This window comes from Erigeron canadensis, chromosome 9 (genome assembly GCF_010389155.1).
Source record: "Erigeron canadensis isolate Cc75 chromosome 9, C_canadensis_v1, whole genome shotgun sequence".
Classification (NCBI taxonomy): Eukaryota; Viridiplantae; Streptophyta; class Magnoliopsida; order Asterales; family Asteraceae; genus Erigeron; species Erigeron canadensis.
In genome coordinates, this window is record NC_057769.1 from 24,076,048 (window position 1) to 24,185,548 (window position 109,501).

Consider the following 109,501-nt stretch of genomic DNA (forward strand, 5'->3'; position numbering starts at 1 on the left):
TAACCGACCAATCAAAAATTTACACATGACAGCTCATATGGTTGCCACGTATGCCATGTTACATAATTGTAACATTTTTTGGAAGTCCACGCATACAATAAAGGTCAACTTGAAATCGTGCACATATAACGTTTCAGCCATAGTTAGTTACATTCCGGCGCACTTAACCCTATATTTTTTCCTTAAAAAACCTTTTTCCATGTATGTATTAAACAATTCTTTTACTTGCCGCACATCGTGCGGGTAAAATACCTAGTTATATATATATATATAGGAAGGGTTATTTGAAAACTTACAAATAAAAAAAACGCGAGAACAATTCTGGACCACTCATTTTCTTATATTTTATCTCTCTTCAATTAAATAAGAAAATTCATCCAAATCATTTAAAATGTTTTATCTCACAAACCATAAATCGTTAGACGAAACAAAAAACGTGGGTAGTCTTAAAATTTCGTCCTCTTTCATTAGAGATACAATTCGATATAATTTTGACGACTTTTTAATTTTCGTTTTTTTTTCCCTTCGCGTTCATCCTACACATGTGTAGGTTCATCCTACACATGTGTAAGATCATTGTTTTCACATGTAAATTAGTAAATGAACATATGTGCACAACAATGAAGGTCAAGGGCGGAGCCCGTCAATCCATGGCAGAGCCATGGTAGCCAAGGACGGAGCCCGTCAGTCCATGGCAGAGGAATAGTGGCTAAGGGCGGAGCCCGTTAGGTAGATCACCCCTCACTGGTCACCCCCTATGACCTGTCACCCATTATGACCTATCACCCTATGACCTATCACCCTCTATGGCCTATCACCCCCACTAGCTTTGGTTTATGAATATCCTTAAGGGCGAAGCCCGTTCCGAATCATAATTTTTGTTCAACCTACACATGTGTAAGTTCAACCTACACATGTGTAAGTTATGTATAACTACCAAAAAGAAAACGAAAATTAAAAAGTCGTCAAAAGTATATCGAATTGGATCTTTATGAAAGAGGACGAAATTTTAAGACTACCCATGCTTTTTGTTTCGTCTAACGATTTACGGTTTGTGAGTTAGAACATTTTGAATGATTTGAGTGAATTTTATTATTTAATTGAAGAGAGAGAAATAAGAAAAGAATGTGTGGTCCAAAATGATTCTTGAATTTTTTTTATTTAGGATTTCTCAAAATAACTCACCCCTATATATAAAATATGTTTTTATATATAAAACAGTTATTAAAGTAAAACAAATAAAACAATATGTTTTTCTTCAGTCATAATCATCGTGCATCATGAAAATCATCGTACATCAATTGCTTTGTGAATATTCGTGAATCAGTTTAACCATGATCTAAGGGTCAAGATCTTGTCTTATTTATTTTACTTTAATACTTGTTTTACAATACCCAACCTCTCTATCTATACATACATATATATATATATATATATATATATATATATATATAGTAAAAAGATAAAATAAAAACCAAAAATTGTTGAGAACTATGAAAACTTTAATATTTAAGGATAATATTGTAAATTTATCTATACTCCTTATTAAAAAGAATAGACCCCCTGTTGAAAGTTACAGGGGGGGAAATGTCAAAATTGCTCTCCATTAAAATAATACCTCCTAAATACGATACAACCCCACTCTAAATGAAACAAAAACATCATTAGTCCCTCAACCTTTAAAATAACTATACTAACCATTATATTAATTAGATTTACATAATAGCCCACACTACTCGTCGTCACCACCGTCAGTCGTCACCGCCGCCCGTCACCATCGCATTGTGGCCATCGCCGCTGCATTTGCGCGGGTAAATGCTAGTAATGTTAGTTTAAATAATCAACAATTAAAATGAAAATGCTCCTTGAATATCTCGTCAGTTACACCCAAATTAGGAGTTACATAAATTTGAGATGAATTTGCGGCATTAATTGTCACTTATACAGCTATACGTAAAAAACATTTTTTCTCCTTTAAAACATTTTTCAATGTTTGTTTATTAATCAAATTACATGTAGAAATGGATTGTAATATTAATTGTCTCCACCATACTGATGAAGTGAAAGACAATTTTCTATACATTTTTTTTAGTGTGAGACGTATTTTTTTTATATATAAATATGACAATATGTGTTTGGAAAAGTGTTAGAATATGTAAATAACAATTTAGAAAGCATATTTGTGTAAATAACACAGCTGATATGATTAATAGAAATATGTGTACACGAAACGACACATATGTCCATATCCTATTATCACATATGAAATATACGAACACATTTGCACACAGACGAAAACACGTGTACACCAAACTACATATGTGTCCACATATGCACACCATAAAATATATACTTGTGATCACTATAATATAAAATGTATACTTATAATCAACTATATACATAGGCACATAGAGTCAATAAACCATAATACTGTTAAAGTGAATGAAAAAAAAGGAAATAAATTTTAATACTAGAGGGATACCCACGCGTTGCAGCGGCACCTGTGGAAAAAGAAAGGCGGTTAAATATGGAGGTATCATGAACAAAAAACAATGGACTATATTGAATAGAAATACACGTGATGCGGCTAATAATTTTAATCGAATATAGAAATTAAAGTGAGATCTTGTTTTTTACATCAACTAACCCTTATCAAACCAGCATTTTAAAGATTAAAATAAGATTGAAAAAAAACTACTTTCAATCTACCTGACTATACATAGTGAACAACCTGCAAACATCAACATATTACAATATCCATTACCTAAACGCACAAACATCTCTATTCCAAAAAATGAATGATAGATACGTAGATGCATAAGATTTTTCTAAGGGTATTTTAGGAAGTTCAGGAATAAAGTGTTTGGGAAAGTGTATATTATAAGGGTAAAATAGGGAATTTAAAGGTAGAGTGTTTAATTTGGCAGGGGTTAGTTTGTTTATATAAGGATTATAAATAAGTCCATGATTTTTGAGAGGTGTTTGAATAAGTATCTCTTTTTTAGTATTCCTTTTATACCCTCTTAATTGTCTCATGTGTTAAACTAGGTGATTTTATTTACAAAATTACCATTGATGTTTTTTAGCCTTTGATTTAATTAATCTAATGGTCATGATTAGTTCTCCTAGTTTTTGACAATTTTTTATTTCTCACAATAACTTTATATAGATATATATATCTCACACTAATCAAGTATTTTTTTTTTTTTTTGGGACAAACCCATTGTTGACAAACTTTTCTTCATTTAACCCAACTTTAGAATCAACAATATAACTTTAGTTGGCAGTCAAATATTTCAACATTTCGCAAAATATGTTTTATGTTAAGTGAATACAGGTTCACAATGATCTAATTCACGAGAAGAAAATCTCAAACCTCAATTTTATGATCAAGTTGTAGAGTTGGCACCGAAGGCAAGGTTCCCAATTGCTCTTAAACTGATTGTTTCATTTGTGTATAATCAGGAAACTATACCATTGAAGTATTGATGTAATTTTAGGCTAAATATATTTATATAAGTTTTAAACTGTTAATTATTAAAATAAATGTAAAAAGCAATTTTGGTAATTCAATGACAAAAATTATTAAAAATAAAAAATGACCCTTTTGCTTTATAAGAGAAGGAGAGTGGATCAATCTATACAAATATCAGACATAGACATCTACATCCACGTTATTGAGCAATTATAAAGAACTTTATGATTAAAATAAAAAGTTTTCTAACAAAATCTCTTATGGTCATGGTTTAGATTTTTATCTATAAAAACAGTCAATTGGTTAAACATTTAATTTACATAATAATCTTATTCTTTATATTAAGAATGATAAGTTTCTATAAAGGAAAAAAAAAACTCATTACATCGCCTTTTTTATTAATAATATTTTCATAATAATTTTAGGCTGAATATATATATATATATATATATAGGAGATAGATCAAATAAGAAGGTGTCTTAAGGAGAGAATGTCTTATGAACCAATCACAACGCGACATGTGGATTTAAAAAAAAAAACGCGGTGACATTTTTGTAAATAAATCAAACTTTTACCAGCCTGGTTTTGGGTCAGCTTGGGTCTGGGTCAACTTGGGTTATGATCAGCTTGGTCTGTCAGCTTGGTTGGGTCAGCTTGATCAGCCTGGGTTCTAAGTCAGCTTGGTTTTGGGTCAGCTTGGGATCTGATCAGCCTGGGTTCTAGCCCAAGCTGACCCAAACCCAACCTGACCCATCCCAAGATGACCCAACCAAACCCCAAGCTGACCCAAACCCGTAATCTACATTTGTGTAGATTGTGTGTAAATTGTGTCAAGCTAACCCCACCCCAAGCTGACCCAAACCTGAACTAGGCTTACCCAACCCAGAACCCAAGCTGACCCAAAACCCATAAGCTACATTTGTGTAGATTATGTGTAAATTGTGTCAAGCTAACCCAACCCCAAGCTAAACCCAAGCTGACCAGACCCCAAGCTGACCCAACCTGACCAGACCCCAAGCTGACCCAAACCTGATCCAAGCTGACCCAAAACCCATAATCTACATTTGTGTAGATTAATCTACATTTGTGTAGATTATGTGTAATTGTGTCAAGCTAACCCAACCCCAAGCTGACCCAACCTGACCTGACCCCAAGCTGACCCAAACCTGACTGAACAGGACCCAAGCTGACCCTAATCTACATGTGTGTAGATGTGTAGATTATGTGTAAATTGTGTCAAACTGACCCGAACCAGGACCCAAGCTGACCCAACCATGACCAAAGATGACCCAGACCCCAAACTGACCCAACCCCAAGCTGGCCTAAACCTGACAAGACCCAAGCTGACCCAGACAAAGTGACCCAGACCCAAGCTGACTGACCAAACTGACCCAAACCAAGCTGACCCATCCCAAGCTGACCCAACCCACTGAGATCCCAAGCTGACCAAGCTTCACAAAACTTTCATTTATTTACAAAATTGCCACCGCGCTTTTTTTTTATTTTGCCACATGTCGCGTTCGATTAGCTAATAGGACCTTCTCTCCCTTCGCTTCTTAAGACACCTTCTTCCAGGATCGTCACCCTATATATATATATATATAGCAAAACTCATTTTTATTAAGTTTTAACAATTCACTAAAACCAAATTACATTAATAACCTACAATACTTGTCGTCGCTGTCACCACTACCACCAATCGCCACTGCTGCCATTATCATCACCGCCGCGCGCCACCATTGCCCGTCACTGTCTCCACTGTTGATGCCATTACATCGCCGCCACCGCCACTATCGCCGCACCCTACCACCGCCCGTCACCACCATCAACACTATCGTTATTACACCGGAACATCGTGCGGGTACCTGTTAGTATAATTCAACACCAACTTTGCTAAAAGTGTGTTGCATTTTTCTTTAACATTGTATAAACACTGTTAGTATTAATCTACACCAACTTTGGTAAAAGTGCATTGCATTTTTCTTAACATTGTATGTTTATAGCTATCAAGTTAAATTATTAGTTTTTGATGTCTCATCAAGTGGTTAAATAATTAAGATGTTTATTTATAACTTTCGTGTGTATACACGGGCACTAAATCTAGTTTATAAAATATATTCAAACACCATTATTATTATTATACAATACAATATTTTTACAGCAATTTCTTACAATACATACCCTTAGACACATCAATAAAAATGTAGCTTGATAAATGACATCACACTTTGACAACAATAAACATAGTTCATCTTCAAACCTTGTTTATTCTCCACGGTATTAAACAATCAACAACCACATACACCTTTCTTGATCAAATTACTTAATTACTAATGGTCTTTCAGATTTTCATTAAGGTTAATCACAGCAAGCTCTTTCTGAAAATACTCTCCAGCATAAATCGGCGGGTACTTATCTGCAAGAGGTGATTGCGCGTAATGACCCAAAGGCTTCATTACAGCGTCCGACGCTATAGCAGAAAACAACTGCCAAAACAAAGCAGAAAGTTAACTCGACGATTAATATAGTTCAAATAGCATTAAATTAAATTTTATGTGTTAATTTCTGGCTGATGTAGTACTTACTGTTGAGGATACTCTCCATAGGCTTCGATTTTCTTGTTTAGCTGTTTTAATTGCTTCGATTGTTTTCTTAGTTACAATAACTTCGTGCAAACCAGCCATACAGTCTCCGGCAGTAACCCATTCTAACTGCAAACGATTACAATGAACTTAATTTTGTGAGTGAAATCAATTTTTGAACCCTGTTATTGCAAAGCTTAATTAACATGATTTTAAGTTAGTTTACAATATTGGATGTTACTTCATTAATCCGTGTTTGTTTGTTGACATGTTTGTAAACCTATATAAACAAGTGTTTGTGTACTGTAAATTGCAACAAAATTCATTAAAAACAAAAGTGTGAGCCTGTGTCGTTAGTTTGTTCATTTGACATTTTTGATTAGAACCCAAAGGGCCAACATACAACAGAATCCTCAATACTAAATATAGACAGGAGCGCTCAGGGCAGGTAAGACTCAAATCAATCGAGCAAAGAGCAGTAGGCCTACGTGCGGGTCCAAATAGGTCACGTCTTGTAACGTTTTTTTTTTATTATTTTTTGTTCACTTTACAAACTTTTAAAATATGCGTAAAAAAATACGCATACTCTATATTATTGAGGTTATATTTTATACTTGTGATGTTTGTGAGTTTTAAAGTACTTATTTACATTTTACATGTCTGACCCGTAACAAACATTTACAAATACCCAATGCAGAAACCCATTTGCATATAAATGGGTTGAAATCGTGACCATTAGGTAACAACGGCTTAGTTACCTGCTTTCCGGTCTGAATAAGTAGACACCCTTTCGGGACCTTCACTTCCACTTTCTGTCCATTCCTTAGCCAAAGATACAGACCAGGGAATTTACTTCTATAATGAATTGTGAGAAAGTTAAGGTCATAATGGTATCCTGCAAATACAGTACCCTCTTTGCCATGACTCCCTAGGTCCCCTCCTGTTGGAGATAGAAGATGTGGACCCTGTTGAAATTACAAATGTGTGGTTTTATTGTAGTTGATGTTACAATATATTGCTATCAAGAAAGAAAGACATGTGCAATGCAATATTCACCATAAAATTTTAGTGGTCTTTACAAAAATAATGATGAATGAATAGACCTACATTCTTCAAGAGATTAGTGAAAGCATCTTTTGGTAACCCAAAACCAATTGCTGCCATTTCAGCAACAGCCTGCAAAAATTGAAATAATTTTCTAAGAAAAAAGGCAAAAAAATAAACAAAGGATTGGAATTCATAAATTAACTGGAAGCGAAATGAATCCAATGGGCCAAGCAGATCAAATTTTAAGTCAGTATAAATCCAACTTTTTGATGGATCTAGTCTCATGTATCATTTAGTTAAAGACTTAGATTATCATCATATAGATCTTTTCTAGCAAAACCTCCCTAACTATGTTGTCCTTTGGACCCAATTGGTCCTTTCCATTGGACCAGACCCAGACCGAGTTGTATTTGAGTACCACCCTATGAAATGGAAATGAAGTCGAACCCGAGGTCAATTTTTAGGCAAGATCCTGATCCGTAGTGACCTCACAAAGTATTTATGTTGGGAGAACTAACACCACTTGGGCCGAGACACCAATGGTGTCATACAAATATCTTATACGAGTATCAATGATTATTAATCATTAATCACAAGTTAGTTGTATATATAGCAAATGAACAAATTAAAAGGTACTATGAAAAATGAACCCTTTCATAATCGGAGCTCATATTTGTACCACAAACATTTAATGAATCTACCACAACTACGCATCACATATCTCTACAGTATGCAGTGAAATTTATATATTGTGGTAGATTTATCATTTTATGTGATATATTTATCATTTCCCTTTCATAATGAACATGTTTAGACCCATTACCCAATTACCGCTTTCCCAACTGTTAAGAAACTTAACACTATGTATGCAAGTGACATAATACCTCAACGGCAGACAGAAGCTTATAACCCCATGAATCCATAGTCTCTTCCCACTCAGGGAAACCTTCAGGGATAACATGATCTGAGTTTAGGTCCTAAAACAGATATGCTTACTCACATTATTACGAATCATCATTAACAAAAACTAAATTAAAAAAAAAAACAAAACAGATGTACCGAAAGACATGAAGAAATGTACTAAACCTGAAACCGGGTTATTGATGGTCTAGGGCCAATTCTCCACATGTATCGCCACTTAATATCGGCACCCGTTGGAGTCAAAGGCTGATGTTCTTTTGGCAATTCTTTTGCTTTTATAAGCATATCCTTAACAACCAAACTCCTTGGAACTTCAAGTCCTCCGGGTGTCGCACCATTCTGTTATTTCGTGACACAAAACATGCAAAAATAAAATCACTTTCTTGTCTCTAACAAAATCCTTCAGTTAGACATATCATAGAATCTTTATTTTCAGCAAAAACTATATGTTTGCTTCTGATGATGTCATGAATCATGATGAGATGTCTTATGAATCCTGCCAGTTGATTATCTAAAGAAGTCGACCCGTGATTTCATACGAATTATCGATACAAAAATATTTTTAGGAATCAACTTCTATCAAACAACCATAACAGTAAAGTTTTACACATGTGGTAAGGCTATAAAGTATTTTTGGAGATTCAATATCAATATACATATTTCAGTTGTAATAGTTAATAGTTCAGTTGTTCATACAAATTTTCAGAAGAATAAATTTGTCAAAGTTAGAGAATTATGCACGTTCGGGTTTTGCAAGTGGGAGAATTTATGTTAAAGTGCACAAAAATAAAATTCTAATTATCACGTATAAAATATGATTATAGTTGTTAAACTATTACAAGTCACGAATCGACTCTTATGAATCAAGTCAATTTACATCAAAAACAAAGTTACTCGATAGGTGACTCTTTTTTCTCATGACTCTTATGAGCCGCGGTGTGAATTTGGACCGAGTCGGTGCAAGTCGCAAACTTATGATTGCTATGGGTTTTTTTTTTTTTGAAATGTGTGAATTACTCACAGTGCAAACATACAGTGTTAAATGGGTCCGCGCTAGAGAACCCTCTCACCTCCAATACCTTGTAGGTGGAGAATTCTCCAACTGAACCACTTGAAAGTACGACATTTAGTTGGGATAAATCTTTACCACTTCTACAAGACTCAAACCTGCTTTATCAGAGAACTTACTTTTTTTAAAAATTTCTTGAAAATATATTTCTCATGTCTCGAACTTGAAACCTCCACCATATAAAGCTGATGTTCAACCACTTAACTATAATGGAAAACATAATTAACTATTGTTATATAATGTATATTTATGGTTACATTATTTTGTACTCGTATGTTATATATGTATTTTTATTCTTTTAGTACGAATTTGGAGTTAATTGAAAGTTTATAACTCAAAAGTATCGAATATGTAATATAAACTTATTAAGATAATCAACTTATATTTTGTTTTCAAATACGTCACATATATATATATATATATATATATATATAATGGAAAGTGATATCAGTACCACTTTAATTGATTAATTTATCATGACTGCGCATTATTCACTTGTACAGTCAACTATAAAAATTGTACAATATGATATATCTATCAAAAATAGTGATACAAATACCACTTCCCATATATATAGTGTACAAAACATTGAAACTAAAACGTGTTCAAATGATAGTTTTTAAAAAGGAATTTCCAAAAAAATAGAAAAACAACGTTTATTAAATTTTAGTGTAAAACTTGAACACATAGTTTTATTGTTTTTTATATTTTTTATTTTTCATTCTTCAAAATAAAAAACAACAAAATCTATTTACCCTCAATCCCCACACCCAACCCCAACACCCTATGTAGATTTTAACATGTTCTTTTTTATTTATATGATTTACAAAAGTAGCATTTTTTAATTTGAATGCATTTTTATAATTATATCATTAAGTTCTAAAAAGAAAAACCCATTCCAATTTTTAAATTGAAAAACTAAAACACATTTTTCAACAACTATTTTGTTTTTTTCACATATATTCAAATTTGTCTTTTATTCTAAATTTGTTTTTTCTTTAACCTTTCCTTTTTTTGTTCTATCAAAGTAGCTATTATTCAAAATATATAATATAACAATTTTAGATAACATGTAATTATTTTAAAATTGATTACTCGTACTAAATACTGATTAATTATTTCTTTACCAAATTGTTATGATTATTTGAAATTTTTTTAACTTGTAGATAGAAGATATATATTTACTTAGGTATAATCAAATTGATAAATTTTTTCACACCTTTTAATTTATGAACGATGAAATTTTTAGTTATTTAAACGTATATGTACATGATGAGAATTTTTTAAAGTTGTTTTCAACTTTACTAGTCGAGTCGGAGGCATCTTAAAATTTGGAGTAAAATTAAAGGTTAAAATTTAAAAAATATTTTAAAATTTTTTACCTTTTATTTTAATCTATATGTACATAAAGAGTGTTTGGGATTGGTTGTCTAATTATCTATTTGTGTGTTTAACTGCTTATTGTTTGTTTTCCTAAGCAAATAAGCAATAACAAATCTTTTCAAAAACTGCTTAGCTACCTATTTTAGTAAAAACGAGAGAAAGTATCCGCGCATTGCGGCAGTGAGATAATGGGGTGATAGGTCATAGAGTGTGATAGGTCATAGAAGGTGATAAATCATAGAGTATGATAGGAAAGCACCTCCGCCCTCGGATTTAAAAGTTTGACAAAAGTATATCGAATGACATCTCTAATGAAATAACATTAAAGTTTAAGAATACCCATATAGTTTTTATAATTTATCGATGTACGGTTTTGAGATAAAAATTTTTGAATGAATTAAAGGAATATAATGATTTGAGAAGAGAGAGAAAAATGAGTGGTTGAGATTTCTTTTAAGGGTATTTTGGGGTATATAAATGTATTGTACATTATGCATTAGTAGGTGTACATTGTTAAAGTTGAAACTTAAAACTCTATTTGTTTTATAATACAGTAAGTATAAGTATAGATAAACACATTCTTATTATAAGTAGCTGTTTATGGTAAGCTTGTAACTAGCTAGATAGCCAAATTCATGGTTTATATAGGAGTTCATATCAAACCATGGTTGTTTTTTCATTAAATTAGTTATATGAGAGTTCCAAAGCCAACTATTTGTCAATAAAGTGTTACGAGTATCTCATACACTCCCAACCCAAATTAGTGTAGTTACATGCCCATATTCGAATATGTAACACAAAAACATCCAGCAAAAACTTGGTTAACAATTAATGAAAAATCCAATAACAAACTTCACCTGATAATGTTGGTGAGGTCGAGCCTGGAGAAGCTTGAATTCATCAGGCATTTCAAAGTACTTCTCCATCATACTAATAAATCGATCATCATCTTCGGCAGAACATCGTGGATCTTTCACAAACAACGCTCCGGTCTCTCTTAGTATTCTACTAACCTCTGAACATATGTTCTTGAGTTCAGGACTCAGAACCCCATCTAAACAGAACTGACCAGATGTTGCATCCACGTATGGAGTCAGATCAATTACTGGTATATCCATCTCCCAGATGGCTTCTCACTCTTTTCGGCTCGAATTCTATAGAGAATTGAACTGAAAAAGAAGAAGAAGAAGAAATGTTCGATATCGAATTGCATGATCATGCATGCATTATTTATGGTGGTGGGTGTAGATATTTTTGGAAAGGATGTGGAGGTTTCCATAATTGTCAATTTGTCATGAGTCATGACCACTTGTTTTTCTAACAGTAAATTGAGATCATTTATGGTTCACTAGCCTAATCGATCTTATTCTCTTAGCATAAAAAACTCACTATAAATGAGGAAAAACACTCTGGCTGGCCTAACATGAAACGTTAATTTTGTTATACGAGGATTGGTGTACGCGCGTTGCGATGGTTAAACGGTAATGATAATACAAAACAGTGGAGGAGAAATCAATATGCGTGTGTGTAAAATCTTGATAGGGTGTTTGTCTGATTATGCTTAGAGATATAGAAGGAGAGGTAATGTGTGAATTAGGGGTAATATGAGAATATTGAAAAGATTGCTGAATTTCCTAAAATAGAGAGTCCAATATATTTTATTAGGGATTATAGATTATAGATATTGGAGTTAACTTATAAACTCCCTACTATTGATTATGTCATTGATTAAGTATCTCACCTATAAACCAAATGGTTGGATAAGTGGTTGGATAAGTCTTGCCTCTGGAAAGAAGGGTCATGGGTTCGATCCTCATGCCCAGCAAAGCTGGAGGTCGTTTTTTACGTTTACCTGGAAGCAACCTCTCTACCTTTAATAGGGGTAAAGTTGCCTACATATCAACCTCCCCCATACACCGTCAAATATGATATTAGGACCTAAAACCCGTAAAAAAACGACATTTTCCTTTTTTTTCATTAAGTATCTTACCTGGAAGCAACCTCTCTACCTTTAATAGGGGTAAAGTTGTCTACATATCAACCTCCCTCATACACCGTTGAATATAATATTAGGACCTAAAACCCATAAAAAACGTCATTTTACTTTTTTTTCATTAAGTATCTCACCTCAATCTTAAGTGATCTCGTATTATTCTCGTGGTTGTTAAAAGTAGGTATTATTGGAAATCTAACCATAACCCTACGACCCTACGTCATTCGAACCATACAAATATATGAAGACAATAAATCACGTAATATGTTGATTACTCCACAATTCATCCTGCTACGGATCATTATGCATGTGTGCTAAATAAAGAATGACTTACAAAAATAGTAACCTAGTCCCATTAAAAATGTTATGTTTTGAATTTAAAAAGTCTTTACTTTTACAACTTAATTTAAACTTAAATAATTATATTTGTGTTAAATGTTACATGAATTGACTGTGTTTTACAAGTTTTGTCATTTATATAATTTTTATTAAGTTTTATATAACACAACAAAATATATTTAAAGTCAAAGTTTATAAATTAAAACTTTAAAAATTCAAAATAGGGCATTTCTAGTGTAACAAAGGGAATATGTGCGGTTATCTTTTTAACCAAATTATATACATACCAATAAATATAATTAAAATAAAGGCCAAATTAACTTTTTTCTCCATGTGGTTTTTCGAATGAGCATTTTTCATACTCGCCGTTAACTTTTAGCTAAAATCATCCATGTGGTTTGTATTTCGTTTTTAAATCTGTTAACCTCCTCACGTGCCTTGCACGTGAGGGGCATTTATGTCTTTTCACCCATCTTCATGTTTGTCCCTATGGTAAAGTGCAAAATTCATCTTTATGATTTGTCGTTTTTGCATTTTTCATCATTGTATTTAACAAATCTCCAAAAAAAACTTAATCAAAAACCAAAACAAACTAAAATCAAAAACCTATATAAATCTATATATAGGGATCTAATTTAATACCGGACGGTATGGCTAATTTATTTTTTTTTCTTTTTTAAAGTTGATATATTATTTTTTGGTGAAGGACGAATATACACCTAGTGATTAATGTTATTATCCCCAAAAAGAGTTACACGCAAATAATGCAACGGAACATACTACAAAACTGACGTATTCCCACGGATTTCCCATGGATTGTGGCCGTCGTTAAAAGTGGCGTGGGAAATAGTTTCCCACGAATTTTCCTACCCACGGTTTTCTCACGATCATAAATTCGTGGAAAATATTCCCACGGAATTTCCCACGGCAATAATCACGGATTTCCCACGGACTTTCAACGAAAAGTTTTTGTATTTTTCCCACGGATTTTATCCTCCCACCGATTTCCCACGGATTTTCTTTCACACAGATTATCCACAAAAAAGTTTCCCATAGATTTCCCACAGATTTCTTTGAATTTTTCCCGCGAATTTCCCATGGATAAATTTCCCACAGATTAGCCACGGGTTTATTTCCCACGATTTTCCCACGGTTAGTACTCTCATATTTCTCACGGATTTCCCACGAACGTCATTTTTAAATTAATAATATAATTTATTTTTTTTTGTATTTTCCTTCACTTGTATATTTAAATACGCCAATTGAATTATAAAAGTAATTAATCAATAATCAAACTACTAAAATGCATAATAATCCATTACCTAAGAATCAAGATACATCCGTCAACAAAACATTCATACGCATCATTTAAAAGTTAAAGTTTTGAAAATAATTCAAACTAACAAGTTTTTAACAAATCCCAAGATTTAGGCCGGTGGTGTCGGTAGCGTCATATCGGGTAAGAACTTCATCATGGCGGCGATGGTGGCTTTCATTTCTTTTGTTTCGGCTTCACTTTTTCCTTTTAGCTTTTCTAGTTCCTTCTTTTGCTTTTCTTCACGCTTTTTCATCTCATCAATCTCCTTTTGTTGTGTCTCATACCTTGCTTGCAGCTCCTCCAAAGTTTGGGTCAAAATTTATACCTGGAAATAATAACACTCTTATAAATGTCTAAAAGATATAGAGTATGAAGGTATGATAGATATTACAACAATAATCATTGTAAGATTGCTGAATATAACTTTAATTTGATTCTGGTGCATCGAGGCTCTATCAAGTAACCTACTTGCACTTAGAATATATTACACAATAATAGAAATGGCCATAGACTGTTCAATTTATTCATAGGCCAGATCATTTTTTTGACGATGACGATCTTCTATTAGTTAATTCTTTAAATAGAGTTAGTAGAATAAATGTCAATGTTAATCAACACATTGACACACCTGGACAGTTTCAGCTACTAGCTAAAACGAAATTAACAAGCATTGAACAGAATGGTTATAACTAATGTTTCGTATTTGCCAAAATGGAGTACAAAATGGTTATAATTAATGGTTATAACTAAATTAACAATGTTTCATATTTGACAAAATGGAGTATAGTTTGATCATGTTTTCAGTTATAACTAATGTTTCATATTTGCCAAAATGAAGTAAAGAATGGTACTCTAAATTGAACAACCTTTCTGAGTAACCCTAAGGGTCAGTAAAGGGTAGGGTCTACTAAGCAAGCCTAAGCATCGAGCAAGTATCAACCGAGCAACTATAATCATTCAATCTTTCCTATTTGCAACAATCATAATCACATACAAGTGACAGTTTGAGCTCCTTTTGTCGAGATAATTAACACACCTGGACAGTTTGAGCTATTAGCTAAAACTAGTATAACAAGCATTGAACCAAATGGTTATAACTGATGTTTCATATTTGCCAAAATGGAGTACAGAATGGTTATAACTAATGGTTATAACTAAATTAACAAGCATTAACAAGCATTGAACAGTATGATCATGTTTTCCAGTTATAAATAATGTTTCATATTTGCCAAAATGGAGTACAGAATGGTGCTCTAAATTGAATAACCTTTCTGAGTAACCCTAAGCATCGAGCAAGTATCAACCCTAAGGGTCAGTAAAGGGTCTAGGGCTTACTGAGCAAGCTTAAGCGTCGAGCAAGTATCAACCGAGCAACTATAATCATTCAATCTTTCCTATTTGCAGCAATCATAATCAGATACAAGTGTTGTGAGTTAATAATTTGATTTACTATAACAATACGATTCTTTTAGTTATCAAATGTTCAATGTATTAAGTGATTGAATAGATAAATAATATATTTATGTATCAAGAAAAAAAATAGATAATTGACGATTATTTCTATTTATTAAGTCATAAGTCATAAAAAAAACATAAACTTGACTTAATATGTTAAGTTCTTAATCTTTAAGTCTATTAAGTAAAAAAAACGATATCTAACTCTATTAAGTATAGATTAGGAACAAAAAATAACAATATATTTTTTTTAAGTACTAGACGCTTGGTGGTGATAGCGGAAATGAGTGGTGGTGGTGGGGGTGATGTGTGGTAGTGCTGGTGGTCGTATGGTAGGGTTGGTGATTTATGTTGTAAATTATTTCATTATATTTCATTAAGTGTTTTAGATGGTTATACTTAATGAATTAAATGAATGGTAAACTGGGTAGATGTCCTTATATTATTTCATTAAAGAGTATAAATATATTTTAAAAATATTAAATCAAAACGACACATGACTTTATATAGCTTGCGCCACATGCTTTAAAACTCTTTCAATCCTGTTTTTAGTATATTGGTGATAGAATATTATATACCATCTATGTATGTATGTAGGTATATATGTGAGATACGTAGGTACTGTACGTATATATAAGTATGAGATGTAGGTGTGTCGTGTGTACTAATGATATATATACTAATGTATGACATGTATGTGCTTTATGGATAGATGTGCAGTCTTAAATACATTTATATGTACATATACATGTATTATACGTACATACATATATACACGATACATATAAAATGCAGTATACGTATGTTTAGGAATTACATATATGTATTTACATACAATGTACATCGATACATACACTATATACACACAAAAATGACAATTGTATGAATTTGTCACAAATTTCCCAAGGATTTCCCACGAATTACCCACGAAATAACATAATCCGTGGGAAATCCGTGGGTAATTCATGGAAATATTTCCCACGAATTACCCATGAAATTCCCACGGATTTCCTACGGTGTTATATAATCCGTAAGAAATTTGTGGGGAATGCTTCCCACGGATTACCCTACTATCTTAGAAAAATTTGAAAAAATATTTCCCATGGAATTCCTACAAATTACCCACGGAAACATATAATCCGTGGAAATTCCGAGGGAAAATTGTTCTCATGGATTATACACGGATTACCTAAACATATTTTTCAAAAATATTTCCAACTGATTTTCCACGGTTAACATATATTCATGGGTAAATTCTTCCCACGGATTTCCTACGAATATAGTATCATTTTGTGTATGTAATTTCCCATAGATTTCCCACGGATATTTTATATCTGTGGGTAATCCATGGATAATTTGTGGGAAATATTTCCCACGGATTACCAATGGAAGTTAGAAAATATTTAATAAATGAAAGTTCCCACGACTTCATATTTGTGAGAAATTTGTGGGAAATATTTTGAATACCTTTTTACTTCCCTTGGATTTACCACGGATTTCCCACAGATATTTTGTTGGTGGGTATTCCATAGGAAATCCGTGGGAAAATATAGAAATAACTTGATTATAAAAATTCAACTCCATTTCATGGGTAATCCGTGGGAAAATTTCCCATGGATTTTTTGCCGTGGGAAAATTCGTGGGTATACACAGATTCTCTAGTAGTGATATCACTAGTTCGTATATGGGACATGCCCCATACATGTTAAACAAAATAACAACCCATAAAGTAACATATGGCTATGTTTGGCACAAACTTTTCAAAATATATTTAAGAGCTTTAGGTTTTATTTTAAACTAAAAGTTCTTTAAGTGTTAAAAGTTGTGTTTGGATGCAACTAACTTTAGCTTTTATTTGGAAAAAAAAGCTCCAAAATATTTAGCGTTTCAAGAGCTTTAGTTTTTCGATGAAACTTTTAATCTTTAAAAATTAAACAAATATCTCTTGAAGTTGTAGCTACAACTACCATACCAAACACTTTTAATATATAAATGTTCTAGTTAACAGTTTTAGTTAAAAGATACAACTTACAACTTCAACTAAAAGTTACAACTATTTTTGCTAGATATACCAAAAGTAAAACAAATCAATTGGTAATACAAAGTAAACGGAAAAAGTAGAATTAAAAGGTAATTATCTAGCATTCGCCTCGCATAATTGATATACTGTATATTTTGAAATTAACGAATATTAGTTCAAATAAATTACATAATAACTTCTGCCTTTCTTATAAATCTTTAATGGTTACTACTAAAAATACTTTTGGGAATCTACATATTTATTAAAAGAGTAGTTAAACAAGGCTTTTAAAACTATCTTCAAATTTTAAACTAAGCTAAAAAATTGCCACCTAGGGTTTATCCTAAGTGGCATTTCCATATTTTATCTAATTTATAATATTTAAATTAAATAATAATTGGAATTAAAAAAAAAAATCACACGGACCTAAAGCTTACTCGATTATTTCAGGCGACCCACCCCATCTTCTTCCATGCCTTTTGTTTTTCCCCATGTTAAGCCTTTTTCTTTTCATCATGCTCTAATCTATACATTACGGTAACAATAATCCCTAACCACTGTAAATATTTATTTCAATTTTGATTTAGTCAGTTTATTTTAATTTATTTGATTTTTTTTATTTGTTTGAATTAATATGTTCCCTCTATCTTTTTCCAATTTCTATACTTGCAATGTATGTATTTATCATATATATGTTATCAATTTAGATATTTATTTAGGGTTTGGAATATAAAAACCTCTAAATTGAATGTTTATGTTCATCGAATTATAAAGTTTGAAACTTGATTGTTGTTTGTTGTAATTCAATTGATAGGTTTTTTAATATGGATACAGATGTCGCGGGTCTTAAAGTCACTTTACGCTCAACTAAAAGGGTCAATAATTTTGAAGGCTTGTTGAACTTAAATTATTTATTTTTACTATTTGATAGTGATTACAGATGATGAAAAGAAACCATACAAGATGACAACTATTAAGGTAATTTTTGAAACCTAATTTTGCAGTATATTAATTTTTGTTAGTTTATACGCATCGTTTAAGTAATTTCAAGATTACGTGTTCATTATCATCGAGTTAACGACAAAGTTTTGTTAATACACTATCTAGCAAGAAAGTGGCGACTAGCTAGCCAAATAAGTTATTCGTTCATATCATTTATGTAACAAAAACTTTTCTAATTTATGTTAGTATATACACTTGTGAAAAATCTATTATTTAAATGTAGGACTAAAGCTAACTGCTTTTTGCACCTAATAGAGTGACACAAACTTGAAAGCTTTCGTATATTATTTTATTATCATATCTATGAAATATTAATATAATTTTTGTCGAATTTCTTATTTGAATTTACGTTGTTTAATCATCTATTTGTATAGGAATTAAAAAAATATACCTATTTGTATGTTACAAATTTATTTATGGATTAGTTCATATTACACAATTCGATCATCTATGGAAAAATGTTTGCTCTTACCAGTTTTTCATGTTTCAATTCATTAAACGGTTTATCATACAATTTTGTAAATAGTCTGCGCTCTATAGTTTGGTACGTACTTAATTGTGAGCGGAAATCATTACCTAAGGATATATTTGAAGGATTTTCAGTGTTTGATGCCAAAAAATCATAAAAAAATGAAAATGAAATAGAAAAAACCTATTTAAAAACAAAAATATTTCATTGTTTGATGCAATCAATAAATAAACATATGTTAAATAAAAACAATAAAAAGTACTTACTATAACAAAAAGTTTTTAGAAAAATACATAGATTAATTACTTTGTCCTAATATAAATAATTGAAAGCAATACATGATGTAACATCCATGAATTTTGACCCGTTGACTTTAAGTGTCATGTTATGAATTATAGTAGTTAAATGACTAATTGTATACTCAATGAGCCGGTTGACGGTGTGCTAGATGTAATGTCGTGGGTTTTGAACTAATTAGTTATGTTGACGGGTCAACCCATGGATCAAAGTCTTGACCCATGACTCACCTTAGTCAACCCAACCCCCACCCACCTTATCCTTTCCTTCCCTTATTCTTCTTCTTATCTCTCTCTTCTTTACTCCCAAGAACACACTCTCCTTTCACTCTCTCTCTCTAATTTAATTCATAGTTCATGGAAATTCAAGCTTAGTTAATGCAAGAATAATAAATCTTATCACCATTTTAACTTCATATCAAAAACTTGGGTTCCAAAGTGTAAGAAATGACCTCATTTGAATCAAAATTCGGGTTTGAGGATTTGTGAAGCTTTTGGTAAGTAAATTCTACTCTATGACCTTCACTTCATGTTAGTAAATGTATCTCTAGTTGTGCCAAAACATTTTCGGGTCACAAATCGGGCCAAAAGTCGAATTAGGGTTTGTCTAGGGTTAGTAATGGGTTAAACCGAATTTGAACTTGAGTTTGGTGTTTTGAAGAAAGATTTTGAAGTGGGTTTGGGTTATTCATGTGTAAACATGCTTAATTATGCTTCATATTGAGTTTTGATGCATCACAAATCGATTTTGGGTGTCAAAAATGAGTTATGGGTTAGTTTTGGTGTGTTTAGGTCGAAATGGGTTGCTGGTGCTGAACTGGGTGAGCTGCTGCGCAGCTAGTTAAGCTGCCCCACAGCTTCACAATTCTGTTTTTCAGCTGCTGCGCAGCTAGTTAAGCTGCCCCGCAGCTTCACGAGTCTGTTTTTCAGCTGCGGCGCAGCGATAAGTTGCGGCGCAGTTGGGGGCTTCAATCACTTAACTTTTTCCTAGCTTTAGTTCTAACATCCTAGGATCGTCCCGAACTTTCCGGAATGTACTCTTATGACCTTATTGGTGCCCTACACATGACAAACGAGTCGTTTAAAGTTGGGTGTCCTCTTTGGAACCTAATTCAAGACATTAACATAAACTAAATAAACATATAATTTATGTTTGAGAATGAGGCGACCTTGGGGCGACTTCATTTGGGTTACAAACTATTACATGACCTCCCTAACGACCATGATGGGTCCCAAAAGTCTTTCAAAGCCATAAACCAAAGCTAAAACCTAGTTAGAGAATCGTCTTTGGTGAATAATGCATGCCTTGTATACATTACTAGGTTGTGGACGCGTGGAGCACTATAATCACTTGTAATCTCATCTTAATTCGATATTAGCCTCTTTTGCCAACCAAGGTGAGTTCGTATCTCCCTACTCTATTGAGATTCGGGCTGAAAAGTGAACATTGTGTGTTTATTTGTTTGAATTAGTTGTTTGTTGATTGAATGATGATTGATGGATGAATTATTGAAATGTTTTGTGTATGTTGGTATTATGAAAGGTTATAGTTAGGTTAGATGTACATACATGGAAGTCGACTTCGCTTTCAAAAGGTTTGAGATGTGGAGGGTTAGCCGCTGGTACACCCTGTATACAAACATCGAGGACTCTTTGAAAGCAAGCCCTCTCAAGTGCATGTATGTATAGTTTGATCATATTGTTGGTTATTGGATGTTGGATCGATGGATTGTTGGGCTTGCATTGTGTTGGTTGCCTTGAGATGATTTGGTTGTCTGTTGAGACAAATGTGTTTATCCAGGTATAGACGTATACACTGGTGTTGGTCATCCGGGTTTATAGACGTATATTCGCCGACGTTTTTGAGATGCCACAATGGTCATGGTGAAGACCTGTGAGTATCGTTGCATAGATGGCATGATGGCCATACATATTATATGTATTTTGGTTTGGCATGCATATCATTCACATCATGGCATTGACATTGCATTGATTGTTCTTATATGTTTGTTATATAGTGATGCATTGGTTGGATGACGTGTAAGACTACTTGTATGTGATGATTGTTCTTGTTTTTTTTATGTATGTAGTTATGGTCGGTGGTTCATCTTGGGCCACCACTACGAACTCACCAACCTCGTGTTGACTTGTAGAACACTTTTCAGGTAATCAGGTGATTCAAGGATGTGATGCATGATCTGGTGTAGCTTTTGGATTCGGGCATGGACTTTATGGATCAAGGATTCATTCGCCCACTTTTGGATTAATGCTTAGGATCGATAGCCATCTCTAGAATTCTCTTTTGTAAACTTTGATGGTCATTTACTCCTTGTGCATTGTTTGAATATTTGACTTGATGTGGATTCACCGAATTCATTAATGTCATTTAGTTGCCTACGATAATCCCTGCTTGTGCTATATGATTTCCGTAATATTTCGAGCCCTAGCTCGGGGTGTTACACATGAACCCATGAGAATTTACTAGCACGTACCTGCGCGATGGGACGGTTTTTATGACGGTGACGTTGTGGTGGTGGAGGACGGTTGTTGGTGGTAGCGGAGTCATCGAGTGATGTTAGATAATTAATGTAAAAGTAATTGATTCAAAGGGTTAATGTAGATATTTTAAAAGAAAAGAGGTTGATAGTGTTATATACTCATTAAGGGTATTTTAGTCATTCCCCCCCATATAACTTTTAATATGGAGGTTATTTTCTTTATTATATAGTATAGAAAAATATAATAAAGTTTAATTCCATTCTCACAATTTCTGTAACACCTCGAGCTAAGCTCGAAATACTACCGAAAAAATATAGCGTATGCATGGAATTATCGTAGAACATGAACTATATGAAAATAAAGGAATTCGGTGAATCCATCATCAACAAACAAGTACATAAAGCATAATGCAAATAGGGGCAAATGAATCCTTGATCCTTGTAAGATTAAGCCCAAACTCTAGCGCAAGCATCCATCAACCATCACGTCTTAGATTCACAAGGTTACCTGAAAAGTGTATTAAACAAAGTCAACACTAGGTTTGTGAGTTCGTAGGGGTGAATGACGAGGATCTAATGCCAAAGCCATTCACAATATGAACAAAGTTAATGAACAAGGAACACACTTACAGTAAGTCCTTAAAAGACACAAGTACTCAATATAGGTTGGCTCGTAGCGCAACCTGGACCCACATGTATCCATTGCACAATTATACCATAGCTAGAACACACATAATGCACAATAACACAGAATGTCGACATCAACAAATATCCATCAAGTTCTAAAATGTCAAACATGTTCATCAATGTCCCTCGATTGTTCTCATGTCATCCAATTGTCATCAAGTACATAAGTACTCGTTCAATGTCATCAAGTACATAAGTACCCGTTTAATGTCATCAAGTATGTAAGTACCCGTTTAATGTCATCAAGTACGTAAGTACCCGTTTAATGTCATCAAATCCATCATGTCCATCAACTCAACCATGCACAATGCACATACATTTCATACGACTTTACATTTAAGGAATCTTAGATGTTTGTATACAGGGTCACCCACAGCCTTCCCACCACATCTGCAACTCATTAAATGTATCATCGTCTTCCATGTATGTACAACTGTCCTAATCATAGATAAATCAATCATACTCGAACAATCCATAATCAATCAATGTCCATCAATGACCCTCACATATGTATTCACATAATGAACTACTCAAGGTATTTAGAATATGCCTAGTAAACAAGAACAAGTAATAATGATATTGATAAGTATCTAATAAGTTCTATAATGCCAAACATGACTATCAATGTCCCTCAATTTCACTCAATTGCATGTAGTGTACCTTATTGTACTCAATTGCACGTAATGTACTTCATTGTACTCAATTGCACGTAATGTACTTCATTGTACTCAATTGTACATGACCATCAATGTTCACCCAGAATCAAACACCATGGGTATATACTTCGTACGATACTACTTTTGAAAGACCTTTGATGCTTATATACATGGTCACCCGCAGCCTTCCCACCACATCTCCAACCTTTTGAAGGTATTATCGTCTTCCATACATACACAACTAACCTAAATGTCAGCCAAACACGTACATACAATAATCACATAACAACCACGTATTTACACGTTAACAATTCCATCAATCAAATAATGTCATCACTCAAGACACTCAACATATGCACAATCAAGTCATGTCATCATCAAGGAAATCAAACGTATGCTCAATTGAACTATGTCATCAATCAAGGCAACACATAATTGCACAAACAAGAAGTTAACACACCAAGGTTGTACACATTTCAGCCCGAATCTCAAACGAGTAGGGAGTTACGGAACTCACCTTGATCGGAAATAGCAAGTTAATATCAAGCTATGAATGCCCAATGGTCGTCAAAAGTCCGCAACCTAACAATATATGTCACAATACAAGACATGGTCAATACTAGTTATACTATACCACAATTTCCCCTAAAGATGTTTTATAAGTCATTCGAGAACGTTTAAATGACAAATGAAGAGTTTTGGTTAGACACGGTTCAATGACTTAGCACCAAAATTCCACTTCAAAATCAAAGTGTTTAGAAATCTGTTTAACCAATTTTGTTAACCTTAGTATGTTAATATAAGACCAATAAACAAGTTTTGGATCATTAAAAGTTGATCGATAATCGAACCAAAAACGTTGAGGAAGAACAGAAAGAGTGCGGCCGCTTGCACGGTCGGCCGTGTGAGCGTCTGCAGTACGGGAAGAACTGGGCACGTAGCACGGCCATAAGCACGGTGCGTTTGTCTGAGCGGTCGTGCTCCGACTGGGCAGATTTTTGACTTCAAGATCGACTAAGGAAGCTCCAAGACACATTTTTATACATAAATCAACATATTTTAACATCATTAAACATAACCCACATCATAATTTTGATTCATAACATCAAATCAAGGTTAGAAATTGTTTTGACCCATTTGAAACCCTAGGAAAACCCTAAATGCCTTTTGACCCAATTTGTGACCCAAATTTGCTTGAAATCAACTAGAAACAAGTTAATAAACATAAATGATGATTTTGGGATGAGTTTAGCTTACCAAAATCTTCCCCTTGAGCTCAAACTCGAATTTGACCCGAAGTGGTTAGAAATCTTGCACTTTGACACCTAAATTGTTGATATGATGATGAGGGTGATATTTCTTGCACTAATCTAGCTTGAAATACATTAATTGATGTAGAGAATTTAGAGAGAGAGAGACATTTGTGTGTGTGTGTTTTGCAAGAAGAAAGAAAGAAAAGGTAGCAAATGAAGGGAGGGGAGAAGGGGAAGAATAGAGTGGGAATGAGTTGGGTCAAGTTACATGGGTCATGGGCCATGGATGATCCGTTGCACATTTCTAAATCATTTAAACATCGACTATCATCGTATGACCAAATAAAACGACCAAATAAGCACGTGTTCACAATTGATCTCCAAAAATGTCATCAAGATGTAATAATCGATTAGCACAACTAATGACCTCGACTAGCACATAAGTTCCAAATTAAATGATAAAATGATTTATATGAACACATTGCACTTAAATGAAATCCAAATTATACTTAGAACTATATTGGCGGACTCAACAATTCTTCAACATGTACATGTGGTCAAACGGACAAATTCACAATTGTTACAATTTCTCACTATTTTATTAGGGATTAATCACTGGAAGACCAATGTATTTTTCATTTTGTACATGGTTGCCGAATAAACTAGAATATTGATGTGTATAGTATCACCCACGAACTTGTAAATTTTGCACATGATTGGCCAAAACTATCTGCTATAACCAGTTACACTCTATTGAGCAGACGTAACAGCTTACATGTTAACTATACTTTTTCTTTTGTACATGGTTGCCCAATAAACTTTTTATACTTATGTGTATCACCCACATACTTGTAACATTTGTACATGGTTGACTAAAAACACTTGTTATAACCGGTAGAAATGGTGAAAATGTTTTTCTAATTATTAACATTAACAATATGGATATTTAGTATGTATTATATAGATGACGTTGATTCTAATAAATCTAACACCAAATACAGACGTGGTCTCATCTTTATTTACTCAACGACCACAGGATGAAACAGACAGATGTTGTTGGCTGTTTCATCCCACCGTTTGTTTTATCACCAGATAAAATAGCCAGACACATGTGTTTCATCTATTAGTTTTTTGATTTGAAAAAAAACGAGACCATGTCTGTATTTTGTGAAGAAGGTTAGTTTATTAGGATCCATGTCATCAGTATAATGTACACCTAATATCCCTATTATTAATTCAAATAATAATAAAAAGTTTTGATCAATCATGTGTAATACACACGTAGTATCCATATTATTAATTTAACGATGCTTTTGGTCAACCATATACAAAATTACAAGTTTGTGGATGATACATATCAATAAAAAAAGGAAAATGGTCAACTATGTACAAAAGAAAAAATATATCTAACATGTAAGGTACCACGTCAAAACCAACTAAGTTACCACGTCAGCTTAATAATGTGTAACCGGCTATAGCAAGTAGTTATGGTCAATTATGTACAAAATTTATACATTTGTGGGTGATACACATCAATAATCTAGTTTGTTGAGCAACCATGTATAAAAGGAATAGTAAATTTGTCTTCTAGTGATTAATCTCATTTTATTACAGCGAATGTGAAAATGAAAATGTTCTCCCTTCGACCCTCAATTTTCATTTTTGATGTAACCAAACATGAGAATATTGCCCATTCCATTTCTCGTTCTACCTTTTTCATTTCATCCTACAAAGGTACCAAACACCACTTTAGTGTCTTTTTTATTTGTATATGAAAAACGTGTGGTGATGTGAAAAATGTAAAATTTTGTAAAGATATTAATTTTTTAAGGATTTTTTAGGATATAACGTGTTAATTGAGGAGACTAAAAATAGTAAATACTGTTGGTGATCGTCTACCTATCAAACATAAAGTCTATGATGCACCGAAACTCCAAAGAGGTAGGTGTATCCGTTTCCGAAACTCCATGGGAACGGAAACTCGTTCGAAACGCGTAGGAAACGTTTCCTTGAAGTTTCCATATATATATCGAAACGTTTCTGTGAAACTTCAATACCGTATCTAATTAGTATTAGGATTTCAATGAGCTTTTTTTATTCCAAAAACGAATGCCATCTTGCGACTATGCATACCCTCAAATACAAACCAACTACATTATACAATTGAGATCACCATCATGCGTTTTTTATTCCAAAACTAATTAGTAAAAACTTAATCGGTGATCAACGGTCACCATCAAGCATATATTATAAAATTATATACATAATTATATATAATCTCTCAAGTCTCTCTCTCTATATAAAATCAAAATTTTTAATTTTTAAAAATTTTTTTATTGCCGTATCTTTGTCGTACCCGTATCCTAAATTTTTTAGTTTTGCCGTTTCCTGTTTCCGTATCGTTCCCGTACTCTTTTGCCGTATCCGTTTCGGTGCTACATAGCATAAAGTAATTGTTAGAGTAAATTATAAGGATTTTCCTTTTGGTTTATAGTTGTTTCTAAGAGTATCACTAAACAAATTTAGTTATACCGAGCGACTTTGTGTTATGTGTTTGTTGCATCGATCATCCCTGAGTCAAACGGGGTTAAACAACAATCGTTAACTTGATCCATGTGCATTGTACATGAAAACATTTATCTCTTTTTGCCATCTTCCATCGATTTAATCTAACAAACCCATTCAATTCTTTAAAAAGAAGCTTGTTACAGTCTATTTGGTTGGATCAGTGGTAAACACTCTTGCCTTTGGAGACATAGGTCATGGGTTTGATCCCCATCCCATGCAAAGGTTAGAGGGTCTTTTCTACCATTTAGGTAGAAACTGGAAACAGCCTCTCTACTTAAGTAGAGGTACGGTCTACCTAAATCTTAACCTCCCCCATACACCGTCGAGGTATTGGGGCTCAACCCGCGAAAGGCAGCACTGAGGTCTGAGCAGTTACTTTTTTTTTTTTTGTTAAAGTCTATTTTTTCCATCTACATCTGCAAACCCATGCATAGTAAGAGAGGCTTGGTTGTATAATAACATAAGTGGGTCTTCTTACGGAAGTAGAGGTATTGGAAATGGCATCTTAGGATTCGAAACTTGAATAGCAAAATCATATAATTGTGAACAAGCTGCGAAAGTCATTAACATTAATTTTGATTCAAAATGCTTTACGTTAGTACAAAACAAAATAGTAACCCAGTATGGGATGAAAATCCTCTCAAGTTGAAAATAACTTGGAAGATCATGTTAAAGCAATCTTGACCCTTAGATTAAAATGAATAGATAAGATTAAAAGATAATCTTTTAATTTTAATTTAAATCTAGGGTCAAGATCTTGAGGGAATCTCATCTTGTATATAAGAGTATAAAAACTATGTTTGAGAAGATGCATTGGGACATCAAAACCATTAGGGGTGACAAATACTCAACCAGAAAACTAGAAGAAAAAAAAAGACCCATTAAAACTGAAAACTTAACAAAACCTATTGATTTACTTTTCGTTTTCTAATAACCAAACAGATCGGTTTGAGTTTCGGTTTCATATGAAAACAAATAATCAAGAACCGAACCGAACCATATATATACTTTAATTGATTTTATATTTGTATCATATTACATTTATATCTATTACTTGTAGTTAGTAGATATGTTTATATATATATATATATAATTAGAGTACAAATCAAAATAAATTGTATCTTTTAGATAAAAACGCACAACAAAATTAATTCGGTTTGTAAAAGTATCCTAATTTTAATACCTAAGATATAACTAATGAATAAAAAACATTCATATATATTAATTTCTATATCATATGTTTTCCCTTAACAATTGAAAGTCAAAAAGATAACATAATAAACTAATTAAAAGCGTTAAAAGAAATAAATAAATAAAAAAGAAACTAAAACCAAAAACCGGCCAAACCGAACTGCAAAAGAGATAAACTTAACTGAACCAAATTAAACCAACGGTTTTGGATTTTTAAAACGGATCGGTTCAGGATTCAATTTAAGTCAAAAGTGACCCGTTTTCACCCTTAAAATCTATCCTCCTATCTTTTTAATGTAATCTAAAAATCCAATGCAGTCTTTTTATAAAAAAACTCTTTTCTCCATCAAAATCTGCAAGCTCACACATCATGACATGAAGGTTTGGTCATTTGATAATGTAACTCGACGTTTCTCTGGAGAAACATCATTACCACAGTTTTTGTATCAATTATACAAGCATCTAATGGTAACAATATATTTTAAGAGTAACTAATATTAGAGTTACAAACTACGAGTAATTACAAATAAACTTTTACAAATTTCTGTGTAATTAATAATATAAAGAGAGAATAGATAAAGAAAAAATAACTTGACATATGGCTGGTTCATCTAATTTTTCAAATTATTTTGTAAAAGTTTTTATGTATTTAGTGGTAAACACATCATTTCTCCTATTTTAATCTGTTTTCTAACTTTTTTCAAATATAAAAACTAAAAATCTCCTTAAAAATGCTTAACCAATTACCTCTTAGAAATAAAGTTCTATAAATTGATTGATTTGTTTTCCCTTATTACCCACGTGCGGACATGTCTTTATCTCCTCCAATTGGCCTCCATCAGTTCGTTTTTCTGTTGCCTCCCCACCCCAATTATTATTATTATTTATTTATTAAAAAGTATAGGGTTTTTCTAAAAGAATGTACATTAGATAGTTATACACTTACAATAAAATTCAGCAGTGAACTTTTAATATGAAAAGATACAAGTTTTTTTATACACGTTAAGTGAATCCCTAAAGGCTTCATATAACATTTTCCAAAAGTATATTATGTTACAACATTTATACAATTGATGTCGATATGTAAGGGGCAAGCTAGGATGTTGTTTGTTGATAGATTATGGTGTTCCCTACCAAATTACCAATGGTTTCATACTGATCACACACTTAACTTTTTGAGAGATGCTACATTGACAAATTAATTACAAATAAAAGATTATGAAATTTATATGTCATCAATCAAACATCCAAAGAGAAAGGCAGAAGAAAACAAAGATATTCATTCAATATTTCTACCTTATAGTAAGTTTGTAACTTTTTGTTTCTAATTTATGGTCATTTAACATTTCTCTAACCTTTAGGTGTATTTGGTAGGAAGGAATCATAGAGAATGGAAATGTAATAGAGAATGAAAATAGTGAGAAAGAGAATGAGTATTTGGAAAGAGAATAAATTTCGTTGTTTGGTACCCACAGATAATGGATATATAAAAAAAATAATATTTTAAATAATAATACATTTATTACATATAACATCTTTAAAAAAAAAGTTTCTATTCTCACCCATTCTCTACAATTTGTAGAGAATGGAATCGATTCCCCTTTCTCCTTTTTCATTCTCTTTCTCCATTGCAAACAAACAAGAGAAGTCTTTCCCATTCATTTTCGTCCCTTTTCATTCCATCATACCAAACACCCCCTTAAAGTAATACAAGTTATTTTTGCCCCTTTATATCCCCACGTGCCGACCACATGTCTTTATCTCCTCCAATGGCCACCACCATATCATTTTCCTTGCCTCCCCACTTCAATTATTTGTAAACATCCAAACTTTTATACAATTATTTGAAATTTGAACAATTGTAGGGTTGGAATGGCGATAAACATATTTTGTCATTGTTATTTCCAAAAATCAATAGTGAAAATTAAAATAAAAAAAAATAAAATTCATGTGTCAAAAATCAAATAAACTTCATATACTTTTAGACTAGGGGTGTAAACGAGACGAGACGGCTCACGAGCTACCCGAAATCGACTCGTAAATTATTCGAAATCGAATCGGTCTGAGTCGAGCCGAGCTCGAGCTCGAGCTACTCGAGTAGAATTTCGAGTCGAGCTCGAGCCTCAAAATAATTTACTCGAAAAGCTCGCAAGCTTAATCGAGTTTGTGCTTATTAACAATTTTACCCTTCAATATTATATATTTTTACATAATTACTATCCTACCGAGCCGAACTTAATCGAGTCGAGCTTGAAATTGTCGAGCTTATAGAACTAATTTGACTTAAAACTAATTTAATACTTAATCGAGTCGAGCCGAGTCGAGCTCAGAAGTGTCGACACGTAAGCCGAGCTCGAGCTCGAGCTTGAAAATTAAAGCTCGGTCGAGCTCGAGTCGAGTTTCGAGCTTCGAGTTTTGTAGTCGAGCTCGAGCTTGACACTGTATCGACTCGACTCGGCTCGTTTACACCCCTATTTTAGACACATTTATTAGATATATGTATCATCACTCCAATTTAAAATATTAAACAAAATACTAATGACAAAAATATTTACCTAATTAGTATACTTTTAAAAATATTTTCCAAATTAATATAATTTCTAAAATCATTAATTATTGTGCTACCTCCTTGTGTTCCTATTCTTTCAATTGCAAGTAATTATTTCTGCTAACTAAATCGGAATTCAATTGATCCTGAACACGTACAATTTTCAAACATTGACATTATTGTGTGTTTCTCATCAACATAATTCGTTAATGCTTGTGAGAAAAAGGAAAGGCTAATTGTAAATGTTAATTTTAAAAAATGAAAGGTTGATTCTAAAGGGAAAGGAAACGTAGAAACTCAGAATAGTATTTTGTCTGCTAAAGATAACAAAGTTATTTAATTTAATATTTTTGTTTTCCTGAGGTACCTTTATAAAATATTCTTCAATATTTTTATTTTTTATTTTTTGACATAAATCAAAGACCTTTGAAGCCTAAGAAAGAGTAATAGATGCCAAAAAAATAAAATAAAAAGTGAGATAAAGAAAGAAATGGAATGGAAAAAGAAACATAAAAGGAAAAGGAAGATGAGAATTAGAATCCCAAACGAACAAAGGAAAATGCAAAATTAACAAAGTCATCAAAGGACTATATTCAAGCTAGAAGGGTCAAGTGATGTGTTTTTTTTTTAAGAAAAATAAAAATGATTTTTAATTAGATTACTAACACTGATTTTTAAATTTATAAAATATAATAGAATTAAATACCTCAAACTAAACACACAATTACGGGGAGAGAACTCGATCAAGTGTAGTATAGTAAATGATAAATTACAAGATCGTTCACAGGGACGCTTGCACTACCTAGTCTAATAAAAGGTGTAATTCTAGCGGTTGTGGGTTGTCACGATTTCCTATTTAAACTACTAAAAATAATTAAAAACAAATAGAAAGCCGCAACCGCATGGTCTAGCGAGAAGCCTCTTTTAGCCTAGTAACTAGAATTGAAAAGCAGAAACAGTAATTAAAAACCAATACTTGTTTGGCATCTCCGATCACATGCATATGACAATTATTATCCTATTTACTGCTAGTCTGTTGAAAACTTATTCACAACTCAGATTATTCCTAAATTCACTTCACCTAGGGGGTGTTTGGTCTGATGGAATGCAAAGTGGCGAAAGTAAATGGGAAATACTTCATTTGTTTGTTTACAATGAAGAAAGGGAATGAGAATGGAGAAAGGAGAATCAATTTCATTCTCTCAATTCTCTACAAATTGTAGAGAATGGGTGAAAATGGAATAAAATTTTTTTTTTTGTTTTCAAGATGTTATATGTATTAAATTTATTATTATTGAAATTTATATATATATATATATCCATTCTCTGTGAGTACCAAACAACGAAATTCATTCTCTTTCCAAATACTTATTCTCTTTCTCACTATTTTCATTCTCTATTACATTTTCATTCTCTATGATTCCCTCCTACCAAACACCCCTATGTAAGTGGTGTTATCGCTAAACTCACACTACTCTTTAAACAAATTATCATTAGATTCATTGTTTAAGCTTTATTACCTATGTTTGTGTTACTAATTCATCTTTAACTATACCAAGCTCTTAAGCCACGACCAGATAATAATTCCCTCCAATGACCATAATGCACGTTTCCATATCACTAGATCACGTCTGACATTGTTAAGCTTCATGTTGAACTTGTTCTAATTACTATGGTTTTGGATCCATTGATTAGAACTTAATCACCTTTTACATCTAGTTATAGACCGATTAGTGTTTTTCATCCTACTATATTGGTCCTAGTGTATAATCATAGACAACCATCAGAATTAAACTCATATATTCAGATATAAAACCTATAATAATATGAAGAACGCATTAACCATGGATCTACGATAAACATTAATCACAATCCAACAAATCTAACAGATAAAATAAGATAAATGAAAGTCTACATGATTACATTAATCCAAACAAGTATTCAGCCTACTAGCCGAACATTATTAAAGGAATAACAAAGTCTGAAAAAGATGAAAAACATTGTTTACCAACTAGAAAGTAAAGAAAGATAATAGATCTAGGTTGAAGATGAAGATCAAGAGGTGTTAGAAGCTCCAAATCCTCCTGGAAATATGCAAAATTCAACCTAGGGTTCTTATGTGTCGACTTGGTGGCTGAAATCTGCTCTCTCTTAGTATTTGAGGACTTACTGTTCTATTTACAAGGCAAAAGTTGAATCTGGACCTGGGCCGGCCAGTGGTGTTGGGGTTGGGCCTCCAACGGCACTGGGCCCTTCAATAATGATGTCAGCGGCGTAGGCAGCTCCTGCGTCTTCTCGATTTTCTTCATTTGACTTCTTTTTGCCTCTTTGTATTTTGTAACTTCATAAACCTTCATGTTGACATGATAGATGCCATTCACCCTAGTTCGCATCTTCCGTGAATCTGCATTTATATAGAACCCATAAAGTACCAACTCGCAATTATTAACTCATTTTGACATTAAAATGTGGCGTAATGATAGAGGAAATTATTACAAAATGAACGCTCATCATCAAGCTACTAACAGAAAGGGTATTGCCACTTTCAATCTACTTTGACTTATATTTGTTTTAGTTCCTTTATGAACGGTCGCAATGGAAAAAATTATGAAAGGAAATTATTTGTTGCAATTGGAGGGGAAAAAAAAGAAAATAAGAAGGCAACTCAACAATTGATATAACTTAGAAATTATATTAATTTGATAAATATTTTTAAAACTATACTAATTTGGTAAATAGCTTTACCCACTACACTACTTTGGAAAAAAAACTCCTAGTGTTATCACTCATAATTAAAAATCGGGTTATTTAATAAAATGGTACCTGGACTATCCACCATATTACAGGTTTCATACCTAAAACTTTAGAATTACTCTCATCATACCCCAACTTATCAATTCTCCACTCGGACGATATCTGAACATGACGGGCATCAGTTTGGCCGTTAAGTCGGGGTATGACTACCGTAAATTTTAAACTATAGGTAGGTAATCAGTAATATGATGCAAAGTCCAGGTATCATTTATGTAATTAACCATTATTATTATTATTATTATTATTATTATTATTATTATTATTATTATTATTATTTACTTTTATTTTATAAAATAATACTTTTTTTATAAAATAAATTATTTTAAATATTTAATTTCATGTAAAGCATTGATAAATGTACTTGAAGTCTTGAATGGATACCACACATAGAGTTGATTAAATCTGATTTGAGCTAATTCAAACCTTACATGGTAGTTGTACATGTACTAATGCAATACAAGAAATTAAGATATTTTTTCCGGTTTACCCCTGTAAAAAAGAAAGATGAAAATAAAAAAATAAAATTTCTATAAAAATAAGAACTTTGTACTAAAAATGATCTTTTATAAAATAAAATATTATTTTATTAAAAAATAAATTTTATAAATAACAGTATTTTTTTTTATAAAACTCGAATTTATTGCTAAAAATAAATAAATATGAAAATACACAATTAAAATCATCATGGATCTATATATTGACATATTAAAAGTTTTTAAAAAAATAAATTTTATATAAAAATAAAGAATTCTTTTATAAAGTAAAAGTAGATATTTACAAAATATATCAACAAACTTTTTAAAATTATTTATTCCTAAATAATACTTTATGTAATAAAAAAAACAACAACCATAAAAATAATAATAATAATAATAATAATAATAATAATAATAATAATAATAATGGTTAATTATATAAATGGTACCTGGACTCATCATATTACTGATTACCTACCTATAGTTTAAAATTTACGGTAGTCATACCCCAAATTAACGGCCAAACTGACGTCCGTCAGTTTCAGGTATTGTCCGAGTGGAGAATTGATAAGTTGGGTTATGATGATAGTAATTTTAAAGTTTTAGGTATGAAATCAGTAATAGTAATTTTAAAGTTTTAGGTATGAAATCAGTAATATGGTAGATAGTTCAGGTACCATTTCAGTAAATAACCCTTAAAAATCTATTGATACATCACATTAGATGCGTAAACTCAATGACTCAAATATCTGATAGGCTTTGCTGATACCTTTGTATAACAATGAAATTGGTAAGACTAAGAGGAGTGGGAAGAAGGGGTGGAGGGGGCGACTTGTGCCATGTGGCATGTGGGGTAAAAAGAGTTGTCCCTCAAAAAAGGTGGAAATGGGTGAGTTTTTAAGTAGGGGCGACTTGTGTCATGTGGCAATGGTAATGATTGAGTTAATTTTATTTTTGATTTTTTTTATCTTTGTTATAATTAAACATAACTAATTTTATTAAACATAATTAAAATTACTACTAATTAAACATAAAAATAAAGTTCTTAAAATAACAAAGTTCTTAAAAATACAAACTAATTAAACATAAAATGAAACACTAAAATCAAGCCGAATATTTTTCACGAAGCGCTTGTTTTTGCGTTCGGCGATGCTTCTCTCGGGCTCTTCAAGGGGGTAATAGTCCAACACTTTCCAATTGTGTTCTTCTTCCATAATTTTAACTTTCTTTTCCTTCAACTCAATTTTCTTCGAACTCATATCAAACAAATTATCCAAATTTTTCGCTATTCCTTCAAACGTCTCCATATACTTACCTTTTCCTTTCCCCTTGCCTCCCGAGCTCGACCTGGCTTCCCCTCTCGACGCTTTTTTTGATGCGTCCCTACCAATCGGCCGTTCTTGAAACACCAGCTCATCATTATCACCCAACTCTTCAAACTCGGTAAGGTCAATGTTGACCCTAGCATCCGACCCTTGACTAGGGTGGATGATGAAGTCTTCGACCTTTTAGCCGTGGGTTGACAGAGATTGGTCCTCACAGTGCTTTTGTCCACGAGATAAAACTTCGAACTATACCTAATTTTATATATTTATAACATAATTAAACATGCATAATAAAAAGTAATATATATATTTTAAACATAAATAACTTTATTAAACATAATTAAACATAATAAAAAGTAATATATATATTTTAAACATAAATAACTTTATTAAACATAATTAAACATAATAAAAAGTAATATACCTAATTTTGCCCAAAATTGAGCTATACGAAAATGCCTTGCCATAAGTTCTTTCATACTCAGTGTTGGCCTTACTAACACGGTCGAAATCATATTCCCCACTTGCATGACCGATTCGAGTATAGATTTGGTTGAAGTTTTGGATAATTGGACGTATCTTCCTCCATTTCGCACTCCAACTTCGGGGTCACGGTAATCTTCGGCTTTTCTTCTAATGTCGCCAAAGCCTCCGTTATTCGTGACCAATAGATCCCCTTTTTTTTGATAATTTCCTACAACAAAAAAACAGATTTAAAAAAAAAATTAAACTGTTTTAAAAAAAAAACATATTTTTTTATAAAAAAATAACAGTGGATTTTTAAAAAAAATAAAAATGTTTTAAAAAAAACAAATTTTTTTTAAAAAAAAGTATGGACAACCTATTTTTTTTATAAAAAAAAAATTATACTAGAATGCATGAAAAGAAAAATACCACATTCCGGGTCTTCAGTCACCGATAGCCAAGCCGTAGGTAAATTCATTTCTTCCGCCGGTAACCACGTTTGTTGGACACTTCTTGGTCGTGGTTCGTCGACACCGGTCACTCTTTTCCTATGGCGCCTTGGTTTTGATGGTTGAGGTGGTGGTTGTGTCTCTTGAACAATATCATCATCTTGAGAATCTTGTGTCGGTGGTGGAGTATCAACTAGTCTTTGACGATCAAAAAATGAACCTGGAGTGTTTTGTTAGCTAGAGGACCCACCAAAAGTTTCATGTTGGCTCGAACCACCCATACCTATACCCGGACCCATAGCCATACCCGAACCCATACCCATACCCGGACCCATAGCCATACTCAAACCCATACCCATACCCATTTGTTGATTTGTGGACAAATGTTGAATCAATTGAAAAAGATGATTATTGTTTAGTAAACTTAAGTTGTTCATCATATCGGGTTATTGATTTGGGTTATTTGGACGTTGAATACGATTATTCAGGTTAAAAGCATTGTTGTTGAAATTGTTGTTGGGAAACATTTTAGAAAAAAAATGATGAAGAAGATGGATGGATGAAGAATTGTTGTATGTGAAATATAAAAAGGAAAAGGAATAGAAAGACGTAAAAATAGGGGGAAAAAAATTTTTTTTTTTTTAGTCAAACTAGCCGGTGGGGGGTATTAAATTCCTCGGTCAACGTGTAAGTCAATGGAGAGGAGGGCGAGAGGAGGGGGTCGGGCGAGAGGCGAGTCAGGCTCCGGGGGTGGTGTGGGGGGGCGACGGTTGGAGATAAGGGGCGAGAGTCGGGAGGAGTTGCACCCACTCCGCTCAGCCTAATAATATGATTGCGTGTTATGTTATACTCATAGGGCGACTTTAAGTTGCTTATATGGGTACATGATCTGATAATTAGGAGTCAGGACGATAAACATCACATTGGAGATAGTGACTATCTTTAATGGGAAGTCATTAGGTGTTCAACTTTCCCATTAAAATTTGTCCAAAAACTAAAGATTTTTTGGTGTATGTATCAAAGGACATTTCCTTCACTTGTTTAAAATTAATGATTTTTTGGTGAATGTAACTTTTTGTTGTATGTAAAGTTATGTAAGGATGTTTGTATGGAGGTAAAATTAAAAGATTTGAAGGATATATAAAAATTTGTAAGGATTTTAGTTAAATGATTTGTAAGATATAACTTAGCATTGGAGTGAACCTGATATCAAAGTAAAGCCAATGTTAGAATTTTTTTTTCTCATGAGTTTGAACAAGGACAATATATAGTCCTTAGAGCCAAATAGGAAATAGATTGCATGATTTTAATATGCAAATTTGGAAGAGAAAAAAAAAACTAAACTCAACGCAGGGGCGGGCCAATATACAATGGAGGGGTAGCAGGAGCTACGGATCCGTTTTGTCCGTGAAGTAGAAAAATTTTTAAATTTTTTATGTTATGTATTCTACGGGTCTAAAAAAATTAGGATACCGGTCCTAAAAAACCAATTATATATTATACATCGTTTAAGAAAAAAGAGGTGAAATAAATACCTACTAATTTAATTGTAGTTTTTTAAGTGTAAATACTTTTATAATTTTGGCCCAATTATAACCACAATTATATTTTATACACGAGTTTGATGAAGTTGTTTCATGAAGTTATTAAGGTGCTTAAGTATGTTAAACAGGATGGTACTATTTTATCTAACCGAAATCAAGCATATAATATTCTCTCTTATTTCAAAACACTTGATTTTGTGTTTTATTTTCACTAGATGTTAGAAGTTGTAGGCCTTACAAATAATTTGTCTCGACATCTTCAAAAGAAAGATCAAGATATTTTGGAAGCGGTGTCATTGGTAAATGGTACAAAGCGAGCATTGAAAACTTTACGAACAAAGGGCTTTGGTGGGTTTTTGAAGAAAGTTTCATTTTTTTTTTGTCAAAAACATGATATTCAAATGTTGGAAATGACCGACTTCTATGTTAACTCAAGGAACCGAACAACTAAGATTACTAATCGACATCATTTTGAGGTTAAAATTTTTAACACGGTTTTGGATATGCAATTTCTAGAGTTTGGTGACCGTTTTATTGAAAAAACACCAAATTTTTAGCAAATATGGCCTATTTGAGTCCCTGTGATAACTTTTATATGTTTGACACGTCAAATTAAGTTAGTGAAGCTTAGTGAGACGTATCCAAATGATTTTGATGATACAGATAAAAAAAATCTTCCAGGTCAACTCACGATCTATCATCACACTTTGCAACAAGATGCTAAATTTGCTCACTTAAAGGGAATAACTGACCTTGCTCGTGTGCTGGTGGAAACAAAAAAAACATGGTTCTTTTCCTTTGGTTTATCGGTTATTGAAGCTAACTTTAGTTTTGCCCGTTGCAACCGTAACTGTTGAAAGATGCTTTTCGGCAATGAAGCTTGTGAAGTCAGATTTGCATAATCGAATTAGTGATAAATTTATGAACGGTTGTCTGATTTGTGGTATAGAATGGGAGGTACTTAAAAACATTCCGGCTAAGAATGTGATTGTACAAATATAATATGCAAGTCCATAGAGGACAACTTCCATGAGTCAAGCTGTTATTGTTAATCTTTTGTTTTATAATATATATTATGTTAGATAAATTATGTTACGGGTCCTTTGGAATCCTGGGTCCGCAACTGACTCAATGGTTCTATAGCTAAAATAGAGCATAACAAACAAAAGGGGTTACATGCAATAGTTGAAACCGAGAATTTAAGTATAGTCAAAATGTAATGTATCAAATGTTAATAATTAAAAAAAAAAAAAAAAAAAGCCTAACCTTATATTTGACCCAAAAAATATTAAACGTAACTTATCGATTATCAATAAAGGATTCAATAAAATATTTCATCATGTATCAAACAAATGGAATAACGTGTATTATAGTAAAATTGATGTATTAAAGATTTAAGGGCAAATTCCATAAAAGATTATATATACAAAATAAAAGTTTGTCACTCCCGTATAATATTTTGTGAGCGTAAGGATATTTGGATTGGTAAAGTACATAGAGACCTATATTAAATAAATTAAAAAAATCATATTGATTTAATTTGCATAAAATCTATATAAAAGGTTGTGTTGCTTGAAAAAACTGCTCATTATCTGACATCGTAATAAAAGTCTATATATTTATACAAAAATATATATAAAAAAAATGAAGGAACTATACATAAGTACACTAGTGCTTAGACCCCGTGCGATGCACGGACAACCCTAAATAATTTTTCTTAAACTTTATTTTAAGATTGTATCAATGAATAAATATAACTGAGTTGGACATAATAAAAATATTCTTATGAGTTGATTAGTTTAAAGGAGAAGAATGTTAGATATACCTTGGGATTTATTAATGATACACGAGGGCTTAAAACGCGTACATTGCACGCCGGAGAGAAATTATAAAATTGATTGCCCATAGTAGGCGCATATAAGAAGGATTATGTTGGTTACCTGGATATGATAGGTATTATGAATTTTCCCTCACTTTGATATATAGACCCACGTGGATGAACTATAACCTTAAATAATTTCTTTAACACGAGTTCAATCATGCATGTAGCGAAGTAAATGTATTCCTATTACAACTAATGACCATTTTAAAAAAAATTAATGACTTAAAATGCATTAGAAAGTCTTATTTAGCACTAAAATAAACCAAATATACCTCATAATTTTCATCACAAATTTAATAGGCTGTTCTTTGTATAAGATTTGAAATTTGTTGATCATTCATTTTAACTCCAATTGCACCAGTGGCATCTACAATCCTAACTGCACATTAAACCTACCAAAAAAAAAAAAAAACAGAGATACAATTTTACCACACAACTTAATGATTATAGAGTTTTAATATGAAATATAAATATATACCTAGGATTGAGGAGAACTCCTTCCTTGTTACATGAACAACAAATCCACATTTTGTTGTCCCTTAAAGCATCAATAATTTCGACTGCGTCCATGTAGAGATCGGTCAACTTAACTTCTTGAGAACAGTTCACACATTCCATTGAATACCATAACTGGTCGGTTAGAATAAAACCGATTGTTGCAACAACAACCACTTTATCAAACTGTCAAAATGAAAATGTTTATACATTAGAATGTTAAAAAGCTAGTTATAAATTCGAAAGAAAGTTATGTTAAAAAGTAATCTAATCAAAAATGAAAAATTCACAAACAATGAATACTTACATGTTCGTCCATCAGGATCATCTTAATACTACCTATGTTATTAACATCTCCATATAGAGGTTGCTTCCATAGCCGCAAATTCTAACTGTTATTGTACATGGCTTATTATTTGGACGCAAATTTCTAATTGAAACATGGTTTAGTGAAGCCATGCTAAAATTGATCTGTTATGTGTTTACGTTTTCAAATGCCTTAAAACTGAATGGAAGTGGCCTTATATAGACATAGACATGCAAGGAAGTAACCGCCACAAGCAATACATAAACGGTTACATATTTAAATTTTTGAAAATTTGAACTTCTTGAAAGCATAACTAATCCGTTTTCAAAAATTTGAACTTCTTATAAAAGTAACTAATCCGTAGACCTTCCAAGAAGCAATATTGTAATGATTTTTGGACTTTCTTGTATTTTTAAGCATGTCACATAAACAATAACTAACAAATTTTGAAGTGGGATTTATATAATGTAGGGATAATGCTTAACTCATCAAGACATAAGAAATGATCGTGCCGTACATATAAAAATTCATAAATCAATTCAATCGTCAACTAGACAACTAATTAGTTGATGTGGATTTAAAAATTGTTTAATGTATAAAACCCTTATAATCTGTTATATATTTAGTTCGAATTTTCCATTTGTATATAAACTAAAGGAAAGTGCATAAGGTGTTGTTCTATGCCAACTTGAATGAAAAATCCCTTATGCATATTTAAATTATATATTTTTGCAACACCACTTAGTTTTTTATATAAAAAGTATTTAAAAGTTAAATGTGAGGTGTTTTCACCAGATTTTAATACTTGTAGATCGAACGGGAATGAAGAAAAGAAACACAACAATGCTGAAATGTTGCTACAATAAGTAATTAGTGAACTAAAACAGATACATTGAAAGTTCTTAATACAAGTGGACTGGTAGAAATAAAGCAAAATTATAAAGCTAATTAACAAAAACTAGAGAAACTAATACAAGCTACTTGGGGCTCTTATGCATAAGCCTTGATTTATTTAGCACCTTACCAACAGCTTGGGATGTCTTTATTCTGTTCAATTCAAGTGAAAATGTAGAACCAAATCGCTCTCTACGTCCGATGTTCTTCCTTCATCATTTCACCTGTACGAGTAGCAACTGGTTCTCAGTAATTGTGTAACTTGACCTGTTTACTTGAAAATGGAAATAATTTATATGTATAAATATCGGTCGAAGGTGAGACCATCTTAAATCATTGGAAAAGTAGTTTCAATCCTATTGCTTTGGTTATAAAATTCAGGGATTCGGAACAAAAAGTAAACGATGCGTTGATGGGTCACCCCAACCAACCCATTTTGACCCCTACTAAGATTTGCCCATATTACTGGAATGATTTCGATTCTTCAACCTGTTACCCAACCCACCTGACCTGCCCATTTGCCATCTCTTATTTAGTTACATCTCTACTATGAGGGAACAAAGAAGAGGAAGGGAAATAATAAGAGGACCATACATGGTCCAAAATTGACATTGCACTTCTCAGGAAGTTGCATAGCCATGCTACGGTCAACACCAGCGATAGGAGGGCCATTAACCAGCACACACAAACAAGGTTGGCCCAAGACCCTAATGGCAGTGCAGCAAGCGTCATTTGGAGGAATGGGGCTAAAGGGTGCAACCGCTGCCCTACAAGGAATCAGTTGGACCAATGCCGAGAAGAATGTGCTCCCACAGGGAAACCCCATGCTTCCCTGCACCATTAGCCCCAAAACAACCACCACCATAGCCACCATCATTTTATTTTCTTTCCTTTCCATTATTTCAAACAGAAGTTAACAAATAAACTTTTTTTCCTAAAAATTGTAAGTAAAATCTACACATTTATAGATGTGTTCAGGTTTGTTTGTTGCAAGCCCTTCGGTGCATGAGTCCTAATTCTGTATCACGTGGTATACATGTCGTTCCTAAGCCTCACCATAACTCAGTGTCGTTGGCATGCTAAAGAGAACAGTTGCTGAACTCATATATCATGAGCTAAACATTTATCAAGTATTGATTATTATTAATTTAAAATAAATTAGCCCCATTTTCATCATTCATAAAGATATACATAGTACAAAGTTGTTAAAAGAAAATCAGGTCTTGAGTAACATAATTAAGTTCTGCTTTCTTGATTATCACGGGTGTACCTTTCTTCACCAATATACTTATTAAAGGTCTCCTCTGCTTCCTTTAAGATTAATCGCGGACAGCTCTTGTTCTACATATTCTCCAGCACATATGGGCGGATACTTGTCAGCAAGAGGCAATTGTGCAAAATGGCCTAGAGGCTTCAGCACAGCGTCCGATGCGATATGAGAAAATAACTACCAAAACAGAAGAAAGTGGAGACAAGTTTCAGTATGAGATTTGGAAACCACAGTAGAATTATTAAGTACACTTCACCTATAAGTTCAGACTCTAAATTTCATACGATCCACAATCAAAACTATGGTAGAATTAACGGGCCAAAAGGGTAAAAAAAAGCTAGAAAGATACAAAACACATTGGTCAAATATGACCAAAAACTATTATGAACGGTCTAAAAACCTAAGGTTGTAAATATTGCTTTTGGTATCGTATCGGCCGACCCCCAATAAGCGATATATCGGATACCCTAAATTGTAAAGGAATTTATCTAAAATATATATATATACACTAACAATATATACAATTTGTGTTTTATAAACATATATATTATTAGTATATATATAAATGTTAGTAAATATTGTTAGTATATACAATAAATTTATCTAAAATTTATACCCTATTACTTGTTTTAACCCGTTTTTTTTTTTTATAAAAAAAAATCAACTTTTTTTGTTGACCGATATGGCCAATATTGACCGATAAGTGCCGAGTTTCACCGAAATTTGACCAAAGTGATAAGTTGGCCCGATAACCCACTTTTCGTATCAGTTGAAGGCCGATATTTGCAACACTGTAAAAACCTCTTGATTCAAGTTGATCAATAACTAGATTACTCCGTATTACTTAACTAGTATAACATTTGCGATCATATATTTGACACACTATCCATATTTCTAAAAAATTCCAGGCAAAGAAAGATGTTTCGTCAGCAAACCCGTTTTAATCTGCACCAAAAATTAATTGATTAACCTTTACCTGAACCTGCCCAAGCCAGCCACCTCTGATATGACATATGAAATGATAAGTAAAGAGATGGCTAAATTTTGATGCACTCACCGTTGAGGATACTCTCCAGAGGCTTCGATTTTCCTGGGATGCTTTATTAATTGCATCGATTGTTCTTTTACTTACGACGACTTCATGCATACCAGCTATACAGTCTCCAGCAGTCAACCATTCTATCTGCAAACAGAAACAATGTCCAACATGTATCTCAGTTTCACCATTATATAGCCATCATAAAAGGCTGCAGCTTTCATTTACATTTCACAGCCATAAACCAACAAAATAGATCTGCAGAATAGCAGATACAAACTACAGTGTGTGCCAGGTTGGAGGCCATGCTTAAACTGGGAACTAGTAAACAATTAAGATTTAGATTCTTAGGGCGACCACAAAGAAGATTCATGTCACTTCCAAGATAACTTCTTTTCGGGGTATCAGTGCTTTATTCATGTGGTGCAGCGATGGTGAAGCTAAAATAACATAATCGAGAGTCACATACAGCATCTTGAGATAAAACAACTGATATCAGTTTACCTGTTTTCCCGTCTGAATAAGTAAACACCCAACTGGAACCTTCACTTCAACTTTCTTGCCATTCCTTAGCCAAATACTTAGACCAGGGAATCTACTTCGGCCGTGAATTGTTAAAAAGTTAAGGTCATAGTGGTATCCTGCAAACACAGTACCCTCTTTGCCATGTCGTTGAAGGTTACTTCCTGTTGGAGCAAGAAGATGAGGACCCTGCAATTCATAATGTAAATGATCAAGCTAAAGCGAATGTAATCTACATATATCCAGATTCCATTTCGATGAATCTTAAACTCAATCAATATCCAATGGATTCTTCTGTACATCTTTCCAACTCTAAAGTCATTAGATATACGCTACACAGTTTAGTCTCTAACTTATATAGTTTTAGTCAGATATGTAGTAAAAGAAACAATATAACAACTTCATTTTTCAAACTAACGAGATTATCACATTCTGACTTTGACCATGAGAAGGCATCGAAGAGAGAAGATATATAAACTCACACCTGCTTCATTAGACCAGTGAATGCATCCTTTGATAGACCAAAACCAATAGCTGCCATTTCAGCAACAACCTGAGAATGTTGCATTTTGAAATATAATATTATCCAACACAAATAACTATGATCATATCAGTACGCAAGAAATCAGTACCACTGACACACCTCAATAGCAGATATCATTTTAGAACCCCATGTATCCATAGTCTCTTTCCATTCAGGGAAACCTTCAGGTATAACTGGCTCAGAGTTCAGCTCCTAAATGAAATTCACGTCAATAACATTCATCAAATAAACTAACAATTTAAGATGTCAAGAACTATGCAAAACCTGAAACCGCGTAGTTGATGGCCGAGGACCAACTCTCCACATATACCGCCACTTAGGATCGGGACCTGTTGGAGTCAATGGCTGAGACTCTTCTGGCAATTCTTTCAGCTTCTTTTGCATTTCCTCGTCAACCAAACTACGAGGAACTTCAACACCTTCTGGTGTCACACCAACCTATTAAATCATCAGACGACATTGATCCAGATCACGTTTTAGGTTTCAAACAAAACACCTAATCTATCTTCATTAATAAGTAATGGAAAATGTCATAGAATCGCAATATACTTTTTCCTTTAATATTAATCCGCTTTGCTTACAACTTTTGGAACACCATATTTGGTAATGTAAGTATATTTTTCCCCTGTTTCGTAATTTAATCTGGTGATTAAAACCCTTTTTTTAAGAAAGTAATTAGCAAAGGAACCTAGCAAAAAACTTAGGAAAAATTGTCAAAAAAGGAAGCAACAAAATAACGAACTTCACAGTATGGGTATCTAAAAATTCTAGCTCCTGCAAAGGATTCCACTTTGGCACATTTAAAGTTACTCATAGAGAAAATAAAGTAACAGAATCTACCAAATGTAACAATGTGAGATATGTATTAACAATTTTTACGAATGTGAAGCACGTACTATACTAACTTTGACAATGTGAGGGTTGTAAGATGGCAGATGTATGGTCAATTCCACAAAAAAGGTACTCTAGTTATACTTATACACAACTTCGGATCAAGGTACAAACCTTTTGATTTTCAATCTATATTATCAAACTTCCCTTTGCGACCAAAGGAAAAAAAAAAAAAAAGTTTAACGTATTGAGCAGGTTATCACAACTAATTTGCACGTATGTTTATGATTATAAGGCTCTCCAATGCTAAGGACGCCCCTTAAGCGTCCTTGAGTTGACACATCATATCCTTACAAATCCTTATACATCCTTACAAATCCTTCAAATCTTATAATTTTATCTCCAACCATACAAACATCCTTACATATCCTTTCACCTCCACTAAAAACAAAAATATATTATTATTATTAGGTAAGGACAAGTAAGGGCATGCCCTTAGGTAAGGGCATCCTTCAAAAAATCCTTAGTTTTAAACAAGCTTTAACGGCAAAGGATATCCAAGGGCACCTAAGGGCACCCAAGGGCATTGGCTATCTCCAATGCTAAGGACGTCCTTAGGCGTCCTTGAGCTGCCACATCATATCCTTAGGATATCTCCAATGCTAAGGACACCTCTAGACACATCCTTAAAATCCTTTAGTTTACCTTAAACCATACAAACATCCTTACATATCCTTACATCTATATACAAACAAAAAAATAGTATTGAAGATAGCCTAAGGGTATGCCCTTAGGTAAGGACATACATAAAAAAATCATTAGTTTTGGACAAGCTTCAATGACAAAGAACATCCATGACAACTAAGGGCACCTACGGGCACCCAAAAACACTCTCATTGGAGATAGTCAACCTACAAAGGCTTGATGGTAGTAAATACAAAACTGCATGTATAAATAACACAAGTATTGGTATAGCATTACACCCGAAGCGAGAAAATATACAAAACCAGTCGTCATCACTTCCAACTACAAAATCTCTTCTCCCTTAATATTTTTCTAACTATTTGCAAATATTAAGTAAGGTTGATGTTACTTTAAAGACAAGAAAATCATCAAAATCTGGTGGGAGGTATGACCGTCTACCAGCTCAACAATTTAAAGTTCCCGTTTTTTGGCCAAAGTAATAGCTTAATAGACAAAGTACATTATAAGTAGGGATGTTAATGGATCGATTCAAACCAATCGAAATGGATGCATCCGATTGGTTTTTAACTTCTAAAATCTATATCCGAACCATCCAAACTAATTACGTTTCCTAATTGAACTGAGCCAAATTACTCGCCTTGGATCGGATTTGAACTTGAGACCTATTGTTTCAAATCCATCTCTACATTTCCCCAATACCAATTAAGCTAAACCTCATTGGCATGTTTCAATATCCATCAATCAATAATAAAGCCAACTACTTTATTCAATTTACAACCATTTTCCTCAAACTCATCGACAATAAATAAATAGACAACAATAATTATAAGGGTGAAAAATGCAATTAAATCACATAAAATAAAAATGAAAAGAGAAATGACCTGATAATGAAGATGGGGCCGTTCTTGTTTCTTTTTAAAATCATCAGGCTGTTCAAAATACTTTTCCATCATATCAAGAAACCGATCATTATCTTGAGCAGAACATCTTGGATCTTTGACTAACAAAGCCCCTGTTTCACTCAATGTTTGACTCACTTCTTTACACACACTTTTCATTTGGGTCTCATCTTTTCGATCTAAATATGGCCCAAGATCAATCACCGGTAACTCCATTTTTTTTGGTTGATTTTTAATTTGACTTTATTATTATTATTAAGTTAGATAGATTAGATGGAAATGTAAACAAGAAATGAATATATATATATATATATATATATTTATGCGTTGGAGATGTAAATTTCAATCTTGTTAAAGATGTATATGGCGGGAGAAATGATATTTATTTACGCTACCTCTTGCTTCTCGGCTCATTCTACTACTACCATTTCGGCTGATTTTTGACTTTCCAAAGTTGGGAGTTGTGAAGTGATGACCGGATATTACCCATTTTGTGTACAAACTTTTCCTTTTTCTTTTTCGAGTTTAGTCACTAAAATGTTAATGTTTTTTTTTATTTTAGTTTATACATAACTATTGGACATCGTTCATTAGACATAACGTTGTTTTCAAAAATATTATACAGATTTAAATGTATATTTGGAAAAGTGTTAATCATTTACATGATAAATTCTTAGAATAATTGAAGTAATAAACAATCTTAATCATATAGCAATTATATATAATTAATTGAAAAAAAATGTGATAGCGAGAAAAAAAAGAATGAAAACGCATTAAATTTACACTATTATATGTGAAATACAAAAAAAAAAATGAAAAGTACTATATGAATCATTGTAGATAATCAAAAGACAAATGAACGCAAATACCATATAAACTTTGTACAATAACTTATCAAAAAGTCAAAAACAACCGAAAAAAAAAGTATTTTATTTTAAAAAAATTAAATTGAATAAATTTTAGAGGATAATAAGTATGAAGATGAAAAATTAAAAATTTAAAACAAAATAATAAGAGTTAATTTCAAAAATCGTCCTTATGGTTTTACCAAAAAATCATGTTTCATCCTTTAAACTTCAAAATGATATTGGTAGTCCTTTATACGCGGATAATGGTCACGTTTCGTCCTTTAGTCGGCCGTATAAATGACGAAACATGACCATCATCTGTTAGATTAAAGGACGAAACGTGACCATTATCCGTCAGATTAAAGGACGAAACATGACCATTATCCGCGTATAAAGGACTACCAGTGTCATTTTAAAGTTTAAAGGATGAAACGTGATTTTTTGGTAAAACCAGAAGGAAGATTTGTGCAATTAACTCAAATAATAATAATAGAAACCCAATTAAAACATAAATGTCCAAAAGTATTTGAAAATAGAAAGCCAATGAAAAAATACGAAGTATCACACACTAATCTTTGGGAGATGATCGGAAGTCTATCTGAAGCATACTCACTACCGTCACATGAAAATATATAATGTAGTACTCACACAAAAAGAGGAATATAATAAAAATAACATATAAATATAATAAGAACAAATATGTGTAAAAAATATTAATAACTGTATTTAAAACTACAATTAAAAATAAAGGATAAAACCAAAACAAAAATAAAAACACGAATGAACACATAGTAACATCATTCAAAGTTTTATGTAAAAGAAACATAGTATCTTTATAGAATTACTTTTACAAAGTAAGCGTAAAATAAAAACACCCACTATATAATAAATAGTAAAAGCAAAAAAAATGTACGAAAAAATGTCTACCTAATTTAAAAGCATAAGCTAATTTAAAAAAGTCTCAAGTGGCAAAAAGGACTTGAATTACATAAATGCATAAATCATATTAATCATGTGATTCATCATCTATACTACCTATTAAAAATTATAGCCCCTGTTGAAAGTTACAGGGAGAAAATGTCTATTATACCCCACGTTACAAACGTCCCCTTTGGTAAGTATGCAATTAGTCCAATTTAGTAAAGTATATGCAATTAGTTATGCACGTCAAAATTCAAAAGTCCATCTAGGTTCTTGATCACAATTCCCATGTGCACATAGTCAAACGTCCCATATGGTAAGTATTTAATTTGTGTTTATCAATTACATAACTTCAAAATTCAAAATAACAAACATAACAAGGAAACATCGTCACTATATAAACCGACTATTGATCACCTACTTAATTGTGATCACCTACCATCATCAGTATATAAACCTTTCGATCTTATTTACATTGTATGTCTCCTTGAATGGCAAAAAACAGACCATTTGCTGATGCTTCTTCACCGCTCACAAGGAAACATCGTCGCCGCTCTCACATTCAGCCCCAAACGACATAACAAGGCTTTACCATGGTATCCCGTCGCAACGCACGGGTACCGTGCTAGTTTTTATAAAGTTGTATAAAGTATAAAGACTTTTCATGAAATTAAACCAAAAATAGAAAAACAAAAAAAAAAAAACAAAAGCCAATGGTAAATAAAGAATCCCAAATTCCAAAATTATATATATAATAAATTGCATGACGAATTGTTTTTATTGCATTGAAGAATTTCTAAGATCTATTTTCAAATGCAAATTGTAGTTTGTTATTATTGCTATCCAACTTTCAAAATTTTATTAAAATGATCATGAATTTTCAAGTTTTGTTCACATATGGTTATGATCATCAAAACTTAAATAATTATTTAATGCACCTTAATAAAAGTTTTTTATCTTCGTTTAACAAAATCTCTAAATTTTAACGACTTAATCGGAACAATTTTTGATGTTGAATGACATTAGAATATGTATATGTAAACAAAATTTGAGAGCTTGTTAAGCAACAGTACAATAAAAAAGTCCATGCAAGTGTATGGGTACAAAATGAAAAGCAAATTGTTATTTCAGTGATGATATTATCTTTTTATATCATATCAGTGTTACATCATCAATTTTTAACTGATAAAAACTTGTCTTATTATTTTAATCTTTTTTATTTTTAAATAATTAAACACAACAAAAGCTGAATGTCGTTTTCTACCTTTAACATACTAGAAGTGGTCTATTAGGTAGGGGTAAAAGTGTGTATATCTTAACCTTCTCCATACACTATCGAAGACAATATTAAGAACCACAAAATGACATTAAGTGTTACTTTATATTACATTAATGTAATTGAGTATTTAAAAAATAACCATTTATAGGCCATCACTCCGTTTTCATTTGTCACCTCTTTTTTTTCGGGCCCAAGCCACCACTTTATAGGCCATCACTCCGATAATAGACGGGTATCATGTCATAAGCTAGGTGTAAAACTCACTCCCAAAAACTAGCTCAAAAGAGAAGGGAACAACTTATAAACTACCAACCAACTTCATACTTGACATCGTAATAGAATAATATATTCATTTTTCTTACAAATAATCAAATAATTTATAAAGTAAATTGTCTTTTACTTTTTTCACTCCTCTGACGAAGAATGAACATATGACTACTCACATCAATACTTTTTCAATAAACACTCTTCGGGTCACTACACCTCTTATAAACATCGTTGTTATGATGGTGTAACATACTTTTATGCATTGGACCAAAATTAAAGTCATCGAGTATCATAATTAGGATTTTATACTATTTAGAAAAAGTTATAAAAATAAAACACGCAGAACGTAAAAATAACTTATCTCGTAAAGGGGAAAAAAAGAATTCAACCCCGCCTATATAACAGTATAGCACCATTTTACTTTTACTTTTACTGCCATGCCATTTAACTCGTTGAATTTACACAATCAAAATAATCAGAAAATCTAAAGATAGGGTTTAATCAAAATCAAAATAATCTAACAAATCTAAGTTTGGTAATCAAAATCAAAATAATGGGGACAGAAAGGAGACGGAAGGTGAATTTATTTGACTTGGGGGACGACGGAACAGCGGCGGCGGCGAAGATCAATAGATGGAATGGACGGGTGTATACCCCCAGATATTATGAGATATTGAAAAAGAGAAAGGTTTTGCCAATTTGGCGTAAAAAAGATGAGTTTTTGAAAGAGTTTAGAGAGAATCAGATTTTGATTTTGGTTGGTGAATCTGGTTGTGGTAAATCTACTCAGGTTAGCTCACCTTTTTATATATATATATATGTATGTATGTTTGTGTGTATATGTTTACATGTATGTACGTGTGTGTATATGTATATATAAACTATAAGTAGCATGATACCCGCAAAATTCTGCGACGGTGTGGTTTAGTGGTGTCGGAATGGGTGGTGCTGGCAACGACTATTGTTGGTGGTTGGTGGCAGTGTCAAGTTGTATAGGTTAAAGTAAAGGTAATAGTGAAAATATTTTTAAAAATAAGGAATTGTTTAAATTATTAAGATAAGGGTTCAGGGTGTAAATTACTAGTTTATTAGAGACAAATTGGATAATTTTAATAGGGAAATGATAATAGTATCATTATTTTTGATTAATTTACCACAATGTGAGTACGTATTCTAATAACTCTTTCCAAAGGGTGTTCATTAAGGACAATTTCGTACTTTCGCAACTAACTATTATGTAACACTTTCAAAAATTGGGGGTGAGATTATGTTTGTAACACTTTTCCAGACATAATCTCCTCACTATTCAAAACCTTTACATGTTCAGCCTGGTGAGTCCTTACCCATGTGTATGTGACCTAACTAGGGAATGTCCGTGACCGTGCTTCCCCCAAGATATCTACCTGTGGAGGATTCGAACAATGAGGAGATTATGTATATGCTGTATTGCTGTGTATTTGGATAGTTGTAAAAATGATTTCGATGTTTAATATGAATTTGTGTGTGTAGAATCAGTAAATGAAGGAGGTTTTTCCATGTTTACTGTGGATTTAGAATTTCCAAGTCAACGGAGTCCTTAGCCTTTGACTCAGATGACTTGGTTTAGGCAAAAAAGAATAAAAACTAAAATGGCCGTAAAAACCCGACGAGTCAAAAGAGCTAAAGAAAAATTATTAAGCGATCACAAAATAGTGAAGTAAAAAAAAATATAAGAACACACCATTAATCTATTACACCACTTATGTTCTTTAATATATCATAAACTACCAAACAAAATTGTATAAATACTATCTATGCAATCAGTTAAAATGTTAAACTTTTTTTATTGCATAAACTGTTGTGGTATTGTCTAGTATTTTTTAAATATAATATTATAACAACTATCATCCCTCTCTCTTTCATGTGAGGGGCCATTCAACAAAGAAGAACACAAAACATTGGTCAATAAGTGAATACAAGTCATTAGTTATATTTAGTTCTCTGACTTTTTGTGGGCTTAATTCATTTGGGTTTTATTAATTTTGAAGCCCAAGGGGGTCCCATTAAGTTTTCTTAAGGCCTTAAGGGGGTTCTGCAATAATTTTTATAGGCTGTCTAGAAACATCTTCCATTTTCCTTCAAGGGTGGTCCAGTGACCCATAACGCCCTGGCCGAGGAGTGCAAGTCTTTGATAATTGACTGATATGTAGGCGGCCTAACCGGGGTATCACACTCTTTTCTTGGCCACCTTGGCGATGTGGTTTTTGAAAGTTTTCGCTGGAGTATTAGAGCACATGTAACAATAACATTGAAAAAGCGCAAATACATTGAAAGAAGTGTCAGATTTACGCAGAATCCAGACCATAGGGAACCCACTTTTTATCGAAATAGTCACACTGCTCTTTCATGGGCGGAACTACCTTTAAAGGAGGGTAGCCCGAGCTATTGGTCCGTTCAACTCATTTGTTGTAATTGTTTTTTCAAATATGTTAGTTTTTTTAATGGTGCTATTCGTAAAATAAATTTGGGATATCGATCAATGTGGAAGACTCTAAACTTTTGAAAGATTTTTATAGCAAAAAAACTTATAGAGATGTAATTTGTGCCACTAAATGAAAAATGAAAACTAACAAAATTGATAATGTTCTTATAAAATGCTAAAATTAATGAAAAATCCTTAAAAACCGCTTAAAAATCGTAACAGTTCAATTGTTAAGGTTACTTTGCACGCATACAAGGCTAGTGGAAAAATGTGCTATGGGTCAATATCAATTCTGGTTCCGCCCCTGTGCTCTTTACTAATAAAAAGGCAAAAAGAAAAACCCCAAACACACACACACAGAGACATACTTTCGTGGAGTTCGAGGACGATACCGGCTCCTTAACAATTCCATGTTTTGGTGTGGTGGTATGCTTTTGTAACATCCATGAATTTTGACCCGTTGACTTTAAGTATCATGTTATGAATTATAGTAGTTAATGATATCTTTAAATCCATCTTGTGGTTAAATGACTAATTGTATACTCAATGAGCCGGTTGACGGTGTGCTAGATGTAATGTCGTGGGTTTTGAACTAATTAGTTATGTTGACGGGTCAACCCATGGATCAAAGTCTTGACCCATGACCCACCTTAGTCAACCCAACCCCCACCCACCTTATCCTTTCCTTCCCTTATTCTTCTTATCTCTCTCTTCTTTACTCCCAAGAACACACTCTCCTTTCACTCTCTCTCTCTAATTTAATTCATAGTTCATGGAAATTCAAGCTTAGTTAATGCAAGAATAATAAATCTTATCACCATTTTAACTTCATATCAAAAACTTGGGTTCCAAAGTGTAAGAAATGACCTCATTTGAATCAAAATTCGGGTTTGAGGATTTGTGAAGCTTTTGGTAAGTAAATTCTACTCTATGACCTTCACTTCATGTTAGTAAATGTACCTATAGTTGTGCCAAAACATTTTCGGGTCACAAATCGGGTCAAAAGTCGAATTAGGGTTTGTCTAGGGTTAGTAATGGGTTAACCGAATTTGAACTTGAGTTTGGTGTTTTGAAGAAAGATTTTAAAGTGGGTTTGGGTTATTCATGTGTAAACATGCTTAATTATGCTTCATATTGAGTTTTGATGCTTCACAAATCGATTTTTGGGTGTCAAAAATGAGTTATGGGTTAGTTTTGGTGTGTTTAGGTCGAAATGGGTTGCTGAGGCTGAACTGGGTGAGCTGCTGCGCAGCTTCACGAGTCTGTTTTTCAGCTGCGGCGCAGCGATAAGTTGCGGCGCAGTTGGGGGCTTAAATCACTTAACTTTTTCCTAGCTTTAGTTCTAACATCCTAGGATCGTCCCGACCTTTCCGGAATGTACTCTTATGACCTTATTGGTGCCCTACACATGACAAACGAGTCGTTTAAAGTTGGGTGTCCTCTTTGGAACCTAATTCAAGACATTAACATAAACTAAATAAACATATAACTTATGTTTGAGAATGAGGCGACCTTGGGGCGACTTCATTTTGGTTACAAACTATTACATGACCTCCCTAACGACCATGTTGGGTCCCGAAAGTCTTTCAAAGCCATAAACTAAAGCTAAAACCTAGTTAGAGAATCGTCTTTGGTGAATAATGCATGTCTTGTAAACATTACTAGGTTGTGGACGCGTGGAGCACTATAATCACCTATAATCTCATCTTAATTCGATATTAGCCTCTTTTGCCAATCAAGGTGAGTTCGTATCTCCCTACTCTATTGAGATTCGGGCTGAAAAGTGTACATTGTGTGTTTATTTGTTTGAATTAATTGTTTGTTGATTGAATGATGATTGATGGATGAATCATTGAAATGTTTTGTGTATGTTGGTATTGAGAAAGGTTATATTTAGATTAGATGTACATACATGGAAGTCGACTTCGCGTTCAAAAGGTTTGAGATGTGGAGGGTTAGCCGCTGGTACACCCTGTATACAAACATCGAGGACTCTTTGAAAGCAAGCCCTCTCAAGTGTATGTATGTATAGTTTGATCATATTGTTGGTTATTGGATGTTGGATTGATGGATTGTTGGGCTTGCATTGTGTTGGTTGCTTTGAGATGATTTGGTTGTCTGTTGAGACAAATGTGTTTATCCAGGTATAGACGTATACACTGGTGTTGGTCATCCAGGTTATAGACGTATATTCGCCGACGTTTTTGAGATGCCACAATGGTCATGGTGATGACCTGTGAGTATCGTTGCATAGATGGCATAATGGCCCTACATATTATATGTATTTTGGTTTGGCATGCATATCATTCACATCATGGCATTGACATTGCATTGATTGTTCTTATACGTTTGTTATATAGTGATGCATTGGTTGGATGACGTGTAAGACTACTTGTATGTGATAATTGTTCTTGTTTTTATGACATGTGGGTATGGTCGGTGGTTCATCTTGGGCCACCACTACGAACTCACCAACCTCGTGTTGACTTGTAGAACACTTTTCAGGTAATTAGGTGGTTCAAGGATGTGATGCATGATCTGGTGTAGCTTTTGGTTTCGGGCATGGACTTTATGGATCAAGGATTCATACGCCCACTTTTGGATTAATGCTTAGGATCGATAGCCATCTCTAGAATTCTCTTTTGTAAACTTTGATGGTCATTTGCTCCTTGTGCATTGTTTGAATATTTGACTTGTTGTGGATTCACCGAATTCATTAATGTCATTTAGTTGCCTACGATAATCCCTCCTTGTGCTATATGATTTCCGTAATATTTCGAGCCCTAGCTCGGGGTGTTACAGCTTTCATGTGGAAAACTATCTTTGCTGCCAATAATCTTGTGGTTATCGTTAGATAAAGGGATAACTTCCTCTGTACTAAAAGAAGTGCAGTTTTGGAATTGCATTGCATTGTGTAATAACCAGAATAAAGTTGTAATAATATTTCTTGCGCAAACTTTACGAAAGTCTATTAAGGGTAGGATAGTATAAGTTATTGTAGTCTTAAATATGGAGGTAGACACATATTGTTGGAACAGTCTAAGTTACAAAGGTGGACTCTTGTTTTGGGATGGAGGGTGTATGATTACTAGCCGTCTGTGATTCCATTTGCACTATGCGACAGTGAAAGTTAAAAAAATAAATTATACGTTAGGAGGATAAATTTTTATTTGTAAATGACATAAAATTAGTTAGCGATTAGTAGTGTCACTGTATCAATAAGAAGTATTTGTGTCTATTTGTAGTAGAATAAGTCAAAAACAAAAGAGGGGATGTAAACCAGCTGTTCGATCGGTAGTTAAAATTATGTTCTCTTATATGTTTCTGCTTCTGCTTATCTGATTTTAGTGAATTATGCATCTTTATTTTCTGCTTATCACAACACTAGGTATATCTAATTGTCAAAGGTCTATTGTGACCAATAGATCCCTCAATTTGTCTTGGAAACTGTTGAGCTAGAGAGCGCATATAGACGGACGAAGTTCATGGTTGGTTGCACCCAACCTAATAGGGTGGCTGCAATGTCTGTTTCTCGTCGTGTTGCAGAGGAAACGGATGTCAGAATTGGAGAAGAAGTAGGTTACAGCTAGCATTCGTTTTGAAGATTACAGCAGTGCGAAAACTGTCTTGAAGTATGCTTTTCACAAACTCTAACTAAACTTGGAAATTTATGGGAAACCAGGTGGGGCCTGTGAAAGTCGTTCCTTTGCATGCGACGCTCTTGGCAGCTATGCAGCAGAAGATATTCGAGCCTGCTCCACCTCCGGTGACTCAGTTTGGGCCTGCTGGTAGGAAGATTGTGATTTCAACAAACATTGCTGAAACATCTATAACCATTGATGGTATAGTGTATGTCATAGACTCAGGTTTTGCAAAGCAGAAAGTTTATGATCCACGTGATCGCGTCGATTCGTTTTTGGTTTCTCCAATATCGAAGTTAATCGCTCACCAGAGATCTGGTTGTGCCGGAAGAACACAATGATACGAACCCATCCCATAATAGGCTCGTATCATGTCATAAGCTAGGTGTAGAACTCACTCCCAAAAGCTAGCTCAAAGGAGGAGGGATGTCTAGGCTTATAAACCACCAACCAATCCCATTCTTGGCCGATGTGGGATCATATCAATACCCCACCCTTTGAAGAGCCAACGTCCTCGTTGGTCACGGCTATGTTGGTCACGGTTGGCACCCTTCTCCTTGGGTCCAAGCCACCACTCCATAGGCCACCACTCCAAGCGTTAGAACCTCCAAAGGTAGGGCTAGCTCTGATACCAATTGATACGAACCCATCCCATAATAGGCTCGTATCATGTCATAAGCTAGGTGTAGAACTCACTCCCAAAAGCTAGCTCTGATGAGGAGGGGACACCTAGGCTTATAAACCACCAACCAATCCCATACTTGGCCGATGTGGGATCATATCACACAACCTGGTAAATGTTTTAGATTGTACACAGAAAGAAGTTTTAATAATGACCTTATGCCTTAGACCTATCCGGAGATTCTTCATTCAAACCTTGCAAATAGGGTTCTTACTCTCAAGAAACTTGGTGTTGATGATCTAGTTCATCTTGATTTTATACATCCGCCTGTTCCTAAGGCTGTGATGCGTGCATTGGAGGTTTTGAATTATTTAGGAGCATTGGATGATGAAGGAAAGTTGACCAAATTGGGTGAAATGATGAGTGAATTTCCACTAGATCCTCAGATGGGGAAGATGCTTGCTGTGAGCCCAGAATTCAACTGTTCGAACAAAATTCTTTCTATCTCAGCTATGCTATCAGCTACAGATTACATTTTTGTATCTTTCACTTTTCATGGATTTTGTTTTATCTTGTAGCGGATGTGAGGTCAAGATATGTGGCTGCATATTGGTGAATTTATTTAATCATGCTTTTGCATGGACCTTATTTCCGCATATGGTGATACGTGACTCGTGAGTATGTGGTTAGAGAGGGGGAGGGATTGCTTAAATGTGCTCATTGGAAGGAAGTCTTGTGATAGAGAAAAATCAGAATCACATATCTAGCTGTAATAATTTGTTTTGCGGGGTGTATTTGAATGTGCTTCATTTTTAAAGATTAAAATTTGAAATGTGTTTGTCCTTGGGATTTAGCCCAACTGGACATTTAATGTCCCTTATGTCTTTCAGCCAAATGTTGGTCACGGGTTCGAAACCTTTGAAAGGCATATTGGGAAGTCCTTGCCAATGAGGTGGGGCATGTGGGTTTTCTCTAACATTTAGCTGGTTTCCTCCAGAACGGTAGTGGGACTTCCACCGCCAGTCATGCCCTCGGATTGACTGTGCTGGTGACTTGGTCGATCTCTACCGGACAATGAAGAGGCATGCCACTGAGTCCAATCACCACTGCTGTTAAAAAAAAAAAAAATTCGAAATGTGTTTAGTGTTCGTCTGACAATTTTGATGTGTCATTTTTGGTGTTTTCCCAAAAAACCAAAATAATAACATGAGTGATGTCTCAAGCATGGTTTCAAATTTATATTATTATGATAGTTAGAAGTTTCTTCTTACTAAAACGATTAAGGTGGTTTTTTGCTTAGAGAATACACTTTAGATGGCTTTCCACACGTTTAACATGTTTATCATTTGATATTTTTGTTTGCCCTATTAGAGATAATATGTAACCTTAAACGGTACCCCGGTGACCTCTAAATGATCTGATATCATGGTGTTTAAACAAATATATGTTACCAAAACATTCTAAACTACATAATCACTTTCAAAATGCACATTTAAATACCCCTCGACGTCTCTTAGGTTTGTCGTCAGCAACTGTTGTTTCCCGCGTGGCATGCACCATAGAATTTATAAAAACCCCTCGACGTGTCTTTAGCTGATGCAAATGGTGTGGTCTCTTTTCTCTATGAAGACTGACATATCATGAGTCTCTTCTGTGATAACCCAATTTTTTCTTTAGCACCCAGTTGCTTTGTTCGGCCCAGAAAAGCCGAGAAGGCTGCTGATGAGGCAAAAGCTCGATTTGGACACATTGATGGGGATCATCTCACACTTTTGAACGTATATCACGCTTACAAGCAAAATAGTAAGTTACCTATTCTCATGTTTTATATTGTCTTTTATCTACTATTAAAACACACTTGATATAATGTTACCGATTATTGTTCATATTATGTTATTTTAGATGAAGGTCAATCATGGTGCGATGAAAACTTTGTGAATCGGAGCGCACTTAAGTATGCTGATAATGTGAGGGAGCAATTAGCTCGTATTATGTCCCGGTTTAACCTCAAGTTATGCAGCACGGATATTATCAGCCGGGATTATTACATCAACATCAGAAAAGCTATGCTAGCAGGGTATTTTATGCAGGTTGCCCATTTGGTAGCAGTGGACAATATCAGACTGTGAAAGACAATGAAGTATGTGTCCGTTTCCTTGAGTTCTTTATTGTTTTTTGGGTGAAACGTGGTCGGATTGGAAAGTGTAAACTTATATCAATATGTCCTGAATATACAGGTGGTTCACTTGCACCCATCAAATTGTTTGGACCACAAGCCTGAATGGGTGATATACAATGAGTTTACAAGCAGGAATTTCATTCGTACCGATACAGATGTTCGTGGGGAATGGTTAGTCATTTTCCCTAAATTGATGTTTGGTTTTGTTTTTTAAATTGATTAGATGATGATTGCAGGTTGATGTTACAATGATCCGTTTTTAATGTTTGGTGTAAACTTTTATTCCTATGTTTTATCCTATGGGGGCTGAATAATTAATTGCTTTTTTTAAAAAAATGGTCTCTAATCATCTTTATCTTTGTATATACTAAATGGCAATTGACCTAATAGCTTATTAACCAATTATAGCTCTCGATTTATCAAATTAAAAATTGATGATGTCATTTATGGTTTTATTTTTTACAACTAATTTTGAATTACATATATTTAATTTTAACTTTCATGTCATAAAAAATCCGTGTATTTGACACGGGTCTAAATATAGTATATATACCAAAAGGCTGAGCATTGTATTTGATTCTGCTACTATAAATACCTAAAGCACGTCCAAACACTTCAATGCATCTTTTCTTGATAACCTAGTATAATCATGTAATAGTTCATTCTAATTTATTTGTGTCTCTTACCTTCAGGATTGTTGATATCGCCCCACACTACTATGATCTTGAGAATTTCCCACAATATGAAACGATACGCGTTTTGGAGAAGCTCTACAAGAAAAGGGAAAAAGACAAGGAGGAGACCCTCAACGGCCTTTCTCGCTTAAAGCACGTCCAAACACTTCAATACATTTTTTCTTGATAACTTATTATATTCATGTGACAGCAGTTTTATTCTGTTTTGTTTGTGTTTTTTATCTTCAGGATTGTTGATACAGCCCCACCCAGTGAACCTGAGAACTTCCCACAATGTGAAGAGAAATGTGTTTTGGAGAATCTTTACAAGAAAGGGGAAGAAGGCAAGGAAGAGACTCTTGAGAGCCTTTCTCGCCGGATGGACCATGTGGAGGAGATTTTGGCATTGTTGATTGAGCAGCAGTGCCACGCATATCAGCGTAGGGATGGCACGAACGGGTAATGGCGCTGATATCCTTTGCTTGTTACCGTGTCCGTGGGATTACATATTTTGCCCATGCATGTTACCTGCAGATATCCTGTTTACGTGTAGATCCACGGATTTATCATGAAACCCTATGGATTTGTTTCATGTGATTAATGTGTTATTGGGGATTACGATGTTTAAAAAATATATCACAAAATTTATTATATTAGTCGCTATTATTAAGTTGAAATATCAATATGTACAAATTAACTTTCGGTTAACAACTAACCAATTATATCAAAAATAACATAAATTGCCAATGAGGTGGAGCATAGAGGTTTTCTCTAGCATTAGCTAGTTTCTTTCAGAACGGTAGTGGGACTTCCACCGCCAGTCATGCCCTCAGATTGACTGTGCTGGTGACGTGGTCAATCTCTACCGGACGATAAAGAGGCATGCCGCTGAGTCCAATTACCACTGTTGTTCAAATAAAAAAAAAATTGTTTTTAGTTCAATGGCATCAAAAATAGCATAAATTGTTCTCTAGTTCAATGGCATGAAGATTTATGAATAAGTAATAAATAAATAGAATTCACAAGGTGGTTCGGGATGGAAAAAGTACCTTGTTTTGGTCGGATACTCGGATATATGGCTTTGAAATTAGTCGCTTGCTGTTCAATTTTTACGGCGGTTTTCTTTGGAAACTACTTTCTAAACAAGCTTTAGTTGCCAATAGATGGAATGGGGATACTCTTTGTTGGTCTTGGAGTAGTAATATTCGTGGTGGTAAGGAAGAAGAATTAATCAATCAGACTTTTAGTTGTGTTTCTCAAGTCACAATTGTTGATACGCCAGATAGTTGGAGATGGTCTTGTGCCGGTGTAGCTGAATTCTCAGTTAGTGGAATCCGTAAACATATTGACTCTATTTCTTTGCCATCCTATCATGTGGCTACTAGATGGAATAGAATTGTTCCCAACAAGGTTAACATTAATGCTTGGAGGGTTATACATGATCGTCTCCTAACTAGATGCAACCTTTGGCTGAGAGGTATTCATAGCACTTCAATTATTTGCCCCTCTTGTAGTAATGGAATTGAGACTTTATATCACTCATTGGTTGAGTGTCGAATTGCTCCAAAAGTTTGGAGTTCCATGTGCAAATGGCTGGACATCACTATTCCTCTCCATCTTGATTTCGTGGACATTCTTTAGTTTGTGGACGGGAATTACAAACGTAGACAAACGAAACAGATTGTTCTTACCATAATTTATTATGTCACTTGGTGGAAGTTCTGGAGGTTTCGGAATGATGCTATTTTTTTTTTACTCGATCATCAATCACTCTTACTTTTGGTTGTCTAGCAGGTTCAAGAAGCAAAGCTTTTCATGGGAGGATTGGTTGAAAACCAGCTCTTATTTATGACCGAAAAGTGCCCAGATAGATGATCTCATGGAGTTCATTCTTTTAATCATGAACCACTCTTACTGGTTTGCATCAATGATTGGAGGTTTTAATAATTTTATGCATCTCATGTTCGTGAGATAAATTTATTTTTCTTTTGTTTTATTTCTAGATTGTAAATGTGCATTTTAGCTTCTAGTATCTTGCATTCTTGCTAGTGGTTATTTTTTTTATTTATTTTTTTTTAAACATTCAAATTTTATTTGATAAAGCAAAGCATCTAGCGAGAGGCTCGGCGGAATAAGATTTACAAAGTAACCTCAACAAGAGGTCATGGTTGTAAAACTCCTCCGAGTCGGTCGAAAACCCAAAATAAACACCTGACTTCTCACCTTGCCGAGTTGAGTCCGAGTCATAAGTTCTCTTACCTTGATACGCACAAAATGATGATAAAATGTGATCCTATCAACTAATCATACGTTTAATTTTCAAGTTTTGAATTATTATGTTATCGTTTTTAAACAATTATGCTAAAATTTGTAGTTTGAAAGATATTTTTAAAGTTCTATACTTCTATTACATATAATTTCACAAATACTTATGTTTGTATGTAAAATTCCTATCCGAGTTCTCCTCGAGTTGAGTCCGAGTCTCCAAAAACTCCCGACTCCCACTCGCCGAGTCGAGTCCGAGTCACGAGTTCTCCAACCTTGCAAGAGGTACAAGACAATAACAAAATAAACAGGGGAAGTAAGTCATAGAAACAGGGATATCTGTTCGAGAGCCATTGAAAGGTGAGGCCCTTGATTTCCTTGAATGCGAAGCGAATGGAGGGGGTTTTGTTTGAGAAAATACAGTCGTTCCTCGTCTTCCAAATAATCCAACAGTGTGCTAGTGGTTATTACTGTATATTTTAATATATTCCATCGTTAAAAAAAATGAACGGATTGTAATCCAGGGATCGCGGGTTTATTTTCTCATTGCCATTCCAAAGCGCCACTGTAGATGTTTATGTTTGTTTCATTTTTGATTTTATATTATCTTTATATATTCAAGTTTATTTTCCCATTGCCATTCTAAAGCGCCACCATATATGTTTATGTTTGATTCACTTTTGATTTTATGTTATCTTTATATATTCAGTTTTAGGATTTTTTTTTTTTAACGAAAAAATAAAAAAAGAGTGACATGCAGTTTTAGTAGTTAACTAGATACTTATCCCGCGCGTTGCGGCGGGAAGTTGTAGATGCATTAGTACAAAAAGGTAAAGTTTCCGTTTACATAATGTAGATTACTATACATTGCAAAGCAGTTCAAAGATACATTGTATAACACCTACTATTCACAACGTTAACATGATAGCAAACAATAACCTAAAAATTATTTGTAAATCACATGAGGCCCAAATCAAATAACATAACAATTAATGAAGAAACCTAAAAATCTTTACAATTAAGAAGCAAGTACGTTATATAATTTTGTTTGTTTTGTTGATTGTATTAAAGAATTAAAGCCCTCCATGAGATTTAAACCTGCCGTTGTAACTGACATAGCATGAGTATATGAAGATATAACACAGATAACGTAATGATATAAATTAACAACGTAGGGTCAATATGTAACTTTATTCCAAATCTTGTATGTAATGGATATCATTGAATATGGAGAGTGATGTAGTAACAATAGTATAAGAATTATGGTGAAGTAAAAAGAAGATGCCAGACATAAAAAGGTAAATCAGGGAATGAAAGAAATTTAGATAAAAGTAGTTGGTTTTGCTGTGGGAACTTTCTAGGATTTAGAAGATGTACAATAAGCAAAGTAATATGTAAAGAGTAAAAGGTAACTGATAATGTACTTTAGGCATAGCAACTTGTAAAGAGTAAAAGGTAATTGATACTGTACTTTAAGTATAACAACTTGTAAAAGCATATAGATTTTTATCATTATGTAAATATGTATGATGTTTACAAAAACAGGTTAAAAAATAAAAAGATTATGTGACATGCAGTCCTCAAGTTTAGATAAAATTAGTCAAAAAAAATGGGAGGAAAAATGTCATAAGACCTTTACATGTGGTTAAACCTCTTCTACAAACTATGTACGTGGCATACTACGTAGTACGTACCCACTTACATAGTTACACGTGATGTTTGTCATCAAAAAGCAGATCTATGTAAACACATAAAAGGTTAACTACCATCAATGAGACCAATAACGGGGACATAACAATAGTAACATTGTCAAGGTGAATTGAAGTGTTCCGCACAAAGTGATAAATAGAAGTAAATCAATTTTTTTTTAAATGGCTTTTTCCAACCAAATAAGGTTCTTAAATAATTTGATCAGTTTCAAACATCAATAAATATGATGTATACATTTACAAATACGACTTAAAAACCCAAAAAAGGCCTAAATAGTTAAACATTTTACTAATCATCTGTTTATTTCCATCACAAACTTGCCGTTCAAAAAAAAAAAAATTCCCATCACAAACTTTCTTTTATAGCTCCACAAAATTAAAAATTACACGTTAAATTTAAGCTTATCAATAACTGTGGTCTAGCAGTAGTCACCGAACCACAAGTAACATTTGCCAAAGAACTTTTATGCTTCTAAATCAACTGTAGTTACGATGCTAGAAAAAAAACATCGTTCATAACATTGAGATGTTTTACATTACGTCAAAAATACAACTTAAAAAGCGAAAAAAACCTCGCTCTTTGTGACAGTAGAAACCGTAATTTATAAGTTTCATGGCCAATAATTATTGCAAAAAAGAATTTAGTTCTCTCAAATCCCTTTAAAATCTCAACATCATCCATCGGGCATGTACCAACAGCTAGCAATGTAGTAGACTTGATCCAACACAGTATCCTCATACTCCCAGGAACCAAAAACCAGGAATAACACTTTCCACTCGCTAGTTTAGTAAACGTTAGAAAATTTAAAAAATCAGACTTACTTCGTGTTTTGGTTTTGCTTCTGTTTCTTGGGGTCCAAGGCGGCTAACCCTACACCTAGCCCAACTGGTGCCTGACCCTGTTGCTCCGTTTTGGCTGGCTCAACAGGAGTGGCCCCATTAGTGTTGTCGCTGGAGGTGTTTTCAGGTGTCATGCCAGAGTTAATAATGTTGAGAAGTTGGGTAAGTGGTGGCATAGCCTGGACTGGGACACCATGTGGCCGGATTACTAGACCCCTGGCGGCAGCTTTCTTCCTTGCTTCCGTCACAGCACGGGCAGATCTTTCATCAACACCCCTACCACTCCGATTTTCACCGCCAACTGCACTATTGTTGCCGCCATTACCTGAAGCACCCGCAACAGATGCTGCTTGGAATGCTTGTACCAAATCAGGATGAGCCTGTACAAACAAACACCAGTGGTCAATGAAACAATTTGAAATTTTGATCGAAGAACACCTGTCAAAGTATGTGATGGGGTTTGTGACTACCTTTAAAATATCTAATGCTGCTTGAGCAGTAACAGCTTGTCCTTTCTGCTTTTGTGCTGCCAACTGTGAAAACAGTATCATAAAAAAGAAAAAATATTTAATAGTTATATTTGAAGCCAGTCAACAAAATGAAAGAAACGTATGGTTACCTGCGCTTCCCGCAATTTAAAAGTTTTCATCCAGTTCTGCGAGTCACGAGTCCTCGAGTCATCCTCTCCGAGTTGCTTTACAAGTATTTCATACGTCTTCTTTTCATGCTGTGCAGTAAAATGTTTACCAATGAATAAAATACTAATAATATGGTATTACAAAATTTTACAACTTCTAGAGTACAATTATGTAACATGCCTGATGAGAGAGCTTGTAGGCACCAACACAGTTGAATGCAATTGCAAGTGCATGATAGCATACAGCAGTTTGTATATGCTCTTCACCCAAAAGTCTCTCATTCTTTTTTAATGCTTCTTGTAAATATCTAAGAGCCGTATTCATATTTCCTATATCTTGATACATCATAGCAACATTAATATATGTTGCAGCAACATCAGGATGATCTGGGCCAGATGACAGGCTTAATAGAAGCAGTGCACGGGACATGTGTCGCAATGCAAGTTCTGATTGGTTAAGTCCATGATAAAACAGGGCCATGTTCCCATAGCTGCAAAAATTGCAAAAAGTAAAAATGTAATCGCATGAAATTATTTTTGATGTATTCTAGATTTATATATAGAATGCAAAAATGGCACCTGTGAGCTGTGTCAGGGTGGTCAAGACCAAGGCACCGTTCATTTATAATAAGTTCCTTGTGCTGCTGCATGATGGCCGCAGCCATGTCTCCGGCATGATAAAGAACCATCGCTAGGTAACTATATGAAGCACAATTAAATAAAGTTAGGTTAATCTTTTATTCTTTAGTTACAACAAAAATGACCATTTCATAACTTTCAACAAATCTTACAAGGAGATGTCTAGAAGAAGCAAAACTCTGATAACTAGAGTTTGCAGAACAAACGGGTAGGGTAACAGGTCAAACAGATATGGTCAAAGCAGTACTTTGTTCACGTAGATGTCGGTTCGTATCAACATGCGAACACTTTTATGTTTAAAGAACTTTAACTTTTAAGCTACAATTTATATATTAACTATGGTCAATAAACCTGTATTGTTACAGATAGTGTGCCTAAAAAATACAAACCGGGTGACTTTCAACTGATTCACCGAATACCCTGTTAGCTTAATTAATATTTTTACCCGTTTGATCCTTCACCAATAAACTTAAGCCAAAATAAGCAATGATAAGTAAATGGTTGGGGATAGTCACTTCACTTATACTAAAAAGTGTCAAAATAAAAATTTATTATTATTCGGCTTTCAAGGAAAAATCATACCGGCAACAGTTAGCAACCTCACGATGCATTGGACCCGTGACCTGCATTGCATAAGTGGACAAAACAGAAAACAAAATCACTTAAATGGACACGGGATAATATTCGACTACACCCACCACGAGAGTACGAGACTACATGGATTACAACGCATACCTGCTGAAGTATGGTAAAAGCTTCTGTAAATAAAGTGTATGCTTCGTTAAGCATTCCCTGAAAGTATGTAGCAGCTGATTACATAAAGAACAAATTCGTGCAATCTGAACCATATAAGCATAGTGGTTGACTCAAGATTTTACTTCTCAGATTTTATATGCAGAATTATACCAGACATAAGTGATTTTGAATTCATTTAAACGACAAACTTTTATATGATAAAATTCAAACAATAGAACTCTTTTTCTACTTTCAATTACACAGTCATAAAATGCTTATTAGAAAACTAGAGTATCATTTTTTAAAAAGGTTCAATAATCATATTTAACAAACTATCAAACAATCAGAAACCATTTTCACTAGTTATACCCAACCCTCCCAACCTGTTCTTTTTACCACCGCTTGATAACATATGTTACTAACCTCAGCCAACTGGACTTTTCCTGTTTCAACCAACTCCTTTGCTTCTTGACATACAGGTATTGAATGCTTCACTACAGGTTGAAGATTCAATATGTCGGATGTTTGGAAAGGTGTTCCCGCACTAAGATCATACTTTTTGGCAGCTATGGTTACCCCCACCTGTTACACAATTTAAAAAAAATAGATACCATTAAGATAGAAGAGAAATTAGTTGTTGATAACAATACAAATAAACAATAATGTTTACCTTCAAACAAAGATTGCGAATAACTGAAATCTTCTTCACAAGAGACCTTGCGTCCTCCGGCAATTCAAACTGCAAACAATAAACACATATTAGAAACAACATAATAATAAAACTAGGAATTAAATTACTCTCAAAAGAATAAGATTCCATTACCTGATATTTAGCTTTTGAAAATTCGAAGATGTCAGACCACAAACTTTCAGAGCTGAGATTCAGACAGGAAGCTTGTTTTTTAGTAGTAATGCCGACAACTTTCGACCTTGAGTGCCCCTTTGTTGATTTTCCTGAAGCTTGATTGCCCACAATGTCCTGTTACACATTTTGTTTACTATTTTAGCCTGTGAAACTTGTACATTTGAATTCCAACGTATATCTTTCACTGAGACGTTAGGATTTGATTGGTTAATGACAAAGGTATGTCTTGAAGCAACAAAAACAGATTTTTCAGAATGTATGAGTGATGGTTGACCTTCTTCTGGTTTTTTGACTGTGTGTTATTACCAACACCTTTCCCAGATGCTGCCTGGCAATCTCCAAACAAACAATTAAAAAAATGTGCAACTGCATGTCCAATGTCATGATCTGCTGCATCTCTCAAGATGTCCTGTATAACCAAAGAAAAATCAATCACATAATTTAATTTAAAGACATAAATACACAAGATATTATGATTATACCTATCAATAAGAAAATATATAAAACACTAGATTAACCTTAAGGATATGTTTTGCACATCTAACGATGATCTCATTCGAGCAAAGATCCCATAAATGAGGCAAGTGCTTTGTTCCATTAGCTACCTAAGAACAATGATAAAACCGGTGATTTGTAATTCAAATATAATATTATCTTTATATATTCAGAAAATTTATTGCTCTTACTTTGCCAATATATCGAACATTAACTCCATGGGCATGTAGTGCTTCAGTGAGTGTCTGGCCATCCATTGGTGAAACTTCAAGTGTGCAAAGATCTTGTATGAATTTTGGAAGCACGGTATCCTTTAAATATGAACTGACCTTCCGTACACTTTCTTCATCGGCAGCAATCTCCTGTTAATTTCCAAAACAGCAGATGTAAAGAAAACTGGGTAGATTACGCTCCATAACATAAATATGCGATAACTTGAATAATTGGGACAAGGGGGATTTAGATTTTTTGGTTGTTTAAAGTTTTGAACCAGATAACAAGCTTTTTATTATTTGGAAGACAGCAAGTATTTGAGAGAAAAGCAAGAGAAGTAAAAAAAAAAAGTTGTCTACTCAGATACAAACAGGAAACAGCCATAATCTGCTTTAAAAAAAATTAAAACTGATTATGATAACTACAAGTCGTGGTAACCGGGAAATTAATTTGAGAACACAAATCCAAACACTTCACTAAGAAGTAACAATATTACCTCAGGACTGCCAGCCAACTTGAACTCGGTAAAGACATTAGGATTAAACCTTATATCCTCGGATTTATGTGCCACCTCAGCAGTCTTAGATCCTGATTCTTCAACTACTGTTTTAGCATCTCCCGAATCATGCTGCATAAAAAAATAGTAATTATTGCCTACCATTCCATAAAGTAAGCATAAATCAAACCCCTGGCTCTTAAAAAATTGAAAACGTCGAATGAACAAAAAAGGTAGATATTTACCTGATTAGCATCAGAGGTTACTGCTTTTTTGGCAGTTTCGGTTAGACTTTCTTGCTCAACATTGTCAACAGTAGAAGAGTCTGCAGATGCAGATGTTTCCTGCGTCTCGTGCTTATCTTTTGAACTCTTTGCTGCTTCAGCCTTCTCACATACACCACACAAATATAAAAATGAGCCAAAATTATCTGAAAACTATTTGTACTGTTCTACATGTACAAAATTAATACCTGGCAAAAGGCGGTTATTAATTCTGGTCTCAAGATACAGAACTTGGAATTTGTTCCTGTATAATTTGCATCACGTGGAGTGACTCTCATTAAGTCCAATAGATAGTGCCTGCACATCATAAGTTTACACAGTCAGCATATAAGTTAAAACAAAATAAAAGTATATAATAGTCACCAGAAATCACCTATCATCACTTCCAACAATGCCCTTGCATTCAACTGGTGCAGCTATTTGGAAAATATTTCCTGATCCATCAAGAACTGTGTGTTCCTTTACTCGCAGGCGTTTTGAAGCTTCCAGTACCTAGCGTCAGATTTGGTTCAGCTCAATGTTGCAAAATGTACACATAGAAGTATTACAATTCAAAAATTAATCCGCAATGCACGTAGATAGAAGATAGTTTCATTGGAATGGCATATACTAAAACATAAAAACAATGAAAAGCGACCAACATTAAGTAAAATCTAATTCTTGCTGACCTTTGCATGGAAATCTTGATTCCAGCAAATCTTCTTGCCATTGTCAACAGACCCATACAGAAGGGAATCAGATTTGTCACCTTGTAATATTCCCGGTAGAACACTCTGGGAGAAGATAGGACAACGAATTAGAATTGCAGCAAAAACAAAACTAGTAAACATAACAAACAAGTTTGATTTAAAAGATTAAACTATTAGTAAACAATATAATATAATGAATTATGTACACACCAATACAAATATTAACATTTTAGAGAATAAGTGTTCCAATATCCCTCCCCACACAAAAATTAATGTTTTGCTTAGATACCCAGCCTTGCCATTTTGATACCTATATATTCAATCACTCAGATAGTAAAATAGATGAAGCATATACGCACTTGTGCTACTACTCTATGACCTCTGTAATCAACAATGGCCATGGCAAGATTATACAATCCAGGAACATCAGCTTCTTGGTATGCTTTGGTGCCTTTTAGATCATTATTGGAAGATGCATATGTGGCTTGTTCACTTTCGGCCAACTGTGCCTCAGTAGGTGCAGAAGAACCCTCCTCCACGGCAGCATTGACATTGTGATTCTCGCCGGACTTGTCCCCATTCACCCTGAGCGCTCCACTGGATATTTTGCTCAACATCTTCTCAGTAGAGCTCAAGTTTGAATCTAATGCCTGCTTCCTAGATAACTGCTCGAGATCCGCATCAACAGCAAAGCTGAAGAATATGTTGTTGTGAACGTACCTATAACCAGACACAGACTTGTTAACAGATGATAAACATTAAAGTTAGGTTGTCTAAACATTTAATCGTAGATGGTAACTTTCAATTCATTAATAGGAAAATAAATACGGTAACATATTAAAACAGTAAAAGTGGCCTTAAGTAAACACTTGCATCATCCCATATCTTACTGAGTAAAGGATATAACATTGCTTTTCAAATATCTTTTTGTAATCATATTCATAAAACTGATAATATACAAAAATATTTTAATGGACAAAAGGTGCTCATGGGTCAGGCCAATTTGGCCTAATTTAAAAACGAACATAGAGGTTACTTTGAACCTGACCCATTAAACAACACTCCAGACGCACTTACTTCGCCACCTCCATTTTACATGCAGCATCAATGAAGAGCAATAATAGCATGTTCCATCCTACTTACATGTGAAAGCATTCTGGATCAGTTGGATTAATTGGTGGAATGCATCTGCTGATGACTCCAATAGCACCACTTATTGCAGCATCAACGAAATCAGATGAAACCTTATAAAGAGCTCTATCTCTCAAAATCCTACATAGAACAACCTCCCAATCAAAAACCAAATACGACCAAGACAAGAAAAAACAATAACAAAATATACCTTTCTTGAGGGCTTGAATGAGGAAACTCTCTACAAGATTGTAATTCCTCGTTCCAGTCTCTTTGCATACCGATTAATTCACTCCCAAAAGAGAGAGTAAGTGAATTTTCTGCTCTTGCTGCATCACGTCTATGTTCTAAATAATGCAACCAAAAAATTAGTAATAACAGTAGAAACAAAAACTACTAAACATGGGGAACACAGTAAATTACCAGGAACAGGAGACAATCCAAGCCATGAATTTGGAGGCAACAATGACTGGATGTTTTCAAAGGGATGAGCAGAAGCCTTCCGTTCCAACATTTCGCGAAAAGCTTCAATTATAGGAAAAGAGTTACACAACAATTCAGATGATGAGACACTATAGATTGACGTTTTCCAATGAAAAATGCTTATTTACCTTTCTTGAACTTAGAGCTAATCTTCTGCAAAAGTCCAATCAAGGTAGTTGCTTCAGATGCAGCTTTAGTCGGTTTTGGGTCAAGAATATTTCCAGAGCTTGAATTAACATAAAATGTCGTTGTGGTTCCAGTTATACAATATCTGCTGCCTTCCAATGTGACCACATCCAGATATATTAAGTCCCCAACAAGCCTAAACATCAAAATAGAACACATCTTGAAAAGATTTTAATAAAATAATTTACTTCAATGTATTTTTAGTGTAAACAAACCTTCTGTAGCTTGGGGGAGGGTTGAAGGATGAAAACACAATACTTTCTACGCATTTAATCTCTTTAGAAGGAGAAGACAGCAAACTTGTAAGTGAACCAGAGACGTCTTCCATAAAACCCAAGTTCTCAAGCTCCAAAACCTCAGTTTTTGCCGGTTCTAAAGACATGTTTCAAATAATCGGTCAAAGAACTACTTACAGAGAAACATAAAATATAATAGAATAATATTCCCGGGCAACAACCTCCTGAATTTGCAGCTGCATTCTGCCCCATCTCATGTTGCAATGCAAGTGAAGTTGATAATGAGGAGTGCAATGTTGATAATGAAAGCAATTCTCTGGTACGGTGGACATGTGCCCGGATAGATCTATCGTCATATAGAGCTGCACAAATTTAAATTAGTAACCTCATAAATGTTAAAAAAGTTATCGAAAAAGCCTACCAATTAGTCTGATCAGAAGATTTAAGACAAGAAAAAAAATGGTAAATTGGTAATGATATTTGGTTAAACTGAAACAATCTGCTCTGGAAAGATTAGATTATTTAATAAATAACTAATGTTGCCCACGACTACAGACGTTTATTTCAATAACAAACTTCTTTCAACAAAATTAGCTTGAAAGTTTTATGCACTAAAATACACTTTCGATTACTTCTGGTAAATTGAAGAGTTGACTTTTTAGCTATATTTATTTGAACCGTTAAAGATAAATATGACCAAGACCAATCTATTCATAAGTAAATGGGTAAACTTGTAACCTCTATTATCATGCATTGCTCCTAAAGGCTAGTAAGGAAAAAGTGTGTTACATACCTGCAATCATCTCTAAAGAGCAGTCTCCAGAAGTGATGTCAGCAACCTCAGAAATTTCATGGTAATCTTCTAAATGATGGGTTGCCCCATCCTTGGTGTGCAATAACAAGTCATAGCAAGTAAAGAAGCATGTCTCAGGAGCATCAAGAAGAAATTGCCTAACGTCCATAACAGAATCACTTGGACTTAACTGCGAATTTAACAAATGTTAATAACTGTAATGTAATGCAAAGCTAAAGCTAAACCAATAACTACTTAGAAAAAAGTACAGTCAAGATAGCTTACTTGCAACTCAAGCTTTTCACCAAATTGTGTTTTGACAGGAACAGGGAAAAGATGAATGTCACCTGCGACAAACAATACAAAATCCACACTAGACTAAGTGAAACCAAGAAATAGGAAAAACTAATAGACCTAACTGTTCTGTAATAAGAATAGTGTAACTCATACAATCTATCAATACTCTAAAACAATCACATAGAAAAAATATCGGATGTCAAAGATGCATGAAAGAAAAAAACTGTTCAATATGACATGCTAGAATAATTTTATCGCCTTCTCCCTTAAACCACAAGCTTGTGCTTGCTCACTATCATTATTGCTAATATATTTACTTGAAATTGTACTTTCTATCTATCTGTAACGTATATGAATATATGATGTACAAACATAAAAACATGCATACATTACATTCATAACCAAATGTGTGCATCATGGTTATCGTATATCATAATCATCCTTCATGCATAACAAAAAATTTACTTTTAACTCCACCTATGTTCATTCATTATTAAAAAGCTTGTGGCATTAATCTCAAACACTCAACGATGATATGATACAAACAACAGAAGATTCTTTACCTTGCTTAACCTGGTTCTCTGAACTTGCATTTTCTGGCTCCTTGACCTCCGGCTGTGCATTTACTGTCTCAGGCAAAGGCGGAACCCCATTAGCATCGACCTTCTGTTCTTCAACAACAGAGTTAACGTTTTCTTTCGGATGACCATTCGACGCAACTACCTGTTGAGTCGCATTTGTGGCCGCATTCGTGGCAGCGTTTTGTGACCCTTTCTTATTCCGCCCTCTACTCGATTTCCCAGCCATATCTACTCTCCAAACACCTAAACCCTCAACACAAATAAACATAATCAATACAAACCATATCAAAAACCAACATAAGCACAATACTAATACAATACAATTATCATAAACAAAAAATTCATTTCATAAGAGTTCACAATATATACATATACAACATACAAATACACATATATGTATATATAGATACAGAACAAATATAAAGATATATATATATATATGATAAAACATAAAAAAGATTCAAACCCACAAAATATTAAGCAAAACCCAGATGAATAAACATTGATATATAGATAAATATGAAGAAAGATAAAAGCTTTAAGGAAAACTAACCTGTATTTGATTGAAATCAGATGATAGAAAGCAGGGGAAATCTTTCAAGATAAAATAGGGACTGGAAAAAGGGTTTAAGAAATTGAGAGAAGAGAATTGAGGGTGTTGTGTGGCGGCCGAAAGAGAGCGAGCGTGTGATGAGGTGTGTGTATGTGTGTGTGTATAATAATCTTTTTATTTTAATTTTTATTTATGTTATGTTCATTCAATTGGGTGAAATAATCTTTGTGACCATTTGCTCGATTTTGTTAACTTTTAGGTCATTGGCCACATGGTCTCAATTTGTAAATTTAGTTTCTCTAGGAAAAAGTTAGTACAATCTTTTTGGTAGTGGAAAGTTTTTATTTACAAAAATGAAATTGGAAGATGTCCATGAAAAAGAAATGCAATATTTTAAAGTCGATATTTTAGTTAGAATTGGATTATTAGGGGCAAGGGTGTAATCGGCTTGTTTTATTGGTAAAAACCATCGGCAAGCATCGGCAATTTGGCAAAGCTATAACACGTGCATCGGCTTGTATCGACAAGTTTAATCAGCAACTTTTGGCAAGGTATGTCGTCTAGTTTTAGTCGATGGAAGTGAACATTGGGGCCTGATATGTGAGCGTTGGGAGCGGGTTTTTTTTTTGGTCAAAAGTGACCGTTTTTTTTTTTAAATTTTGGCTTGGCAAGAATTGGCACAAATTGGCAAAAAAAAAAAAAAAAAAAGAATAGCACTACACCCTCAACATTGGCAAGGATCGGCTAAGATTGACAAGTTTTTGGCTAAATCCATGCGTCAAGCTCCTAATGGTTAGTTTTTTGCCAAAACTTGCCAAATTGCCAAAACATTGGCACTACACCCTTGCCCTTTAAATCCGTTTTCATAAAAATGTTATTAAAGTTAGTACGAACTAAGAAAAATGTTGTAAAATTCACTAATATTTAATACTAAATAATTATAACTCAACAAAATTATGAAAGTTGTGGTTAAAACAAACAGTTATTTTTTTAACTAATAATAATAATGTGCATCATGATAATTATGTATGTAATTAATTTAGGAAAATAATAAATCCTCATAAAAGTTAGCCTATAAATCCTTCTAAAACGATGAAAAGGTGACATGTGGTATCTACTCATTCTATTTTCTAATCTTGTCCCATGATTTTTTCATATGTCATCATCGAATAGTTAGAAGAATTAACCATTTTTCTTTAATTTAACTTAATTTTCACAAATGCAACTCAAATTTATATATAGTAGCAGATTACTCATACATAACAATAATGACGGACATAATATTTCGTTAGAATGTGCAATCTTTGTTATTATGCAAGTGTTTGTGCACACATGGATGATGTTTTTTAAAAGATAGGAAAAAAAATTATGGGTAAAGGATAGGAAGAAATATAATTACATTGAAAGAATATTTGAAAGCGATAGACGAATTGAAAGTTAGTTTATTAGTAAAAGTTATGGCCATCAACTTTAGGATGGGTGGTGGGGGTGACTGGTGACGTCAGCAGTGATGTGGCGGCTATAACAGCATGGCTATATTAATGTAAATGTAATATAGATAAAAGAGGTAGAGTAATTATTTAAGAGTTAAGGGTAAATGCTATGAATTACATTTATTAATAATAGTATAGATATTTCAAGTTAATATTATAAGTATTTCAAGTGTAAATTTTTTAAATAATAAATGAAAAGAGAGAAACATTTTGGAGTTATCAACAACTTAATTGAGAAAAATATATTATAGAGTAAATTAAATTTTTCGTCTCTAAAGTTGGCACGTTTTGCACTTTTCATCCATTAAATGAAAAAATTACAATTTGGACCTTAAACTTGGCAGAATTTTGCAATCGACGTCCTTTGGCCATACGACGTTAAGTTTGAGCCGTTAAGTCCCACACGTGCAAAACACGTGAAGGACTAAAAGTGCAAAAGATGAGTAGTTCAGGGACGAAAACTGGAATTTATATTATATATTGTCATCATCTTCATCTTCTTTGGCTGAGTGGCCGAAAAATTCATCGGAAAACTTAAAATGTCGATATCTCACTCGTTTCTTCAAATTAGACCATGAAACCACCACCAAACTTCTTAAAATTAATTTCTGCACGAATCCTAACCAAAAGATTTTAGATTCAACATTTGCCGGAAAACTCAAAATCTCGCCGGAAAACCTAATACATGCATATATTATTGCAACTTTACATGTGTTCCACCACACATATTGTCCGACAAAAAAATGACACACTTGTTAGTTACTATAAAAAGAAAAAGAAAATAAACATAAACGCATGCATATGTATTGTACGTAAGAGAAATTCGGGGAGAAAAAAAATAGATCGATCGAGATGGGAGATTTCTCAGTATTTACTGTGAAACCGTTTCTCCAAAAAAACATGTTGTGGACAACATTCTGAGGTTGATCCGGAGCAGCCGGAGATGGCACTGGCTCCCCACTAAGTAACCTTCGAGTGTCAGTAAAACTTCTTGAGCTTGAAGGACAAAGATTTTCCATGGGTCCTTCCACACCTTCGAGTGCCAGTAAAACTTCTTGAGCTTCATCCACATCATTACGTTTATTAGGATCTTGAACCAGCATACCACTGCAAATAGCATTGCTATTAGTATTAGCGATATTCATACCTCATTCACATATAGTCATATATCTTTGACCTACATAAAGCAGCAAAAGCAAACTTTCTTATGATGCTCTGTTTTATGCCCAATTACTTTAGATGCTTTTTCTGATTTAAAATTTAGGTTTGATAAGCCATCTTACGAAATTATCATACTGGTAGTTTTCAATAGCCAAAACTTGATTAGGGCAGGCATTCCAATTTCTTTTGTAGTATATATATATATATATATATATATATATATTGTTAGGTCCAGATTCACTGGACTCGCTCCAGGCGTGACTACTGGAGCCCTCTGAAGATTTGTCCAGAAACTATGTGAAGACCAGTAAACAACTTACTTGTACAGGAATCTGGACTCCACCAGATTTATTCACTGGACTTCTCTCTAGTCAAAGATCATCTCACTGAAGAACATTCTCACTGAAGTCGAAGACTAAAGTCTGAAGAAAGAAGTCTGACAAAATAGCGGAGCTCACTAGAAGACTTACCAGATCTCCTGACTGGAGTCCTTGACAGTGTTCTAGACCTTACAAGTCTGAACACTGATTACGAGGAATTGACTTTAATGCCTTTACACGCTTTTATCCGGACAACCCTTTTGTCCTTTGTTAGAAGCCTTACACGCGTTTAAAGGTGGTTGGTTATTTACAAGACAAGTCACTTTCAAGTGACTTTATTCTTGTACTTTAATCAAAGCATTTAAGGAATTAAAGTAGTTTCCTTAAATGCTTGCAACCATATTTGTACGGCAAAAAGATATTTTAATATTCTTTTTGCCTATAAATACCAAGTCACTTCCCTCGTCCAAATTACATACTTTTGCAATTTGGTGCTTTTGCTCAAATACTCTAGATCTAAACAGTTATACTTCACAACTTTAAGTATTTCGATCAAGGAGTTTATTTAGCAAAATTAGATCACTTGTAATTCATAGGTTGTTTAGATACTTACTTTGTAATATCTTGTTCCGCAACAACCTTGTATTTTATTTAACATCAATAAATAAAATACACTTGAAAAATTACATTGTGTCTTACCATTTACTTTACTTGCTTATCTTTATATTGCTTAAGTACGTATTACTTTATATATATTCTTGCATTTATATTTATTGTAATACTAGTCCAATCTAGTGCTTACTTGACGTTTCATACTAGTCCTATCTAGTGATTACTTGACTTGTTGTATTCTACACTTGTGGGTTAAACCATCGAGTGAGGGACTTCACACACACACACACACACACACACACACACATATATATATATAATGCCTATGAAATGGGATGGGAAGTTTGTTGCCGTTATGAACGCACCGCATGAGAATGAAATGAAACTTTCTTAACTTTTGGTTAGGATTCGTGCGGAAATTAATTTTGAGAAGTTTCGTGGTAGTTTCGTGGTCTAATTCGAATAAACGGGTGAGATATCGCCATTTAAAGTTTTCCGGCGAATTTTCTGGCTACTCCGCCGGAGAAGATAAAGATGATGACAATATATAGTGTGAATTTCAGTTTTCGTCCCTGAACTAGTCACCTTTTGCACTTTTAGTCCCTCATGTGTTTTGCACTTGTGGGACTTAACGGCTGAAACTTAACGCCGTATGGCCAAAGGACGTCGATTGCAAAATTCTGCCAAGTTTAAGGTTAAAATTATAATTTTTTCACTTAAAGGATGAAAAGTACAAAATGTGCCAACTTTAGGGACGAAAAGTGTAATTTACTCTATATTATAATGTACTATAAATAGATTGTTGAGATCAATTATTGGATTAAAAATTAAAATTTTAAAGGTTTTAAGTGAATTTGGATGTACTTAATAATATCGTTATTAATAATATGGTTAGTAATATTTGTAGGGAGGAAATTTCTTCAAGTTAATCCTCAACTTGTCTTGTCAATTTCAAGTTGTGAAAATCTTGACATGTCAAGTTGGAGAAATATTGACCCTTAAATTATTTGAATATTTTATTTGATTTTCATCTAGTCAAGATTACCCTAACATGACTATGTTAAGGGTAACTTCCCATATTTGTAAATATTACACGATAAATAGTTGTAAGATATACTTTTTTTTTTTGAAAGGTGTATTTCGACTCAGACGTGGTTGGAGGCAATTTTATCCAACAATCGTTGAACCTCACGAGATGCTGAGCATTCGCTGCAGTCTCTCAACCCCCCTCCTTGTGGAAAATTCCTAGATGAGAAACCCAAGGATTTGTGTCAGCCGATGCTCGAACCCACAACCTTCGGAGAAAACCCATCGGGTCCCCACATAGTGGGAAGAGTAAATACCCCTGACTACTGAGGTTTAAAGGGTACATAGTTGCATACTTTGTAATTTATATACCTCATTGACGACCCGGGAAATTGTGTTAGAAACAATCTTAGTGTATAAACCATTAAATCTTTATAAACTTGTCATAATGAATGATAGACACTTAGTCATTTTTTCTTTTTATTTGAATGATATAAATTGAATTTATCGGCATAATATTGTCATATATCAACCTTTTTCCTAAAAAACTTATTAAACATAAAAAAATTTAGAAAAATGTTAAACAAAGCCCTTAGGGGTGTTTGGTAGGAGAGAATCATAGAGAATGGAAATGTAATAGAGAATGGAAATAGTGACAAAGAGAATGAGTATTTGGAAAGAGAATGAATTCCGTTGTTTGGTACCCACAGAGAATGAATATATATAAAAAAATAAAATTTTAAATAATAATACATTTATTACATATAACATCTTAAAATAAAATAAAATTTTTTTTTTCCATTTTCACCCATTGTAGAGAATGGAGAGAATAGAATTGATTCATCTTTCTCCTTTCTCATTCTCTTTCTTCGTCGCAAACAAACAAGAGAAGTCTTTCTCATTCCCTTTCTCCCCTTTCCATTCCATCATACCAAACACCCCCTAGTGATTCACTTAACATTTATAAAAAGGTTGTGCGTTTCTATATCAAAAGTCCACCCTTGAATTTTATGGTAAGTGTACAACTATTTAATACATACTAATAATAGTCCTTAGGGCTTTGTTTAGCAAAACTTAAAATTTTAAAGTTTTAAATCTTTCTAATCAAATACCAATGCTATTTATTGATAGAATAATAGTTGGTATCTGATGGATACCCGAGTCATTCAACCTAAAATCTCAAAGTTTCAATTCTCCCTAATTAAGTAACAATGCATCTATTGATAGTTGTAGATACATAACTCATGCTAGGAATTTTTTGTAACATATTATGTTTTAGTGGGTGATTTCCAATCCCGGATCAAACGGTAGGCTGGCAAATTAGTAGAGGTGTCCTTCATAACTTCTAAAAATGCCAATTAAAGACCCACATTACTACTTCTCTAGCTCACTCTAGCCAACTATATATGTAATGCCTTTTAGTTGAATCTTCTTAACTCTTTTTACATATAGGAATGAATACTTCTGTGAATATCACCAAAAGTGATCAAGATGCCGTCAACACTTCATCCAAAATCCCCATCAAGGGTGGTTGGAGATCCGCTTTATTCATCATTTGTAAGCTCTTTAAGTGGTCTTTTCTCTTCATGCAACTTTAAATACATAGATATATATATATACATTTTATTATTATTATTATGTGACATAATTTGTAAGTAACTTCTATTTTCTATATGATCATGTGAATTTGTTGCAGTTGTGGAATTTGGAGAGCGATTTGCTTTCTATGGAGTATCGGGAAATCTTATGATGTACCTCAACCACGTTTTGAACGAGCCAATTGCTACCGCGGCTAAAAACGTGAACTTATGGATTGGCGTATCGGCCATCCTCCCTCTTGTTGGTGGTTATGCCGCGGATTCATATTTTGGTAGATTTAAAATAATCATCTTTTCATCTGTTACGTATCTCTTGGTAAGTTTTTCTTACATCCCCACTTTCAATACGTTGTCTTAAGTTACACATATGGAAAAATAAGAAAAATAAACTAGTAGTTTATTAAAATATCATACTTCTAATTATATCATAAAAGTTTGCTATAACAAATGTGCTTTCTTTTACTGTTAAGAAGTCAATCTCACATGAACATTATGCATGATCTATACATTGTATTTTCATTTCGAAACAACTTGTATACATTCAAGAGTAAAAATGTTGGGAAATGATTAATCCTCCTAAACAAATAGCCTAAAAATCCTACTAATCATAAGATAATGCCACATGGAAAATTGTTTATAGTATTAAGAGGATTTTTAGGCTATTTTTTTTAAGAGGATTGATATTTTCCAAAATTATTTATATTTCACATCCCCAAATACATCATGCAAAAAGTGAAAAACAGAATTGAGAACTGTTAATCTTATTTATTGTATCTTTTAGGGGACGTGGACATATGATGAAGTCATTGTTATATACTAAGACACTTATAAAAAGGATGTACTAATACTATACACTCTTTAAGCTAGGTGATTTTTTTATGAGTTATAGACATAAGGCATATAGCCATGGAAAAGACAATAGTCTATTTTTTTATAATAGCAAAGAGGTATTTTTCTATTATAAAATTCGGATGAAAATTGAAAAGAGTTCAACCTGCCAAGAAAGTATTACAAATTATAAAACGACATTGTATTATTTAGTTTAATTAAGTATGAAAAGGAGAGGAGAGGAAAGGGAAAACTATAAAATTCATTCTTAAGATTTTTTTAAGTGTGGAAAGGAGATGAGTGGAGAGGATAAAATCCATTCTTAAGATTTTTTAAGTGTGGAAAAGAAAGAAGTGGAGAGGAGAAGAGAGGAAAGTATAGTTGTTTTTGCTTCCAAGACTTTTCCTTTCATTTTTAAAGTGATTAGGAAGGAAAACTTCCTCACCCCTCTCCTTTCCTTTCCACTCTTACCACTTATCCCAGGTATATCAGGACTTTCTGATTTCTATTACTAAAGCACACGAAAGAAAAATGACGAATCGAGTCAAACAAGGATTCCTTTCTGTCCCCTATTGATGTCTCAAACATAACAAACATCAATGGTTATTTTCATATGAATTAATTAACCTAACTTACTGATGCTTTTGAAATCGTTTATTTAGATTTTTTTTTTTTTAAAAAGTATTCTCTTTAATATATTCATATCTATGCATATAGTTTGTTTTTTTTCCCTCCGATAATAGTAATCCACTAGAGATCTCTCTCCATACTAGCCTAAAATAGTTAAATTTTTAGCTTTGATATATGTGGCTTAATCAGTACTCTTTTCAACAAATTTACAGAGTGTTTTAACAAATTTACCGAGAGTGATTTCTATACATATTCAATTTATGAGGTATAAATGTATAATTACAGTATTACACCTCATGTTTTAAAAATATTGTATTTACATATTGAAATCTTGTACTTTGGAAAAATATGTATGTTTTATATATTGATTGATGATGTAAATCTCCCCTTAAATAAAGATTTGGTCCAGTATCAAATAAGTTAACGACATTTTTTAAATATAATAAATTATTAAATAGATGCAAATATAAAAACCTTATTTGTGAAATTAACGTGCTAAATCGTGTCCAACAAAGTTGTTATCCACACTTATTTAACCTCAACTCAAACCTGCTTATACTAGTCAACTCGATTTTAAGCTACTTACTTTTATTCGTAAAATTACCATCCCTAACTAATATCGTGAATGATATTCACATTTACTATGTTTTCATTAATAATGTTTCACACAGGGACTAGTATTGCTAGTCATATCAGAGGTAACGATCCCATTGAAACATCGCACTCTACCATTCTTTCTAGCACTTTATATAATCAACATTGGCGAAGGTGGTCATCGTCCCTGCATTCAGACCTTTGCCGCTGACCAATTTGGCGACCATCTCCCTTCTGAGAAAGCCACAAAGAGATCATTTTTCAACTGGTGGTATTTGGGTATTGTACTTGCAGGTACTACTGCCACATTGATTGTCCCGTATGTTCAAGGCAAGTATGGGTGGGGTTGGGGATATGGGATATCTGGGGTGGTCGTGGCTGTGGCACTCGTAGTGTTTTTAGCTGGGAAAAGTACATATCGCCAAGAGGCTCCAGTTGGAAGCTCAGTTACAAAGGTGGCACAAGTGGTGGTCGCAGCCTTTAAGAAACAGCGTTTGTCACATGAAAATCGTTTTCAACTGTGTCTTATTGAGGCAGGGGAAAGTAGCCAAGCTATGACTAGAAATTTGGCTCATACTAACCAGTTCAGGTATAACCTACGCCTATAAAATTTTATATTTCTAGTATTATTTTTATGTATTTATTTAGTTCAAAGTTAGTTGGCCTTCTAACAAAACATAAACTTAGATCAACTTTTCGGCTCCCTAGACCTAAAGTCCTGGCTTCGACACTAATAGCCCTGAAACACATCTAAAAGAATTCATCATCAGAAAATGTATACATTTTATATTTCTTAAAAGTGTGAAATCTTCAAATATAAGAAAGTGTGGTGTCTGCAGATAAATAAAGACTAGTCTAATCTAGGGATAATAATATGAGAACTGGTCATACTTACAGATTTTTGGACAAGGCAGCATTCATAGACGAAATTGACATGTCATTGGACAAAAAGGACAGCTGGAGGCTCTCCACCGTGAACCAAGTCAAACCGGTGAAGATCCTTTTCCGCCTAATTCCCATATGGTTATCTTGCTTGATGTTCACTGTGGTCATAGCCCAGATCCACACTCTATATACAAAACAAGCCAGCACCTTAAATCGTACCATCTGGTCCAATAACCACGAACTCCAACCAGCATCTTTTCAAGTCATCACAGGCCTAACCATCCTAGCTGCTGTTCCAATCTACGAACGCCTCCTCATCCCAACCGCTAAACACCTGACAGGCAACCCCTTCGGAATCACAATGCTTCAACGCATAGGATGCGGGATTTTCTTCTCCATATTGACCATGATGATATCAGCGCTAGTCGAATCCAAAAGAGTCAGAATAGCAACACAACATGGACTAATAGACCGTCCAAAAACAACTCTTCCAATGAGTGTATGGTGGCTGGTGCCACAGTACGTCCTGATGGGGATCTCGGACGTGTTCACCATTGTCGGATTGCAGGAGTTGTTTTATGATCAGGTCCCGGAGGAGATGAGGAGTATGGGAGCTGCAGCTTATTTGAGTATTGTGGGTGTAGGGAATTTTATCAGTAGTGCATTGATATCTTTGGTACAAGTGATTACTGCAAAACATGGTGATGAATGGTTGAAAGGGGATAATTTGAATAAGGCACATCTTGATTATTTTTATTGGCTTTTGGCATGTTTGAGTGGGTTGAGTTTGGTTTTCTATGTCCCTTTGGCTAAAGGTTTCATTTACAAGAAGCTTCAAAGTGATGGGGAAGTTATGATAATTTGAGGTGTTTGGCACTATATAGATAAATCTACATGTAAATAATGCTGGATCTACATGTTAAAATTTCACTTTTATATAAGAAATTTCATAGGAAGCATGCTTTCAGATTTATAAATTATAACCAAGTTTTTGAAGATGCACCTCTATTAGGTTTCAGTTTTTTTTTTATTTTTTCCTTTCAAAGGCACCTATTCATCTATTATGTATCAATCATCTATAGTGACTAAGAAGCAGTGCTTAAACCCCTTCTAAAGCTTGTGGTCAAATGCTCCGATAAAAAAGATACCGCATTTGATGTCACGCTTCTATTAAGTCATATTATTTACAGGTGAGCGTACTCGAGGGTCATTTTGGATCCTGGGTTATAGCATTGGCGTAGGTCTTCTTAATAGTGTTCTGGTAGGAAGCCAAATACTAAACAAAGCTCAGTGAGGGCGAGGAATCTGATGAACTAAAAGCTTTGGTGATTGTTGCTTCTACCTCAAAGAATAATAGCTTGTGACTCATCAAAACAAAACCAAGATTTTGGATCAGTTAGTTTCTTAATGTATGTATAAATGTATAATCATCTCAACCTACCACCCCTTTTTGCTATCTAAATTAGATTTACACTAGCCCTTTCATGGCAGCCAGATCAAATGCTTCACATCTTAAACCACAATAAAGTTGAGCATGTCATAAAAAAAAGCCTAGTATGTACGTCATCTACACCAAATTTGGTCGATATACGTTAAAGGTACGTTACAAGATAAACAACTGATCAGGTGATAGCAAACATGTCATAACCCACAATCCAAATCGACTCGTTTGCAAGTAAATATGTTAACGGTAACACTTAACTTAGCATGATATAACTAAACAATTATTGCTTTTTAAACCGAAAAGAAGCCTTCACTTAACTTCAATGCTAAAAAACACTAGGAAAAATTACTTAAATGGTCCGGATTGTGTGTATGATGTACTGAAATAGTCCATTTTACATGTGGGGTTCTATTAGGCTCGACACTTTGTCTTTAGCTAGCGCTAAGCCGCTAACTCAACCTATATCAACCCTTCGCTAGCCAAAATGCATTACTTAAATCCTTTCACTGTATGGCGGATAAAACAATGGTAAGTTCAGAGGTAAAAATGTAAACAACAGGCTCATAAGGTGATCAAAGAAAACATAGCATCTGAATTCAACATTTTTGCAATTTCCACTGTGCTTGGGAACATATAGTGAGAATTCCACAATCAATTTACACAAAAACCAGCAGTGCATCCTCTAGATTAGTGGTAAGGTTATGACCTGCAAATGGTACCTAACTTATAGAAAAGGTGTGACTTTTCAATATAAAGACCATAATTGTTTACCTAACACATGCGGTTTCTTCATGGTGCATCTGATGATTCAATTGGCTTAATGCCAATCGAGTCCACCCAATGTGGCAGAGCCTACTCCCTCCCATACTTCATTGAAACCTACTTCATCATTATCTATGCCTTCCATATCGCTGTCCCACCATCCACTGCCACTTGCATCTGTTTATGAATACATAAGTGGTCGGATATTTTTACACCGAGCATGAAAATTTAGCATACCTGTTTACAAAAGTTATTTTAGAAAAAATGGTACTTACAGTGGTTATAAAGGGGAAGTGGCTTCTCATTTCTGACTACAGGTTTCTGATATTTTGTTCGTATTGGGGTTGGATCACCTCCAAGAACAACCAAACCCTTTGGAGCAAGTGGTTTACGATACAAACCTAATGATAATCAGAAACAATTAAATGTCAATGAACTAGGATGTTGGGAGACAATATGTATAATGAAATCCAAGACCAAACATTAACAGTAAAAGACTTGAGCCGGTGAAAAACCTCCAGTTGTGTTTCTTGTTTTGCTCAAATCCGGACTGTTGGATTCTTCTGTTAGTTGTGTAATGTTACTTCTTTGACTCTCATCTTCTATATTGACAGAAATATTATCTTCACTCTCTTTAGTGCGCTTGAACTGTTCAAAAACAACATCAAAAATACTGTTCAACTCTGGTCCCTGAGATTTTTGGTCAGCACTTGCCCCATTGATAGATTGCTTAACACCCACGCTGAACCCTGTTCTGAGAAATGGTTTGTCTTTACCCTGAAAATAACTACTACTGAGTTCTTGAATCCAGCACCTTGAAATAGAAAGTAAACTTTTGCAACAGCTTTACTTTTTAGCAAAAAACAACATTAATCACTTAAACCCTAATGAGACCAGTAAAAATTATCTGTAGATTTTCCATCTGACCACTCAAGCTTTTCTATGGACATACCATGAAAATAGCTACTACTGCGTTTATAAATCTAACAGCGTCACAAAAAGAAAAAAATCTAATACTTATAGGTAGCGTTATTTAAGCCCCTACGTGACTAAAAAGGCCAAGTGACCAACAAGCTGTTTAGCTTCATCTTGCAACTGATCACTCATTCCATCCACTGTCTTGATAGTAATCTTTCCAACACAATTATATTAATCTCATGGGAGTGGGGAAAGAACCTTTTTTTTTTTTTTGAACATTCAATACTTTTATTGATATAAAAGAAACTAGCGAGTCGCTAGATACAAGAGTAAAGAAAGTAGCAAGACGAAATAAAGCAGTTACAGCAAACAACAGGAAAACATTACAGAGAAATTAAGTGACATTGGAAACTAAAATTGTTCCACTTGGGCCATTGAATGTCTGGTGCTGGAGATCGGTTTGTGTACCATAAGAAACTAATGGTTTTGAGTTCTTTAGCAGCATACCGGATGAATGGAGTCTTGTTATTGAAGACACTATCATTTCTTGCTTTCCATATGATCCAACAATAGGCTAAGATGTTAAGGTTCAGAAGTTTGGTTTTTTGTTTGTCGAGGTGAAGCTAGTGGTGTAGAGTTGGGAAAGAACCTGATTGACACTTCACTGACTCACTTTGATGTGCAGCATTTTAGAAAATTTGTTTTGTTTGATGTGAATATAGGATAACTGGATAGATTAACCAGGGTTAAACCGTTTATCCCCCAAAAAAGGTGCAAAGGATACTAACTCAATCAAAAGAGACATAAAAAGTATGTGCGTTCTAGCTTCATAATCTCAATACATGTATCAACAATAAGCTTCCTTAAGATAAAGATCAAGAACAATGGTGTTCACAGTCTAAGAACCGGACCGAACCAGAGGAGGACAAGACCGGACCGTAAACCAATGAAGAACAAAATGTAGAACCGTGAACCAGACCTGGTAAGTCGGTTCTGTTCGTGTTCAAATTGTAAGTGGTTTTAAGGTTCTCATGTTTGGATCGAAACCGATAATTAACAAACCAATTAGTGCTAGCTAGGAGAGGGGTTTCAACTAAAGAAGAGGGGGGGGGGGGGGGGGGGGGGAAGCAGACAAAATGAGGGATTTTCGTTAATATAAGTATAAACATTGTTAAATCTTTCATGATTCTATAATCTTATTGATTAACAAATTTATATACCTAGATAGTGTACATATTAAGAAAGCTACATCAAATACAATGATACCGATCACTCTATACGCATTTTATTATACCCCTGTCACAATTTTTCAAGTTTGAGAAAACAAAAAAACAATAATAAAAAGAGACATTACATCTTTACATGTTTTTTAGTTATATACACTCCTATGCAAATGATATATACCAGTTGGTACTAGTAGCTACTGTTAATATGTTTTTATGAAGTATTTTGTTTTCTTTTCAACACTCAAAAATTTTTAGGCCTCTATAGAACAATTTAACAATCACAAATCACACGAGCATATATAAATACAGCCAACCAAATATATATAAAAAAAAAAAAAAAACCTGGAGTGACTTTAACGAATCAGTAGTAGTAGTTGTTTTCTGGAGCTTCCGGTTAAGGAAATCCGTTAACGAGATCTTCGGAGGACGCTTATTGTTTTGCCTTCCGTTTTCCGGGGTTTTCCTGCAATCAATCACTCAGAGACTAATTATAACTTACTACTACTAGTAAAAGTAATTATTTGAGTATACAGGTAATCAGGAAAAATGGGGAAAAAGAATAAAAAAAAAAAAAGAAAACAAAATTAGGGTTTATACTGATCATCATTTCTGGTGGATGGTGGTGTTTGATGGATTAATATAGTTGATTGAATTGATCGTTGACCACGAACTCTGATTCTTGACTCATTACTCAACTTGTTCTTCTTCGTCATCAGATTTTTTGTTTTAAGTTGAATTGAGTTTCTTCCCACCAAAATTCAGAATATTTACCCGCCTTTTGTGTCCCCAAAAACTTTGTTACACCTTTGGACTGAATAAGGAAAATCCTAAACTTTGACATAAAGAAATATAAATTTAATATATATTATATAGGGAAAAGTGAGTATGAGGTTGTTATGCATCCAACTTGGTGAAAAACCTCTCACATATTAATATTTTAATATTTTAAATAAATACATGACCCCCATGATTTTTACCTTTTAAAAAAAGGTATGTGAGGGATTTTTCACCCAACTTAGGTGCTTAACAGCCTCATATCCCTTCCCCCTATTATATATAGTAATATTTATATTTATATTAACGGTCAATAAGACTATCATTAACAAAACTATAAAGTTTGTGTGTCATACATCATTTAGATTGATGATTATTTTAATTTATTTAATTCTATTCGTTTATCACAATGGTTTTTTCTTAGCTCATATTCGACTCAAAGCAATCGCTTGTCGGATCTAGGCTCGTCATTCGTCGAATTATCTCACTTTGACCTCGAATAGGTCATTGGCTCTTAAGGGAGCTGTTGCCCGACTTGATATCCTGCACCCCGCGTTCATGATCTCTACATTCAGTTGTACCCCGAAGAAACATATGTAAAGAAAAGTTAGTCTTAGAAAGTCCGAAACCCACCAACCATAGTTCTTTAAAACCATTTGTTTAAATTAATTACATAGTCATTCTACATTTTATATTAGATATTTTTCTAATATGGTGTTGTTACGGTGTGAGATTTTTTTTGTCCAACTAACATGTCTAACATATTAACAACATAGTATTCATTTTTCTTTTTATAAATATACCATGTTTATAATTGTTTTTATTTTATAAATATACCAATGTTTATAATAATTTTGTGGCTCAGATTTGTTTTTATTTTCAGTTGGTTTGTATTTAAATGGCTTCCTATGTCGGTTTCTATGAAATGGTACTTATGTTAACATAAAACATAATTTGAGGTGTTTGGCGCTATATGTTGTAACATATATCTATTGAATCTTTACGTTGTTTGTGTTTTTATTTATACTAATGAGCGTATGTAGTTTGCACAAAACAAATAAGGGACAAACTATGTACGTCATTTACACCAAATTTGGTCGATATACGTTGAAGGTACATTACAAGACAAACTATGCACCCATTCCTTTATTTATGAGTGAGCAAAAATTGAACCAAAAAACCAAAAACCGAAAAAAACTAACAAAACCGAACTGGAAAACCCCAAAAGCGAACGAACCCATTGGTTTAGTTTTCGTTTTCTAAAATCTATGCACCCATTCATTCATTTTCATTATATATCAATCATCTAGGGTAACTAAGAAGCAGTGCGGCAGTGCTTAAACCCCTTCTAAAACTTCCGGTCAGATACTTTGATATAGAAGATGGTGCTTCTTATGAACAAAAAGAAAAATAAAATATGGTGCTTCCAATGTTGGGCTTTTGGTTTTTTTTAAACGAACATAGTGCCCGCGAGTTGCTGCGGCTTAAAGGTTGTAATAACATAAAAGGGAGGCGATGGTGGAGATGGAGGGAGACGATAGAGAAGGAGGGCAACGGCGGAGGATGATAGAAGGTCGATGAGAGTGTGTAATGATTAGAGAAAAATGAGGAAATGAGGGTATATAAGGATTTAATGATTAAGTAGGGGTGATTTGGGAAGAAAAAAAATTACTGAATTTTAAGAAATCCAATAATTTCTATAAAAGAGTATAGAAGTGAATTTCGTTGGAAACTTCATGTCGTTATTCGACAGCGGGAGGTCTAGCATCCGTTGTCTTAACGGGTCCGCGCTAAAGAATTCTCCTCGAAGTCAAAATGTCTACTTCAAATATCCGATGAGGGAAACCCCCTACTAATCCACCTAAATGCATAACGATTAAGAAGGGTAAACTCTGCCCCTCAAACTTGAACTTAGGTATACCCAAGTCAAGTCCTCATAAAGGGACTTATTCATTTGTCCTCCCTAAGGCTTAAACTCAAAACCTTATGTAAAGGAGATGGTATTATAACCATTGAGCTAGAGCTAAAGGACGGTTGAGCTTTTGTTTAGTATTATCTACTAGCAAATGTAATCGATGTTCATGTTGGATTCTGGGTTTATTATAGTCGTGTACTTGAGGCCTCTTAAAAAGTGTAACAGCATCTTGACCCTTGAATTAAAATCAAAGGTTAAAATCAAAGATGCTCTTTGAACATAGACTATTGATTTTAAAAGGTTAGGATTAATAACTTTACCAATAAAATTACTTGTAACTTTAGAGAATCCTTATCCAATAACAAAGCTCAATAAGAATCAGATACGAACCAAAGGTCTTGGTGATTGTTGATTCTACCTATCAAATTTACGAATAGTAGTTTGTGACTCAAAGAAACAAAACAAACTCTCTGCTTTAGTAAGTTTTGTTTCTTAACATGTAATTATAACCTTAGCCCCTTTTTGCTATAAAAAAGCACTAAACTAACCTTTTCACGGGCAGCCATATCAAACTCTTGCTTATCAAGCGACAATACAATTAAGTGGGTGGATATGTAAACAAAAGCCTTGTGCGTAATCAAAGTAAACATAGCAGCTGAATAAAACATCCTTTGCAAAATTCCATTGTACTTGGGAGCAGATAGAAAAATAGTCATTCAACAAAAACCAACAGTGCATCTTCTAGATCTATATGATAACATGAGACATGATTACGGAAACAAGATTAATTCTAGTAATAGTTTGTTCTTCAGGCTTCCTTTAGAAGACAAGCTCATGGGGTTTCATGCCTGCTTTGAGTGAAAATCTAGCACCCAAATAGCTTTTCAAGTCTGGAACAGCCTCAATACATTTTAGCAATGCTGCATCTACGGTTTTTTGGTCATCTTTCTTACCTTGTGGGAGTGTGTTCTTTTCCTATACATTAATAAAAAAAATCAGATTAGCAGAAGAACCCAATACGTTCACAAAGCACATATAAAGATAAAATTTTAGAATGTAACAAAATTTATTCAAAAAGATTGCAATTTCAGTAACTGCTTAGATGTTAAAATTTTAGAATGTAACAAAATTTATTCAAAAAGATTGCAATTTCAGTAACTGCTTAGATGTTAAAATTATAACATTACCTCTGTCTCTCCTTCAAAAAACTCACCCTCTCCTTTCTTCTTTTTCTTCTCAACCTTCTTTGCAAAGTACTTGTCATCAAACTTCTCAGCGTTTACCCCAGAGATATCGACCTTAGTTGAAGTGGCAATAACGTATGCCTGATTCACCCTCCTCAAAGGTACACCATTGATCTTAAAAGGGCCTAGAATATACAGAAAAAATTGTGTTAGTAGAAAAAAGTGCAAGCACTTATCCATCCATATAAACAAATTTGCATCAAACTTTCCAAACACAAAAAAATAAACTGGATTAAAGAGTATATGTAAAGGATAAAAACGCAGCAAATTTCGGATGCCATATCTTATAATAAATAGATCGTACGTGAGCATTATAAGCACAATTTATCACTGTAAATGAGCTAATAATATTAGAGAAGATATTATGATACATAAATAAAAACCAAACCACATCATCAATAAATATATAAATATTATATAAAATAATAACACAGTCCCATTGATTCACCATATAAACACAAAGTAACTACAACACGCATTTCATTTAAACATATACAGATATTCAAAAAAGAACGTGTTCTTATCATCATATACATCTACATATATGCCTGATTCACCCTCCTCAAAGGTACACCATTGATCTTAAAAGGACCTAAGATATACAGAAAAAAATTCTGTATAGCAGAAGAAAGTACTTGCACTCTTTCATTCAAATCCATCCATAAAAACAAATTTGCATCAAAGTAACAAACTTACAAATCACAAAACAAGAAACTGTGGATTAAATATGTACATGTAAACAGTAACAACGCAGCAAACTTCAAATCCTATAAGTTGATCTTAAAAGGGACTTTATATACAAAAAAAGATAATGTTTAATAGAAAAAACAACTCAGCACTTTCAATTAAATCCATCCGTAAGAACAAAGTTGTAACAAAATTCCCAAATACAAGACAAAAGACCGGATAAAAAGTAGACACGTGAAGATAAATAGCAGCAAATTCAGATTGCCATAACTTAAATTAACAAGTTTGAATGTGAGCATTTTAAGCATATTCCGTCAATATAATTAAACTAGATATAGTAGATAAAAAACAGACTACATTGAAGAAACCAACTCATCTCTATAATCTATATATAAACAATGTGAAAATTATGACACAGTCCCATTAATTCCTATCATCAAAAACGCATCATGTAAATATGTAACATTAGCCACTGCAACGTAAAACCATCTATGAAACGAACACATTTTATTCAAACATATACAGAAATTTAGAAAAAAAAACATAATTCCATCGTCATATACAGATACAGAGAATAAAACCAAACAAACAAGCGTAATTACCAGTAACGAGCAATAATCCAGAAGTAAGCTGTTTCAAGAATACAACTCTCTTTCCCATGAACCTTCCAGTCAAAATAATCAGCACGGTTCCTGGAGTAATGCTAGCCCTAAAACATATACACAAATAACAATAACATAAATAAATCAATCTTATATATATATATACACACACGAACACATAGCACGACCAATATATAAAAAAAATCAAAAATACACAATCCCGTCTTCCACGAGATATTCGAACACTTTTTCGGGATTTTCCAACTCATCCAACACAATTTTTTACATATCAGAAGCAATATATAGATACATAATACATACAACTACTTAATATATATATATATATATATATTATATCGAACTTTTTTTTGTCTGTCTAGGATTTTTTCATCTCATCCAACAAAATTTTGTTTACATCGCAAAAAAATATAAACGTATATATATATAAAATACCTGAGCTTAGTGGGTCTGGCTTTACGCTTATTAACAAACGGCTTCTTAACATCATCAGCAGGGTAGAACTTAGGCGGCTTCTCGGCGGCGACAGGAGCGGCGGGTTTCTTGTCGTGTTTAGGAAAAACACCGCCATTCTTGGCCTTAATGGCCCACAAACCACGTTTGTGATACATTTTGGACCGCGAGTATTTTCCGACACCTCTAATCAAATCTGGGTTCCTAGAAACATGTGGTTTCTTGTCCTTTGGTGCCATTTTTCCTCTCTAATCTCACGCAAAACAAAAGTTTAATCAATATTTTTAAATAGTATAATGTATATATATATTTAAAAAAAAAAAAGAGTAATAAGTTTAATTAGCTAGGGAATTAAGGAAGTTAATAAACTTATACGAAATATAAATAATTAAGATTCAGTATTAGAAATAGAAGAGTGAGATGATGGAAATATTACCAGAAATTGGGTGGCAGCAGCAAATGAAGAAGAGCGGCTGGTGAGTTGAAATGGGAGAACAAACCCTAATTTGTGAGTGATGGGTTTTTATTATAAGTTATTATACAAGTGTGTGTTAAAACTAGGGAAAATAGTTGGATTTGTATGGGCCGAATAGTTGAGCTGGACTTAACTTTTACTGAGCCTCATTCTTGTTTAATAATCCACTCCAAATAGGTTTTAAAATTGGGCTATTTTGGGTTGCAATTAATTTTTAGATGGGAAGGAATGAAGGATCACCTCTTGCGGCCTCGCGTGGTGGCAGACTGACAGTCAGCTTTGTCGACCGTGGTGTTAGATTACGTTCGACGGTGGTGGTGTAATTGATTGTCGGGATGGGATCCTTCAAGTTGTTTCTAACTTGAGTGGTCAAGTTGGAAACATCTTGACAATTGTATTAAAATCAATGGTTAAAATTTAAATATAATTTTTTAATTTTGACCATTGATTTTAATTTAATGGTCAAGATTCCCTTAACATGACTAGTCGTGTTAGGTAACTTTAGGGAATTTTCTTCTTGATTATCTTAGTTGTTGGTAGTTTTTCAAATAAATGTTTTAGTTTTGTAAGTATAGATTGTCAATTTTGATAAAAAGATAAATTTATATTCGAACAAATTATAACATTTCACATGAAAATAAAAGACAAACAGGCGAAAAGTTAAACCGATAATTCATTTTGACATTGATTTATATCACTATTTAAAAAAGCTTTTATATCACTTTTTTTCATTGGAATATAAAGTTTTTTACCAATAGCTTGATAATCTTCAAGTCTTTGAAGAAATATTACACTATCTCTTTTCTTAGTTTTGTTATTAAACAATATTTAAAAAAACGTGACCATTGGATATGCCATAATGCTTTATTGAGTGGTATATGTGTAGTTGTCCTTTTTTTCTTCACAAGTGTGAGAGTTTATTATTTGTAACCTATACAAAAATTATGTCTTCTAACTAAATTGAGACAAAAAAAAAAGTGGTTTGAAACAAACCATATTGGATACATATTGTATTGAATATATTTGACTTTAAAAGTAGAATTTGAATCTTTCATGACCAAGGTCGACCTAATTATTGTAAAGAGTTAAGCAGTTATTTTGGGCCACCACACATACAAGCCCCCCCCCCCCCTCTTTTTTTAAAAAAAATTTTAGACTTCTGTATAAATAAAATAAGCAGCAAAAAATATATCCTCTTTTCTTCTTTGTTATTTACTTGTTGACCAGATTCCAAAAGCACAATAAAAGGTAACAGTGTAGTCGATGCCTTTCACATTAGCAATGCACATAACTACCCTTTTTTTCATGTGAAATCAAAGGGCATTATTTGAAATCTACTGCGGGTACATGCGAAGATATGATGAAAAGGGTTGTATCTGCCAGAGAATTAGGAGCTCCTATTGTAATGCATGACTACCTAACAAGGGGATTCACTGCAAATACTACCTTGGCTCATTATTGCCGATATAATGGCCTGCTTCTTCACATCCACCGTGCAATACATGCAGTTATTGATAGACAAAAGAATCATGGTATGCACTTTTGTGTACTAGCTAAAGCCTTAAGTATGTCTGGTGGAGATCATATTCATTCCGGTACCGTAGTAGGTAAAATAGAAGGGGAAAGAGATATCACTTTGGGCTTTGTCTATTTATCGATATAAGAATGTTAAAAGGAATCTCTTTTTTTTTTTACTCTTTATTGGATTGACCCAAATTTAGCAATCCAAAAAAATATAGTTTTCGCAGACGAATATTTACTCTTTTCATTTCTATTTTAGTTCTATCATTCCTTCATAACTTTTCTGAATAGATGAATTGGTCTCTGGTCAGTTCCGCCATCCGATCAATGAATCATTCAAATTCATTTTCATAGAATCTTTTGAATTCACGGGTTTCGTCGTTCCAATCTTTTCTAAAGATATCCTTTTTCTTGGAAAGACAAACAAGGCATTCCGATTGATACCACAAGGAGGGGGAAAACAAAATTTCAAAGAATACAAAAAATTGAAACATTGGCTCTATATCCAAAGAATGAAACTTTTCGGGTATGAAAAAAAATCTTTTGTTTTGGTTCAACTTGTAGTCCCATAAAAACGGATGCTATAAATTTAGGAAGAGTTTTCTCACTGGATCTCTTGCAAGAAAGTGATAATCTACAACTTTGAGTTGTCAACTATATCCTTTATTATGACCTTATTCTTGAAATTTGGGACACAAGTATTCTATTAGTTTGGACTTGTTTAGTGTTGAATTGGGACCAAGACAAAAAGATCAGAAAGTCATGTGGTTCCTTTGTTAAAACAAGGACAAATGGTTTAATTAGAGATTTTCTACGAATCGATTTAGCGAAGTTACCTAATGGATTAGGCCTCCAAAATATGAAATAAGAACAAATGGTTCAATTAGAGATTTTCTCCGAATCGATTTAACGAAGTCACCTAATGGATTAGGCCTCCAAAATTAATTATCGTTTAAGACGTACACAAAGTTTGAGTCATGACTCATTGTAACCTATACACAAGCATTATGTTTGAAGCTTTTGTGACACTCCATCCATGAATGATTGTCAGGTGTTGCTGGTCAAAAGTCTTAGGGGGTGTTTGGTACAATGGAATGGAAATAGTGAAAATGGAATGAGAAAGACTTCTCATGTTTGGTGACAATAGAGAATGGGAAAGAAAATCGAGAAGTGGGAATCGATTCCATTTCCTCAATTCTCTATAAAATGTAGAGAATGAATGGGAATGAAATTTTTTTTTTGTTGTTGGTTTTAGTGATGTTATAAGTATTAAATTTAATTATTATTTAAATTTTGTATTTTTTATATATTCATTCTCTGCTTGTACCAAACGACGAAATATATTCCCTTTCCAAACACTCATTCTCTTTCTCACTATATTCATTCTCTATTACATTTCCATTCCCTTTGATTTACTCCTACCAAACACCCCCTTAAGTTCAAAACATTAAATTTCTCGTGTGGTTCATGAGTGGCTTGGCTTTACTAACAAACACGTTTTGCTCATTTTCTTAAGATGGTAACCAGATACTATTATCCAAACGCTATATAACGTGTTTTGGAAGGTTGTGTACAAAATACTCTTTATGTGGCTTACAAGTTACAACCCATGAGTCGCTTGTTGCTTTTTTTGACGATCTTTTTACAGTGGTCTTTTTTTTTATTTTTCGAAAGAGTTACGTAAATTTTTCACAACTATACTAAATGGTCATCATGTGACTAGAATCCACACCCTGTTGGTTTACTTGGCATTTGGCAAGGCCTCTAGGGCTTAGGGTTTACGTTGTCATTGGGGGTGATAACATGAGTTTTTCACTTTATGATTTCTTTCTAAGTGGTCAAAGGTTCGAATCATGCCATATGTAAATGTAGGGAGAGGCCTTAGCGACGTTATACTCATCTACATATGAGAGAACAAACTCTTAAGGATGTTGCCAGAATTTATCCGTCCTGACTTTAAAAAACATATTTATTGATAAGACATAACCCAAATAACCTAGCGTAAATAAGTCCAAATGACCACATTTATACATATCAATTGACCAGATAAATATTTAAAATTTTCATCGAGTTTTGGTGTCAAACAATGAAAGAAATCACTTTTCAATCTAGATATATGCATATATTAATTAATCTTTCGATTTTCAAGAGATTTTTGGAAAGCTTTCTTTAACTCTAAACAAATTTTACAAATCTGGTATAGCTAGTGGGCTAAGCGTAAAGGGATCAATTACAATATGGGCTGTATGGGCCGAATTCACATATCTTGATAAGACTCATAGACTACAATACATATTTACGAGCATAGTAGCATCATTTGAGAAAGGTGTGCGTTAGATAAAGGTGTACGTTCCAACCGGAACAATACTTAGTACGAGTAAATAAATAAAAGCAATGTCAACATCTATATCGATGTATCTAGTCCACCGATGATGCGCAAGATTAGAAGACATGTAGACTAGTGTTATCACCGTAGGCTCCGTAGCATAATGGACAATGTTGAATTTGTTACTTCGTACACCAGGTACATAGGAACATTGTGAATCCCACATGTCGCGGCAACACAAGCAACACAGCAATATTTGCGCTGAAACGTTACTCATGATGGTCCTAAAATCATTTAATGTAATAGTTGTAGTAAATAATATTAGAAAGTGCAAATAGGTGCGACCATATTATACAAAGCCTCAACCTTTTAGGGCCTCAAATTTTAAATTCTTTGGATATAACTACAACTCCAAGTAAAAACTACCACATGAGGTGTCCTAATGGTCAGGTCAGACATCCAAGTTCTTTACAAGAAGTCTTAGATTCGAACCTCACTAGGTAAACATTGTGAATCCCTTGGTTGTTTATTCAAGTCATTTCGATATCTCCCTTACCCTCAAACTAATGAATTATTTTCGGCTTTTCGAGTTTTGATTTTTCATCTAGTTAAAAAAAAAAAAAACCCTTTCAAATGCGACGCATGATATCATACATACCACTCGCAAAAGGTCAACCAAATTGACAAATTTTCTTGAAAAAGTAACAAAAAACATGGAACCAGTTTTGATTTCCAAAAACCAACAAGAAACTATATGCAAAAGGCTGTAGTTCTTTAGCTTAAAAAATCTAGCCATAAGGATATGAAGTTATCACAATAACCCATCTGTTCTCGCGGGCAATCTTCTGAAAAAGTTCATAGGCACTGAAGGGACCCGATTACGGAGTGATGGATGCCTCAACACAAACCCCCCAACCACAACTACCACAACTTTAACTGGAACCACATAAAGTACAATAGCTAAAATGGAACAGAACCACAAAAACATAGCCGTGGCACGAGGGTCCCGCCACGTAACCAAATTCTGAATCCTCTCTCCTTGTGTTGCCACATCACCAATCACAGTTTGAATCCTGGACCCCACACTGCGAAGCCGGTCATACCTCAATTTTAACATATCACCTCTTCTGGAACTTGGAAAAGTATCGAACTCTTCATCTAATTCGTCACCATTTACCTGATCACCATGAGATAGTTTGATATCCATGTGAGGTGGTTGTCTTGGTCTAGATCGATATCTAGAAATCCCGGTCGCTATAAAGTATACCAGCATCAAGATCATGATCATTTGCGGGTTGAAAACAAGAAACACAAACGAAACGTGCACAAGAACTGTTAAAAATGGGTTAGTCCAGTTGCAAACTTTGTTAAACCATTTGCAATAGAAAACCAAACCAGAAAGAACCTCAATGAGTCTAGAATAGTTAGCTTTACTCTTTCTTAAGCTCCACATTGTCGAACCCACATCAAGCATGTACTCAACCACCTCTTTTCTTAATGGTGGCTCAGCCCGGTTCAACCTCATAGACACTATCTGAGTCGCATGGTGCCTCAAACAATCTTGTTGAAAAATACTCAATGGATGTATATAATGCATATTTGGCAGCAATGGTTGTGAATACATTTGCAACAAGTTTACCAACGAGACACAAGTAAACCGAACTGCAAGCTGGATTTCACCCATTTTCATCACACCAGAAGGGTGTAAAACTATTAAAGGATACGAATGTGTATACACACGATCTGTTTCTAATGTCGATAACCTTATTCTTACTTTCCCGATTCTTGAATCTCTAACTCCACCACCATTGTCAACTCCTTGTAAATGATTGTTATCGAATACAACTATTGTAATCACAGTACACGGGTCAAATACTTCCCAAGTGTACTGTTCATTCCATTTGGGGTTTAATGAATCGATTACAGTTCTTGTTCGGATCCATTTATGCCCATATTTTGCTACACAATAAGCATCAACAGCCCCACGCCCATTTCTTGATTTCATCGGTGTTAACCCATTAGCATTCAAGATTCCTAGTTCAAGTATACCAATGCTTGGTGATCTGAGTAGCTTATGAGTCGGCCTAAAGTCACTACTGTACTGAGTTAACTCGTCAAGAACATGATACCCACCATCTAAACAGACCCGAATGTGAATCTTGCTATTCAAAACTGCCACATCTACATCCCCATTTTCTCCGGGTGTATGTTTCTCAAGATTATACCATCTACTAGTTATGATACTATTATCCATTCTCTTATCTACATTTTGTAATGGAATGAAACACTTCCCTATCACTTCTTCTTTGTTACCAAGTTTTTCTTCCACACTTAAGACAAGTTGTTCATCAAACGGCTCGGCTACTACAAACATCAAATCCTCATTCCATGACGGTCTAGGCAAAACTTTAGTCCTTAAAACCATGTTCATAACCGCGCCTTTCACAAGAACCTCGGGCTGCCTATTGTTGTTAACTTGCAATTCTTGAGCTTCTATCACATGTACACGAACATACCAAAGACGAGGCGATAAATACACTTTTGATCTTATATTCATAACCCCATCACCATCAACCAAAAGAGCATCCAAATGCCAAGAATCCGGAAAAGATTCATCAGCTTGTGTACCCATCCAAACAGCCACCATCAACTCCCCATCATTCCTATTCTCTAATCTATACCATTGGGCCGCTAATGGGCTATCCGGTGGAACCCTAACCGGAAGCTCATTAACATCAAATGAAACCCCACCAATCACATTATCCTCATTTGTATCATCCTTGTGTTTCACAACAAGTTCAAGTGTTAACGATTGAATTTGGTCTTTTGGGAATGCAAACACTTGGTTCCATTCAGGGTTCGGGTTCTTTTCAAAATGTTTAGTACAAGCAATAAAACTACCAAGCTTAATCTCAACAAAAGGGTCAATAGAATTACCTCTTTTTGGTGGTAAATTTCTTGCTTTCACAACTTTTACATACAAATAATGCATTTGCTCAACAAGATCAAAAGCTGTCCCAAATCTTTCATTCCCAGGTACTCTGCCTCCCCCTAAACTCGGCCTCGTTTCTTTCAAGTTAAACTCATCGATACAGTTCGAATTCACATTCGGGTTCAAATTCCCTTTCTGGGTCTGATTCTGTCTTTGATTCTGGTTCTGGTTTTGGTTTTGGTTTTGGTTCTGATTTTGGTCTGGGTTTAAGTTCTGTCTTGCCATTGTAAAAACAGAGGAAAAACAGGGAAAGCCCAGATAAAATCTTGAAATATTTGGGTATTTTGAAAGTGAAATATGATCAGACTTCAATACCCTAGGAATTTGGAAGGGCTTATGATGAAAACAAAAGTTAATGAAGACGTTATAAACCGTTGTGTGCTTCCTACAAAATTGGAAAAAAAAAATATTCAAAAATAAAATAACAGTTGGGTTTTAATTAAAATAAGAAAAATAATGAAATAATGTTAATACTTACTTGGGATAATATTGGGTCCAACAAAAATGGGGAAAATGAAATTACTGCAAAATCAGGGGAAACAGAGTAATGTAGTGAAGCCTGGTTTCATGATAATGTGGTATTTGTAAATATGTGAAATAATACATGTTGATGGAATTTGGAAAACCCTGGTTTATATATATTGAATGAATATGAAAATGGTTTCCTGTGCTTTTTTTCCTTCTGAAAAAATATTTGCAGTCATAGAGTTTTCAGGGAATGCAGGAGAAGAAAGAATAAAAATAATCAGAGGAGATATGGAAAGAGAAAGTTTGTTTCAAGGGTACTATTAAAAACTTTCTTTAATGTCATGTTATTCTCATGATATTTTGTGTTTATGTATGAGGAAATTTTATATAAAATTTTGGGTAACAAAACAAGTGTTAAAGTAAAATAAATAAAATAATAACGTTTTTTTAATAAAAATTATTGTATATCATGAAAATCATCGTGCATTAATTGTTTCATAAATCTTCGCGCATCGATTTAACCATGATTTAAGGGTTAAGATTATGTCTTATTTGTATTACTTTAATGCTTGTTTTACAACCCTTTTATATAAAATTAACTGTGTTTGGTTACAAAATTTTCTCTTTAACTTTATATTATTTTCTTAAAATGAATTTAGTTTTTCTATCTATTGAAAACGCTTAAGATACATTTGTTACGGATCGTTAAACATTGTTACGAATAGATTTAAAACCGCTTAAAATATTTAAAAACACAAGAAAAAAATAGTTTTGTAGTGGAAAATATTTAAAATATCATAACGATGAGTTTTTCGATATTTTATTACAAGTAGGGAAACAAAGTTTTCAATTGTCAATAAAAAATATTTGGAAAAGTTACATTTGAAATACTTTTTGTTACTCATGTTTTCTTTCAATATTTTTTTAAAGAAGAATAATTAATCATTCTAATTTATAAGACTAAAACTCCTTTTAATTTATAGAATAATGACATGTAGAAACCCAAGGGACAAGATTAGAAAAAAGATTACATAAAATACATTTGTTATATTTATATGGTTTTAGGAAGATATTTAGGCTATAGTTCATCTTTCTTAGAATAACATTTCTACTTCATATAACTAACCGCAATATAAGACTTTGTATGTTTATAGGTTTGTTATATTGCGATATCCTTGCCAAACTCATGTTCAAGTTTAATGAACTAGGTTGTAATCGAAACTTTTTATTAAAAAGTGATATATGTAGAGTAACCTTTAGTCATCCATAGCAAAAATGCTTTATATAGTTATATAGTATGCAATATAATACATACATTTGTTACGAATCGTTAAACATTGCTGTAAATTTATCACTATCCTCATTATATTCAAATATAAACTGAAATCGAATAGATTTGATAAACTAAGGAAATTTTGGATTTGTTACTCCATCCAATGAAACCTTATTGAATAATTATTGTTATTAAAACTTAAAAAATCTAGAAATTGGTATCTAAAGCCAATAATTAACATGAAAAAACCGAAATGATAACCTGTAAATTAAAAGGAAAAAACATCTTGTTCTTGAATGTCTATAAAGAGAAGATTATGCCCGTGTATTTAGATTAGGGATGGTTTCAGTATGGTACCGGTACCGAACCGTACCAAAACCAAGAAATACCGAAACCGAATATAACCAAAACCAAATAATGATACCGAACCGAATCCCTTATATCGGTACCGGTTTGGCACCGGTTTCGGTATCGATATTTTCGGTATTATACCCTATTGGTTCCGAATTTTCATAGCTAGTTGATTCAATGGTTGTGCTTTGCAACTTTAAAAAATAAATGGTATTTGCCTGGGAACCACTTAGTCCCATAGAGAATATTTCTCTTAAGCTAGCAACCCCAGCAATGCTGCCTGGCGATGAGACTCCAAATTCCTTGGTTTGAGTTTCGAACCCGGGTCTTTCACCCCCAAGGAATTTTTGTAAGGAGGCGGGTGACCACTGCGCCATTAAGCGAGTGGTTAAGTTGTGCTTTGCAACTTCGAGAACATATATATGTATTGCGGTTTCCATTTGGATGAACACAAAGTTACATAGGCATTTTGCTGACTCAACTCCTTCTTGTAACCATTATGTTTGGTCACATTCACATCTTCAAAGGGGCAGCCGTTTCTAAGCTCATTGCCATTGGAACTGAGTTTTGCTTTCTTCTTTTTAAATTTGTTCATAGGTGTTTGAAGTTACCAGGGCTGTTTGCTTATCTGTTTAAAATTAAACTAATGAGTAGAGAAGTGTCCTTATAAATATTTTGGAAATATTCTTATAAATATTTTGGAGTAGCAACAATAGAATATATAGTAGTATATATGTATAACTAGCTAATCAACCCGGGTTATTACCCGGGCATGATAATCAAATTAAAAACTAAAACCTTCTATAATTGATAATACTTATAGTGTTAGAATATATGAACATATAAACATACAAGATCACGAATAAGCGCAACGGAAGAAATCGAAACATATATGCAATCACATTAATTAACAAAGATGGAATCGAAACGTGTACCTTATATGCAAAGATCCAATTGAAATAATAATAATAAGATTATTATTAATGCTTAGGGTTTAAAGCAAAACCCCTCCACGATCACACACTAGACACCCCGAATAATGTATGCTAGTACCCCGATCACGAACCTAAACACCATTGTTTAACCCCTTTATTCGAAAAACCCATGGAACAAAAATATTGATGTCGACTAATATAAGTGAACACCATAATTAATGCCTAGCATTAATATATATATATATGTAACATATGGTTTTTGAAGTCTCAAAGCCAAAACCCTTTAAAATAGTTCGGCCGAAACAAAGAAGGAGAAGAGAGGAGGATTTTGCTTATGTGAAGGAATGAATGAAAAACTTAGGAATTAACCCTTGTATTTATAAGGTAATTTTAGGTTAAACATAACTTGGAAACTAAGCAACATCAAGGCTATGGAAAGCCTTGATGAAACCGTCCCCCATACATGGACCAAGGTCCAAGCCCACTTTCCAATTTTCACATTTTAATCCTCCTTTTTAATTAATTAAATATAATTAATCCTTTAACTATGTTTAATTAATTATTTCGTGATCAAACTAATTAATATATTACTTTAATATATCAATTGTTATTATCGAGTTACTGTGTCATTTCGTGTGACCCCGTAGGCTTAAATTATTCCCGGACATGCGACTTATAATAATATGATCATATGCCAACAGCTCCCACTTGAGCATGTTATTATAAACGCATTAACATTGGTTGGCGTCTAGCAACACTCCAATGCTCCCGGAAATATTTAAGAATAGATTCTTAAATTGCCAAGTTGAAATGATTTAGTCTTTAATATCCCTTTGTTCAGATACACTTGTTAATTATGAATATGGATCAATGTCATTTCATAATTTAACGATTATGTTTCTCATTTCTACAATTAATCAAGATTACCAAATTAGTCAAGAATCCTCTTGAGTTCATTTGGGTACGACCATACAAACATCTTAATTAATTAATGAGGGGCCCAAATGGTATCATACTTCAGTTGCAAATTGAAGGAACAAATCCTGTATTGACTACAAGTGTCTGGCCATGTCGTTTCTTAACATTTCTGAAAATAGCCCTTTATTACCGCCTTGTTCAGGACAGTTAGGAACTATATCAAGAAATGCAATCCACACATGCATAACTCACTTGTATCTCAAGTCAAATGTTAAATAAAGTAACCATTTTAGGAATTTTATAATGACGTCGATCCATAAAATGATAATTCGTTCTGTGGGGTAAGTCTAATATTCACCTTTTGAATATCATGTGAGTTTGGTACGATCCACCATCTTCAAAATATTCCCTTAAATATTTTCACCAATCTCTCACAATTATCTTACTTTAATCATATTGCCATATAATTAATTGACAATAGACATTTTGAATATTCAACTAATATTCATGGATTTAAACATGCAAATATAGGACACAATTATTATAAAAATGAAACCACTTATACTGCGTATAAAAATTCATTTATTGAAAATAACAATTGTTTAACATCCCATTATCCAAACACCAATCACAGATTTACATGATATAACTTAGCAATAACCTATGCCCGCGGCATATTTATTAACCTTTCCTTTTAACAATGCCTTTGTAAAAGGATCCACTAAGTTATAATTTGTGTGAACTTTGAGTAATTTGATTTCACGCAATTCGCTTTGCTCACGAATGTAGTGATATCTTCTCAGGTAATGTCTGGCACCTTTCTGAACCTCAGGCTCATTGGCAATGATAATTGCTCCCGAATTATCACAGTACAAATCCATTGGTGTGTTATTTGAGGATTATCATATTAAAATCCAAAAATAAACTTTCTAATCCAGACAACCTTCATGTCGTCTTCTTTGAGACGACAATATAATCTGATTCTGTTACATAGATAGCAACTGTGGTTTGCTATTAGCTCATAGCATTCCACCGTGTCTTCATTTAAAAATGAAGACGTATCCCGACTGATATTCTTGATTCATCTTCATCAGTCATGAAATCCAACATCACAAATTCTATTACCATTTGAATTTTGATCAGGATTTCAACCATACACCAAAAGTAATTCTTTAGTAGCCCGCATGTACTTAAGAATAATTTTCATAGCAGTTCACTGATCCACTCCGGGATTTTGCTGATATCGGCTAACAATATTTTGAGCGAAACACAACTTCAGGTCTAGTGCATCTTTCCGTGTACATGATAGATCCCACAGCCGAAGCATAAGGAACTCTTTGCACACGCTCCACCTTTTCAGGTGTAGAAGCACCGTTCTTGCTAGATAAATTACGTCCTTTTTGCATAGGCAAATTCCCGCGCTTAGAATTTTCCATCTTGAATCTCTTCAAGATCTTATCTATATACGCACTTTGACTTAATCCGATCAACCGTTTATTTCTTTCTCTATAGATTTTGATTCCAAGTATGAATGCTGCTTCACCCAAGTCTTTCATAGCAAAACACTTTCCAAGATAAGATTTAACGTCTTTCAATATTGGAATGTGATTTCCTATTATTAATATGTCATTGACATACAAGACAAGGAAAATAACATTACTCCCACTAGCTCTGCGATATACACATGGCTCATCAGGATTCTGAATAAAATCAAACCTTTTGATCTCTTCATCAAATCTTTTATTCCAACTTCTTGATGCTTGCTTTAGTCCATAAATGGACCTTTGAAGCTTGCATACTTTGTTGGGATGTTTTGGATCGACAAAACCTTCAGGTTGGTCCATATAGACTTCCTCGTCTAGAAAACCATTCAAGAAAGCGGTTTTGACATCCATTTGCCATATCTCAAAGTCATAGTACGCCGCTATGGCTAAGATGATCCTAATAGCTCTAATGTCCGCAACCGGAGAAAAGGTTTCCTCATAATCAACTCCAAAAAGTTGAGTATAACCTTTCGCCACAAGACGAGCTTTATAGGTGTGTATATTTCCATCCATGTCGGTCTTCTTCTTGAAGATCAATTTACACCCAACGGTTCTACCATTTGGTGGATGATCAACCAAGCTCCAGACTTGATTGTCTTTCATGGATTTCATTTCCACATTCGCAGCTTCAAGTCATTTTTCAGATTCCGGATCTGATAATGCAACATTGAAATTAGGAGGTTCATTCAAATCTCCTACCATGTGTTGTTCAGACTCAATCATAAGATTTAACCTTTCACGAGCACGTATTGTCCTTGAGGACCTACGAACTGGAATCGCTTTATCTTCAACTTGCAATTCACTTAGAGATTCATCTCTTTGAACATTTCCCCCCCAAGTTGAAGATTGCTAGTATCTTTAGAAGTTGACACATCTTCTTGATGCTCATCAAGTTCAACAATCCTCCCACTGTCTTCTTGAGATATGAGTTACCTTTCAAGGAACTCAACAAATCAAAAAATACTTTGACAGTGTTACCGGTAGGAAAGTAGAAGTAGTAACCCATCGTTTCCATTGAGTATCCTACAAAGATGCACTTGACACCACAAACATGTAGTGTCTTGTCAACTTTCTTGGTTGGAACCATATTGAGAATGCATGCAGCAATCTCTAGAGCATAATCCCAAAATGAAATGGGAGAGTCTTAAGGTTCATCATTTTATCTCACCATGTTCAACAAGGTTTGATTTCTCCTTTCACATATACCCTTATATAGGAGTAAGCTCTTGGATAAATCCACAAGCTTTTAGATGATCCTTAAACTTTTGGCTTATGTACTCTTCATCTCGATCCGAACGAAGAATCTTGATGGTTCTTTTGAGTTGATTCTCTACTTCATTTTTAAATATTTTGAATGTTTCAAAGACTTCATGTTTATGTTTAAGCAATTAAACATAACCATAATGACTGAAAACATTCATAAAAAAAATGATGAAGTATCTAGTACCTTTCCTTGACACATTCCTAAATGGGCTACATACACCTGAATGTATTAGTCCAAGTAATTCCTTAGCCCTCTCCGGTTTTATGCGGAAAAGGTATTCTTGTCATCTTGCCGAAACCACAAGGCATGCATTTGTCAAATGATTCATCATTTGATTTAACGATCCTTTTGTCAAATGATTCATCATTTGATTTTAAGATCCTTTCAATTTGAAGTATGCATTTCTTGCTAACGACAACACATTTATCAAATGATTCATCATTTGATTTGAAGATCCCTTCATTATGAAGATTTCCAATGTGTTTCTTGCTGACGACAATCCCAAAAAACACGCAATTTATCAAATGATTCATCATTTGATTGCAAGATCTCTTCATAATGAAGATTTCCAATGCGTTTCTTGCTAATGATAATGTCAAATCCATGCATTTATCAAATGATTCATCATTTGATTGTAAGACACCGTCCCTTTGAAGTCTTTAAATGCCTTTCTTGACAAAATTAAACAAGATGACTATGTCAAAGATAATTAGAGTCCAAGTTAAACTTGACTCTTTGCTATTGAATTATTATTTATATAACAACGCATATAATTCAATTTTGAAGATAGTTGAAGCACTTTCCGAACCAGCTTGCTTCTTCTTCATATTCAACTCAGCTAGATACTTTAGCCGTATGCTCCTTTTTCCAAAAGGGTCTTTTAAGGTTTTGAGACAAACATAACTTGTTTTCTCTTATCAAAATTCTTGCCCTTAGCTTACGGTTGTTTTGCTTTCCGAACCTTTCCCCCTAGATCATAAGAACTCGGGATGTAGCAGATTTCCTTGGAAGCTCTTTCTCATACTCAATTAACATGACATGAAGTTTAGCTGTGGTTTTACTAATGCTATGCATATTACAATTGTGCACGAACTCCTAAAAATCTGCTTTTTAGGTTCATGCCAGTAGTAACATGTAGAAGATAAACATAGTTTAACCTTTCCAATTGCCCATGAGTACCTCTCCAACTAGAGTACTTGAGGACTAACCGATGTTCCATGCTCGTGTCGCAAGTCATGAAGTTGATCAACTAGGTCGAACAACTCCACTTCGGCTTGCTTTTAGTACAAAGACTTGAGTTCAGTGAGCATATCACATGGAAATGAATGCTCAAATTGCCTTTGAAGGTCGGCATTCATGCTTTCCAACATTAAACAAGCAACCTCATTGTGTCTATTGTACCGAGCATTGTATGCAGCCAACTTTCAAGTTGAAGCATTCGCTCTCGGAACAACGGTGTCTACTCATCAATGACTTGAACCCAGTCATTGAAGTTTGGCTCCAGAAAGTCTTTTCCTTTCTAGCATCGACCTGAAAGCCGATTGGTGTATGTTTTGAGAAGGATTTGTTGTTGCCATCTTCAAAACAGACAAAAGTTCAATTATCGGTATTTTTGATAATTAATCCTTAAGAAATGTAATTTACCCTTGTTAAATTCATCTAACAAATTACTTTCACTAAGGCTAGGATCCAACTTGACATACAATCATTTCATCAGTTGATCTGCTAGAAATGACGGCATTCAAAAGGTAATCGAGAATCGATAATTGCATTCATGCAACTCCTAGGTTTATGGGACTTACAACAACACTGTAAAGGGGTATTAAGTGTTTTGTAAACATGTTTTGTCCCATCTTATGCCACGAGTTAAGGTCTCACCTCTTAACTTGTTTTAAGTCGCCCAATTAAGAACATGTAGATAGTCCACCGCTGTCTCACAACGAGTGGTAATCCACCTTGAAGAGATACAATTCACCTACGTCTCACGTAGAGCAAAA

The 109,501-nt window shown here is 33.8% G+C and overlaps 9 protein-coding genes and 1 pseudogene across 12 annotated transcripts; 3 read left to right on the forward strand and 7 right to left on the reverse strand.

The window, feature by feature from the left end:
* Positions 1-5,579: 5,579 nt before the first annotated feature.
* On the reverse strand, positions 5,580-11,682 carry LOC122582028. The gene is made up of 7 exons (XM_043754372.1): positions 11,335-11,682; positions 8,191-8,364; positions 7,989-8,081; positions 7,165-7,233; positions 6,816-7,022; positions 6,061-6,186; positions 5,580-5,961 (listed from the first exon to the last, which is right to left on the reverse strand). Exons 1-7 carry the CDS (start codon positions 11,593-11,595, stop codon positions 5,806-5,808), a joined length of 1,086 nt encoding a protein of 361 aa, XP_043610307.1. The 5' UTR covers positions 11,596-11,682; the 3' UTR covers positions 5,580-5,805.
* Positions 11,683-41,371: 29,689 nt separating this feature from the next.
* Positions 41,372-42,319, reverse strand: LOC122581817 (putative lipid-transfer protein DIR1). Its single transcript, XM_043754107.1, has 2 exons — positions 42,016-42,319; positions 41,372-41,645 (listed from the first exon to the last, which is right to left on the reverse strand). The coding sequence occupies exons 1-2, from the start codon at positions 42,317-42,319 to the stop codon at positions 41,614-41,616; spliced, it is 336 nt and encodes a 111-aa protein (XP_043610042.1). The 3' UTR covers positions 41,372-41,613.
* Positions 41,372-47,739, reverse strand: LOC122581816. The gene is made up of 8 exons (XM_043754105.1): positions 47,211-47,739; positions 45,058-45,231; positions 44,893-44,985; positions 44,734-44,802; positions 44,232-44,438; positions 43,749-43,874; positions 42,692-42,868; positions 41,372-41,645 (listed from the first exon to the last, which is right to left on the reverse strand). Exons 1-7 carry the CDS (start codon positions 47,442-47,444, stop codon positions 42,713-42,715), a joined length of 1,059 nt encoding a protein of 352 aa, XP_043610040.1. The 5' UTR covers positions 47,445-47,739; the 3' UTR covers positions 41,372-41,645; positions 42,692-42,712.
* Positions 47,740-50,987: 3,248 nt separating this feature from the next.
* Positions 50,988-58,327, forward strand: LOC122580857 (probable pre-mRNA-splicing factor ATP-dependent RNA helicase DEAH2). Of its 3 annotated transcripts, none has more exons than XR_006320898.1 (2): positions 50,988-51,333; positions 57,643-58,327. XR_006320898.1 is itself a non-coding variant. In XM_043753011.1 (2 exons), exons 1-2 carry the CDS (start codon positions 51,097-51,099, stop codon positions 52,006-52,008), a joined length of 336 nt encoding a protein of 111 aa, XP_043608946.1. In that variant the 5' UTR covers positions 50,988-51,096; the 3' UTR covers positions 52,009-52,065. The 3 variants fall into 3 exon arrangements, 1 of the variants encoding a protein (XP_043608946.1); XR_006320897.1 differs by lacking the exon at positions 57,643-58,327 and adding an exon at positions 54,670-54,684; XM_043753011.1 differs by lacking the exon at positions 57,643-58,327 and adding an exon at positions 51,910-52,065.
* An 11-nt stretch (positions 58,328-58,338) lies between these two features.
* LOC122581746 lies at positions 58,339-60,797 on the forward strand (annotated as a pseudogene).
* Positions 60,798-64,590: 3,793 nt separating this feature from the next.
* LOC122580985 (clustered mitochondria protein) lies at positions 64,591-74,415 on the reverse strand. The gene is made up of 29 exons (XM_043753130.1): positions 74,248-74,415; positions 73,677-73,937; positions 73,102-73,163; positions 72,817-73,006; positions 72,245-72,385; positions 72,003-72,159; positions 71,730-71,923; positions 71,542-71,643; positions 71,330-71,465; positions 71,131-71,259; positions 70,347-70,707; positions 69,967-70,071; positions 69,672-69,790; positions 69,487-69,595; positions 69,260-69,400; positions 69,015-69,146; positions 68,497-68,667; positions 68,329-68,415; positions 68,085-68,219; positions 67,769-67,924; positions 67,616-67,684; positions 67,369-67,527; positions 66,946-67,002; positions 66,793-66,833; positions 66,151-66,270; positions 65,753-66,062; positions 65,554-65,661; positions 65,405-65,467; positions 64,591-65,314 (listed from the first exon to the last, which is right to left on the reverse strand). The coding sequence occupies exons 2-29, from the start codon at positions 73,918-73,920 to the stop codon at positions 64,913-64,915; spliced, it is 4,200 nt and encodes a 1,399-aa protein (XP_043609065.1). The 5' UTR covers positions 73,921-73,937; positions 74,248-74,415; the 3' UTR covers positions 64,591-64,912.
* Positions 74,416-82,186: 7,771 nt separating this feature from the next.
* Positions 82,187-84,349, forward strand: LOC122583379 (protein NRT1/ PTR FAMILY 5.4-like). The gene is made up of 3 exons (XM_043755790.1): positions 82,187-82,213; positions 82,587-83,098; positions 83,407-84,349. The coding sequence occupies exons 1-3, from the start codon at positions 82,187-82,189 to the stop codon at positions 84,257-84,259; spliced, it is 1,392 nt and encodes a 463-aa protein (XP_043611725.1). The 3' UTR covers positions 84,260-84,349.
* A 1,011-nt stretch (positions 84,350-85,360) lies between these two features.
* On the reverse strand, positions 85,361-88,535 carry LOC122583870. Of its 2 annotated transcripts, none has more exons than XM_043756244.1 (5): positions 88,342-88,535; positions 88,087-88,207; positions 86,116-86,248; positions 85,876-86,001; positions 85,361-85,777 (listed from the first exon to the last, which is right to left on the reverse strand). In XM_043756244.1, the coding sequence occupies exons 1-5, from the start codon at positions 88,455-88,457 to the stop codon at positions 85,656-85,658; spliced, it is 618 nt and encodes a 205-aa protein (XP_043612179.1). In that variant the 5' UTR covers positions 88,458-88,535; the 3' UTR covers positions 85,361-85,655. The 2 variants fall into 2 exon arrangements, with proteins under 2 accessions (XP_043612179.1, XP_043612178.1); XM_043756243.1 differs by having other exon boundaries at positions 86,116-86,377.
* Positions 88,536-91,089: 2,554 nt separating this feature from the next.
* On the reverse strand, positions 91,090-93,982 carry LOC122581372 (60S ribosomal protein L6-like). The gene is made up of 5 exons (XM_043753594.1): positions 93,874-93,982; positions 93,420-93,685; positions 92,967-93,073; positions 91,621-91,802; positions 91,090-91,408 (listed from the first exon to the last, which is right to left on the reverse strand). Exons 2-5 carry the CDS (start codon positions 93,674-93,676, stop codon positions 91,253-91,255), a joined length of 702 nt encoding a protein of 233 aa, XP_043609529.1. The 5' UTR covers positions 93,677-93,685; positions 93,874-93,982; the 3' UTR covers positions 91,090-91,252.
* A 4,588-nt stretch (positions 93,983-98,570) lies between these two features.
* Positions 98,571-100,976, reverse strand: LOC122583018 (FT-interacting protein 3-like). Its single transcript, XM_043755456.1, has one exon. The coding sequence runs from the start codon at positions 100,974-100,976 to the stop codon at positions 98,571-98,573; it is 2,406 nt and encodes an 801-aa protein (XP_043611391.1).
* Between the last annotated feature and the right edge of the window lie 8,525 nt (positions 100,977-109,501).

What these genes read in the sequence shown, in the direction of transcription:
- LOC122582028 (XM_043754372.1), bottom strand. Translation starts at nt 11,595, where the DNA reads ATGGATATACCAGTAATTGATCTGACTCCATACGTGGATGCAACATCT. An exon ending in CATCAATAACCCGGTTTCAG is followed by an intron (nt 8,082 to 8,190) that starts GTTTAGTACATT and finishes TATCTGTTTTAG; the next exon opens with GACCTAAACTCAGATCATGT. An exon ending in AGCTTCTGTCTGCCGTTGAG is followed by an intron (nt 7,234 to 7,988) that starts GTATTATGTCAC and finishes CAATTTTTGCAG; the next exon opens with GCTGTTGCTGAAATGGCAGC.
- LOC122581817 (XM_043754107.1), bottom strand. Translation starts at nt 42,319, where the DNA reads ATGGAAAGGAAAGAAAATAAAATGATGGTGGCTATGGTGGTGGTTGTT. An exon ending in CAATGTCAATTTTGGACCAT is followed by an intron (nt 41,646 to 42,015) that starts GTATGGTCCTCT and finishes CTACTCGTACAG; the next exon opens with GTGAAATGATGAAGGAAGAA.
- LOC122581816 (XM_043754105.1), bottom strand. Translation starts at nt 47,444, where the DNA reads ATGGAGTTACCGGTGATTGATCTTGGGCCATATTTAGATCGAAAAGAT. An exon ending in GGCCCCATCTTCATTATCAG is followed by an intron (nt 45,232 to 47,210) that starts GTCATTTCTCTT and finishes ATGATTTAATAG; the next exon opens with GTTGGTGTGACACCAGAAGG. An exon ending in TTATTCAGACGGGAAAACAG is followed by an intron (nt 43,875 to 44,231) that starts GTAAACTGATAT and finishes TTCTGTTTGCAG; the next exon opens with ATAGAATGGTTGACTGCTGG.
- LOC122580857 (XM_043753011.1), top strand. Translation starts at nt 51,097, where the DNA reads ATGGGGACAGAAAGGAGACGGAAGGTGAATTTATTTGACTTGGGGGAC. An exon ending in GTTGTGGTAAATCTACTCAG is followed by an intron (nt 51,334 to 51,909) that starts GTTAGCTCACCT and finishes TGACCTAACTAG; the next exon opens with GGAATGTCCGTGACCGTGCT.
- LOC122580985 (XM_043753130.1), bottom strand. Translation starts at nt 73,920, where the DNA reads ATGGCTGGGAAATCGAGTAGAGGGCGGAATAAGAAAGGGTCACAAAAC. An exon ending in GAAAAGTCCAGTTGGCTGAG is followed by an intron (nt 67,003 to 67,368) that starts GTTAGTAACATA and finishes ACATACTTTCAG; the next exon opens with GGAATGCTTAACGAAGCATA. An exon ending in TTAAATTGCGGGAAGCGCAG is followed by an intron (nt 65,468 to 65,553) that starts GTAACCATACGT and finishes CTGTTTTCACAG; the next exon opens with TTGGCAGCACAAAAGCAGAA.
- LOC122583379 (XM_043755790.1), top strand. Translation starts at nt 82,187, where the DNA reads ATGTATAATTACAGTATTACACCTCAT. An exon ending in ATTACAGTATTACACCTCAT is followed by an intron (nt 82,214 to 82,586) that starts GTTTTAAAAATA and finishes TGTTTCACACAG; the next exon opens with GGACTAGTATTGCTAGTCAT. An exon ending in GCTCATACTAACCAGTTCAG is followed by an intron (nt 83,099 to 83,406) that starts GTATAACCTACG and finishes TCATACTTACAG; the next exon opens with ATTTTTGGACAAGGCAGCAT.
- LOC122583870 (XM_043756243.1), bottom strand. Translation starts at nt 88,457, where the DNA reads ATGACGAAGAAGAACAAGTTGAGTAATGAGTCAAGAATCAGAGTTCGT. An exon ending in TCCACCAGAAATGATGATCA is followed by an intron (nt 88,208 to 88,341) that starts GTATAAACCCTA and finishes GATTGATTGCAG; the next exon opens with GAAAACCCCGGAAAACGGAA. An exon ending in AACAAGAAACACAACTGGAG is followed by an intron (nt 86,002 to 86,115) that starts GTTTTTCACCGG and finishes GATTATCATTAG; the next exon opens with GTTTGTATCGTAAACCACTT.
- LOC122581372 (XM_043753594.1), bottom strand. Translation starts at nt 93,676, where the DNA reads ATGGCACCAAAGGACAAGAAACCACATGTTTCTAGGAACCCAGATTTG. An exon ending in TGGATTATTGCTCGTTACTG is followed by an intron (nt 91,803 to 92,966) that starts GTAATTACGCTT and finishes TGTATATTCTAG; the next exon opens with GCCCTTTTAAGATCAATGGT. An exon ending in TTTTTGAAGGAGAGACAGAG is followed by an intron (nt 91,409 to 91,620) that starts GTAATGTTATAA and finishes ATTAATGTATAG; the next exon opens with GAAAAGAACACACTCCCACA.
- LOC122583018 (XM_043755456.1), bottom strand. Translation starts at nt 100,976, where the DNA reads ATGGCAAGACAGAACTTAAACCCAGACCAAAATCAGAACCAAAACCAA.